Genomic DNA, 144,179 nt, shown 5'->3' with positions numbered 1-144,179 from the left:
CAGGAAGACCTTATCAACTAATAAAAAATATCCAATAGATACTGTAGCTTTATTGACTAACAGATGTATTGGAGCTTTCATGGGTGAATACCCACTTAGTCGGTCATGCATCCGACGAAGTGGGTATTCACCCACGAAAGCTCATGCTCCAATACGTCTGTTAGTCTATAAGTTGCCACAGGACTCTTTGCTGCTTTTACAGATCCAGACTAACACAGCTACCCCTCTGATACTTGTAGCTTTATTGCCACTATAGCTGAAGTAATGGGAAAATTTAAGGGTGCACAGATTAACAGATATTTAGTTAGTGAAAATGTCATTTCAGTCAGATTGTAGACCTAAGCACTCTGTCTCACCTGCATCATTAAAATGCACTAATGATATCTATCCGGCAGTGGATTCAAGTCGTTTACCTACAGAAGATTTTAATGACCTTAGGAAAGTATTAGATTTAATATTTGATTTAGTTTTTATACTCAGAAAAGATGATTGGTTTCACATTTCTGCAGCAAGTTGGGTACATAGTGACAAACGGATTGATAGAGAGGAAACAGAGGGCAAGAGAATACAGTCAAGTCTATCAAATTTCTGTGGAACCCTACAAAATCAATCCCCCCATGACAAGTTAATACAAAACCTTCTTTAAGTGTTCAGGAGAGTAGTAGAAATTTAAATGTATTGAGTTATCCAATTTGCTTGGGTCTGCACATGTGACAAAACTCATCTACCTGGTATTAGAAAAAGGATACCATTTTCAACAAAATTACCATTGAGATTCTCATGATTGGAGAGAGTATTCTTATTGCATTTTTTTTAATCTTCATATCTTTTCAGTGATTTCAATGGGAATTGGATTGGGCCCTTAGGAAAGAGGGATTATTTTATGACTAGAAGACAGAACCATAAAGTCAGCAGACATGGTTCCTGTCACTTGACTTCTGTGTTTCAGTTTCCATCTATAAAATGGGGACGATTACACGTCACAGTAAGATGTACGGTCTGAATGTTCTGAAACTGAATTAATTAATTTGTAAAATGCTTTGGCTCCTTGGATAATGTAATGTAAGTGCCAAATATAAGTCCAAATTAATAATTATTCTCTTAAATTCTTTAGACAATAGAGCCCAGATCCTCAAAGGTATTTAGGTGCCTAACTGCCATTGATTTTGGGGGTTAGGCACCTAAATACCTTTGATAATCTGGGTTTAGAGCACTTTTTAGAGGCAAATGTGAAGCAGACACAACATGTGATTAACACGTAGTAGAATACTACTACATCCCCCAACATCATAACACTAGATAAATTTACTTACTAACTACCTGAAAAACTTTTTTAAAGATCTTTTGCAAGTGTGAGACATGATATATCTCTGGCCTATACTTTTGTGTTTGTTGAGATCTATAATCTTGAGTCCCCTAAACAATCCAATCACTGGGAAAGGTAGACCGTTTTCCCTTCCTGTCATATGGAATAGGAGGTATGATTTTTTTTTAAATAACTCATTCAGCTCCTTTTGAACTGCCCAGAAGTTACTACAGCCCTAGTACTATAATGTTAGTCTTCAATAGCCTTTTTGACAAGAGTTGCACATTTAGCAGATATCATACCAGAGATGCCCAAGATGGAACCCAGGTCTTTTCCTGAGCACTTTCAATTGGTGCACAACCCAATACTATAGATGAGTACTTCAAATTGTTTCTTCTGTTGTGCATTACCCTACATTTGTGAACAGTGAAATTATTCATCATCCTGCCCAATTGCTGAGACTTGGTAGGGCCCTATGGAATCTTTGATAACTTGCATGTTGTTTTACAAGTCACACATTTCAATATATAGTACAAGTATATTGCTGTATATTACAATATATGTAGTGAGACTCACTTAATCTGTCTATTGTTTACTGATCTGTCTGGGTGCTCGAAAGATTTAGATGTTAACAAGAAATGTGCAGTAAGTAATACATTAGTTAATATTCCAGTTGCCCAATCTCTACCTCTATTGTGGGGCTAGTAGAACCTGTCACACTTTTGGAGAGTGAGGTGGAGGGGTGTTATATCTCAGTGGCTAAGTCCGGATGACTGCCTTTGGCCTCTGGGCAGTACGGTCTAATGGTTGGAATCAATAGGGTTCCCTCTCTGTCAGGGCTGTGTGGCCCAATGGCCAGAGTCAATATGGATGATCTCCCTTGCAGGGTTGTGATGCCTAGTGGCCAGAGTCCATATGGCTATCTTCCTCATCAGGGCTGTGTGGCCCAATGGCCAGAGTCAATAGGGCTACCCTGGAGCGGCAGAGCAGCATGTCTTGATTGCCAGGGTGGCTGGGGAAATGGGCCGCCAACTCAGGGTGGGCGACAGCCAAGTAGGAGGGCCCGGGCCCTTCCTACTCCACCAGGTCCCAAACTCTGGTGGTTGCGGAGTTGCCTGCCACACAGTGGTGATCCTGCTGAAACACACTGAGCCAAGTCCTGGTCCTGTGACCAGTTCCCCATTAAGTTCCCCTGACTTACTTCTGTCGTTCCTCAGTGGCTAGTCATCTTGGGCATCTCATGGTCTTTCCTCCCTCTGTGGTGTCAGGAGCCTGTGGGTCATTAGTCGTCACAGTCTGGCTGGCCTCCACATCCAGGAGTATGAGCAGTCCCTACACACACAAATGAAAGGTTCACATGACACCTCCCCACCCCCGCCGATTTCTTGGAACACCTCTGGCAGGGATGCTCAGCAGCATGGAGGACAGTGGACTATCTGTATTCCTACAGCCTGGCGGGGTGTGGGGGAGGAAGCAGAAGAGGGGCTGGCTGAGCTCCTCCTCCCCCTTCCCGTGAGCTGCTGCTTCTCTTTATAATTTAATATACAGCTGCATACGATGGAAAGACTTAAGGAGCCCAGTCTGAATCTTGCTGTATGAAATAAAGAAAATTCTTTTAACTGTTTAAAAGATTAAATTGTTTGTAGGAAAATGTCCCTTAATGTGACTACTCAAAAAGAAGATTTCCGGAGGGACATGTTCAAGATACAGAAAATCTTGTGGTTTACAAATACTTAATCAAATATCATTAAATATTAAATTAAATCTAGGGTTAAGTGATTAATAAATGGTATAACAACTAGAAGTTGATGTTAAGGAGCATGTACCAAGTTAAGGATAAAGGATAAAAGGAGACTCTCCAGAGAACAAATTTTACATCACATCTATGTTAAAATGGATGAGGAGAGGATGTAAGGCCTGTAATGTTAGTGAAATAGGTATGATGCAAGAAAAGAGGATAGTCATGGAGAAAATGACTTATTGGCCAAGACACTCAGAATGATGATCACCTATATGATGGAATAAACAGGGCTGTTAGGCCCAGATCCTTAAAACTACTTGAAAACAATGGGAGTTAGGTGCTGAAATGCCTTTGAGGCTCTGAACCGTAATCTATTAGCATGTCTTTAGGTTATTAACTTCCAGCAGAGCACTCTTAATGGTATAAAAGGGCTTTAAAAAAAAGGTGGGAAGTAGTCATGGTAGGAGTGTACTGTACAAATCAGAATAGTTATTTAAGAGTTGTACACATTTTTTGAGGAAAAGGGAGTTTGGCAGAAGGATAGAAATTGAGAACAAGGTACATGACAAACATTTAACAGATAGTTTCAAACACTAAACTGTTGGCTCCTCAGAGTGATGACATCACAAGAACATGTAGGGTGGGGTTTTCTAGTGCACTCTGTGTTGGTTTATCTCTGCTCCCACTGAAGCCAGAGGTAAAGGTCCCACTGAATTCTGTGGGAGCAGTGTTAGGCCAATACTGTGCACTCTTCAATCCTGCCCTGCTATTTGCTTTAATACTTTGCAAGACAGTATAGAGACAGCATGAATCCCATCTAATGAGACAATTTGACCCTAAATTGTAACAACTATGCTAATTTAAGCATAAATGGTCACTTAAATAATTTTATTATAGCATAGGGGATTTACTAAAGAAAACTACAAAAAGAATGCTAACTACATAGAACCAATTCTTCTCTCTTACTCTGGATTTACCCTGGTGTAACACTATGAAATCAAATGGAATTAATTGTTAGCAATTATCTCTGAGGACTGATAGAGCACACGTGAGGTTTCAGAGGACACAAGAAACGCAAATATAGTACCTATCTTTAAAAAGGATAACAAGGAGTATCCAGGGAATTATAGACCAGTCAGCCTAACTTTGATACCTGTAGAGATACTGTAACAAGGTGCTTACAAATTGATTCTTTAATAATTAGAGGATAATAGGATTATAAGGAATAGCCAGTATGGATTTGTCAAGAATAAATCATGTCTAACCAACTTAATTGCCTTCTTTAACAGAGTTACTAGCCCAGTGGATGGGGAAAGCGGGTTGTCATAAACATACAGCTATGGGTAACATAAAATCCCTCTTTACCCTGTAAAGGATTAATTCCTCTTTTACTTGTAAAGGGTTAAGAGGCTCAGGTAACCCTGCTGACACCTGACCAAAAGGATCAATAAGGGGACAAGATACTTTCAAATCTGGAGGAAAGGCTTTGTTCTGTCTGTTCTGTGTGCTTGCCGGAGACAGATCAAGAAGGCAAGCAATCCAACTAAATTAGAATTAGTAAGTACTAGTAAGGAAATGCATTAGCTTACTTTTATTTTGGCTCGTGATTTCCTTGTCTAGAGGGAGGTTTATCCTTGTCTAGAGGGAGGTTTTGTAACTTTAAGGTTTTGCCTAGAGGGGGGATCCTCTATGTTCTTGAGTCCTTTGTTATTCTGTAAAGTACTTACCATCCCAATTTTACAGAGGTGATTCTTTTACTTTTCTTTAATTAAAATTCTTCTTTTAAGAACCTGCTTGATTTTTTCATTGTTTTAAGATCCAAGGGTTTGGGTCTGTGTTCACCGGTGCCAATTGGTGAGGATATTATTCTCAAGCCTCCCCAGGAAAGGGGGAGTAGGGGCCTGGGGGGATATTCGGAGGAAGTAGGGATCCAAGTGGCCCTCACTAAATGTTTGTTTAAATCACCTGGTGGTGGCAGCTTTCCTTAATCCAAGGTACAAGGAAGAATTTCTGCCTTGGGTAGTTTTAAACCTAAGATGATAGAAAGAAGCTTAGGGGGTCTTCATGCAGGTCCCCATGTCTGTACTCTAAAGTTCAGAGTGGGGAGGGAACCTTGACATGGGTAGATGTGATGTAGTAAGGCTTTTGACAGAGTTCCACATGACGTTGTAAGCAAACTAGAGAACTATGGTCTAGATTGAATTAGTATTAGGTTTTAACCAGGCGCAACTGGTTAAAAGACTGCATTCAAAGAATAGAGCATATGGTGCAATGTGGCCCAATTTATCACTCTTTACTCATGTTAGGCAGTATTTCACTCTGTGGCTACTTGAAGAGTAAGGTACTGCTCAGTGTGAAAGGGTGGGATAATGTCACTCTTAGCAGTTTGGAGGATACCCTTTGGGTGGGATTAAAACAGTCACTGCATCAGGTCTGGTTAAGAAAAGTACCTCACATTTTGTACCAGATGTCTTCACCAACTGAAACTCTAGCTTGTGAACCTGGTCTGCAATACCACAGCCCTCCGGGTAGGGAGTTATCCTTACTATAACTGGGTGATTACAAAATGTCAAGAACATTTCGGTAACTTCTAAAGAGAGAGTATATCTTTGAATTCACATCCCATTGATTTTTTTAACGACCACTCATAGAAGAGAGGTTTCTTCATTTTATCTGCACAAAAATAAGCTGTGGACTCTTATCCACAATTAATTTAATCACAAAATGGAATTCATTTCATGATAGTTTGCTTTAGGTGAAGGGGAAGTATATATAAAAGCTGGGTTGTATAATTAGGAAACAGTAACAATACAGCTCATTTCCAGTGAATAATTTCACCGATATATGAAAATATAGCTTTAGTCAATAGTTTGTGAACAAGCCACAAGCTAATATTTATTAGTTCACTCAAGACATTTATTGACCTTATTTATCTGTTAAATACTAAACAGATAAATAAACTTGTTCAGTTAGTTTGGCAGGGGTAGAAATGGCTAGATTTGCCAGAGAAATTGCTCAACTTCTGTCTTTTGTCAGTTCTAGTTCTTACTTGGGCAAGTGGTCCCATGGAAATCAGTTGAATTATTCACTTGAATAAATGTTATAGGACTGGGCCATTGGGCTTGTCAGAAGATGGCTTATTGAAATATATTCATTACTTCATGTTGGTCCTACCTAAATGTAGAAGTACAAAATGGAAAAGAGAATGAAATAGTTGTGACCCTCAAAAAGTTTGTGCAGTAGCTTGACTGAAACCTCAGAAAGGGTTATCCAAAACAGTTCATTCATACATAGAAATTACATCACTGAATTTCAATTCATAATGCAAATATGTCCCACCAAGTTTGTTCTACATTTTAAAAGTACACAGTTTTCATAGATTTCCCAAATGAAATGCATGTACCTAATGTGTTTTGAAGTCATGCACATTCATTCTCTTATTTGAAAGACTGTATTTATACATTAGGAAGAAACTTCACACCACATTTCCTTATTACTATGGATATACAATGCTAACACATGTTCCTGAGAAATACAATTGCTCATTTTCCTGCACCTGGACCCTCAGGTTGTACTTCCATTTACTAAGCATCAATATTGTTAAGGTTGTTGTTGAATAAAACAGCATTTGTTTTAAAAACAAGTCTGTTTTCAATCATAAAATGAATTGAGTTGCACGGATGGTGTCCAGGTATCTCAGTATTATTTTAGATTGCAATTGATTACATTGTATTCATAATTCCTCTGTTATCACACCAAGTTTCCATCCTTTATTTCATATTCTCCACTGGTATCCTCGTACTCATCTGACTGCTAACTTTACAGCCTATTTAGAGTATGTTTATTTCATAAGCCATATACATATTCTCACCATGTAATGCTGGAGAGACAATTACAGAGAAATGTATTTATTCTGTTAACTGCTTTCCTTTTGAAGAGGAATCTTTCAGTTTGAGTGCTCAGGGAAGTTTTACCAAAAAGATGAAATAAAGGCACAGATCCAAATGATAAACCAGATTAGTCAGGAGTCTTCCTAAGACTAGCCTGAGATAAACATTTCTTTTAGACACAGTACAAAAATATGATGAAGAAAGAGGGGCCTGATTCTCAGTTACTCTGGCCCAGATCCACATACCAATTGAAGTGGAGCCTAGATATCTTTGTAGATCTGGGCTTCTATCCCTGCACTTGAAGAAGATATAGAGAAGGACAGAGCCATCTCTGCATTCCAAAGCAATGGAGTGACCTGTGTGGCTCCTGAAAAGCAGCTTCAGGGCTAATTTAACTTCTTGAGGCCCACAGGACCATGTGGTTAGTGTAAAGAACAGGGCTGTTGTAGAGCCCTTAGATGTGTACTATGGAAGACCCATGCTGAGGAGGTATTTTCAGGGGGCTGTTCTACCCATTTTATACTGCAGCCTAAAGTGGCCTGAATGTAACTTTGAGCTAGGGTCTTAGTTCCCTTAAACTTATTTCAGACTTGTCCTCCAGCCAACATGAAATATAAATTCAAGATATAGACAATAAGGATGCACAAAAGGGATTTACTGAAAACTACACCAGCTCAAATAAAAGGAATATGCATGTGTATCCAATACATACCATACTCCACAAGAAGCCACGTTGCTTGGATATTTTTTTGCAGGGGGGAAGTGGCAACATGTGTAAGAGTAGCATTATTGAGCTCATAGGGCCAAACAGATTAGGATAAAGAAGGCACCTTTTAAAATGATTTAAATCATGCTTCTTTTCCTTCATCTCCTCCCATTCATGCATGTGTTCCCCTATTCCTTACGCCTGAATGTGTTACTGATTCTGGAAAAGTTGACTAGAGTGGAGGCTTGAGAAGAAATAGCTTACAATACACAACATGTAAGCTTTTAGCCCAGCCTCATATCAGAAACCGAGCTTTTTACGCCTGACTCCTTATTAGTTGAAGAATCAAAGTAATATGGGGGTTTTACTCCATTCTTAGGAAAGGAATACACAGTAAAATATGAACTTATGTTTGATCTGAGAAACATAAAAGTTTGATGTCTCCTAAATGTACAGGTATGTTTTCACTTTCACAAGAATAATATCCTGTAGGCTTGCTTTTTTTCTCATGACAACAAAAGCATTTCTTCATGGAGAAATAATCATTGTGGGAATAAACAGGCTTAATACTAATGTGTAAGGGGAAAGATATTGCTATTTCTGTCATTAATGTAACATTATTAACCATTTTCATATCTCCAAAGTGTATGTAACTTTTCAGATATATAGAGGGACTGATTCTTTAGATCACAACAACTGGGAATAGTGGCGAAAACTGTAAGAATTTTTGCCCTTTGTATGATTGTGAACACTCAATAATAAACTTATCAATGGATTCTTGTGCAACAAAAGTAATTCTACCTAGTACTATATTTGCCAGCCCTCACTGTAGTGGGGATCCCCACTGAAGTTGAGTCACAGATGCAGCTTCTAGCTTGGACAACCTTGGTCAACTGGTTTCGATGATACCAGGCTTTCAGGTAGCAGAAGAGCAAGAGAGGACTTGTCAGGGAAAGAACCAGCATGTGGATCCTGTGGATCTCAGAGGACTCATGAGGCTGCAGGCTGGGTTTGTAGTCTGATCTCTTGCCAGAGATGGCATGGTATTTACTGTAGATGGTTTTTACCAGGTCAAGTCATGGCTTTTCACTGTCCTGGGAAAAACTAGTTAGTGCAAGTTTAAGACATTTGCTGTTTTAAAAATTCAGTCATTAATGGATACCACATTCACTTAGTTTTTGTTATATATTCGAATTGTAGTTACATAAGGCAGTAGATTGGGAGACTAAGTTAGGGTTGTACAAATAAAAAGTTAAAGTGCAGTGAGTTTAATACAGTAGAACCTCAGAGTTATGAACCTTTGGTTGTTCATAACTCTGAAATATTCATAACTCTGAACAAAATGTTATGGTTGTTCTTTGAAAAGTTTACAACTGACCATTGACTTAATACAATTCTGAAACTTTACTATGCACAAGAAAAATGCAGTTTTTAACCATCTTTATTTAAACGAAACAAGCACAGAAACAGTTTCCTTATCTTGTCAAATCTTTAAAAAAAAAAAACCCTCCCTTTATTTTTTGGTAGTTTACATTTAACACAGTACTGTATTGCACAGTATTTGCTTTTTTTTGTCTCTGCTGCCTGATTGCATACTTCTGGTTCCTAATGAGGTGTGTGGTTGACCGGTCAGTTCATAACTCTAGTATTTATAACTCTGAGGTTCTACTGTACTAGCATATAATTATAACACTGAACGTAGGAATGTAGGTACATTTTGGTTTGGTGTTTTCTTAAGGAAGTTTATACATGTCATTAATCATTTTTGTTTTCAATATGATATAAACAAAAGTAAAATGTTCAATTATATGAAAACAATAATCCGGAGTTGTAGGCACGAAACATTACACAATCAGAAACATGAAGAGTTGCAGACTACCAGTAAAGGTCCATTTGGCCATGCAGTATTCTGTAGCATAAGACCAACTTTGATGTAATGGATAGGCTGAGTCTGTTTCTCAGTTTTGAATGGATGTATTCAAGTTTGAAAAAATTTGTTCTGTGCTCGCTGGACACTGATATAGTTGCACCACCAGTTCTATGAAGTCAGATGGAAAGTGAGCATCCTTCAGATTTTCCCACCCTGGTAAAGGGTAATTTTTTTCCTTGATAGCAGATGAAAACCTTAATTTTGGATTCGACAATTCTTCTACTTTAAATGCAAGTAAATGTGGCAGAAAGTCGGGATTTTTGCTGAGCAATCTCTGCCTTGCAATTTTTTTTGTTCAGCTGAAAAATTTCTTTCCAGTGTATTTTGGATGAAGGAGATTGGCCATCATGTCCACAGGAGTAATTGCCTCATGAAATCTCTTTTTTTACTTTTGCTTTGTATGGGACAAGATCTTCATTTTATCAGTAGATCCAGCCATGCTTCACATACAACAGTGATTTTTGATTTGTCCTTTTGGAGTGCATCCAGTGCCAGAGCAACTCATTTCAAGTGACTGATCAGGTTATTTTCTTCTTGGTAAATCCCTTGATTATTAATTATACTGACCACTCTATCTTCACATTTTGCCTTATGATAACACTCAATCCTGAGATAATGTGGCCAATTTTTATAAATATGTTTCCAGGCATGTTATTTGACTGTTCTATCTTGTGTCGCCAGGGATTTGGGATTTTACAGAACTTGGCATATTTTTAACTAGCCTTCAGGCTGATGGTTATTATAAAAATACATTTGTAAATCCACATCATGTTTCATCAAAGCTCTTGGTGTAAGGGCTTGTCCAAGTAGATTTAGCCAAAGTGATGCACATCTATATATAACCAAAGTGTTATCATCTTATTCCAAATCACTTCTCATCTTTTTCTCATTGTCTGTCAGGTAGCTCTTAACTCAACTGTACAGTTAATTTGCTAATACCTTGGCTTCTGTTGCCAGTGTAGCACAGTAATTTCCAGTTTTCTTATTGCTTGCAATATCAACCGATGATTCAGAAACAGCAGTTAGCTATCATGGGTCACTGTGAAGATTACTCCATCCAACTTGTATTCATGTAACTGCTCTTTCATGTAAATTGTTGTGTGTTTCCACCTTTAAGCCATCGGTAACTGCTTCTAACAGTTCACCTGACTGGGTGTTTTGTAGCCCAGACTTAGGCAGCTGATCATTGTGTGAAAAATTGGACACCCTATAAGAAATAGAAAAGAGAATATTATAGCCAAAAAATTCTGAAATTTTCAAGTCTACCTTGAAATAACTTGCAGTTATTTTTGTTACAAACATATCTATTTGTGGTTGAAAAACCATGATACTTCTTGTCTTTGGCTGACCTGGATATTGCTTTCTTTTGATATACTTGGCAACAGCAATGTCGTATTATCATTACCTTCATCCTCAGAGTCTGACTCTAATACTCTAATACAGAGTCTGACATACGTTTAACCAAAGTCAGTAGTTCCAGTGTGTTTGTGCTGACCACTGCATTGTTCAAAATGTTTCCTCACATGGACTGCCTTCCCACTTACCTTTTCTCTGCATATAAGACTCTCAGCCATCTTCATGAACTTTCTTAAAATAGCCATGAAATGGGTCAAGTGGTCTTCCACCCTTTGCTCATGTTGAAATATTTTGACTGGAGTCGTATTCACTGAAGTCAGTTGCAGCAATTACACTTCAGCCAGCCAGATTACGACACAGAGTACTGGACTGACACTTTGGCAGTTTACCTCAGACATTGAAACTTCTGTATCTGGGAATCCCCGTTCTCTGTGCTTGTTAAATATGTAAATGCTATTGCTAAACAAAGGAGAAATCCCAGATGCAGAAGTTTCAGTTTCTGTCTTAAGGTAGTGAAGGCAATAGCATAGAGAGTCTTTTGTTGTTGGATTAATTGTATATCCTTTAATTAAAATTAAACAGACTGTTACTTCAAAACTATTACCAAATTGCAAAACATTTGTCAGTAATTTTCATTAATAAATTTCAGTCATTTATTTTCCTGGTTTAAACTGGTATCTGTCAGTGTGCTATACTGAACTAGTTTTTCCTGTATCTTTCTGCACCCCAAAACAAGTCTTGGATATTTTTTTCTTAGCCTGTCCAGAGGCCTTCCTGTGGGAAAAGGGCTATTAACCTCATATTCAGTCTACATTCAGCATTCTATTCAATACTAAAGTAGCAGCCAATTGCTCTTCCAACTGGGAAGAAAAATATCTTCCTGTGAAGCCATAGAGGGTTGTATTGTGTTTGGGTAATGAGTTAAAGTGTCTGATATTTATGCAGTGAAGATGGACAGCATTGGAAGAGAAGAGCTGTAGATTGTCTATAAACAGATGCTGCTATTCTGGTAAATGCAGGTCTCCTTATCTTTACTTTGTTTAGTCTTTACAGCTAGAATAAGCTGCCTTTACCACTGCAAAGCATTTATTATTCTTTCCTCAAAAATACCTTTAACACTTGATTTTGAATGTCCATCATAATGAGTTCCTTGGGTACTTATGTAGGCATCCCCAGTATTTCCTTACTCCATGCTGTATTTTAATGTTACTCAGTTGCCACTTAGGGCTCAATTAATAACCACAAATACCTCATCTTTACGGTACTTATTTGGCTCTGCTCCAGATCCCTTAGTACGGACTGTAAGAGAAACACATTGCAAGACACAGTACACTTCCTAGAAGGTAAAAACAAAACTATTTCTAATGCCCTTCCTCCCCCAGCAGCCTCAGAAGAGTGGAGATTTTGTCTAGGCCAGCAAGGGGAAGAAAACCTTTAATCCTTTGGGTGTAAAATCCTTAATTCTTCTTGAGCAGGGGAGCATCCTTGGCTGATGAGTTGGACAGAAGGGTGGAGCCTATTGACTTCTGTGCACTCAAGGGGAGAGCTTAAGTCATTCTCCCTGCCTGGGAATGCCATGCTATGGCAGAAAGAAAAGGCTGAGATGGGTGTGGGTTGTTTGGTCTGTTGCTTTCTGGGGGGGTTTCAGGCCTTCCTTTCACCAAGCCAGGTTCATGAGATGAATATTAGATTTTAAAATTCATTTTAAATCTTGGCGTCATCGTGGATAGTTCTCTGAAGATGTCCACGCAGTGTGCAGAGGTGGTCAAAAAAGCAAACAGGATGTTAGGAATCATTAAAAAGGGGATAGAGAATAAGACTGAGAATATATTATTGCCCTTATTTAAATCCATGGTACGCCCACATCTCGAATACTGTGTACAGATGTGGTCTCCTCACCTCAAAAAAGATATTCTAGCACTAGAAAAGGTTCAGAAAAGGGCAACTAAAATGATTAGGGGTTTAGAGAGGGTCCCATACGAGGAAAGATTAAAGAGGCTAGGACTCTTCATCTTAGAAAGGAGAAGACTAAGGGGGGACATGATAGAGGTATATAAAATCATGAGTGATGTTGAGAAAGTGGATAAGGAAAAGTTATTTACTTATTCCCATAATACAAGAACTAGGGGTCACCAAATGAAATTAATAGGCAGCAGGTTTAAAACAAATAAAAGGAAGTTCTTCTTCACGCAGCGCACAGTCAACTTGTGGAACTCCTTCCCTGAGGAGGTTGTGAAGGCTAGGACTATAACAATGTTTAAAAGGGGACTGGATAAATTCATGGTGGCTAAGTCCATAAATGGCTATTAGCCAGAATGGGTAAGAATGGTGTCCCTAGCCTCTGTTCGTCAGAGGATGGAGATGGATGGCAGGAGAGAGATCACTTGATCATTGCCTGTTAGATTCACTCTCTCTGGGGCACCTGGCATTGGCCACTGTCGGTAGACAGATACTGGGCTAGATGGACCTTTGGTCTGACCCGGTACGGCCTTTATTATGTTCTTATGTTCTTATTTGTTACTGCTTGTTCCCAGTGCAGGTGCTTGTTCAGTAGGAGATCCAGTTCCTAATAAACCAGATCTGGAAGAGGATTAGGGGATGGTATCTCTTAAAGAAACTGGGGAATGGTGTTGGGACTTCTCACGTTTAGTAGTGAGGCAATAACCTCCTTTCCCCAGCCCCTTAACCCTCATATGGGGTGTATGGGGTGTTCAGGGAGGGGTAGCACCTCTGGCGTAAGGGCATGTCGTGTCCTTTCAGGGCAGCTCGTCCACCTTTGGTCCCCACCTGCCACTCAGCTCTCACCTGTGGCTCCTAGTAGCTGTAGCATGCGCAGCGGCCACACCCCGGGCAACAGCTTCGACAGGCTGGCTAAACCAGGTTGAGGGTAGCCGTCGGGCATAGACCTTCGGTGAGATAGGGCCTTGTCTATCCCGAGCATGTGAAGACAGACTCCGGCGGATTGAGCGGATGAGACCTTTTGGAATAAGACCAACGGTCATGAAGGCGGTTTCTGCAAGCGACGTGGTACGCTAAGAGCACGGCAAGACGCGAAAGACGCCCTGGTCAACCACTGCGCCCAGCCCATCTCCAACCGTCTCGACTTTTGTCCTGCCATTGGAGCAAGATGGAATCTGGGAAGAGAGAGTGAGGCTGACTATGCGCACCTCTCCCTCACTTTAATCCAATTCACGTGCAAGTCTTGACATCCCTCCGATTCCCGTAAACTTTAAAGTCCTGTGGCGATGGGCGAGCGACGAAGCAGCAGGTGTGGATACACTGGGAGCTGTAGCCGCGGACCTGCACACAGGCGGCTCAGGTCTAATGGTCGTCTTCTTGCTGACCGAAGCAACAGCTGGATTCGGCGTCTACCTGAGTGACTGAGCAGCCCTCTTTAGGACTGCACTGCTCACCTCTGTAGTAAGAGGAAGGGGCTAGAAAAAGTGCCCTAAACATTGTTTGCTTCATAGAACCCTGGCCAGCTTACCGTGGCTGGAGGGGATCCCATCTTATGCGGTTGAATAACAAAATTTCAAACAACAAAACGCAAGGTGACACCACTCATTGTTGGTACATGGAATGTACGCACACTTCAAGACAACCCCTCAGCAGATCGACCAGAAAGAAAAACAGCTCTGGTCGCCAGAGAGCTCGCAAGATTTAACATCGATATTGCGGCCCTGTGTGAAACTCGTCTAGCCAACGAAGGTCAGCTCACAGAAACAGGAGGTGGTTACACATTCTTCTGGTGTGGATGTAGCAGTGACGAACGTCGTGAATCTGGAGTTGGCTTTGCCGTTAAAAATCATCTTGTCCGCAAACTTGCCAGTCTTCCCAAGGGCGTGAACGATCGACTCATGACACTGCATCTTCCACTACCGAGAGGAAAGCGAGTTATACTAATCAGCGCTTACGCACCCACAATGACGAATCCGGATGAAGTAAAGGACAAGTTTTATGAAGATCTCGGTGCCCTACTTTCATCCGTGAAGCGCACCGACAGGCGATTTTAACGCGAGAGTAGGATCCAATCACTCTGCCTGGGATGGCTTCATTGGAAAAAATGGAATCGGCAAATGCAACAGCAATGGCCTACTACTATTGAAGACATGTGCGGCTCATGATCTGATCATCACCAATACCATCTTCCGCCTGCCCACTCACAAAAAGACATCCTGGATGCACCCATGTTCCAAGCACTGGCATCTCATTGATTATGTCATCGTGTGGAGGAAAGACAGACAGGATGTAAGGGTGACTAAGGCCATGCCGAGTGCTGACTGTTGGACTGATCATAGACTTATCATCTCTAAATTAAGCCTTCACATCAAGCCAAAGAGACGTCCGCAGGGAAATAAAGCTGTGATGAAAAAGATCAACGTCAGTAAACTGAGGAACCCCAACACAGCAGCTTTACTAGTAGAAGATCTCGACAACCAACTCTCAGAGCTGCAATTAGAGGAAAATGTTGAGAGGAACTGGGAACGCTTCCGAAATATTGTGCACTTTTCTGCACTAAAGGTTCTTGGACCCTCACACAGGAAACAGCGGGACTGGTTTGATGAAAACGACGAAGAGATCAAGGCTTTACTTGCTGAAAAGCACCGCCTTCACCGTGCTCATCAGAACGACCTGTCGTCAACAGCTAAGAAAAATGCCTTCAACAACATTCGCAGGACCGTACAGAGCAAGCTTCGTAAGATGCAGGACTCCTGATTGAGTGCCAAAGCAGATGAAATCCAGAAGTTTGCTGATAGAAACGATGCCAAACGGTTCTACGAAGCCCTTAGATCCTTGTACGGACCTTGGCCTTCAGGGAGTTCCCCTCTACTGGACTTAGATGGTGTAACTCTCATTACTGAGAAGACTCTGATTCTACAGCGTTGGGCTGAGCATTTCCAATCCGTACTGAACCGCCCATCTTCCATCAATAATGAGACGATTGACAGAATGCCCCAGGCGGATATTAATTACAGCCTGGACGTTCCACCATCAGAGACTGAAACTCTACAGGCCATCAGTCAGCTGTCTAGTGGCAAGGCCTCAGGATCTGATGCGATTCCAGCAGAAATCTATAAGGATGGTGGTGCAATGCTTGTTGACAAACTCACTCAGCTGTTCCAGTCCTTCTGGAATCAAGGGTCCATTCCTCAGGAATTGAAAGACGCGTCCATCGTACACCTCTACAAGAGGAAAGGAAATCGAAAAGTCTGTGATAATCATAGAGGAATATCACTGCTTTCTAGCGCAGGTAAGATCCTTGCACGAGTGTTGCTAAATTGCCTGATTGACCACCTGGAACAGGGTTTACTACCCGAGACACAGTGCGGCTTCCGCAAAGAGCGTGGCACTGTGGACATGATCTTCGCAGTTCGACAGCTCCAAGAGAAGTGTCAAGAGCAGAATCGTGAACTGTATACCATCTTCGTGGATCTTACCAAGGCTTTTGACACTGTCAGTCGCGAAGGTCTGTGGCGCATCATGTCGAAGTTTGGGTGTCCTGACAGATTCATCCTGATGGTACGTCAGTTCCACGACGGCATGAAGGCTCGTGTTCTGGACGACGGAGAAGCTTCAGAGGCCTTTCCCGTCACAAACGGCATCAAGCAAGGGTGTGTGTTGGCACCGACCCTGTTCAGCATAATGTTTTCAGCTATGCTGTCAGACGCCTTTCAGAACAGTTCCTTGGGAATCAGCCTGAGATACAGGGTTGATGGGAAACTGTTCAACCTGCGAAGACTCCAGGCTGTCACCAAAGTAAAGGAGACTGTGCTAAGAGACCTTCTTTTTGCTGACGACTGTGCCCTGAATGCTGGATCAGAGCAGGAAATGCAAGCTAGCATGGATAAATTCGCAGCAGCATGCGATAACTTCGGCCTCCTCATCAACATAAAGAAAACCGAAGTGATGCACCAGCCAGCTCCGAAAGCCCAACACCAAGAGCCCACCATCATAGTGAAGGGACAAAAGCTGCAAGCAGTGGACCAATTTACATACCTTGGCAGCACCCTTTCTCGCGCAGTGACAATTGACATCGAGGTCAACTGCAGAATCGCTAAGGCAAGTTCTGCATTTGGCAGATTGTTGACCAACGTGTGGGACCGCCATGGAATAAGCCTTGCTACAAAGCTTAAAGTCTACCGAGCAGTAGTGCTAACTACCCTGATGTATGCCAGTGAGACTTGGACTGTATACAGGAGGCACGCTAGGCAACTGAACCACTTCCACATGACTTGCCTCCGCAGATTTCTGAGGATCCGGTGGCAGGATAAGGTGCCAGATACAGAAGTCCTCTCCAGAGCAGGCCTGCCGTCAGTTTATACTCTGCTTATGCAAGCCCAGACACGCTGGGCAGGCCATGTTGTAAGGATGCCAGACCACCGCATCCCCAAACAGCTCTTTTATGGTGAGCTGTCTCAAGGAAAGCGATCGCACAGGGGACAAAAGAAGCGATACAAAGACACGCTGAAAGCCTCTCTTAAGTCCCTGGATATTGACATCACCTCCTGGGAAACCCTGGCACAAGACCGATCGACATGGCGTATGCTGATCCATCAAGGCTACCAGACATCTGAAGCCAGAAGGATAACTATAGCACAAGAGAAGCGAGCACTCCATAAAGCCAGTGCTGTAAATGTTGTAACAGTGGTGCCCACACATGTCTGCCCGACATGTGGCAGAACATTTCGTGCCCGTATTGGCCTTATCAGCCACCTGCGGACGCACTGTGGACAGCTCACAACCTGCTAGATGTCAAGGTCTTCTTCGAAAACGATGGACGAACATCAACCCTCATATGAAGAGAGGGTGACAAGGTCCCAGCAATGGTGCAGGGACCAGGTGGAAGGGAGGAGTTGGCAGGATACCGCCAACAGCCCTGCAACAGATAGAAGAGATTACCAAGGGGGTAGAGGGGTGACCTGGAGTGGATGAGTTATTACTGGATAATTCCCAGCTGTTTCACATAAAGTTGCAGTCTAGTTAAACCACTTTTCTGGTTTCTTGTCTTTCTCCCTTCAGTGTCTCAGACAAACACAAATCTTGTGTTAGTCATTCTTTGTATCCTTGACTTAGCGACTAATTGTGGTGATGTGCTAGAACACTGCAAATTATTTTGAGTATAAGAACTGTATAAAGCAGGCCTTGGCAGTCTAACGAAAGGTTGAGATGTATGGCCAAATGAGCAAGCTGGGAAAGGAGACAGAGATTACTTTTGTTTTGGACTGGTGGATGAAGATGTAGCAGGACCATTCTCATACCTTATTTATTACTACAGAGCACTTACAGTGAAACAGTACCTGCCCCAGCTATCTTCCAGTATAAAACAAGGATCATCCAAACCTAGTAAGAAATATTTGTCCTACCTAGAAGTTAACAAGCATATACATGTTCACATTAAGAATACAGTTTGGAGAAGAGAATTGTAGGCCTTGATCTACCAATGAGATCTGTATCTTTAATGATCTGCAAAGGCATTCATGCTAGCAGATGCAATTGCAGGATTGAGGTCTATGTTGTAACCATTTGAATTATTCCAAGAAGTTGGAAACTTTCTACAATTTTAGAAAGGTATTCATATTTTTCAGTGAAAATACCTAGATATGCAATAGGTAGCATTTCTAACAGTTATAATGACATCTTCATGCCTAAGACACTCTCCCTGTTCCAGACAGGAGGCTTAATTGTGCCCTCAAACAAACTCATGTCTTCACTTCAAGTAAAAAAAAAAAATCACAAACACATCTCTGAACACAATTCTCTTCATACTGCCATTTCCCCTACTGTGTTTCTGATTGTCTTAGCATGTAGTCTACTACTTGATCTGCTCTAGAAATTTAGAAGCCTCTGTTCATTGCCTGAGCATTAGTCGGGGATGGGGCTATCAAGGCCAGGACTTTATAAAGCCGTGAGAAGTGACCAGGGTCCGCAAACAGGGAGTTTTGAGAGCGAGTTGGGAAGGGGGCGAGGGACACTTGCCATTCTTTAAAACTTTTAAACTAAACTATAATCAAAACTTCTTGATTTAAACAAAAACCCTGTCATTATCCTAGGTAGCTGTAGGAGAGAATACAGGCAGAAGCCCAGCAGCAGAGTGGGGGCTATCTTGTAGCATGTATGATTACCTGCCCTGTGGGCGGGTGGCGTATGTGTGCATTTGGTGCAAGGAGGTCCTGGCCCTCAGAAACCGCATTCAGGCTTTGGAGGCCAGGGTGGCGGAGCTGGAGGAGCTAAGGGAGGCAGAGAGGTATGTTGATGAGGCTTTCCAGGACACTGTAGATTTGTCCCACCGCCAGGCAGACAGCCCCTGCGCTGTTGAGAAGGATGAAAAGACCCAGGAAAGCAGAGCAGTCCATGGGAGCAGAGGGAAACCGTCCCATAGTTGGGACCCTCCTTCCAGATGATGCTGGGGTTGCCTCTCGCACTGAGGTTACCTCTCTGGGGGAGGGAACTCCAGTCACAAGGAAAAGGCAGGTGTTAGTAATGGGAGATTCAATCATTAAAAACATAGATAGCTGGGTTTGTGATGACCGGGAGATCAGTACGGTGACTTGCCTGCATGGTGCGAAGGTTGCGGATCTCTCGAGACACCTAGACTTATGTGTAGTGCTGTGAGGAGCTGATGGTAGTGGTACATGTAGGTACCAATGACATAGGGAAGGGTAGGGGAGACATCCCGGAGCCCAAATTTAGGCTGCTAGGAAAGAGACTGAAATTCAGGATCTCTATGGTAGCATTATCAGAAATGCTTCCAGTTCTACATGCAGGGTCAGGTAGGTAGGCAAATCTTCAGAGTCTCAATGTGTGGATGAGACGATGGTGTAGAGAGGAGGGGTTTAGATTTATTAGGACCTGGGGAAACTTTTGGGATAGGGGGAGCCTATACAGGAAGGATGGGCTCCACCTAAACCAAAGTGGATCCAGACTGCTGGCACTTAACAGTAAAAAGGTTGCAGAACAGTTTTCAAACTAAGCGATGGGGAAAAGCCGATTGCTGCAGAGGAGCAAGTGGATCAGACAGAGACTTCTCTTAGAGGAAAGCCTATTGATAGAGATTCTCTAGGTTTTAGTCAGGAGGAGAGGATGGAAGAGGATAAACTATAGGCCAGATCAGACAAGAAACATTCACATAAAAAAGAATCCAACACCTCAGAAAAGGGCAGACAAATAAACAGTGACAAGTTTTTAAAATGCTTGTACACAAATGCTAGAAGTCTAAATAGTAACATGGGTGAACTAGAGTGCCTCATGTTAAAGGAGGATATTGATATAATAGGCATCATAGAAACCTGGTGCAGTGGGGACAATAAATGGGGCATGATCATTCCTGGGTACAAAATATATCGGAAGGACAGAACAGGTCGTGTGATGGGAGGGAGTGGCACTATATGTGAAAGAAAATGTAGAATCAAATGAAGAAAAAATCTTAAATGAATCCACATGTTCTATAGAATCTCTATGGATAGTGATTCCATGCTGTAATAAGAATATAATATTAAGGATCTATTATCGACCACCTGACCAGGACAGTGATAGTGACGATGAAATTCTAAGGTAGATTAGAGAGGTTATCAAAATAAATAACTCAGTAATAATGGGGGATTTCAATTATCCCCATATTGATTGGGTACATGTCACCTCAGGGGAGAGGCAATTCTCAATGTAATCCTAGTGGAGCGCAGGATCTGGTCCAAGAGGTAACTATAACAGGAACCCTTGGAAATAGTGACCATAATATATAACATTTAAAATTCCTGTGTTGGGAAGAACACATCAACAGCCCAACACTGTGGCATTTAATTTCAGAAAGGGGAACTATGCAAAAATGAGGAGGTTAGTTAAACCGAAATTAAAAGGTACAGTGACTAGAGTGAAATGACTGCAAGCTGCATGGACACTTTTTTCAAAGACACCATAATAGAGGCCCAACTTAAATGTATACCCCCAAATTAAAAAACACAGTAAAATAACTAAAAAAAGAGCCACCGTGGATTAACAACCATGTAAAAGAAGCAGTTAGAGATAAAAGGGCATCTTTTAAAAAGTGGAAATCAAATCCTAGTGAGGTAAATAGAAAGGAGCATAAACACTGCCAAATTAAGTGTAAAAATGTAATAAGAAATGCCAAAAAGGAATTTGAAGAACAGCTAGCCAAAAACTCAAAAGGTAATAACAAAATGTTTTTTCAAGTACATCAGAAGCAGGAAGTCTGCTAAACAACCAGAGGGGCCCTGGACGATCGAGATACAAAAGGAGCACTTAAAGACGATAAAGTCATTGAAGAGAAACTAAATGAATTCTTTGCTTCAGTCTTCACGTCTGAGGATGTTAGGGAGATTACCAAACCTGAGCCGTGCTTTGTAGGTGACAAATCTGAGGAATTGTCAGATTGAAGTGTCACTGGAGGAGGTTTTGGAATTAATTGATAAAGTTAACATTAACAAGTCACCGGAACCAGATGGCATTCACCCAAGAGTTCTGAAAGAACTCAAATGTAAAATTGTGGAACTATTAACTATGGTTTGTAACCTGTTCTTTAAATCAGCTTCTGTACCCAATGACTGGAAGACAGCTAATGTAAGGCCAATTTTAAAAAAGGCTCTAGAGGTGATTCTGGCAATTACAGACCAGTAAATCTAACGTCAGTACCAGGCAAATGAGTTGAAACAATCATAAAAAACAAAATTGTCAGACATGTAGAACATAAATTGTTGGGAAAAAGTCAACATGGTTTCTGAAAAGGGAAGTCATGTCTTACTAATCTATTACAGTTCTTTGAAGGGGTAAACAAACATGTGGACAAAGGGGATCCAGTGGACATAGTGTACTTAGATTTCCAGAAAGCCTTTGACAAGGTCCCTCACCAAAGGCTCTTACGTAAATTAAGTTGTCATGGGGTAAGAGGGAAGATCCTCTAATGGATTGAGAACTGGTTAAAAGACAGGGAACAAAGGGTAGGAATAAATGGCAAATTTTCAGAATAGAGAGGGGTAACTAGTGGTGTTCCCCAAGGGTCAGTCCTAGGACCAAACCTATTCAACTTATTCATAAATGATTTGGAGAAAAGAGTAAACAGTGAGGTGGCAAAGGTTACAGATTATACTAAACTGCTTAAGATAGTTAAGACCAAAGCAGACTGTGAAGAACTTCAAAAAGATCTCACAAAACTAAGTGATTGGGAAACAAAATGGCAAATGAAATTGAATGTGGATAAATGTAAAGTAATGCACAGTTGGAAAAAATAACCCCAACTATACATAAAATATGATGGGGGTTAATTTAGCTACAACTAATCAGGAAAGAGATCTTTGAGTCATCATGGATAGTTCTCCAAAGACGTCCACACAGTGTGCAGCAGCAGTCAAAAAAGCAAACAGGATGTTAGGAATCATTAAAAAACGGGTAGAGAATAAAATGGAGAATATCTTATTGCCCTTATATAAATCCATGTTACGCCCACATCTTGAATACTGCATACAGATGTGGTCTCCTCATTTCAAAAAAGATATATTGGCATTAGAAATAGTTCAGGGAAGGACAAGTAAAATGATTAGGGGTTTGGAACGGGTCTCATATGAGGAGAGATTAAAGAGGCTGGGACTTTTCAGCTTGGAAAAGAGGAGACTAAGGGGGGATATGATAGAGGTCTATACAATCATGAGTGATGTGGAGAAAGTGAATAAGGAAAAGTTATTTACTTGTTCCCATAATATAAGAACTAGGGACCACCAAATGAAATTAATAGGCAGCAGGTTTAAAACAAGTAAAAGGAAATTCTTCTTTACACAGCACATAGTCAACTTGTGGAACTCCTTGCTTGAGGAGGTTGTGAAGGCTAGGACTATAATAGGATTTAAAAGAGAACCAGATAACCTCCATGAATTTAAGTCCATTAATGGCTATTAGCCAGGATGGGTAAGGAATGGTGTCCCTAGCCTCTGTTTGTCAGAGGGTGGAGATGGATGGCAGGAGAGAGATCACTTGATCGTTACCTGTTAGGTTCACTCCCTCTGGGACACCTGGCATTGGTCACTATCGGCAGACAGGATACTGGGCTGGATGGACCTTTGGTCTGACCCAGTATGGACATTCTTATGTTCTTATGTTGTTCTTATGTTCTCCTTCAGGTGAGAGCGCTATAAAAACAGCTCCTGCTTGTGAGATTTGAGACATTTACAGGAAGTTTCTATATTCTGCCCCATACTTTGGATGTGATTTCAGATACCTGTGGCACCGGGGGCCCCCATTTTAAAAGAGTTCACTAATTTTTAGTTAACCAGTCAATACATCTCTCTTGGCGAGTATATACTCCTGCTTCAATGCCCTGACTTAGGGGAGGTTAATAATAAATGTGCACTGTGTGTAAAAACTCATTGCAAGATTAATTTGAAGTGCTGCAGTTCTCTTCTCCTGAATTTGGTTTTAGTATTCTGCATACTGCAGTGAATATTGATCTGAAATTTAGAGCCTAGCCAGAAGTCTTTTCCATGTCTGATAATATTTCTCTAGGACAATGAGGTGAGATGATTAAAAGGAATCATGGTGGCTAAGGAGAGCATGAAATGCAAGGCAATAAAGTCTGTACTGCCAATTTGTTTGCAGGCCATGCCCTTAAGTCAATTGGAGTATGTGTGAAATAAAGCCATTAAACGTCATTTCTATTCAGCAGAGAAAAGCAGTGGAGATGTAATGAGTGGCTTCAAGCTTTGCCTTTATCACTAAATAGGCTGTATTAAGTAACATTGTAACTTAAAGTCATAGTTCTCCAGTCCAAATTAATTTGGATAAAGACCATTCCCTCTCTCTCATTCTGCATGCCTACATACTAATTGACTCCTCCTTGAAACTCTCCAATAGGCACCTGATTTCAAATGGCTCTTTTCTTTAATAGGTCCACATCATTCCTTTGTTTTTGACCCTTCAGCAAGACACTGTGGGTATGTCTGCACAGCAGTTAAACCCCTGCCACTAGCCCAGGTCCGTTGATTTAGGCTCACAGGGCTCAGGCTGCTGGGCTTTAAAATTGCAGCATAGGTGTTCAGGCTCGAGCTGTGTGTGAAGGATCCCGGAGCCCGAACGTTTTACAGCCCTGCCAGCCCAACTCTAGGAGCCCGAGTTAGGTGACCTGGGCCAGTTGTGGGTTTTAATTGCAGTGTAGACATATCCTGTGCTTCTCTTCCTGCAATGTTCTACCAGGCAATCAGCTCCTTTGCATTACTTTGAGCTTGCTATGGAGCTTAGCAGCTTTCACAGCTTTTCTGTTTAGGCTTTGCTCAATACTGAATTTAAACACTGGGGCTGATCCTGCAGTCCTAACTCAGGAAATAAAAGCATCGTGAAAGTCAGCATAAGGTTTTCTTGTATTTGTTTTCCCCTGAATGATGCAGGGAGAGACCTATAAACTGCTGCTGGGTGCAGTGCAGAATATGGTGAATTCTTGTTCACGAGATGTCTGATAACTGACGTCTTCAGTATGCAGCACACACAGGGACCAGATCTGTATGCAATACAACATTTTTGTTTTACAAGGGGTTGTGTGAATATTTGCTTCAGTTTCAGTTCACCTGGATTTGAAATTACTAATTTTGAGTTTGAAGAAACCCAAAAACAAAACATGAAATTCAGTGGATAGTGCCAGGTTTCACATCAATACAAGATGATGAACTGCATGTTGTTTTGACAGGAACTCATACATCAGCCCAGGATTGCTCAAATGGTTTTTCAAACCTCAGTTGAACCTGGGCTGATATTTGAATTTGTAATAAAATGTGAAACAGGGTCAATTTTTGCTTTGGGATTTTGTAGGAAGCATTTTGCAGAGCTGCAGACAAGACTAATTACTCAGTCTTAAATTCTAAAAAATCAAACAAAGTTTCTTCAATTTTTAGTTTTGCACGAATTCTGAAAAGAGAGCACAGACCTATTATCTCATTTTCCCCTTGGAAATTTGATTTGACTTTAGAATGAGGAACCTTCAACCTGTTTAGAATTAGTGTAGAGAAAAGATGCTATGCAAGCTTTCACACTGCATAATGCTGCATAATCAAGGCCATTTCAGTGCTGGCTAGAGCTGAGTGAATAACTGCTTTCCAGTTCAGTGGCTGAACCAAATAAATACAAAAATCAACCTGAAACAATTTTTTTCCCCTGACAAAGACTACTGGGGAAAAAAATATTTGTAGGTCAAATGAAACCATTTGTTTGATCTGAAACAGTGATTTTTTTGTTTGTTTGTTATACCTTTTTGGGTTTCTTTTTTAAATAGAGCTAAATTTCAAAACATCCTTTTGAAATGAGGAGTCAAACTGTTTTGTTTTAAAAATATCAAAATTTCAACTTTTTTTTTTAATTCTTTTTCTTCAGCTGAGACTATTAGCTGAATTTGACTTCATTTTGCAAATGGCTTCAGGTGACCCAAAACTAGTTTATTTTTTCAGCAAATAAACCATCTGTTCAAAAAATGTCACCCAGCCCTAGTTCTGGACCCCTCTAAAATGCTGCCATGTCAATTATGCATTCTAGTTTTATTCTGGTAGACAACTATCAGAGCTCTGTATGCACTTGAATTAAGATGAGACCATGCTTATTTTCATTTCTGAGGTAAGGGCGAATATGAATTAATATCCTTTTATATTTATTTTATATTTTATTCAATTAAGGGGAGAACAGAAAAAAGACAAACAAAAAAGGGTAAAGGAATCAGAAGGAAGGGAAAGAAGAAAAAAGCAATGGTCAGAGAAGGGAAATGAGAGGAATATCTCAGTTTTTATCTGCTAGGAATTAATCAAATGTTTTGAAAAAGTTAGAAAAATTTGAAAATATTTGATCTGAGTTCCCTTTTCTCTGAAATGTCATTCACTCTTTAGCTGCCAAATTGGCCAAACTGCTGTACCAAATTTCTTTCCTTGGAGGCAGATTGTTCTTCCTGCCAAGCAATAGATTTAATTTGGTTACAGGCACTGTTGTAGAGAACCAAAATTTTCTGTGATCTGGAAATTTTCCAAGATGACAAGTGATATCCCAAAACAGAGTTCTGAGAGGTATTTTTTTAAAATAGATATCCGTTATCATATGAATCATCCTACCTATTTCCAGCTAAAAGGACTGTATCCAGGGTCAAGTCTCAAAACTTGTGAGCTAGGAGACCCACATCTCCAGCAGCATTCCATTTTGGCAAGGACCATGTACTGTAATCGATGTGGAGACCAATGAGAATAAAATATATAATTTTCTGCTGATTCAGCCTTAATTATAGCATCATAGTACAGTTTATAATGTCTTTCAAGGCACTTCCCCATTGGACAAGGTTCAAACATATACATAAATCTTTGTTCCAGGCCTGGCACAGAAATCTTAATTAGGAACGGTCTTCTGGGCCAGGAAGTTGTAACAGGCTACAGCTAGTCAAGTGAACCTGTAGCTTTCTCTCCACAACAATTCTGGAGTCTCTCAACCACGCAACACTTCAGGACCAAATTGATGAAGTGAAAGGGCAGTGCTTAAAAGGTACTAAAAACTGAACCACCTGTCTGTTTGCTACAATCTTTGAACATTCAGCCACCTCATTATGTGAGTCCATCCACTGCTGAACACAAACCTTGCCTTGAAGTAGCTTTTATGCCTCAGAGCACTACTGTGCCATCAAGAAGTGGAGAAGAAAGGAAGGACATATGGAGCTTTCAAAATGAACATGACAGCAGTAGAGGGAAGAGTAAATACTGCTTTCCCTCATAGCTAAATCACATTACAAAAATAATAATACATCTTTTTAAATAAAGACATCTTAATCTGAGCAGTCACAAAACACACTTTGTTTGCCTTGACTTCAGATTCAATGCACACTACTGTACAGGCCTAAAGATGCAGTTGTGAGCACAGTGAGCACTCTGACACATCTGGTACACCAACTCCAGTTGGGCTCCTTGCATGAAGATACATTTAACATGAGTAAGGGTTGCACAATCAGGGCTGAAACGTGCTGAAGCTGCTTGAAAGTGGATAAAAAATTAACATCCCTGCTCTTCCAGCTTACCAAGTCAAAATCAAAACAAAATAAGTGACAGTAGGTTATGGTGGGGATAAGACATTAAAGCTGGTTGATATATATAATTCTTATAAATGGAACAGTCCTTTCAGAAATGAAAGGCTTTAACAAAAAAATGACAATGTTATCAAGATTAGAGCTGGTTGGAAATAATCTGATGAAAGAGTTCCATGGGAAAATGCTAGGTCACTGAACCTGTCTCGTGAAATGATTTGTGATTGAACTATTCTCCAATCATAGGCAGGGTTCCACAAGAATCCTCCCATGCAGGTTGCTCAGGGCCTGAGGACTCCAAATCTTCCAGGGTCTATGGCTCCGGGGAAGCCCCATCAGATAGACAACCCTGGGGGGCTTCCAAGGTCTACAGCTCTGAGGCAGCCCCACCAACCCATGGCTTCAATGGTTTACAGGCTCCCTGCCACAGAGCTAACTGAGGGTTTTGCTGACTGAGCTCTGAGAGTTCTATTAAGAGTTCAGCTCCTCAGCAGGGAACTGCATGCCCTGAGAACTCTGATTTGAATTGGGGCTCTCAAGGCTTCCAGCCTTCCTGCTATGAAGCTGGGAACCTAGAGGTTCTGAGACAGTCTCCCAGCATCTGGAGCAGGCTTGCCATGTGGGCTGTCCCATGTAAACTTTTGTTTTATGTATCCCCAATTAGTAGCTTACAGATAAAGAATCCAGGACAGTTACAGATAATTTAGTGAAGGACTGTGAATGACACAGTGAGTGATACAATTAAAGATTTCATTTAAAATAAGAGTTAGTTGAAGAAAATTATCATTACTATATAAACATACACTGCCTTGATACTCACATTCTAAGATGAAATGATGCATCTAGGGGTGATCAGTCCCCGAATGGGAAGAATGGGTATAATCGTTTCAATAATCATACCTGGATGATAGATGGGGGGGTGCCTAATATAAAATTAGTGTGCTACCCTTTTTTATAATCTAACAACATCCCATCCTTAATTGGCATTAAGCCTGCCTTTTACCATATCTATATTTATGCTACCATAATTAAAATACCTTCTACTCACTCATTGACTATTTAATATTAGACATCACCTTTAATTAATATCTGTGTGAATGCCATACCTATAACTATCAATATAGACCTATAACTATCAATATAGATAGCATTTTCCGAAACATTAACATTTTACCTAAAACACTAGTAAAAACTAATTAGGATGAAATCATATTTACAACAAGACCTAGGTTATGCCTTAATTTATTTTTAACTAACCTTTGAATTTTCTCACTTCACATTATTCATATTTTACTAGACCTCGCTTGACTACAGGGCTGCCCAGAGGATTCAGGAGGCCTGGGGTCTTCGGCGGTGGGGGCCCCCGGCTTCGGTGGTAATTTGGCGGCGGGAGGTCCTTCCGCTCCGGGACCCGCTGCCGAAGTGCCCCGAAGAACCACGGTGGGGGTCCCTCACTGCTGAATTGCCACTGAAGACCCAGCACTTCGGCGGCAGGTCCCGGGGCGGAAGAACCCCCCACCACGGATCTTCGGGGCACTTCAGCACCGGGTCCCGGAGTGGAAGGACCTCCTGCCGCCGAATTGCCACCGAAGACCCAGAGTGGAAGAAGCTCCGGGGGCCCGGGCCCCGCGAGAGTTTTCCGGGGCCCCCAGAGCGAGCAAAGGACCCTGCTCTGGGGGCCCGAAAAACTCTTGTGGGGGCCTGTAGCGAGTCGGTGTGGCTCCCCTCCTGCCCAGCAGAGGGAGCTCCCTCCCAGACGCCCAAGTGGGCTGAGTCACCACTTCCTGTTCCCGCCCCCCGGAAGTCAAGGGGCGGGACAGGAAGTAGAAAAGGAGAACGCCAAAGCTCAGTCAGGAGCCAGCCACCGCGGCGAGCAGACGTGCCGGCGGGAGCTCCAGACTGGGAACCCTCCAGGACCCGAGCCGACGATCAGGACTGGCCCCCACTGCCCCGCGCCCGGTACGATGAGGAACTCGCAGAACTTCCCCGGGATCGGAACCCGGAGCAGCCGCTAGGACTTCCTCCCGCCCGGTACGAGGAGGAGCCGCCGCTTCCGCCCTGCTGTTATCCGGAGGAGCCATCGGAGGCAGCCGGGCCGGACTTCCAGCAGGAGTTGCCGGACCTGCCCCTAAGCCCTGGTCCTGCAGACCCCATGCCGATGGACTGGTCCGAACTCACGGCGACCGAGGAGCAGGTACCCATAGAGGGGGAAATGGAATGTAGCCCAGGGATAGCCGACCCCTGTCAGGCTATAGGCACCGAGGTGCCCATGTCGGTGTGTTTCGGTCAGGACCCCACTGACCAGCGGCAGTGCTAGCCGCTAATAGGGCCCCGGGCTGGGACACAGTGGAGTGGGTGGGCCTGTGTCCCCCCTGCCACCCCACTCACGGGTGGCAGTCTCCCCCTCACCCCAGCGCAGACAGAGACGCCTGCACTAAGCTGAGTTGCTGTCATTGCCCAGCTCCTGACACCAGGACCTGAGTCCCGTGGACTATGGTTTGTTGCCCCGCCCTGACCAGAGGGTCTGGGCTTACTGACTTTGTAGTTGCTCAGCTCCTGAGGCAAGGACCTGAGCCTTAAACTGAACTGCTGTGATAAACTGCTGTTACCCAGCCCCCTGCTCCAGAGGGCCTGGGCTTATATTGAACTGCTGTTACCCAGCCCCCTGCTCCAGAGGGCCTGGGCTTACATTGAATTGCTGTTACCCAGCCCCCTGCTCCAGAGGGCCTGGGCTTATATTGAACTGTTGGTATCTAGCCCCCTGCTCCAGAGGGCTTGGACTTATATCGAACTGTTGTTATTCAGCCCCCTGATCCAGAGGGCCTGAAGGTGTTGAGACTGATTGCTGTTCAGCCCCCCTGATCCAGAGGGCCTGAAGGTGTTGAGACTGATTGCTGTTCAGCCCCCCCTGATCCGGAGGGCCTGAGACGTGAGACAGTGCTAACCCTGATTTCTTGCCACCCACCAGTTGGAGGGGACAAGGAGCGAGTCGGTGTGGCTCCCCTCCCGCCAGCCGGAGGGTTGAGCCCCGACCAACAGTTTACAGGGCCCCTGTGGGGCCTGGGCTCTGGGGCAATTGCCCCACTTGCCCACCCCCCTGGGTGGCCCTGCTTGACTATTGTCAAGACTATTTTTAGGAAATAGATTTTTGGGCCTACTTACATTTCAGCACATTTCTATATAACATACGCAAGCATCATCTCTATAGGCTAGACTCACAGGGGTTTTGATTCATCAAATGTTTGTTGAACCTAAGATGTTTCTGCAAACTGTTTTGAGTTTAATGAATTGCTATTTTCTGATTAAACTTGTTTTGTTGAAAAGTTTATGACTAGCTCCAATCACAATATTCCACACCTTTATGGTCTCTTATTTTATTTGTGATTTTATGGTTGACTTTCTGAGTCATTAGGGAAATTTATATACAAGGATTTTTTGTTGTTTTGTTTGATTTGCTTTTTTTTTAAAAATAGAGCCTCAGTTTTGCAAAGTATTAGGTGTTCTTAGAGATTCATACGAAAAAAAAAATTTCACAAATCAAATTCACCTAATCTTGTAGTATTCAGTGTGTATGTGTTGCTATTAGTGGAGTAAATTATTTCATGACACTGGTATTTGTTTTTCTATGCTTGTGAAATTAATGCTTCTAAAAAGATACAGACACCATTAAAGTGGTCACTTTTTAAATGTTTGTTTGTTTTTTTTTAATAAGAGCAGACTAATGGCCCAATTCTGATCTGATATTCACTAGAGTAAGTGAGGTCAGAATCAGGCTGTTACGCTGTTGGGTATTTTCAGGCTACCATTTCAACAAACAGTACATGTGGCAATTGATTATACCCATTATACTATGAAATTATATAATTTCCCATGCCATGTATTTCGTAGTGTAATGGCCATGTTTGTAGCGAACATATGTTTTTACTGTTAATGTTAATTTCAGTGGGGGATGTGGGATAGCCAGAAATCATATTGCCATGTGTATGTTAAATTGAATTTTATTTTTTTTCAGTACAATTAGAGGTCTATTCTCCCACATATATACATCCAATTAATGTCAATGGGAGTTATGTGTGTGCATCCAGGGAGACTATAGCCATATAATGTTGGCATGATTAGGATTTGTTGTTGTTGCTGAAACAGAGCTAATGTCTTCCTTGTTAAAATTACTATCTGCAAAAAAGTTACTCATCTTGGCATTGCAAACTATTTTTATTCATTATCTAAAAAGAAGACTCACATAAATAGGTAAGGAAGCTGTTTGAAGACTTTTGTCATAAGATACTGCTGCCAATTGTCATAACCAGGGTGTGGGTGGTCAGGCCCAGTTGTCAGGGCAGGAGTCAGGAACCAGAAATCAGGAACTGAGCAGGGCAAGTACCAGGATGAGAACAAGGCAGGCACAGAAACAATCACACAACAGACATAAGCGGTGAGCAGCCAGCAACCTGCTGGTGCTGAGCTTAAAAGCAGGCCTGCTAGGTCCCTTCAGCCAATCAGGCAGTTCTTCTGTAAACCTGATGAGTACATTAATCTGCCTGGAAGCTAGGCTGGCTACTCCTCCAACTCTGCTGAAGGTGCTCAATCCTGACGGTAATATTTGCTCCCTTTCTGACAATGAAGTAAGTTCTTAAGTATGTATTTCTGTAGTCAAATGTGACTACTCCATTCCTCTAATCATCCCCCAATCCCTCTGGCAGCCTTAGAGGATATTTTGACATAAGATATCCAAAACACGCAGTCTTCAATGTTACTCTCTGTGATCCATTCCACAATTGAGTAACTGCCTCTTGTTCCAGCTATGGATAGTTTAAACTTTCCTTTTGCCTCCTTTTAAATAAGATTTTAAAGAGAAAAAAGACAAAGATATTTTACAAGGAAGACATAGGTTTGATAATACCTGACCATCTATAAGTAGAATCCCCTGCTGTTTCCTGATTAGCTAAGGGGAAAAAAAAGAGAAAACAAAGAAAAAAAAAAAGATTAGCCAGTTGTGAGATTACCAGGGTACAATCTGGGCCAAAGACCAGCTATTTTCCCTCATTTCTTCAACTTGGAGTGCCTGTTACACTGCTTCACTGTGAGAGTTACCACTCCTGATCTGCTCACACACAGCCTCCAGCATGTAAATTACTCCCAATTACATTATATGAGTGCTATACCCAGCCACTCTTGAATTACACTTCAGAGCACCACCAGCAAACTCCCAGTCCCAGGGTTCCCCAGACATGTGCGTCTTGTACTGCTCAGCTCTCTCCTGGACAATACAAACACATATAAAGTCTGCCATTTTGTTATTTGAAAATGATATGCACAAATGCTGTTATCTCAAATGTAATTTCTCAAACATGTCAATCCAAATGCACTGGTTTAGATAAAACAGTAAAACAAGTGTATTAACTACAGAAAGATAGATTTTAAGTGACTACAAGAAATAGAATTGGTTACAAGAAAATAAAAGTAAAATGCAACTAATGCCTAACGTAACGAGCTAAGTGATTTCAGAGCAAAGGTCTCTCTTGCCACATGTTTCAACAGTCTTATTGGCTGGATTTCTCTCTTTCAGGATCCCTACCCCATTCTAAAGATTTTTCCTTTGTTCTTCAGGTGTTGTGGATCCCGTGGGTAGAGAGAAAGTGAGAGAGAACTTATAGTGCTTTCTCTTCTTTGAGAATCATCTCCAGCTGAGGTCCAGGAGACAAAAAGGTCTGTATGAATGGGAATCCCAAGTTTCTTTGTCAGGATGTAGATTTTTGCTCGCACCTTCTTCCTGTCAAAGAATGTCCCCTTAACCATATGATGGTCTGTTTGATTGTATTGACGGCTGGCTGAAGTGTCAGCTAGGCTTTTGTCTATGGGGCACTGGTTTGTGACTGCTCTCCAGGCTTGGAACACGTCTTAGTAATATCATACAGTAGAATCTTATAACTTTACATGCAGTGTTGCCCCACATTTTACCAGGACAATAAACAAATTGAGTTTTGAAATTATACCTCACAATGCATACTTTGTACAAAATGTATCATAGCCCTATTAAAGGGGCAAACATAGGGGTACACACTGTCGCACCAGTCTTATTTTTAACGTCATCAAGGATATGCATGTTTCATATTATTCCATTTTCTGTAACAGTAGGTGTAAGAATAAGAGTTAGACTCCTGGCGTGCAGTCACTGCACTCGCACAAAGTTCTAGTTGACTTGCACTGGGCTTATATGTACCAAAGATCAGAATCCTGGATATTTGTTATGCCAAATTGTGTTTAAATAGTCATGTACCACAGAGCAGAGGTAAACAAAACAGATAGGCAAGTGCCCTAACCACTGGACTATCCTAAGACTTGGGAGACCCAGATTCAAGCTCTGCTCACTCACCAGCTTCCTGTGTGACTTTGGACAAGTCACTTAGTCTCTGCCTCAGTTCCCTATCTGTAAAAATAGGGCTAGGAATACTTCTCTACTTCACAGGGGTGTTGGCAGGATAAACACATTAGATTGTGGGGGGCCTTGTACCTAATATAAATAGAAACATGAGAACTGCTTTTCCTACAAAGGTTGGTTCAAACTAGCTTATTGAAGTTTGTTTTCATCTCTTGTTCTGTATTGTGTAGAATGTATATAGGGATTTATACTCCTGGGGAAAATCCTAGATGCAGGAATATTTCTTAGAAAACATATCTTGCATAATTCAGAGTCTGACTTTCCACTAGATCTTGCACTAGTAGCAGCCAAGGGTAACTATTCACATCACAAATATTAATATCCCTCTGTAACGTGCATTACATAATAGCATTATTTCATCACAACAAGTCAGTTATATTGGCACAGAGCTGAAGACAGGCAAGAACTGAAATATGTAGTATCAGTTGGTACCAGCAAATCAAAAATGTGCTTCATAGTTTAATGCAATCCATAGGGCCCCAAATATGATGTACATAAATTGGTAGGTGGCAATTGCACAAACACCAGGTTTTCTCCACACTGGTCTTGACAGATGGAAAGCATATGCCCTAAACACCACAGTAATAAGCACAGTAGAAATACCCATTTTAGAATACAGAAGTGCCACTCCTCCTGTTGGTCTTTGCTCACATGGCCAGATTAAAAAATGACCCTCCTACGTCTCCAACAATTCATCATGAATGTTGACCCTATAGGGCACACCCATACTAAGCCAAATATTTAGGAAACTCATTTCATCCTTGAGCAAAGCCCATTCGAGAGGAAAGTGGGATAGAAGAAAATAAAGAGAGATGGTGCTTTGGCCCAGAGAGATCCTTGGAACTAGAACTCATTTTTCTTTGAGAATGTTTATGGAATTTCTGGAATTTTCCATCCAACACTTACTCAGATATAAAAATGTCTGTTCAGTTAACTCTGTCCATAATCTGCTCTCCATGTAAAATGACAGGGATATAATACAGATCACATGACAAAAGAGGAGACAAGTAGCTGGCCAGTGCCCAACTTCAAAGAACCTGACATGTCCTGTGATTCTGATGTCATCATTGCTAGCATCCCAGAATCCAGACATGATCAACCTCTTTAGTTTTCATTGAAAATGAAGTACAGGAGTGAAGTATTGACGCCAAATCATCAAGATCTTGGCAATGGGATTTATAGGTTTCTTCTCCCGCAAGTGGATCTGATATAGCGGCCATCTTCAAAAATTGTATTTTGTAGGCTTATTAGGAGATGAGAAATGAAGGAAAGAGAAATTATATATTACAAATTTGCAATTGAATGCACTGTGCTGATCCAACCCCTGTAACTAACGTGGCAAGAATGAGAAAGTTGTTAAATATCCCAGAGCAGAATATACTAAAGAGTCGACACTGCTGTTTTCAAACTAGGGTAGTTTGATTCCCAGCAAAGGAGGTGAAAATGCTACTCTCTGTCTAATTAAAATGCCTCAGGCATGCAAGTGGGACAACAACTATACTCGTCTGGCAAGGCAGCTTAAAAACCGACGTATGGTCTACCCAGAGGAATCAGGAGTTAAACATAACTTCAGAGACAAGGGATGGGCCAAAAGACATTCAAATAGGGATAATTATTTGCTTTCTCTCCCTGCTCCATATATGTACTTCACTGAGGGTTTACAAATGCACATCATGCATCTGGAGCCAGAGAATTTGAAAATAGTGTCCCTTGTTCTGCACATGTGCCCTGGCTCACCTCATGATTTTATCTGAGATGACTATGGGGTGGACCAACTATGTCTCCAGTACCTTCTCCACCACAAATCCAACAAATCTGCAGCGAAAAGGAGGAGGGTGGGAAATGGAATACAGATAGGGACCATACATCTCAAAGAACTTCTAGTTACAGATAAGGAACCTCCCCTTCTTCTTCAAGTGATGGTTCCTATTATATTCCACTGAGGTTTATTAACACGCAGTACTTAAGTTGAAGGAAGGTGCGAGTATGAAGATGGAAGGGTTAAATGGAGGACAGCCACACCAAAGGAAGCATCTGCCACTGAGTCCTGCACCAAGATGTAATCCATGGCAAAGGTGTGTACTGAACTCCCTGTGGCTGCTCGACATATATTCTGGAGCAGCATGTCACAGAGGGCAGCCATGGTTGAAAACTGTGCTCTCGTGGAATGGGCCCACACCTCAGAGGGTGGAGGCAGGCTAGATAATTGGGGTAGAGTGTAACGCACCCCCAAATCCACTTAGAGATTCTCTGTGTGGAGAGTGCCTGAATCTTAACTCTTTCAACTATTGCAACAAACAGTCTGGGGATTTCTTGATTGGTCTTGTCCTCTGCAGGTAGAAGGCTAAGGTCAGATAGACATCGGGGGAGTGGAATCGTCATTCCTCTTCAGAGACATGTGGCTTTGGGAAGAAAATAGGCAAGTGAATGGATTGATTAATGTGAAACTAGGAGGTGATCTTTGGCAGAAATTTGGGATGCAGGCACAGGGAGACTTTATTTTTATGTCAGAGTCTTTTCATGACTTTTCATCATGGGTCCAAGTTCACCAACCCTTCTCATCAAAGTGATAGCAAAAAGGAAGATAACTTTCATGGAAAGATGGGACAGAGAACACAATGCCAGTGGCTCAAAGGATGGTTTAATTAGTAAAGGTAGCACTAGGTTAAGGTCCCACTGGGGAGCAATGGATTGTATGGGTAGGAAGGTTCTGATGAGGCCTTTCCAAAATCTAGCAGTCAAAGGATGCATTAAGATGCAATGTCCTTCCATAGGGAGAAGGGGTGGAAGGCACTAATTGCTTCTAGGTGGATCTTGAGAGAATTGAGAGTAAGACCCAAAGCCTTCAAGGAGAGGAGGTAGTATCAGGAGGAGGAGGATCCCCATCACTTTTGGGGGAAGTTCCTTTTGTTGGGTCCAGTAGGTGAAGAGTTTTCACTTGGCCTGGTAACAATGCCTCGGGATTTTTTCCTTCTGCTGGAGAGGATATTTTGCACATCGGATGAACACACTCATTCTAGAGAAGATGCCCATCCAAATACCATGCCCTGAGGTGAAGCACCCATGGATTGGGATGTCTGATCTTGACATTGTGTTGTGTCAATAGATTGGGGAAGGTGGGAATAGGACTTGAGGGGATGGGCAGATATACGAAGGAGGTTGGGAAACCAGAACTGTGTGGGCCCACAGCGGGTGATCAGAATAACTGTTGTTCTATCTTGTCTGATCTTATGGAGTACTCATGGTAGAAGCAGGAGAGGAGGGAAGACAGAGCTGAATAGTCTGACCAGGTGAGTATGAGAGCATCACCCTGAGTGATGACCAAGATCCCCCCGGAGCAGTATGTGCTGCATTTGCCATTTATGGGAGAGGCAAAGAGGTGTCAGTATCCCCCATTGGGCGAAAATGTCTTGCACTACAGCATCATGGAGTTCCCATTCATGGTCATTGCAAACTGCCTGTTGAGCGAGTCCACAATCATGTTCTGCATCTCTGAGAAATAGGTTGCAGATAAGAGTACCTGGTGGGCAATGCATCAGTTCCAAGGTTGACTGCTTCTGAATACACAACGTGCTCACATTTGGTGGTGTCGTCCAACATGATGAGAATGTGATAGGAACAGATGAATGGGAGAAATGCTTGGCATGCCTTTCTTATGGCCCAACCTCCAGAATGTTGATGTGCATCCTGGACTGCTAAAGAGTCTGTCCTCTGCAGTTCCCTGAATCATGTTGTCGCCCATGTATGCTCCCCAGCCTATGAGTGATGCATTGGTGATGATTTTCTTGTCCAGGGAGGTGGGGAGAAAGCCAACCCCTACACATACCTGATGCAGGTCCATCCACCAGTGAAGGGATGAGAGTACCCTGGGGGGGACTGTTAGCATGAGGTCCATGCCATGATGTTTGGGCGAATAAACCATCTGGAGACAGTGAAGATTGAGTCTAGAGAAGACGGTGATGTATGTACATGAGGCCATGTGGCCAAGGAGAGAGAGGCAAGTTGTGGCCAGGACAGAGGGATTGTTGATAACGTGAGTTATGAGTTCTTGCAGAGTCTGAAACCTATCTTGTTGTAGGTAGGCTCATGCTGTGACTAAGTTGATGGTGGCCCCATAAAGTCTAGGCTTCACATCTGTATCATGCTGCCAGGAGCCAGTCATCAAGATATAGGAATCCAAAGACCCCATAACACCAGATGTCGGCTACCATAGCAGACAAAACCTTGGTGAAGACACTGGGAGCAGTAGTGAGTTCAAAGGGAAGCACCCTGTACTGGAAATGGTGCAAGTCAATCGTGAACCTCAGGAACTGTCTGTGGGCTGGATGGACGTCTGTGTGAAAGTATGTGTCTTGTATATCAAGAGCTGTAAACCACATGCCTTTTTCTAAGGATGGGATGATTGCTGCTAGTGTGACCATATGAAACATGTCCTTGCTGATGAAGCGATTGAGAAGCCAGGGGTCTAGAATTGTTCTCCGTCTTCCTTTCTTCTTGGGTATCAGGAAGTAAGTTGAATAGAACCCTGTCCCTTGATATTCTGGAGGAACATTCTCTATTGATCCCTGTTGTAGTAAGGAGTTTACCTCTTGTGTAAGGATGCTGTCACAAAAGAGTGGTCCCTGAGGAGAAATGGGGGGGGGGCTTTGGATGAGGTACCATGATCATATAGCCATGGTAGATGACATTTAGCACCCATTTTCCCATTGTTATCACACTCCAAGCTGGGAAAAGGAGTCCTCAACAGTGGGAAAATCTCAGGAAATCTAGAAAATCTCAGAAATATCTTTTAGGTAGGGGTTGCCTCTGGGAGGAGGAAGACTGCAAAGATGGTCCCGGACGGTAAGATCTGAGTCTTTTAAAGTTTCCATGGTGATGCATAAAGTGTCTAGTGGAAAAGCTGGGTGAACCTGTAACATTGTGTGGGTGGCAGGTGGTGAAATCTACACTTTGGTGCAGGCATATAAATACCCAGGGACCATAGGGTAGCACTGTAATCCTTGAGTGTATGGAGTGAATCATCTAGCCTTTCAGTTAAAAAGATGGGATTAATTGAAAGGAAGATCTTCAATGTTATTCTGTATTTCCCTAGGCAAACCAGAGGAGTGGAGCCACAATTCCCTCTGCATGACTATGCCCATAGCCATAGATCGTGAAGAAGTATCCACTGCATCCACAGGTGATTGAAGCATTGTTCTTGCCACCAGTTTCACTTCTTCCAGGATCGACTGGAAGTGTGCCGGGCTTGCTGTGGAAGCTTGTCAGTAAATTCCTCCAGTTTGTAATTCAGGAAATCGTATTTGGCTAGTAACACTTGATAATTTGAAATCCTGAATTGAAGACTGGCCGAGGGAAAAAAAAAACAACCTTGCAGCCTATAAGGTCCAACTGCTTCCTTCCTTGTCAGATGGAGTGGAACATGTATATTGCTGCATAGAGTGTTCCATCATTGCCTGAACTACAAGTGAATTCAGGGAGGTGTGGGGAGAGAAAAGAAATTCAAACCCATTAGATGGCACATAATATTGTTTTTCTGCCTCTTTGAGGGTAGGCATATAAGAGGCGGTGTATGCCACACCGTCCTAGCTGGTTTGAGGATGGCATCATTGATTAGTAAAAAAATTCTATTTAGCTCAGATGAATGGAGGCTGTCCTGGACTTTATGTTGTGCATCTTCAATTTCCTCCAGGGGGATGTGATGCTCCCCTATCACTCTACACGGGGTTCTGAAATTGTGTAAAGTCATCTGGAGGTGAAGGAGATGCTGAAGTCATTGCCTCCTCTGATGAGGAAGATAGGAATCTCTCCAGTTCCAGCAGAACTGTCAGAACTGAGATGTTGGCTTCCTCTTCCAGCACCGTGTCTGAGCATCTACTCAAAGGCACCTGTACCAGGGAGGCAGGTGAAGGTTTTCTTGTGGACCAGGTGGGTTCCAAGAGGGGATATTGAAACCAAGGCCCCCAACAGGGCTAGGTGTGTTATATCCAGAGAGTGTTTTTCCAGGCCCCATGGAATGGGGAACCATGGCCCTGTAATTGTGGCATGTCATGAAGGGAAGAAATAGTCTCCTTGTAAGTGGAAGGTCCCAGCAACTGTGGAGATTTGTTCTTCCAAGGCAAACATCCTGGGGCTTGGGCGATTTTTCCCCATCTCCCTGTGATTAAGGGTACTCTCTCCTTTTGTGGTACCAGTGTCAGAGTGGTGGACTTCCCCGGAGCAGGTAGATCCCATGCTTTATGGGGCTCTGATGTCAATGGTACCTGCACATCAGTAATCAGGAAAACCAGATCCCCTTGCTTGTGAGAATTCTTTTTATGTTTGTGCACTTTAGAGTGAGCTCCCTCTCTGTGACTCTAATTTGTGGAAGATGCGTTCCCTTCATTCTGTTTCAAGGAAGATTTAATACTGTGCAACTGGGCATGCTTCCTTACCTCCTGACTAGGCTGTGGCATGGGGTCCATAGTGGTGGTACCACCAGTGCTGGATCCAGACTCACTAGCCAGAGGTATGTTTCAGGCTGATGTACAGGGTGGGGAGTCCCCGGCCTGGGTCCAAGTAAGGCCTCCTAGTGACTTTCATGAGGTGTTTCCAGAGGACCGCTCATCTTCTCAGGTACGGCTGGGGAAGGATTGGCAGATACTGCACCTGATGCAATGTGGACTTCTCCCAAGCAATAGAGTCAGTGTTGATGTTAGTCATTGACTGAGAAGAATGCAAGGCAGGCAGCACAGATTTTAAAGCCAGGGGTGTTCAGCATAGTACAATAGCTATGCATGGGTACAGGGGTGGGGGTGTTTATGGAGAAACAAAATCCCCAAACTATCAATCCTATTTACTAAAACTACTGTAAAACAACTAAAATGCTACACATCTCTAAAATCTAAAACTATATACAACAATATTTGGTTTTAAAGGTGTGACACAGAGGAGAATACTAATAGTTCTGACCCAGACCATGCAGTGCTGAGAAGGAACTAGAGACACATCTGTCTGCCCCACCCTTTATCGCCTCGGACGAAACCATGAGATGATCCAGGGTGCATGCACAGACCAACGGACACTACTTTCAAATTCTCCTGCTCTAGATGCATGTGCAGATGTGGAAATTATCAGTGGAATACAATAGGAACCATCTCTCGAAGAAGAATATTGTGGTACACCAGTTACCTACATCTGGTGGCATCCTTGGTATACCTAATGCTTGCAGGAAAAGTTTAGGCACTCCAAGCTTTGTCCTTTGGCTGCAGCTGCTGCATACCCCTACCAGCACTAAGCTGTCTCCAGCCAGCTCAAGTCCTCCAGTGCCATCTCCCAAGCTGTTTGCTACCTGGCCTTCTCTCCTCAGCCAGCTCCTAGGTTACTGCCTGCAACTCCTACTCTCATGCACCTTCTGACTGCCTCCTGAGCCTGGTCCCCTTTGACCTTTGAATAGACTTCCAGCCAGTAGATGACTCCATAACCTCTAGAGTACAGGAAAGGAGAAGGAGGGGGAAAGAATGAAATAGTGCCAGTCCACGAGCAAGCAGGAGTATTACAATAATTACATTTTGTTGTAAAACTGCAGTTTATAAGCCTGCTCAAAGAAGTGGGTTATGAGAAGATACTTAGAGAAAAACTTTTATATAATAATATTTGCTGAAGATTTTTTCCTGTGTTACAAGAGTGAGCATGGAAAAGTTGTGAGATGACATCACCTGAGAGAGAATCCTGCAACAGGTACAAACTTCATTTCTCTTTTGCTGTGGATTGTTTCCGCTTTGGTCTTCAGTAAATATAGGGCCATCTATGGATTACTTAGTAATCATTTTGAACATTCAGAAATGTAATGGGTTGTATTTTATCCCAATTTCGAGCAAAACAGTATTGCCTCTTTGATAAGAGGAGAATTTTAGCTTTTGTAAGCTAATTCCTATGTGGAAGAGAAATGTGAGGCAGAGTCAGGGTATTTTTCAGTATGTACCTTGTAAAACAAATTTCAAGTCCTGTTTCCTTGAACAGACTTGCTGAAGCAGCTGCCTTTTGTAGAACCCTCAATTATGACACCTCCACTCTTTTTCCCAGAAGATGCTATCTTCACCCTCTGTCTCTCTCTCTGAGCCTGATTAAACTCACAGTTTAACACACAGCCCCTGGGAAACATCCCTGATTTGTTCATGAAAAACCTCATGATTTTTCTTTGATTTTCTTGCACTTCCCCAAAAGAGAACAGAGCCTCCAAGTCTGAAAATACTTGAAAGGAATCTAACCAAGAGATAGACATGAATGTTTCCACAATGAATTCTGCTTGGATGATTTTTGTCTGAATTTGTCATAACTTCACCACATCTCCTCTGATCTGGCTACTGGAGATACATTACATTTAGGTCATTTTAAGTCTTATATTTCTAGACCAAACCCAGTTTTACATTTCAAGACACTGCTAGAATCAGGTTTTCAAGTGCTCAGTGCCATATTTTCAAAAGCACTCAACATGCTGTCACTTTTGAAAATCTGCCCACTTCTTTTGCTGCCTAAATGGGAGTAGAGCTCTTTTGGAAATCTGGCTGCACTATGGGTTTTGAGTCCTTTAGCACAGTCAGCATTGTCTACATAACCAAACTTCTTGTTCTCAAATTCAGAACAGAAGGTAAAATAATTAAACACACAACATAAATTTATGTTGCTATCCTTCTATGATCCAAATTTTAGTTGACAAAACCAAAACAATTCTTTTCAGAGACTTTGCTAACAGGGCTGTTAACAGGCATTTTGCAAGGGAGTTTGGAAGGGGAGTGGGAAGGGGGCAAGGTTTACTTGCCGGCCTTTTAAACTAAACTATATTCAAAATATTTTGATTTAAACAAAACCCTTTCATTAACCTAGGTAGCTGTAGGAGAGAATGCAGGCAGAAGCCTAGCAGCAGAATGGGGTCTATCCTGTTTATTGAGCTCAGTGTAGCATGTATGATTACCTGCCCTGTGGGCAGGTGGCATATGTGTGCAGTCGGTGCAAGGAGCTCCTGGCCCTCAGAGACTACGTTCGGGCTTTGGAGGCCAGGGTGGTGGAACTGGAGGAGCTGAGAGAGGCAGAGAGGTATGTTGATGAGGCTTTCCAGGTTTGTCCCACCTCCGGTCAGACAGCCCCTGCACTGTTGAGGAGCATGAAAGGCCCAGAGAAGGAGAGCAGAGGGAAACCTTCCCATAGTTGGGACCCTCCTTCCAGATGGTGTTGGGGTATCCTCTCGTTATGTCCGGTCACTAGGAAAAGGCAGGTGTTAGTAATGGGAGATTCGATCATTAGAAACATAGATAGCTGGGTTTGTGATGATCGGGAGAACCTGCCTGGTGCAAAGGTTGCAGATCTCTCGAGACATCTAGATAGACTTATGTGTAGTGCTGGGGTGGAGCCGGCAGCCATGGTACATGTGAGTACCAATGACATAGGGAAGGGTAGGAGAGACATCCTGGAGGCCAAATTTAGGCTGCTAGGGAAGAGACAGAAATCCAGGACATCTATGGTGGCATTCTCAGAAATGCTTCCAGTTCCACGGTCAGGGCCAGGTAGGCAGGCAGAGCCTCAGAGTCTCAATGCATATGTGAGATGATGGTTTAGAGAGGAGGGATTTAGATTTATTAGGAACAAGGGAAACATTTGGGATGGGGAGCCTATAAAGGAGGAATGGGCTCCACCTAAATCAAAGTAGATCCAGACTGCTGGCACTTAACATTAAAAAGTTGCAGAGCAATTTTTAAACTAAGAGATGGGGGAAAGCCGACTCCTGAAGAGAAGCACGTGGATTGGACAGAGACGTCTCTTAGAGGAGAGTCTATTCATAGAGATTCTCTAGGATTTAGTCAGGAGGAGAGGATGGAAGAGGATAAAGTAGGGGCCAGATCAGACAAGAAACATAAAAAAGAATCCGACACATCAGAAAAGGGCAGACAAATAAACAGTGACAAGTTTTTAAAGTGCTTGTACACAAATGCTAGAAGTCTAAATGATAAGATGGGTCACTAGAGTGCCTCATGTTAAAGGAGGATATTGATATAATAGGCATCACAGAAACCTGGTGGAGTAAGGACAATCAATGGCACACAATCATTCCGGGGTACAAAATATATCAGAAGGACAGAATAGGTAATGGGGGGAGGAAGGGAGTAGCACTATATGTGAAAGAAAATGTAGAATCAAATGAAGTAAAAATCTTAAATGAATCCACGTGTGCCATAGAATCTCTATGGATAGTAATTTCATGCTTTAATAAGAATATAACATTAGGGATCTATTATCGACCACCTGATGAGAACCGTAATAGTGACGATGAAATGCTAAGGGAGATTAGAGAGGCTATCAAAATAAAGAACTCAGTAATAGTGGGGGATTTCAATTATCCCCATTTTGACTGGGTAAATGTAACCTCAGGACGAAATGCAGAGACAAAATTTCTTAATACTTTAAATGACTGCTTCTTGGAGCAGCTGGTACAGGAACCCACAAGGGGAGAGGCAATTCTCAATTTAGTCCTAGTGGAGCACAGGATCTGGTCCAAGAAGTAACTATAACAGGACCTCTTGGAAATAGTGACCATAATATAATAACATTTAACATTTGTGACAGGGTCTGGCCCGATGGCTACAGGAGAGTGATAGTAGGCAGATATATTAGCCCCAGGTTAAGTAGGTCCCCTTTCCCTGGGTAAGGTAACAGGGAAGGTTCCAGGACAATCAGGAGCTTTCTGGAAACAATTAAGGCAGACAGACTGATTAGAACACCTGCAGCCAATCAAGAAGCTGCTAGAATCAGTTAAGGCAGGCTAATCAGCAGGAGCGGCGCCAGGGCTTCTGGCACCCTAGGCAGAATTTGGGGGGCAGCATTTTGTGCACTCCCCACGGGGCGCGTGGGAGCTTCCGGTTCCGCTCCCATCGTGCCACTGAAGAAGGACCCTCCGCTGATATGCCGCAGGCGACAGCGGCAGTCATTGAGCTGCTCAATTGCCTGCCACTGTTTTCCGTGGCACGTTGGCAGAAGGTCCTTCTTCGGCGGCGTGACAGAAGCGGAACCAGAAGCTCCCGTGCGCCCCGTAAGGAGCGCACAAAATGCTACCCCCCAAATCCTGGCATCCTAGGCGACCGCCTAGGGTCGCCTAATGGAAGCGCCGGCCCTACTAATCAGGGCACCTGGGTTTAAAAGGGAGCTCACTTCAGTTTGTGGTGCATGTGTGAGGAGCTGGGAGCAAGAGGCGCAAGGATCTCAGAGTGAGAGGGTGTGCTGCTGGAGGACTAAGGAGTACAAGTGTTATCAGACACCAAGAGGAAGGTCCTGTGGTGAGGATAAAGAAGGTGTTTGGAGGAGGCCATGAGGAAGTAGCCCAGGGAGTTGTAGCTGTCGCGCAGCTGTTACAGGAGGCACTCTAGACAGCTGTGATCCACAGGGCCCTGGGCTGGAACCCAGGGTAGAGGGTGGGCCCGATTTGCCCCCAAACCTCCCAACTCCTGATCAGAAACAGGAGGAGTTGACCCGGACTGTGGATTCTACGAGAGGGGAAGATCTCTGAGGCGAGCAAATCCGCCAATAAGCGCAGGACCCACCAAGGTTGAGAAGGAATTTTGTCACACATTCCTGTGGTGGGAAGAACACCTCAACAGCCAAACACTGTGGCATTTAACTTCAGAAAGGGGACCTATGAAAAAATGAGGGGGTTAGTTAAACAGAAACTAAAAGGTACAGTGACTAGAGTGAAATGCCTGCAAGCTGCATGGACACTTCTCAAAGACACCATAACAGAGGCCCAACTTAAATGTATACCCCAAATTAAGAAACACAGTAAAAGAATTAAAGAGTCGCCATGGATTAACAATCATGTAAAAGAAGCAGTGAGAGATAAAAAGGCATCTTTTAAAAAGTGGAAGTCAGATCCTAATGAGGTAAATAGAAAGAAGCATAAATACTGCTAAATTAAGTTTTAAAATGTAATAAGAAAAGCCAAAAAGGAGTTTGAAGAAAAGCTAGCCAAAAACTCAAAAGGTAATAACAAAATGTTTTTTTAAGTACATCAAAAGCAGGAAGTCTGCTAAATAACCAGTGGGCCCCCTGGACTATCGAGATACAAAAGGAGCACTTAAAGACGATAAAGTCATTGTGGAGAAACTAAATGAATTCTTTGCTTCTGTCTTCACAGATGAGGATGTTAGGGAGATTACCAAACCTGAACCATGCTTTGTAGGTGACAAATCTGAGGAATTGTCACAGATTGAAGTGTCACTAGAGGAGGTTTTGGAATTAATTGATAAGCTTAACAGTAACAAGTCACCGGGACCAGATGGCATTCACCCAAGAGTTCTGAAAGAACTCAAATGTGAAGTTGCAGAACTATTAACTATGGTTTGTAACCTGTCCTTTAAATTGGCTTCTGTACCCAATGACTGGAAGATAGCTAATGTAACGGCAATATTTAAAAAGGGCTCTAGAGGTGATCCCGGCAATTACTAACATCAGTACCAGGCAAATTAGTTGAAACAATCGTAAAGAATAAAATTGTCAGACATATAGAAGAACATAAATTCTTGGGAAAAAGTCAACATAGTTTCTGTAAAGGGAAATCATGTCTTACTAATCTATTACAGTTCTTTGCAGTGGTCAAGAAACATGGACAAGGGGGATCCAGTGGACATAGTGTACTTAGATTTCCAGAAAACCTTTGACAAGGTCCCTCACCAAAGGCTCTTACGTAAATTAAGTTGTCATGGGATAAGAGGGAAGATCCTTTAATGGATTGAGAACTGGTTAAAAGACAGGGAACAAAGGCTAGGAATAAATTGTAATTTTTCAGAATGGAGAGTGGTAACTAGCGGTGTTCCCCAACAGTCAGTCCTAGGACCAATCCCATTCAACTTATTCATAAATGATCTGGAGAAAGGGGTAAACAGTGAGGTGGCAAAGTTGCAGATGATATTAAACTGCTCAAGAAAGATAAGACCAAGGCAGACTGAAGAACTTCAAAAAGATCTCACAAAACTAAGTGATTGGGCAACAAAATGGCAAATGAAATTGAATGTGGATAAATGTAAAGTAATGCACATTTGGAAAAAATAACCCCAACTGTACATACAATATGATGGGGGTTAATTTAGCTACAACTAATCAGGAAAGAGATCTTGGAATCATCGTGGATAGTTCTCCGAAGACGTCCATGCAGTGTGCAGCAGCAGTCAAAAAAGCAAACAGGCTTTTAGGAATCATTAAAAAGGGGATAGAGACTAAGATGGAGAATATCTTATTGCCCTTATATAAATCCATGGTACGTCCACATCTTGAATACTGCTTGGTCTCCTCATCTCAAAAAATATATACTGGCATTAGAAAAGGTTCAGAGGAGGGCAACTAAAATGATCAGAGGTTTGGAATGGGGCCCATATGAGGAAAGATTAAAGAGACTAGGACTTTTCAGCTTGGAAAAGAGGAGACTAAGGGAAGATATGATAGATGTATATAAAATCATGAGTGATGTGGAGAAGGTGAATAAGAAAAAGTTATTTACTTGTGCTCATAATATAAGAACTAGGGGCCGTGTAATCCTCCCTCCCGCTCCTGGTCGGAGGGAGGCCACTCAGGCTAGTCCTATGGGGTCAGGACCAGAGTCTGTAGGACAGGCAAATAGTTAATACCGGGCTTTAACCTGGACTGGGTCACCTCAGGTAGTCAGCCCTTACCTACAGTCTATCTATGGTGGAGCTCAGGCAGCCAGCAAACACACAGTCTTTCAGGGGCTGGCTTTAGCCTGTGTGGAAACACACAGTCTCTCAGGTGAGTGGTGAAGGAGCTCCTATTCTGGGCTAGAGCCACCTTGCATAGGGTATGGGGTCCGCCACCTGGGATGGAGTGGCAGGGGGATGCAGGCCCACCCTACTCCACTGCGTCCCAGCCCAGGGCCCTGGCAGGGGCAAGATTGGCTGCCCCTGTGTCGGTGGGGATCCAGCCGCAACGTGCCGACTGAGCCACACTGGGCTCAGCAGCCGGGTGCTCCATGGCTATCCCTGGGCTACTTCCTGCCTCCCCAGGGTTTGGTACCTGTGGCCTCCAGGCCTCTTAGGGCTCTTCAGGGTAAACAGCAGTGGGTACTCTGGGCCAGTCGTCATCCACGTCTGGGGATTGGGAACAGCCAGGCACAGTTTCTCTCGGGGTCTCTGGAGAACAGACCGAGCATCTTCCTCCGTTGTAGGCTCTCCCTCAACTGAGCTGCCAGGCCAGCCTTTTATACTTCTAGCCCCGCCCCAGTACTTCCAGTGAGGGGGGCGGGGTGATCTAGGCTCCGCCCTCCAAGGGGCGCCTAATCCTCCCTCCCCCTCCTGGTCGGAGGGAGGCCACTCAGCCTCACTACAGGCCACTAAATGAAATTAATGGGCAGCAGGTTTAAAACAAATAAAAGGAAGTTCTTCTTCACACAGTGCACAGTCAACTTGTGGAACTCCTTGCCGGAGGAGGTTGTGAAGACTACGACTATAACAGGGTTTAAAAGTGAACTAGATACATTCATGGAGGTTAAGTCCATTAATGGCTATTAGCCAGGATGGGTAAGGAATGGTGTCCCTAGCCTCTGTTTGTCAGAGGGTGGAGATGGATGGCAGGAGAGAGATCACTTGTTCATTACCTGTTAGGTTCACTCCCTCTGGAGCACCTGGCATTGGCCACTGTTGGGAGACAGGATCCTGGGCTGGATGGACCTTTGGTCTGACCCCGTACGGCCATTATTATGTTCTTATCACTAGAGCCAGGTCTTTTTACATGAAAGGGATATGTCACTATTTTTTGCCCTTTAACACACTGATCACAATGTTCATTTCAAGATAAAGAGCTGTCTAAATTGGAATTTGATTGAAGTTTTTTCATACAAACTAAAATATGAATAGGAAAAATGCAAGGCAAAACAACAAAAGTACTTAAAGCCCTAGATAGCACAAATAATTGGTCATACTATATAATTTCACTCGTAAAGCCATTGTGATAGTGCAACACCATGCACAAAACACTGTTCATACTGAATCAGAACTAAAAGTAAACTCAGGATTCCCAAATGCCCATTTTCTCTTGAGTTGATTTCTTAAACTTAGACTACAAAATATATGTTGAAACATTTTTAATAAGCAAGACGACAAAATTTCCTTTGCAAAGAAGGAAATGCCTAGAACTGTGGCTCTAGAATGAGAAAATGCCAGATTTTAATATTAACACATTTGGTCCCCAAGCTTTTTACAGCCAGAAATAAATGCTAGAAGCATTTGCATGATGGTATGAAGTGTTGTGGCCATGATGGTCCCAGAATATTAGAGACGCAAGATGAGTGAGGTAATATCTTGTACTGGAGCAACTTCTGTGGGTGAAAGAGATAAGCTTTCAAGTTTATACATCGCTCCTGAAGAAGAGATCAGTGTCAGCTTGAAAGTTTGTCTATTTAATCAACAGAAGTTGGTCCAGTTGAAGATATTACCTCACCTACCTGGTCTGTCTAGAAGAAGCATTTACACACACTCCTGAAAAACTCGACTTGCTTCCTTATAGGGAGGAAATCTTCTAATATTCTGTCCATGCAGAAAAAACAGATATATTCAGTTCAAACAAAGCAAAGTTGTCTACTAACCCTTTACAAAGACGGAAACTTTGAATGGTCAAATGGAAGCACTTGGTTGCAGTCAAAAATACCACACAGGTGGGACTAATTGAATCAGTGGAGTTAAATTCTGTTTATACACCATGGAAATCAAAGGACACAATATAAAAGAACACACATCTGAAAGCCTCTTACCTAGTACTGCAACAGAATGTAAAATAAAAGGGATTTTCCCTGAGGTAAAATTCAGTTGGCTTAATTTGTTACATGACAGAACTCTGAGGAGAGTCGGTTCCACTGTTTCCCCTGTCGAGTCAGGCACCACTGTTGGAATGGGTCCTTCCCACAGTAACAGGATGTTTAAGAACTAGGAAAATGTGTCTGTGAGACATTGAAGAATGGCAGAGAGACTGCAGGATAGATGTAGTAACTGAACCTACTTTTAACTCATTTTTTTTCAAATTGATGAGCTTTCAAGCTGCTGGTGTCCCATTAGTTTGAAAGCATCTATGACACTGCTGTTACAACAAGACAAGAGATGTTAGACCGCTCACCTATGTTCATCTGAAACTTGTCACTCCCTTTCAGGGCTACAAAAACATGGCTGTCATCGTAAGCCACTTTTGTACACACTGGGTACCATCAGGCAAACTTGATTTCAGTTCTTGTTATAGTTTTTCAGGGGATAGAAGACTGCTTCCTCTGTGTGTCAAAAATGACAGTGGGAAAAAATCATGAGTTTATTGCTACAGCTACCTAATAAGGCTGCAGCTCAAACAGTGTGCACATACCTGCCAACATCGCCCACTGAAAAGTCAGTACATTTTCAGTATGAATAAGTTTGCATAAATGTGTGCAAATATGCATGTATTTAAATAGGCCTTGACTAGTTTGGGGATTTGCCCCAGTTACAACTATTGGTATAGCAGTACCATTATACTCCTTAGTGAAGAGAGGCAAAGCCCTAATCCTCCCCCTTCCTCCCCACCCTCAATGAGGCTTAGCCCAAAGTCTCAGGCAAATGTAGGGTGACCATATTTCCCTATGTTGAATACAGGACACCTGTTAAAATTACTCATATTCAAGCGAGTTCAACATCAATCAATCAGAACTATGCAGTATAAACGTTTAAATGAAAATCAAGTTGACTGAGCCCCTGTTAAAAAAGAATTTCTGTATAGCTGGATTCTTTTTATTTACTTTCTTATCTTTCAGGCTTTAGTGTTCATATGGGGAGGGGTGACACACACACACTCCCATAAACCTCTCTCACATGGAGGGGGGGTAACCAACAGACCTGATCCTCCCTGCCTGGGGCTCTCTGCCCTCCTTGCATGGTGGGGCCCCCGGGATGGACCTGCATCTCCTGGTACCTGGTGCCACGTCTTCCCGAGGCAACACATGGTGGCGTCATGCAGGGTCACTTGTCCCCTCCACCAGATTTCTGCCAGGGTTCACACCAGAATGTGGCCAGCAGCAGCCTTTCAGCACTGTGCAGGAAGGAAGGGATGGGTGCTGCTTCCAGCCGCAGGGTAGGAGGAGGTGGGGAAGGGCCTGTGTCTTCGCAGAGCTCATCTCCCCCCGCTACCTTGCCCCGTGGCTGGAAGCAGCTCCTTCCATTCCTGCCCACTCAATGTCGAAAGATAACTAATACCTCCTGGATGCTGCTGATCACCAACAAAACCCAGACGCCTCGTGTACCCCAGCTACAGCACAGGCAGGAAGGGGTTAAGACCTAAGGTTGCATTGTGCACCAGGGCCCAGGGAACCTGACTGAAGGAACTTCGGCCAACCTGGCCAGAGAGGTGGCTCATCAGGGGAGGGTGCCTAGGGGACTGAGCAACCCCACACTCCCTGGTGGCAGGACCCTGAGGGGGGAGGGGGGAAAAGGGTGCTAATCCCCTGCCCAGGAGGCTGCTGTGGAGCCTGCAGGGTTGGGGCATGAACAGGCTGGGAATTGCTCTCCCCCCCCTCCCCTGTCCATTCCAGAGCTTATCTGAGGGGCAGAGAGGCTTCCCTGTGCCAGTGCTGTGCAGGGCTTTGGCACACGCAGGGCTCTGCTCCTCCTGGCCAGCGCCCCGGGTTGGAAGGTCTTGGGCTTTCCCAGGGCACCAGCCCAGCTAGAGGCAGTGGAGGAAGGAAGGAGCTTGCTAGCCAGGCTGTTAGTGAACTGAATGCTCTGACCAGGGGCTGGTTCTCCACATACCGCTGGGAGCGGGACACACTCCACTGGGGGGGAATATAAAGGAGAAGTGGTGGTGGGGGTGGGGTGAAAAGGCAAACCATGGCGTGGACAATGAGAGACGGAGCACATAAAAGGCAGATGGGTGGGCAGTAGTGGCAATACTTAACCAGCTGCCGCCTGGCTCCTGCCCATACTTACCAGCCGCTGCAGCTCACATCGCACAGTCAGTGCTGGCTGGAAACAGGATGGGAAGTGGAAACCTGCTGGCCAAGAGCAGGCACGCAGTGGGGTCTGTGCTGACGGACCACCAGGGGAGCAGCCCAGCCCCACGCTGCAGCTTCGCCCTGCCATCAGCCTTGCACACCCACCCCCATCGTCAGCCATTGATGGAGAAGGGGGAGACCAAAAATACTGGACAATTTGTCTGTTTTTAAGAAAAAGTCAGGAGGGTTTAAACATGGGACTGTCCCTTTAAAAATGGAATATCTGGTCACCGGAGGCAAATGTAAACTCCACCTATGCACACAGTAGCTTCACCTATCTTCACTAAGGGTTGCTTCAATCAGCAATACCAGTCTAGGCAACAACACGCAACACTCCACTAAGAATTAATCTTCTGCTGCCCCTCAAAAGACTCCAACACTAATTTTTCCCCCAAACACCCCTCTTCAGATAATGCAATGGCCATTCCTAACTTTTTGCTCCACTACTTTGCTTCTTTCTGGAATGGGTGAAGCAGCCAGGAGTCTGTCACTCTACCCTGCCTGGGTGGAGGGGATTAAAAAAAGAGTGAAGTTGCACCACACTCCTCCTCCCCACCCAGCTCTGAGGGAAAATATTAGTAACTCTAAGAGTCAGAGGAAGAGAAGGAAAATTGAGTGCTTGGGGAGCTTTCACAGCCTTTTGGGGAGGAGAAGGGGGATCTCTGTCTGCTTCCTATGCAGAGCAAAGAAGAAACTCCTCAACACAGAGAGCAACTCTTAGAGATAAGGGAGTAGAAAATAGACTGACAAGTTTTCCTCATAAACCTGTAAAACGAACCAAAAAAAGCCATAGCATTGGCAGAGCTATGCTAGTACTAGCTCACTAGTTCCTTCTTTCCTCCATTTAACCCATAATATATATTATAGGTGCAAAATCACCCTCACTTAAACTTTACGGGAACTTTAAAACTAACGCTTCTACCATGGCTTTCTGTATTGAACCTCCAGCTATTGGTTGAGATATAGACACAGCACAAGAACTGAAATGTGCCAAAGCTTACTCAGAATTTCCCATCTGGCAGTATACCCAGTATACCCCAACATCTGAAATCATGAAAATCACTATGGACTGTGTGCGACCACCTCATATCCTGGAACTGGTCAGGAAATGGCAAAGTGTCTGGACCTCATCCATCATTCCAAACAAGAACATTATCACTGATCACTGATTCAACCTGCTATGCAGATTTTAGACCATACTGATCTGCATTTGAACAAACTATGGAAGATGTGGTTACTTGATGCACAAGTGTAAAATTAAAGACTCCCCTTGAAGAAACTGCAGTGATAACATCCAAACCACTGAACACCTCATAATACAGTGCTCCAGGTATGGTTTCAAAGGTGAAATGGATGATATTCATAATGTCACAGTGCAGACCTTGAAATGGCTTATGGATCTATAGCTGCATTTATAGAATGTTGCTTTGCAGACACCGTATGTGTGCATGCAAGAAAGAGACTTAAACTTTGACTTACTTGAAACAAAAAATTATGAATATTATTACCATATTTTAATACAAATTAAAGACAAGACTTAATATTTCAGTTGGTGTATATATTAGACACAGCAGAAAAAGAAAAGAAAGCAATAATACAAAAACGATTCTGACCCAAATAGATCTTCAGATTATAAAGTTGCCTTTTCCCCTCAACATGCCTTTCTGTGGTTAGTCCTTTAAATTTGGTAGAGCAAAACTGCTGCAGCTTTAATGTGGACAATTTGTAACTGGTTGCTGCTGGGCATATCTTCCTATTTTCTAGATGGTAAGTTTCCTATGTACAGTGAACAAATGTTCATATTGTTTAGTCCATATTTAGAATAATTCCTGTTTTCTGTTCACCTGTTTCTTATACATAGTCTGATAGTTTCATATTGGACTTACCTTTCCTTTACCTAGTAATGGCTATCTAAGTTTAAGAAGCAATAGATAAGTACAATAAGGACAGCAACTCCTCCTGAGACCAAGTTTGAAACATGCAGACTATAAAATTGTATCATCCTAGCGGAAACATGGACATAAGTTTAAAATATAAACATATTCAGTTGAATTAAGGGTTGGTTTGGTGGCAGTAGAACCAATTTTTAATTTTCCTAAAACAACCCCAAAATGTCTTTGGTACAGCTGTCTTTTCATAGACTCATAGAACTGGAAGGGACCTCAAGAGGTCATCCAGCCCAGTCCCCTGTACTCATGGTCGGAATAAGGATTATCTAGACCATCCCTGATGGGTGTTTGTCTAACCTTCTCTTAAAAATCTCCAATGATGGAGATTTCACAACTTCCCTAGGCAATTTATTCTAGTGCTTAACCACACTGACAATTAGGAAGTTTTTCTAATATCCAACGTAAACCTCCCTTGCTGCAATTTAAGCCCGTTGCTTCTTGTCCTATTGCCAGAGGTTAAAGAAAATATTTTTTCTCCCTCCTCCTTGTAACAACTTTTTATGTACTTGAAAACTGTTATCATGTCCCCTCTCAGTCTTCTCTTCTCCAGGCTAAGCAAACCCATTTTTGTAATCTTCCCTTATGGGGCATGTTTTATAACCTTTAATCATTTTTCTGGTCTTCTCTGGACTTTCTCCAAATTGTCCACTTCTTTCCTGAAATGTGGTGCCCAGAGCTGAACACAATACTCCAGCTGAGGCCTGATCAGTGTAGAGTAGAGCGGAAGAATTACTTCTCGTGTCTTGCTTACAAAATTCCTACTAATACATCCCAGAATGATGTTTGCTTTTTTTTGCAACAGCGTTACACTGTTGACTCATATTTAGCTTGTGGCCCACTTTGACCCCCAGATCCCTTTCCATAGTACTCCTTCCTAGGCAGTTATTTCCCATTTTGTATGTATACAGCTGATTGTTCCTTCCTAAGTGGAGTACTTTGCATTTGTCCTTATTGAATTTCATCCTATTTACTTCAGACCATTTCTCCAGTTTGTCCAGATCATTTTGAATTTTAATCCTATCCTCCAAAGCACTTGCAACTCCTCCCAGCTTGGTATCATCTGCAAACTTTATAAATGGTTAGAGAGAAAAGGCTGTAGTTGCATGCACACAGTTCTTAATGCAGAATAAGATCCTTGCTAAGATTTTTTTTTAAATTGGGTTAATCAATTTTATTTAAAAAGTCTTAAAGTTATTTACACATGCACTGTACATAATGTTTCTACTTGCTTGTGCCTCAATTCCATTCTGGAAAGATATGTTTTATGTGCAACTAAAATGAAATTGATACAAGAACAAAATATTTCCTTACCATGTTAACTTATTTTTATTACTGAAGCACAAATTCTTAATGTAGATGGAAATGGGAGAAATGTTCTTTCCTAGGGAACAGAGCTTCCCTATAGATGCTACCTCTAGTTTAGTGGCTTCTGTATTATTTTGCAGTACTAGCACTCCTCCCCAGTACCTGATGGAAGGCCTAGGGCATCCATATGGAATAGTTACACTTGTCCTGTCCAAACTGCCTCGGCCTAATAGGTTGCACATAGGGCCCACAGCGACTATTTCCATGCTGCATATTCTCCCCAAATCCTCCCTTCCCTTTCCTCAGCAGAACTTCACCAGTTTATATGCAAAGAAGGCCCTCTGCAGCCATGGAAGAGGGGGCATGATTTGCCTTTGTTCAAGATCTTGTCTGCCATAGCATGTAAGATAAAAAGCAATGCCATATTGCTTTTGTGAAAACACAAAGCAGTTAAATATGTAAGAAAAAACTGGCAATGCCTCAGTTAATAAGCAGAGCCTAATATTAATTAGGCTCTAACTTCTATTCCTTCAGCACATCCCCTCCAAAAAGAAATGAAGAGCACAATCTAAAGAGTAAATTTAAGAGTAAACACCTGATTTCTTCTTTAGATGTTTAGATTTTCCTAATTGTTTCAACCCAGAACTTAAGAGTGTATCTTTAATGTGAAGGCATCATTTGGCATTTATTATTGTTAGCAGTCTGAGTATACCTATTTAGTTTTGGAGGGGTTTTTTGCATCCTACCCTAAAGTACTGCGTACTCCAGTGGGATAATTTGGTTGAAGTTTAAATTATGTTTCAATTTGTGTTCCACATGTCATATTTTCACCTGGTAATTCTATCTGGCATATTATTTTAACATGAACTAGAAGAAAACAGTTTGTGCCTTTTCCTGTATATTTCAGTTCTGATTCCCTCGTCATAACTTTTCCAAGAGCTACAGTGTTACCGAGTAGTGTAAAAACCTGTCTGAATACTTACGTGACAGGTGTTGAAACACTGTGAAAGCTTAGTATTTTAGTATTTGGTGATCATAGCCAAAGGTGATATCATAGTGTTGGCAGAAATTAACTATGGTACCCTATGTATCAATGTTATTCCTATATAGTGGAGGAAATTAGCAAACAGAAAAATTGCAAAGTAGTTTGTGTTCAGTGATTTATTTTGTTGTGTATTAGAAAGTTATCATCAGAGTGACTTGGATTTAGTGACACATTGTATGTCTTTTTTAAATATTTCAAACAGGTTTAAGTTACTTTGCCTGGGGGAGCTTATTTTATTTGCTGATGAAATGTATTAGTCAACATTTTATCTGACTGTATGGTTGGAATGTATTTTTCTGTACTCCTTATTTCACTAAATAGGTAAAATGTATCTTAACAAGTACTATATTTTAGTTGATGGATGAAATGCACGTTGAAATGTGATATTTGACTCAGAATGAAATGCATTATGGTTATAATCAGCTCCCCTGGATGTGATTATCAGTTGATGATTTTTATCAGGCATCAGTGTCAAAAGTGAAGCTGGCTCAATTTTCCTGTGACAGCAAAAAAAACCAGCTACACAAAAAATGGCTTGATCAATAAATGACAGTTAATTTCTGTGGAAATTTGAAACAATATTTTAGGGAGAAAGTCTTAGAAGTAGCATCAGTGTGCTTTCTGTTTAGATACACCGTGATACAGTGCATTAACATTTGACAGTTTTCACACTGAAAATAAATTTTTATCCTCATCTTTTAACTTCTTTACAGGCATGCTTAATATGCGTACTCACAAATGCTGATGCTATGTTTTATGCTAAGTATCTCTGTCCACATACACGCAGGCATGTGAGAAATATCCATAGAAAAGCTGCTCTATTGATTCCTGCCAGTGACCTTGGCTATCATTTAGAGAACTCTCTGAATGGCCATATTTTGCAAGGCCCACGAATTTAAGTCAAAGGGAGTATGGGCTCTCAGCACCTTGAAGCAAATACTACTCATGAGGTCTCTTTACAGACATTTACACACAACAGGTAGGATTACATAAATTACCAACTATTACAGCATACTGATGCTGTTGACAAGGCTAAAGAAACTTATTGCTTATTTTGTTACATGGGGTCCTTCCTCACGACAAAAAGAGGTGGGGTGTCAGGCCTGTGCTCTCTTTTTATAGTACATCCATCTCTATCACTAATTAATTTAGTTCCGCAGCACTGAATTAACATAAGAATTAACATACAGAATCTCCAGGCAGACAGCAGATTTAATATTTCTAGCTAAGAGTCATGCTCTCAGCTACAAGAGATGAAGTACATAAAATACACAACAGTTCTGTTGGCTGCTGCTTATGTTCATGTTCATTGTGAATTAGCTGGACTCTTGTGCTAGAGAATGGCTGCCAAAGAAGGATTTATTGAGTCTGACAGCCTGTGTCTTTGCCATCTCATTTGCAGGAAGCTTTTTCCTTCAGAGTTCCAGTACTGAAACACTGGCTCCCTGTAGTTCTTTATACATGATCACACAGGTTGACATTTTATGCCAAAGAAAATGGATATGTGAATAGTAGATTCTCAAGTAATTCTTATGCATGTCACAAGACAGATTGAATTGCAGTGGATACATGAGTAAATCAGTTTTGCTAACTCCAGTGATTTTTATTATGAATAACATGATCATAGAATCACGGAATCATAGGACTGGAAGGGACCTCAAGAGGTCTACTAGTCCAGTCTCCTGAACTCAAGGCATGACTAAGTATTACCGTCCTAGACCATCCCTAACAAGTGTTTGTCTAACTTGCTCTTTAAAATCTCCAATGACAGAGATTCCACAACCTCCCTAGGCAATTTATTCCAGTGCTTAACTATCCTGACAGTTGGAACGTTTTCCTAATGTCCAACCTAAACCTCCCTTGCTGCAATTTAAACCCATTGCTTCTTGTCCTATCACCAGAGGTTAAAGAGAAAAAAATGTCTCCCTCCTCTTTGTAACAACCTTTTAAGTACTTGAAAACTGTTATTATGTCCCCACTCAATCTTCTCTTTTCCAGACTAAACAACCCATTTTTTTTTCAATCTTCCATCATAGTTCACATTTTTAGGTCATTTTTGTTGCTCTTCTCTGGACTTTCTCCAGTTTGTCCACATCTTTCCTCAAATGTGGCACCCAGAACTGGACACAATAGCTCAGTTGAGGCATAATCAGCACAGAGTTCAGTACAAGAATTATTTCTTGTGTCTTACTTACAACACTCGTGCTAATACATCCCAGAATGATGTTTTGTTTTTGTTTTTTTTCCAATAGTGTTACACTGTTGACTCATATCTAGCTTGTGATCCACTATGACCCCTAGTTCCCTTTCTGCAGTACTCCTTCCTAGGCAGTCATTTCCCATTTTGTATGTGTGCAACTGATTGTTCCTTCCTAAGTGGAGTACTTTGCATTTGTCCTTATTGAATTTCATCCTATTTACTTTACACAATTTCTCTAGTTTATCCAGATCATTTTGAATTTTAATCATATCCTGCAAAGCATTGGCAACCCCTCTGAGCTTGGTATCATCCACAAACTTTGTAATTGTACTCTCTATGCCATTATCTAAATCATTGATGAAGATCTTGAACAGAATGAGACCCAGAACTGATCTCTGCAGAATCCCACTTGATATGCTCTTCCAGCTTGACTGTCAACCACTGATAACTACTCTCTGGGAATGGTTTTCCAGCCAGTTATACACTCACCTTATAGTAGCTCCATCTAGGTTGGATTTCCCTAGTATGTTTATGAGAAGGCTATGCAAGACAATATCAAAAGTCAAAATATACCACATCTACCACTTCCCCCCATCCACAAGGCTTGTTATCTTGTCAAAGAAAGCTATTAGGTTGGTTTGAGATGATTTGTCCTTGACAAATTCATGATGACTGTTACTTATCAGCTTGTTATCTTCTAGGTGCCTGCAAATCGATTGCTTATTTATTTGCTCCATTATTTTTCCAAGTATTGAAGTTAAACTGACTGGTCTGTAATTCCCCTTTTTATAGATGGGCGCTATATTTGCCTTTTTCGAGTCCTCTGGAATCTCACCCATCTTCCATGACTTCTTGAAGATAATCGCTAATGGCTCTGATATCTCCTCAGTCAGCTCCTTGAGTATTCTAAGATGTATTTATCAGGCCCTGATGACTTGAAGACATCTAATTTGTCTAAGTAATGTTTTTTTTACTAGTTCTTTCCCTGTTTTAGCTTCACATCCTGCCTCATTTTCAATGACATTCACTATGTTAGATGTCCTACTACCCACCTTTTTGATGAAAACAAAATCATTTATCACTTTTGCCATTTCCACATTTTCTGGTATTGTTTTGACCCGCTTATTGAGTAATGGGCCTACCCTGTCCTTGGTCTTCCTCTTAATGTATTTGTAGGATGTTTTGTTGGTACCTTTTATGTCTCTAGCTAGTTTAATCTTATTTTGTGCCTTCAAATTTGTAATTTTGTCCATACATACTTGTGTTATTTGTTATGATGTTTGGTCCCTCTGCAGGCATTTAGTGATGAAGCAAAAAGTTCTGGAAATCAGATTATTTCTGAAAGCAAAGTGTGAGAGAGGCAAGACTCTCTCTCCTCCAAGGTGGCCTGTAGTCTAAGGGAATTTGCTCTAAACTGCAGGTCCAGAGACTGAGTTCTAGTGCTAGCTATTCTACTGACTTCTGTTTCTATATCTGTACACTTTGCAACCCTCGGTCTGAGACAAGACTTCATGCTTTGAGTTCCTCTGCTGTCCCACACACACATATAACAGCCGGGTAAAATATGCGTGCTGCATCTCTTCAAATGTACTGGTCCAAATAGGAGGTTGTGGGTTCAAATCCTGACGATCTGTGTGGTGGTATGAATATAGACATTCACATATACATGTACAAGCTTATGGGTAATTGTTTAAAGTATTTTATATTGCAAAATGCTTTATTTGGACCATAACATTTGTGTTTCTGTTGCATTTTTGTCATGATTTGGTTAATGGGAACATTAGCATAGACACAGAATTTCACATTTACAGTCATCAGATTATGTTGTAGCGGTAGGTATTCAACAGCATGAGAAGATTCTGAGAATCTGACAGGGGCCACAACATGAACTCTGCTATAACCCAAGGTAGCACCTGGAACATATTCAAGAAGACTGAAAATTCAAAATGTGGAACCTGACCAGTAACAATAAGAGCCAGCACACTTGTGCTTTGCTGTTTGATGGCCAAATATGTATTTCCGGTATGGGAAAGATCAGCTCACACAAAGAAGCTGGACCCTGTGCTGAATGACAGATGCCGCTACATCACAGGATTTCTAAAACCAACAAATGTGAACAGCCAGAATTGCCCCAATGGATATTAGGAGAGTGGTCACAAGCAGAATGGAATGATTACAACAGGTCAGATATCCTCTACATAGCCACACTGCAGCAGTTAGACATCTTAAATCACAGAAACACTTCCTAGCTGCACTGGAACTGCTTAAAAAAATCACTGATGGCTACATGACTGGAATTGTGGCACACATGGCTTAAAATACTCAACAAGGACATAAAAATGCACAGAAGCATTGCTGAAGACGTTCCTGCAGGTGTGGTGGAAATATTGGTCATCCTGGAGGTGTTCAAATCCCCTCCGAACTAGAGTTGGTAGGTCAAAAGTCAATATGTGGAAATGGAGTGCCCCAGAGACATGTTACTGTGGTGAAACACATATCATGGAACATCTGTTGATGTGCTGGTTCCTGGAGGAACCATATACCACAGAAAATCTCAGCAGAGCTACAGACCAGGCTATATCATGTGCCCAAAACTGGAAAAAAAATTATGATTGTGGTGGTGGCACATGAGAAGTAGTAGCCAACAGGACGTATAACGGTTACTAAATAAATACACATTATCAAAAAACCAAGTAGATCCATAAACAAATATCCTTGTTAAAGTAAATGATGGTATATATTGTGATACAGCATGGCCAGAGGGCAGCAGGAGAGGGTTAGAAGGGAGCTTTATTCCCTGTAGAGGGAAGAAAGTTTGCTATAGATTAATTAGAGCACCTGAAGCCAATTAGAGCACCTGAAGCCAGTCACCTGATAAAAAAACCCTGCTTCAATCAGACAGGGGAAGGCGTTGAAGTAGAGTGGATTGGTGTTGGAGCAGAGAGCAGTTTGGAGGGAAGCAGAGGAAAGTTTGGAGAAGTGCTGAAGTGGGCTAAGAAGACCATGACCCTAAGTAAAGGGACACTTGGCTTGTGCAGAGGGAGGGCAGGAAGCCCCCACAAGCTGAAGGGTAGGAGAGGGAAGCAGGGCCGCCTCTGGCTTTTTTGCCGCCTCAAGCAAAAAAAAAAACACCTGCAGGGTGGCTGGAGCCAGGTGCAAACTTTCATCTAGTGGGACTGCCTGCACTGCAGATGTACCCCAGACAGTGGAGTGTGCGTCCCGGCTAGCAGGGGGAGGAAATGGGGCGGGAGAGAGAGAAGGAGGGCAGCCAGGGCTTCCTTCAGCCAGGGCGCTCACCACTCGGCCCCTCCCGCCACGCCGCCTGCCGGGATGGCTCTGCATCACTCCGGTCAGCGGGGAGGGAAGGACGCGGGCTGCCGGGCTTGCTGCAGACCTGGCACCGGCTGGAGCAGACGGAGCGTGCAGCCGGCTCCCAGCAGGGCGCTCCCCTCCTCTGCGCCACCGCCCCCTACAGGGCGGCCAGAGCGGCGAACAAAAAAAGAAAAAGAAAAAAGGGCATCCGTGCCACCCTAGGTTTGGGCGGAATGCCGCCCCTTAGAATCTGCCGCCCCAAGCATGAGCTTGCATGGCTGGTGCCTGGAGCCGGCCCTGGAGGGAAGTAGCCCGGGGAAAGGAACTGCTAGTTCAAGTGGTTTACCCCTATCCCTAGGGCCCTTGGGCTGGGACCCAGAGTAGAGGGTGGGCCCGGGTCCCTCCCTCTCCACTCCCCTCCTCTAGGACACTAGTGGGAGAGTTAATATCCCAGTTCAGGGGCAAGAAATGGTGCCCTGACTGCTCCCCCCCCCGAAGAGAAAGTGTGAGACCCATCATAGTAGTGCCGGCAATTTGCCACAATATATAGATGGTATATATAGTGCCTTCGAGCCCCAGTCATGGAGCAGGACCCCTTTGTGCTAGGTCCTGTAAAAACACAGAACTAAAAGACAGTCATTGCTCCAAAGATCTAAGAGTCTATGTCTACACTTTGAGCTGGAGGAGTAAATTCCAGTTCTAGTAGACTAGCTCAGATCGAGCTCTCACACTAAAATAGGGCACAGTTGCTGTGGCATGAGTAGTGGAAGGGGCTAGCCACCCCAAGTACATATCCATCTGATATGGTAAGCATATATTCAAGGGTCTAGCTCTTTACGCTGCTGTGGATATGCTCTGGTTTTAGTACTGTAGCTCTGAGTGAGCTAGAGTGGATATGTCTACTTAAATTGGTATTTATACCTTCTAGCTGTAGTGTAGATTTAGCCTAAGGGGCATGTCTTCACTAGAAACAGAGCAGCGGCACAGCTGCAGCTGTGCTTCTCTAGCACTTCAGTAAAGACACTCACTACTGCATTGGGAGTGGTTCCACCATCTCTGTAGTTAATCCCCAAGAGATGGTCAGCAATCTATACTGGGGGTTAACTCTACTATGGTGCCCAGGGTTGTGGATTTTTCATGCCCCCGAGTGACGTAGCTGGGTTGACCTAACTTTTTAGCATAGACCTTGGCTTCATGACACTTACCACATAACAGGAAACACCGCTCTCCAATCCCTGTGTTAACATAAATAAGATGACAATTAACATATACATTTTGAATCAGAAGTTGAGTTCTGATGCATAAGAGAGGAACTCCTTTAAACACACATCTTCATTTTTGTTCTCTGAATAACTGTGCTCTTAGTATCCACAACTCTTAGTAGAAATAGTGAGCAAACATCCTGCTATATTAAATTGGCCAACTGTGTCCTTAATGCAAACCCAAGGTACTTCTTCACATTACCCTTAAAGTTTATAACATAAGAAAAATCTTATATCTGACTTTGTCAGTATACTGGGATAGCAAACTGTCTGCTTTAGAGTTTTATCCCTTACGGTACTTTTTTAATTTATATGGCTGGAATGGAGAAGCAGAGAGAGCATTTGAATAACACACAAACAATATGATGGAATAAATATTATGTGTAGTATTTATAGTAGCCTCTATACATTTGTGAAGCAGAATTATGTTGATGTTTTTACAATATAAATTGATATTTTGTATTGCTCAGCTTGTGGAATGAATCACATAAGAATAAATCCATATATATATTCTAGTTATTCCATATTCATCCCTGCCTCTCACACACAGCCATAAATATTTACATTATGGACTAATTAACAAGTGACTATATTAACAGGGAAAGCTGGGTGTGCGGTATGGTCATCTGTGACAATTTATACTGCTTTTGAACATTGTCAGGGCAGACATGTTCAGCCTTTGCTTTAAGTACCAAAGAAACAGGAAATAGGATATCACTGTAATGTGCCTTCTGAAGAGTGAATTGCCATCATATACTGAAGTCCCATACCAGAACATGCCAGCTTTCTGCAATAGGAGGAATGGGTGGCACAATAAAACATTAGAGATTAGGAAATATATTTTGTCAGTGGTGGAAATGGAGTTGAATTTGATATCATTTTAGAAATTCCACACATTCTGTTGGGAGGGATTAGACTTTAAGATAGGGAATAAAATACGATTTTGATTTGAGTATAATACTCAATCTGGTGGTTCTGATTATGATGATGACGCCATAAACCTGCTTAGAGGCAGATTAAGGGTTTTATATATTCTGCAGAAGAATCAGGAACTTGAATTACAGCTTTGGCATTTTGTTGAAAGTTATAAATAAGACACAGTATTTCCTTTTTATGTAAACTTGCAGTGTTCATCTGAGAATCCGTGATGATAGCAGGCTAGAACTTGCTAAAAGAGTGACAGCAGGAAAAGGATTAAGAAATGTTTGATGCAGACAGAAGCACATACACACACAAAAAAAGTATGGGAATTGCAGGGTAATAATCACCCACAGTGTATTATTATAACATATCTAAAACATGACCTCTTAGAAAGGTATATTATTTTGTAGTAGCTCTCTTTACTGGAAAGGCATTTTTGCAATTGCATATGCCTTCAAACACCATCCTTTTGTGGCTGACTACTTTTACACAGAAATGGATTATTCAAATTATTCATTATTCAGAATTCATGGGAGTGTGGGGAGGGGGAGAGTGAAGGGTTTAGTAGGGATTGGGCTATAAATGTTTGGTTCTATTGCAAGAGATCATTCTCCTTTCATCACTCCAGGCTTGAATGTGACTAGTGTTTTAACTCTTTTTTTATTTTTACTGCAACAAGTTAGATTAATATTAAACATTTTCATGCAAAGTGATTTCTGATAAGAGAAAATGCTCAGATGTTAAAAACCCAGAAGTCTAGGTTCATCACAAATGTCTCATCTCTTGATCAAAACACAAGAAAAAGTCACCAGTTTGCTCTCCTTATTTGATTAATTCCAAGTTAAGCAGACATGACAAATACTATGCAAATCTTTCTTATTTGCTAAGAGAAGCACTCTTAATTATTAGAAAGATTGCACTGGAATTTTCTTCCTTATCACATTATGCATTTTCTGGACGTGTGATCCATCAATTTCAGGCCTTGATAGGTTCTACCCTGCTCATTAAATATCAGTTAACATAAAACAGGTTTATGCTTCCTGCATTAAAACAAAATTATTCAACACAAAACTGTACTAAATGCATTATTAACAAGCTGCAAGCTACAATGAATGCATTTAAATCACTGCCTCTTTAATAACGAACTAAAGAGTTTTACAGTGGAGCCTTTGTTCCATGCTGTCAGAACAACTATTGTTTTTCATTTCCAATCTCTTCAGAAGTTGTTTGTGTTTAATCATTTGCTTGTGTAAAATGGGGTGGCTGTCAGATCTTTGGTATACTTGAATTTGGGCTTGTTATGTTTCAGTGTAAGGACTGGCATAACTTGTACATTACTAATCTCAACATGTCAGCTTTGCCCAGACTAGAGAAAATATAGATGAACCTGTACCATAACCACAGATGTGAACAAACCCGTTCTTTGGTGTATTTAAAATCCAAATACTGATTGGAATTTTTTTGTTTAATCACATTACTAGTTTGTTGTATGATTTGTAAGAATTTCTAGGTGGAATCATTTATTGTACTCTGGAAGCAGTGTTGCTTAGTGATTAGAGCACTGGTCTGTTCCTGACTCTGCTGTATGACCTTTGGCAAATCATTTAATTGCCTTGTGCCTCAGTTTCCCCATATGCAAAATGGGGATTATGAGAACTCCTTTGTAAAGCACTTTGAGATGCACTGATGAAGAGTACTACATAATTGCTAGACATTATTATTCATTTATTTTACAACTAACAATAAGAAATAAGATTAAAGATAGCTTGGAAAAAAACTTTTCTTCTTTTGAAGGCATAAAATAACATACGGCCCTACAAACGATGACAGATTCTACTTTCCGCTTTAGCACTGTAAATCTGCAGTAACTATTGACCTTATATGAGGTACTACAGACTTACTTTGGTGTAACTGAGATTGCAGTCTAGCTCTTTGGGTAGCAACAGACAAAAATGTGCAGTAATCTATATGTTAATATTAATACTGTTAGGTGTTACTTTTGAGAATCTATAATATAGGGCCCGACTATGGCACTAGTTAGCCACTCTTGTGGTTATGTGTTGACAGATGAGGCAGACAGTGTACCATGGAGGCATTTTGCCCAGGAGGAAGGAGAGAAATAGAATCCCTTCAGGCATATGCTGTGGAAACACACACAGAAGCAGTAGTTGTAGCATGTACTGCTTCCTATTGTTGGCTCTAGATGGCTAGCCATGCAAATAGGCTCCACTTGTATCAGACCCGACCTCCTCTGTTGTGCTTAGGAACACCAATGGTGCTATAACTTCCTTCCATATGCTTGGGAAGCCTAGGAACCAATGTTCTGGCTTAGCTGTAGTACCCTTGTATGTTCTCCTCTTTCCTTGCTCTCCTGTGGGAAATTAGGCAGAACCTGGTCCATAGATTTTCCTTCTACCAAATGTGGAATTCATAACACATACATAAAAATGTAATGCATTCATATCCTTGTTCCATTCAGTATCTATCTCCTTTTGGAGATGTTTTAATATCTTTCAGTGCTTCTTCGAAATTGAGGTGATGACAGTTTTGACATAATGCTATCTGGTACAATGAGATTTTCCACAAATACTGAGGTTTGTTTTGTCTAAGTGTTCTCTTTCACGTCTGGTTTTGATGGGATTTTTGTTATGTGTAATCATTCCTGTTTATGACTTCAATTAATCTCACCTGGCTTGCATAGTTAGATTAATTAAAAATGACTTTTAAAAAGCACAGTTTGGTTATTATATATGGGAACTGGACAAAATGTCATCTCTTGGATGGAGCCAAATAAAATTCCCAAAACTGTTTGTTTGTTTTTCCAAAATTATAGTTAAAGTGGCACAGACAGCACTTTGCTTCAGTGACATCGCTCTCCTGCATCCAGAGAAAAATCTTAGACCTAGATCACTGACAGCTACATTTTCAGACATGCTCCCTAATTTTGTCAGTCTTTCAAGGCCTGGTTTGACACTTGACTCACAGCTCCCACTGATGTCATTTGGAGTTGCAGATCCTCAACACCTCCAAAAATCAGACACAAGGTGTGTCAAACTGGACATTCAGAGGCTCATAAAATTTAGTGAACATTTCTGAGGAGTTGTAGACCTCAGCCCCACAAAAAGAAAACAAATCATTATTCTCAAAAAGACTTGCATGTTATTTGTCTTTACACTTTCTATTGAAACCTTCAAAATTTGAATACACAGAATTACCCTGCAGAATTTGTGCCACAGAATTTCCAGTTGTCCGCACTTGTGTGCCTCAAAAATTATGAAACCTTGAGGTTCATCTTGGCCCAGAGTACCAAGTAACAGTAGTTTTCAACTGAACAAAATAACACAAAATGTTCCAAATATAGCCAGCTTGATTTTGAGTGCAAAAGGTTTTGTGCGTCACCATTTTCATGGTTATATACCTATTCGATATCCCCTCATTCGGTTGAGAGCATCTCTCATGAGTTCTGTATCCATTGCCCAGTAGACTGTCATACACTAACATATGAGAATAAATCGTATACCATGGTCACCATGAAACATTTACCCACATTAGTCATAGAGTGGTATCTGAGATCACCCCTTCTGAGTCACAGGCAGACAATATAGTATCCTGGGTGGTACAGTGTGATAACTATAGGTGCATGTTGACTTACTGCACGCAACAACTGAATATCGGCTAATCTGTTTCAGTACTTTAGTGCAGGTGTTCCTGTATGTGTAAAAATTTATACTTTCACTTTTGTGTGGTATGATGATTTAGTGTTAATCCACTGGGCTTATAAACACATGTAAAATTTGGAGGAAGATTGTCTGGCTCTAAGGTGTTTTTCTTATACCATGTGTTCTAATGAGTGTATTGCCAAAAAGGCACAAGTGTACATCACATCGTAACCGTGAAAGGGGGTCAATTTATGAATTTACCAGGAAGCCAGTTAGATTTTTAAGATGAAATCTAACAAAGTAGGTTTGCCAATATATGGGAGACTCCAACAAGATAACCCTTGTTATTGCTTACTAGTTTAATGCTGGGTTCTTTTCAGGTCAATTTATAACTTGAACAATATTTTCAAATCAGGATACTTACCTGTTCTTAACTGACCAACAATTTATTAATTCATCCAGAACCACATTAGTATACAATTAACCATTCACCACTCAAGTATAGACACAATCAATGTTCTAGGTGTGAACTACATACACAATACAGCCTTGCAAGCAATTATCACAGACTAGAGTCGCAGCAGTTACATCAAAAATATGGAAACGCTTCATGAATTTGTGTGTCATCATTGCACAGGGGCCATGCTAATCTTCCAATGTCCTGCCAAAGAAAGCAAGGAACAAAGGAAATTACCAAGATTTCTCATTAAATTTATTTATGATAATAAATTCTCACTTCCTAACACATTTATCACACTTCCAAGGATGCACTTGTCTTTAAGGCACTTTGAAGAATGTGGTTAGTACAGTTTGAATGGATTGGTCCAAAAGGGACAAGGTTAGAATATTAAAAGCAATTGCTTAAAACAATTCTTTTCAATCTCTCGTGGGACAATTTGCCTTGATTCACAGAAAAAGAATTAAAATCTAAAAAAAATGGTTACAAGAGAGACCTCAAGTTACCAGCAAGATAACCGACAGTTATTTATATTAAAATAACCTACAGTCATATACTATATTAATGAATAGAAGCTGAAATGCAGTCTCTGAGATTAAATCTCACCACTTCTTCTTATCCTTGTAGTGTTGGGATGAGGGAGAGTCCTTTCCAGAGTGCTGGTCCAGGCATTGGTCACACTTCTTCAGCTTCTTGTGTTGGATTCAGTCAACTCTCTTGAGCATATGGTAACCTCAGTTTTATATACCTTAGGTTCGGAGCTCGTTGGAGGGAGCCACCCTCTGATTCCTATTGGACACATGCCGAGTGCGTGTTCAGGTTTCAGCTTAGTTTCTCTGCTGCTTCCATTGGTATCCAATAGATGGCAATGGTGTATAATTTTCTTTAATCTTCTTATCAGAGGCTTTTTAATTTTAATTCATCTCAAGGATTGTATTTCATTATTAACCTCTACTATCAATTGAGATTCCCCTTTAAAACAATTTCTCTTACTAGTTCAAAATTATGCACTGGTTTATATCTTTTAACATTCCTCCTTCCTTGTTCCAGACAATTCCTATTGTTTCTAGAGTGCAACATTTATGTATAATGCAAATTAACAAAATCCCTTATACTCTTCTAAATTTGGACATATTCCACATATTCTTTGATTGTACAGAAGCATTTTACATTATTTAAGCCTTACATTAGAACAAGAGAGATTTTCCACATATAGAATGCTTTAGATCTGACTCCCCAGCAAAAAAATGTTCAGCTTCTAATTAGGGGTGAAACATATTATCCCTGGTATATTAGATTTACAAAGAAAACAATATATAGTTTATACTTTGAGGTGAAAATACATGGTTTGGATTTCTTGGGGTAACAGGCAGTTCACCCAATTTGACCGTCAATCTTAAAGTCACATTTCTAGTCTGCTTAATTTGAAGCTTCCCCACCCATCTCTTCAACCATTCAATGTGAAATGGGCCACTTTGCACAGGAAAGCAGGGTGTGACCCTTTCTTGGTAACTTGGGCTTTGGCTACACTGGCAAATGAGCAACAAAACTTTTGTCATTCAGAGGTGTTAAAAAAAACACATACAAAATTTGTCAATGAAAAGAGCCGGTGTGAACAGCGCTTTGTCAGCAGGAGTGCACTGCTGCAAACAAAGCTACTGCCACTCATTGGGGGTGGAAGTTTTTTGTCAGTGAGAGTGCTTTCTCCCGCCAACAAACAGCAGTCACACTGTGAGCCTTTTAGTGTCGGCTTCAGCGGCACAAAGCCTCAGAGTTCTTTTTTTGCTAGGTTGGGAGGGAGAATACTCTTGGTTAGCCATTTTAGTTTGTATAGTTCTTGGGGAAGAGAAACTCTTGAACTAGGCTAATATGTAAGTTCTTATACAAAGTGTCTCACATGATATGAACCATTTTCTTATCATCTTTACTTAGACGGATCCTATTTTGAGATAAACAGACATGGATACTTTTCTAATTTTATTGAGGGCTAGAAGGAATCATTAGTTATGGATCATTCAAGGCATATCTGTTCCATATATCCTTTATGAGATAGTGAAATTGTTATTGTGAGTGATGAGATATGTCTGTGCTCATAAGACATATATCCAAAATCACTTGTGCATCTGTCATACAATTTGGTATATTTTTACTATTTCAGGTTATTCAATCAAGCAAGTTTCTGTTGCTATTAATGGAGAAAAGTTTAGCATGACTTTTAAAGTAGTACAGCTATGTACGCTTGCTACAATTTAAAGTGATGATCAAGCTGCAAATACATTAGAAGATGTGGTAGCAATATTGGATTGTTTTCATATTGTATAGATAAATCTAGTTATGTCAGTGTAACAACATTTCTTAGATCTCCACAGAAGGGATATCATTAGATCAACTGTCTGGGGACATGAACACCATATATGTTTATAAATATACCATGTTAATTAGAAATGATCACATGTATGAAACATATGCATTATACAAACAAACAAGGAACTGACTACTGAGTCAATAATATCACAGCAAACAGCAGCTATTGACTCAGGGTTGTTATACTGCCAAAAAATTGATAGCTTAACAGGGCAAAAATATGAAACAGATGCTACTGAGAAAAAAGCTGTAAAATTTAATTACTCAGTGCAGACACTGAGGGGGAAAGTGTAGTGTGTTTGAGTTGTAGATTAAATTAATCTTATGACATTTAAAATTCTATTATTTTGGTTTTCACTGGTATCAACTAATACTTTCGCACATTTGAATGGGAGAGTTAATAATAATACCTTTTACAATACTGTTAAGCATACAAATAAGTTTGTACACAGTAATAAAACTGTGTTATATTTGCTGCTATGTTCAAGCCTGATGTTCCATTTCCATGATAGCTGTTTAATATTCTACAGGAAATTGAAAAGAAATGGATTTCAAACTGCTCTCCCTTATTCAGTTAACTCAATGTTAGAGAAAAGACATTGAAAAGATGACTATTAATTATCCCAGAAAAGGTGTTGATTTAAATAATGCAAGCATAAAAATATATTTCCTATAAATTAGCAGATTGGGAGTTATTTAGAAGAGCTTAGTAGTTCTGCTATAGTAAGGGGTCTGATAACATTTTTTCATATACCTCCTTCACTTTTCAAAGGTTTACAACTTAGCTCATAAAAAAGTCATTCTAGGCTTGATCCTGGTCTCAGAAGGAATAACCAAACCAAGATCTAATAAGCTTGAATGTTGTGAATTTATATGAATGCAAAGCCATTATGTTTTCAGAAGTTGATACTGCTGTTGGTCACACAAGACTCATTTTAATAAATGGAAATTTGTGTAAACCAAATTCAAGACAGTGCAGAGTGCAAATAAAGAAATATCAGTCCATATTTAAAACAAAGTAACATGACAGATATTGTTATGTGAAAAACAGCAACTTCTTGTGAAATTAATTATTTTTCTTACTGGAGGCATCACATGAGCTGCAGCTTAGTAGGTCCCATCCTACAAACAGAGTAGCCCCATTTATGGCAAAAGAGGATTATGGACTGTGATCAGGTAAAATAATTATAAAACATGGAAACTTAGACTAAAAAAACCATAATGAGCTAGAGCAGGATAAGCCTTAGGGAAAAATAGTGCCCTGGGCGAATTTGTATTTTGGTGTTCCACCATCACTCCTAGTCCCCACAGGCTCCCTGAACTATCTCCCCTTCATCACCCTGGGCCACTCTGTCTGCAATTAGTGCTTAATTTGTATTAATTGGCTCCTGGGTGGGTGCCAAGCTCTGAAGGCAATCCCACCACCAGCAGCAGTGCAGAAGTAAGGGTGGCATGGTATATGGTGTATTGCCATCCTTACTTCTGCACTGCTGCTGTGGCTTGTGGTGCCTGGAGCTTGGCTTCATGTTGTCACACATTTTGCCAGAGCCCATGGTCCTTCTGCAGCCCTCTGGCCACTCCTGGGTCACCAGGAAAACCATTTCAGATTTTGGGAGATGGAGAGCAACTTTAACTGTGATCCCAGGGTTTACTTAGGCACCTGTAAACTCTAGTTTTTTTGCAGATAATAATTTAGGAATTAGCTGACAGGAGTACTGTATCTAATTTCGAAAGGAAGAAGGAAGAAGAAAGAGAAAGAAAATGCATACAAACTCTAATTAAAGCCCCATTTTAAGTTTATATGTATGTTTAGAACAATCAGGAAACTATAGAAATGATTCTGGAAAGTACAGTCTACAGCAAGATATTCCCAACCAAGCCTTGAGATATCAGTTATGGTGCTTAAACACAGGTATCAGAAACACAAGTTTGATACTTTGTACATTATCTTTAGTAGAGATAAATAAAAATAAATAAAATCTGCTTACTTTCTCTAACAGACACACACCAAGTTACTGCCATTATCTACTCTATTTTAGTCAATTGTTTTTCACTCCACTAAATACACATTTACTTAATTTTAACATACATGATTAAGGTTTTATTCTCTTTTATTAAGAAAGGCAATTTATTTTCTAATTATTTTGGCATTTATGTTTACCAATCAAAAACATGGACTTGACTCACTAACATTTGACTCCATCATTCCTATTAGTATCAAACTTGGAAATGCATTTATTTTCATACGAATTTTAAGTTATTTTACAGATATAATGAAAAATACAATTTGAAAATAAGTGACCTTCAGCTGCAGTGTCCAAAATTATGTGTTTAGCTATTTTTTTTTTAAACAGCACTGCTAAGGTGAGTACAAGCTAAATTTACATTCTAGGAGAGTACTATTATTTGATTTTTCCACTTTAAATAATGAATGACAAAGCACCATATGATAATAAAAGAAATAATTACTCCAGCCAGGACAGTTTCGGCACTTTAGAACTCCACTCCACAAATAATTAAATTTAAGCATCAGAGAGAAATAAAATTATGAAATGCACAGGCCAATCAAAAAAAAAAACCCACAAAAACCACACCACACTGTAATCCCTAACAAACTTTGAAAGAATAGAATTACAGAGAATATATTTGCATTGCACATTTCGACAGGAAGTATCAAGAAGTAATAATAACAATAGTACAAGTGTTTGTTGGGGGTGAATTGGGGGAATAAGAGGGGGGAGTGTGTGAAAGTGTGTGTGTGTGTGTGTGTGTGTGAGAGAGAGATAGTATGTGTTGGGCGAGTGAGAGAGAGAGAGAGACAGACAGAGGGGAACTGTGTGTTAGAACGTGTTTAAGAGAAACAGTGTGTGTTGGGAGAGTGTGTGTGTGAGAGAGAGAGACAAAGTGTGTATTGGGGCAGTGTGAGAAACAGCTTGTGTATGTGTGCATGAGAGAGAGAAAGTGTGTGTGAGTTGGAGAAGTGTGGGAGACAGTGTGCTGTCACTTTAAGTGTAGCACTCAATAGTCTGAAGGCTTGTTCAGTCCAGCAGCAGTGGCCAGCAGCTCCCACTTGTGACCCAGAGGCAGCAGTACAGATCCTGTCCCCCAACCCCAGCTCAGAAGAGATGGGCTGGGGACACCCCAATGTCAGCCCTCCCCTATGCAGCAGACAGGAGGTTCCTGGGTGCATCTTGGCCAGGGATGGCTCCAAACAGGGGTAGGGGGCAGTAGCAGGGGTCCTGGAACTGAGGGCTGGCCCCATCCCTTTTAAAAGCGGAAGGGACAGAGAGGAGCGAGTGAGGTACAGGGTCTTGGGGGAAAGAGGCAGTGTGAGGGCCGGGCTTTGGAGGGAGGTGTGGTGTGGGGGCAGAGCTTTGGTGGTAGGGGCCAGAGCGGTGCTGAAGTTTAACACCATTTGAAATACATTACCATTATGATGTCCTACCTCCCTGCTCCCATTTTGTTCACCCATCTGCTACTTGATGCCTTAAACTAAGGGTGTTAACTCTTTAGGATTGATTTTTTGCTGTATGTCTGGATAAAATCCAACACCATGTGGGATGACTGGTTTGGAATATGCAATTGCTACCACAATACAAATTATTAACAATCATATTGTATAATAGAAGATTGATTGCAATTACTAACTTTCTTCGTAAAAAGAAACAAACTACAAAACTAATTAAAAAAACTAGACAGATTCTCACAGATTCCTAATCCTTGATAATCCATGTAAATCAAGCTCTTCTTGCTGTGTTACACATTTAAAAAAATTGATGATCAGTTTTGAATATTATACTATACTGGGTGTGCTTTGTTGATGTGGTTTTACAGTGCTCTAAATTAGTGATCTTTGTGCTGATTAATATGGCATATAGTATTTTTCTGGTCGGTTAGTTGAGAAAATGTTGGTTCACGTCTCAATCACTGGAAAATGTTATTTCTTCATTGTATATGGATAAGCATTTGGGGTAATTCTAGCCCCTTCTCTTACAGCTGTGAAGAATGTATTAGTGACAGAGCCAATGTGCTCCCTTCACAAGAGGATGGAAACAGAATGGTCTGAGACAGCATAAGGAGTGCAGGTGAGGGCCAGGGGCAGGACAGGGATGAAACACCTGTTGCTGCACAAGTTGTCCCATTCTTCCCAGGGAGGGGCCATATAAAGGCCTGAAGAGCCATTGAGTTTAAAACAAACAAACACACCCTCCTGCCCCATGTTTATCTGCCCTGCACATGGTCTGAATGCTTAGCCCCTTTCAACTATTGATGCTGGGCAGTAAAGGGAAATTAAATAGGTAAGCTTATTTAAGCTTCAGAGCAATGCACCATACCCAGGGACAAGCGAAGTAATCTGAAGAGAAAGAAGCACAAGGTCTCATCTCTTCTTTTTTCTTGCTTACTGAAACTTGGATGTATTATCTAATGCAGTGATTCTCAAACTTTTGTACTGGTGAAACCTTTCACATAGCAAACCTCTGAGTGTGACCCCCCCCTTAATATATTAAAAAGTGTTTTAATTAATAGCACCATTATAAATGCTGCAGGCAAAGTGGGATTTGGGTGGAGGCTGACAGCTCACGACCTCCCATGTAATAACCTCACAACCCCCTGAGAGGCCTCAACCCTCAGTTTGAGAACCCCTGATCTAATGGGTTTGGGACCCTGGTTATGAATAACTCTTTATTCACTTGAATTTGCTTAATTTTCTAAAACATTTAACTTTTAGGGGACTTTTGGGATGCTTGGTTTCAGTTGAAAGTGCAATTTTGGGGAAGAATTTTGGGTAAAACCTTTTCAGCTGAATCTGAATTATGGAAGAGTGGGGGGAAAATCCATTTATCCTATTGTAAAACAAAATTCTAGACTCCCTTTTTTCCTCACCAAGAAAACTGTGCAAAAATGGCAGAAATTGTAGCTCAGCAAATAGATAGTCCTTGATGCTTAATACTTTTGCTGGCCTTCAGAGGAAGATTAAAAAAATCATGCTCTATTGCTAAGATTTCAGTAGATACTAATTGTGACAGGATAGCTAGTCTCAGTGAGTAAAACTGGGTCCAACGCTTGCTGTTTCAGAGCAGGTGAGCACAATCTAACTAAGTAAAGGGGGCTGGGCTACCCCTGGGTCTATAAAGGGCTGCCTGAAGGCAGGAAATATGAGGTAGAAGGGAGTGAGTGGGATAGGCTGTGCCCGAGGAAAGGAAGATGTAGTGCTCCAGGTCCCTGGAATAAGGGACTAGGAAGCAGCTCTGGGAAATGAGCAGAGCTGGGAAATTGCCAGGAGCAGGCATGCCAGAGAAGCCTTTGGAGAGTGGCCCTGAAGTATGAGAGAAATGAGTGAGTTAAAAATACTGATTTCTATTTGTTTAACCTGCTAGTGTTAAAGGAATAAAGTTTGTTAAAGGCCACTGGGTTTGGCAGTGAGTGGGGTTTGGAAGCTGGGGAGAAGCCCTACCCTATGACACCAATTAAATCCTGATCTTTCTGGATAGCTTAACAAGCACTGTTGCAGAGACAATTTGCATGAAAGGCATTATACATGTCTATTTATAATACCCATATTATACACAGCAAGTGTTTTTCCTTCCTCTCCCCCCCTCCCCCAACAAAACAAAACTGTTGTAACAGTAGGGACCCACAAAAAAACATGTATCCAGTGGCCAATTAGCCGTGGAGTTAACATGGCCTGTGCCCAGGGGCCTTGGCCAATGGGGGTGGGGGGAAGGGGGCTGTGGAAAAATGGGTGCTCCCCAGCAGGAGCACGGGGTAAGGCAGAGCAAGCCCCCTTGCCCAGACCCTACGCCCCAGCAGGAGCGCGGGGCACTGTGAGGAAAATTCCTATGACCTGACCCTCGTCTGCCTCAGAAGCACCCAGGGGGAGGGGGAACAGAGCTTTTCTGGGCTTGTGGGTGCAATGGGGAGGGAAGAAAAGAGAACAGGTGGTGGGGCTGCAGGAGATGGTGCAGAATGGGGCAGTCCCTGGGTGGAATGGGGTGGGGCCATGGGTGGGGCTGCAGATGGAAAGAGAGGGGGACTGCTGGCAGAAGGGGTGGTGAGGGCCCCCCCAAATGCTCTGGTCCAGGGCCCCACAAAAATTTAATTAGCTTCTGCATGTAACCTGTGAGGTTTTATGGTGTCTTCACGATGCTGACTGATTTCTGTGGCACTGTCAATTTTATGGTCCCTCCCAAGCCTGCACTGAGATCTGCATAGACAGACTGCCATGCCCAGGTAGTACTGCATGCAGTTCAGTGGGGATATGCAGAGGTACAGAAGTATGTCATGGTTATTGACTGTGACTAATGTGAGCACTGTGAGTCACCTTTCCTCCCCGCTGCCTCCAGGATGAGGAAGTCTTTCTTGTAGTAACTGGCTGTTAACTTCCTGATACCACCAGCCTTTCAGCCATTCAAGCACTCTCCTCTCAGCTATGCCAGCCCTGTCTTCACCTTGCAGGTTAACAAAGTGCACACCAGTCTCCTAGTCCCTGTGAATTGTTCCCCTGTGTATCCAGCTCCTGACAGGGACTACTCTCAGAAATCCAGGTCCTCTGTCCCTAAAGAAGCAATGTATCTGACTTGATCAATTTGACCTTAAACCAGTGCTCCAGTAAAATTACACAGCACTTGAGGACTTGTAATAAATCAAAAGGAGGTATACTTAAGAAAGAAAGGAGAGTTAACTAGAAACAAGAGGGTGGTGGAAACAAATGGTTACAATACAAAATACAATCATGAAATGCAAAGCTGGGTCTGTACATAATAGCTACCTTTTCTATCTGATAAAGTAGGTTTTCCCTGAAAAAAGTTCATTTTGCTGAAGAAATGTGTGGCTTCACGGAAACCTGGGTCCAATTTTGTCATGAACATCCCTGCTCCCCAACTGTGTCTTCAGTCAAAAGTTGCAGAGGGTCTTTCTACCTTCCCTTGCATCCCACCCCCTATATTGAATCAGTCTTTTGTCTTTATTCAGAGAAATGGTGAACCTCTATCTGTTGTAATGTTCTTTTCTTTCTTTCTTTTCCCTCCAGATGTCTTTATTGGTTTTCAGTTGTGGTCTTGGGGTGGAACAAGGCTAAACAATGGTCCCTTGCATTGCCTCACTGGCTAACTAGGGATGGGGAACATCTCCCTGCTGATTGAATTGGCTATTACTAAGGTTAAGATTTTTGTCTCGGTTATTTATAGTAAAAGTCACAGACAGTTGTGAACAATAAACAAAAATTCACAGGAGCCATGACCTGTCTCTGACTCTTACTAAAAATAACAGGAGGAAAGAGGGTTTGGGGGAGGGGAGGAGAAATGATAGCTGGAGCCCCATGCAGGGGAGACTGAAAGCCCAGGCCCTACCATGGGTGGGGTGGGAGGCCCAGCTCCCACCACAGCCACAGGGGGACTCGTGTTCCCAGCTTCAGCCACTGTCAGCTGAATCCAAAGTCACGGAGGTCCAGTAAAGCCACAAAATCTGTGACCTTCATGAACTAAATTGTATCCTTAGCTATCACTGACATATTGTTCCCTGGTGACTATTTTTTTTTTTACTCCAAGTCCATAAAGCATACTTTCAAAGTAAATGTATTATTCCTTAAATATTACCCATACATACATCTTGCAATGAGTGTCATGAGCTTTCTATAGCTACCTTACATGGTACTCATTATGGATAATTACCCTGCAAGACATGTTTTGTGTCCTAAGTCTGTCAAGTCTCAGATAAGTTCGCAAAGAACGGAGGACACTTTGCCAAAGAGCATCTGAATCACAGTGTCACTATCTGTTTCTTTATTACTGCCAATAAGTTGAGAACTGATGATCCAGTAATTTTTTAAAAAATAGTTACAAGTGGGGTTTAAGTGCTTTCACCTACCCTAAGGCCACTTGTCAGTTATTGTATCTTTACAATCACATTTTTTCTGTTACCTTTTTCTCTTTTGTTACATGAAAGACTTTCACAGGTTTTGTATTCCACATCTGATTATATCAAGGGAAGAATGATACTGAGGATGCAGACAGTGTTGCCTAATGTAAAAGGAAACAAATGTCAAAAAGGAATATGTATTTTTTGCTAATGCTAGGTGTTACAATAGCAGAGAAGAAAAATATCGGCTGTAACTTTTATGTTCACAGTGCCACTTTACATTTTTTTGTTTAAGTTTAAAGACTTTGGAATTATTACAAATTATCCATAGTGTGTATGACTTTATATTGTGACTAACACAAATACACTACATGTGATTTTTTTTTTTCCCCCTTCCTCCCACTAGAATTTAGTGGATGTCTCACCCTGTCAGATCAAATGGGTTCAGGCTGCTTATTAGCAAGAATCATTTGTATAATAAAGTTTTACCATAATTCTTTTTACCAAGAATTGCTACTTCAAATAAATGTGGCTTAAATAACTGAATGTACAAGTATGAATGTAGAGAGACTTGGTATTTCTATCTCAGCTTTATTATGAGCAGCTAAAGGCTGGATTAGCTGCTATTTGCTTATGAATGTAACAACCTGGAATTCAATCAGTTTTTCTAATCTTGTTTCAGGGTATCTTTCAAATGCTCTGCAGGTTATCTAGGTCAGAACAAATATAATAGCAAAGACAAGTCAAGTTGCATACTTCTATGGTATTACCACCAAGCCTGAACTTGTCAGGATCTTTCACTTGATATAAAGGCTTGCTATGCACAGCTGGATTCAGATATTAAATACATCCAGGCTTAAAATAGCGAAGGGCATTATGATGTATTGTTTCCATGCTGTCACATCACCAGTTATAAAGCTTTGCCAGTGATTAGTATACAGAACTTTAGTTCATAACTTGTCAAAGGCTTTCTGGAAAGAAAGTTATGAGAAGGTGCCTCACCAAAGGCTCTTACGTAAATTAAGCTGTCATGGGATAAAAGGGAAGGCCCTTTCATGGATTGAGAACTGGTTAAAGGACAGGGAACAAAGGATAGGAATTAATGGTAAATTCTCAGAATGGAGAGGGGTAACTAGTGGTGTTCCCCAAGGGTCAGTCCTCGGACCAATCCTATTCAATTTATTCATAAATGATCTGGAGAAAGGGGTAAACAGTGAGGTGGCAAAATTTGCAGATGATACTAAACTACTCAAGATAGTTAAGACCAAAGCAGATTGTGAAGAACTTCAAAAAGATCTCACAAAACTAAGTGATTGGGCAACAAAATGGCAAATGAAATTTAATGTGGATAAATGTAAAGTAATGCACATTGGAAAAAATAACCCCAACTATACATACAATATGATGGGGGCTAATTTAGCTACAATGAGTCAGGAAAAAGATCTTGGAGTCATCCTGGATAGTTCTCTGAAGATGTCCACACAGTGTGCAGAGGCGGTCAAAAAAGTAAACAGGATGTTAGGAATCATTAAAAAGGGGATAGAGAATAAGACTGAGAATATATTATTGCCCTTATATAAATCCATGGTACGCCCACATCTCGAATACTGTGTACAGATGTGGTCTCCTCACCTCAAAAAAGATATTCTAGCACTAGAAAAGGTTCAGAAAAGGGCAACTAAAATGATTAGGGGTTTGGAGAGGGTCCCATACGAGGAAAGATTAAAGAGGCTAGGACTCTTCAGCTTGGAAAAGAGAAGACTAAGGTGGGATATGATAGAGGTATATAAAATCATGAATGATGTTGAGAAAGTGGATAAGGAAAAGTTATTTACTTATTCCCATAATACAAGAACTAGGGGTCACCAAATGAAATTAATAGGCAGCAGGTTTAAAACAAATAAAAGGAAGTTCTTCTTCACGCAGCGCACAGTCAACTTGTGGAACTCCTTACCTGAGGAGGGTGTGAAGGCTAGGACTATAACAATGTTTAAAAGGGAACTGGATAAATTCATGGTGGCTAAGCCCATAAATGTCTATTAGCTGGGATGGGTAAGAATGGTGTCCCTAGCCTCTGTTTGTCAGAGGATGGAGAGGGATGGCAGGAGAGAGATCACTTGATCATGGCCTGTTAGGTTCACTCCCTCTGGGGCACCTGGCATTGGCCACTGTCGGTAGACAGATACTGGGCTAGATGGACCTTTGGTCTGACCCGGTATGGCAGTTCTTATAATAACATATGATCATCAGTGCAATTGCATTGCTGTGAATGGTGCAAACATATGTAGTGAACAAACTTGCCTGCTGTGTCCCTTAAGGATAGATTTTTTTTTCAGGGAGGGGGAATTGTGTGTGTATTGGGGAGGAAGAGAGATGCATTCCTTTTGTCAAGGAAGGCTTTGCCTGTGTGGTGGGACCTCAAATATGTGAATACTGTGTAGAGGAATGTTAAGGGAATGTCATTATGAAATTCAAAAATTGGGCAAACATTTTCAGCTTCTGGAGTTCTGAGCAGGGATGATCCATTAGGATTAGATAGGCATATCCAACACAATCAGTTTCCCTACTCTTAGAAAATAAGAACAATTTCTGACTCCTGATCTTTTGATTGTCATAATCTTCTTTGCCTGTTTCTATAAATGGGATATTGAACAGGTATCAGTCATTGTTGTGCTGAAATATTTAACACATTCAAATAAAATAATCACTGTTTTATATCTTAAGCAACAAAACCGAACGAGCCTTATTAAAGGATTCAACTTTATTGTGTTTATACAGGTGACTTTTTTTATGATTGATGTTGCTAACATTAGTTTCCAGGGTGTAATAAAACAGGCTTAGAAAATGGCAGCTTCATTAGTTCTATCTGTTATAACGTACAGCATAAGAAATAGCAGATGTATGATTTAATTAAAAATGATGACTGATTTTTTTCTGTATTGTCAAGTATTTACTAATGTTTGCAGACAAAACATTTTAAAATGGTTCCACTTTGAAATTTGGACCTGACAGAGGCCTCACCTTTTCTTTGGCTGTTTCTTTTTCTTAACCCGGGGGGTGGGGCTACTCAGGGCCTACTCAGGGAGAACAGAGGTTTTAAAAGCCAGTTCTTAAGCAATCAGAGGAGCTCGTGAGCAGGGAATTTTTGCAAGGGCATTTAGAGGGAGTGGGAAAGAGATACACCTGATTAATATTCTACACACTTAGGTTAATAAACACCCTCCCTGCCTCCAACAAACATAGAAACAACAACCCCAAAGACAAACACAATGAAAAATTTAAAGCTGCAGGAGTAAAAAGCATTCGGGTGGAAATCCTGCATCAGAATGCAGGCTATCCAGTTTGTTGCACTGAATGCAGTGTGCATGATTACTTGCCTTGTGTGCAGATGGCATGTGTGTGCATTCAATTCCAGGAACTCATGGCCCTCAGAGACCAAGTATAGGAGACCAGGGTGGCTGAACTAGAGTAGCTAAGGGAACAGAGGTACAGAGATGAGACTTTCTGGAATACAATAGAGTAGTCTCAGCCCTGGTCTGACAGCCTCTGTGCTGTTGAGGAGGATGAAAGTATCAAGGAAGGAGAACATCAAATTGGAGCACAGGGAAACAATCCTGTAGTTGGGACCCTCCTTCCAAATGATATCCTGTTGCACTGAGGATACTTCTCTGGGGTAGGTAATCCCAGTTACTAAGCGACAGGTACTAGCAATGGGGGATTCAATAATTACAAATATAGACAGCTGGTTTTATTCTGACATGGTGAACCCCAGGGTAAATTGCCTGCCAGGTCCAAAGGTTGTAGATCGCTCAAGACATCTCAGCAGTGCTGAAGAGGAGATGGCAGTCATGATACATGTAGGTACCAATGACATAGGAAAAGGTATGAGAGGTCCTGGAGGCCAAATTTAGGCTGGTAGGTAAAAGAGTGCTACTATGGAGGTCCTGGACTTCAATCTCTGAAATGCTTGCAGTTCCACTTGTGGGGCCAGACAGGCAGATCTGCAGGTCTACAAAGGTGTACAATGGTGTACAAAGAAGGGGGTTAGGCTTATTAGAAACTGGGGAATCAAAAACCAAAAGGGAACCAGATTGCTGTCATGTACATTTAAAAAGGTTGTAGAAGAATATCTAAACTAAGAAAGCTGACAGGTCTGGAAGAGCACACAGTTTGGTCAGAGACACCCTTTAGGGTAGGATCTACTAATGGGGATTCTCTATATCCTAGTAAGGAGGATGAGATGGAAGATGATGAAATACAGGTTTCTTGACACCATAAATGACTGCTTCTTGGAGCAACTAGTCCCACAAGGGGACAGAGAACTCTTGATTTAGTTCTATGTGGAGCACTGGATCTGGTCCAAAAGGTGAATATAACTGAACTGCTTTGTAATAGTGACCATAATATAATTAAATGTAATATCCTGGGGGGCACCAAAGAAAGCATTTAACTTCAGAAAAGGGAACTATACAAAAACAAGGAAGCTAGTAAAATGGAAATTCAAAGGTACAATACTAAAAGTGAAATGTCAGCAAGCTGCATGGAAATTTTTTAAAAACACCATTATCAAGGCTCACATTAAATGTATACCCCAAATTAAAAATATAAGAGTACCCAAAACATGCCACAATGGCTAAACAACAAAGTAAAGTACGTGGTTGGAAGCAAAAATGGCATCATTTTAAAAATTGGAAGTTTAAAATTTACTGAAGAAAATAGAAAGGAGCATAAACTCTGACAAGTCAATTGTCAAAGTGTGATTAGACAGGCGAAAAAAGAATTTGATAAGAGTAACTAGCTAAAGACTGAAAAACTAACAGCAAAATTATTTAAGTACATCAGAAGCAGAAAGACTGTCAAATAATCAGTGGGGCTACTGGACGATCAAGGTGCTAAAAGAGTACTTGAGGAAGGTAAGGTCATTGTGGAGAAGCTAAATGAATTATTTGCATCGGTTTTCACTGCAGAGGGTCTGAGGGACATTCCCACACCTGAGTATTCTTTTTAGGTGACAAAATCTCAGGAACTGTTGCAGATTGACAGAAGAGGTGGTTTTGGAACAAATTGTTAAACTAAACAGTAATAAGTAAGGCTATGATTTAGTCACAGAGGTCATGGATTCCATGACTTTACCAGAACTCTGTGATTTCTTGGGGTTCAGCTGTCAACAGCTGGGGCTGAAGCTGAGGCTGCAACTGGGGCTGGGCACCCCTGCCCCAGGGCTTGTATGGTTATTTTTAGTTAAAGTCATGGACAGGTCACGGGGTCTGTGAATTTTTGTTTGCCCATGACCTGTCCATGACTTTAACTAAAAATAACTGTGACAAAATCTTAGCCTGAGGCCCGGTCTACACTATGATTTTTAGGTCGAATTTAGCAGTGTTACCTCGATTTAAGCCTGGACCCGTCCACACAACAAAGCCCTCTTTTTTTGACTTAAAGGGCTCTTTAAATTGATTTCTTTACTCCACCTCTGATGAGAGGATTAGTGCTGAAATCGGCCTTGCTGGGTCGAATTTGGGATAGTGTGGACGCAATTCGACGGTATTGGCCTCCAGGAGCTATCCCAGAGTGCTCCATTGTGACCGCTCTGGATGGTGCTCTCAACTCAGATGCACTGGCCAGGTAGACAGGAAAAGGCCCGTGAACTTTTGAATTTCATTTTCTGTTTGGCCAGCGTGTTTGCAGAGCTCATGAAGAGCTCATCAGTATGATGTGCACATTGCTGGGGCACGTTGCCCGGCCTGTACTTTGTGAGAAGTCTGTGACCATGTCCCTCTCGTCACCGCGCTGCCATTGCCTCCTCGCCTGGTTTTGCGTGAAACAATAGTCTGCCGTTGCTCTGATGGAGGGAGGGATGACTGACGACATGGCTTACAGGGAATTAAAATCTACAAAAGGGATGGCTTTGCATCAAGGAGAAACACAAACAACTGTCAATCATAATGGCCCCCTCAAGGATTGAACTCAAAGCCCTCGGTTTAGCAGGCCGTTGATTTCACAAAACAAATCGGGTCAATTTCTTGTTTGGATCCATCTATCTTTTACATCTTAGGCTGGCAGCAGACAGAGCAGTACAACTGCAAGCCATCGTCCGCTCCTGGCTGCTCGCCAGAAGACGGTGCAGTAGGACTGCTAGCCATCGTCATCTCCTGAGTGCTCGGCAGAAGATGGGTATGACCTGGCTGAGTCACTCCCAAGTCTGCCCAGGCGCCCTTGACCATTCTCACCGAGGTTGGCTAAAAGAGCAGCCAGGAATATGACGATGATAGCTACCAATTGTAATGCACTGTCTGCTGCCAGAAGGCAATGAGCTGCTGCTGTGTAGCAATGCAGTCCCACGTCTGCCAGCACCCAGGAGATATACGGTGCTTGCTGTGGTATGGCATCTGCTCAGGTAACCCAGGAAAAAAGGCGTGAAACGATTGTCTGCCGTTGCTTTCACGGAGGGAGGGAGAGAGGGAGGCCTGATGACATGTACCCAGAACCACCCACAACACTGTTTTTGCCCCATCAGATATTGGGATCTCAACCCAGAATCCCAAGGGGCAGCAGAGACAGCAGGAACTGTGGGATAGCTACTCTCAGCTACCCACAATGCAACACTCTGGAAGTCGATGCTAGCCTCGGTACTGTGGACACAGTCCACCAATTTAATGCACTTATACACGCAATCAACTGTATAAAAATGATTTCTAAAAAAACAACTTCTATAAATTTGACCTAATTTTGTAATAAGTCACCAGGACCAGATGGTATTCACCCAAGAGTTCTGATGTGAAAACTCAAATGTGAATAAGGATAAGGCGATACTGTACTTGTACTTTCAGAAATCCTTTAATAAGAACCCTTTCCAAAGGCTCTTAAGCAAAGTAAGCACTCATGGGATAAGAGGGAAGGTCCTCTCATGGAGCAGCAACTGGTTAAAAGACAGGAAATAAAAGTAGGAATAAATGGTCCATTTTCTAAATGGATGGGGTAAATAGTAATGTCTCGAAGGGACCTGTACTGGGACCACCGCTGTTCAACATATTCATAAATGATGTGGAAAGAAGGGCAAACAGTGAGGTGGCAACATTTGCAGATGATACAAAATTACTCAAGGTAGTTAAGTCCAGAGCAGACTGTGAAGTGATACAAAGGAATCTCACTAAACTGGGTGACTGGGCAACAAAATGTCACATAACATTTAATGTTGATAAATGCAGAGAAATGCACATTGGGAAACATCCCAACTATACATGTAAAATGTTAATCTAAGTTAGCTGTTAGCACTTGAGAGAGATCTTGGAGTCATTGTGGATAGTTCTCTGAAAACATCTGCTCAGTGTGCAGTGGCAGTAAAAAAAAAAACACCCCCTCCCCTCCAAAAAAGAAACCTAACAATCTTATGAATCATTATTAAAGGAATAGATAATAAGAGAAAAGATCATATGACTATATTAATCCATGGTATGCCCACACCTTGAATACTGTATGCAGTTCTGGTCACTCCATTTCAAAAAAGGTATTAGAATTGGAAAAGGTACAGAAAAGGGCAACAAAAATTATCAGGGGTCTGGAACAGTTTTTTCTCTATGAGGAGAGATTAAGAAGATTGGGACTACTCACTTTGGAAAAGAGACAACTAAAAGGTGATATAGAGGTCAATACAATTGTCAATAATGTGGAGAAAGTGAATAAGGAAGTGTTATTTACATGACACAGGAACCAAAGGTCACTCAATGAAACCAACAGACAGCAGGTTTAAAAACAAACAAAAGGAAGTACTTCAAACATACCCCTGACCAACAAAAGTGTCAGTGTGGATAGCACTATGTCAGTGGAAGACTCTCCCCTGCCAACATAGCTACTGTTGATCTTAAGAAGCGGATTAATTATGCCAGTGGGAGAGCTCTCTCCCGCTGGCATTGAGTGGCTACATGGGGGACCTTATAGCAGTTTGTAATGTCGACAAACCTTAAGTGTCACAGAATAATAATGACAGAACTGGAAATAGCACCATGGTCTCCAGCTTCGCAGACTTCTACTTTAACACCAGGTTATGATGCTTCCAGATGATGATGCTTCTGTCCCACAAAATTAGGAAACTATATTCCTTAATCTATTTTTTTTAATTGAATGCTTTGCTAGCAATTGTAACAGTCAATTCTGTTGAGGGAAAACCCACCTCCTATACAGAGGGCCAGCAGAAAGTCTACACAACACTTATAACTTATTATGGAAGCCTGAATGGTGGATAGTCTTTGAGCTGGCTCTTTATATAGGACTAATTTTTATTGAATAAATTATTCTGCATGTATTCAGAATGAAGGTGTTTCTGCCCTGCATGGTCATTACCTTGATTTTCTGTAAGAAAATGACTCCTCTGCCTTTAAGGGAGTATAGTATGGATTAGTACATTACTGGGGATGGCTGGACTCCAACCACATCCTCTCCTACAGTGGTGGTGGTGGGGCGAGGGGGGATCCTCAGTTTCCCGGTGTATCCAAGTTTTCCAGCCCCTTTGTGTTGATGAGTGAAAAGAGGTTGGAGAGGGGACAAGGATCTGGCCTTTTGTGGGGAGGGGGGCAGGGGGAAGCATGGGGGTAGGAAAGATTCGGTAGTTACAACTATCTTCATCAAATAGTAAAAAACAAAAATTGATGATGATGAAAGGCATTTTCACACTTTCAAAGGGCATTGCAAACAAGGAAGAACAGGGAAAAACAAGAAAATTATCACAGTGATGTTGCAAAGTCCTTTTAAATGTTTTAACTTCTGTTGTTTATGGTGTTTCTAGAAGGTTTCTTACTCACTGTAGGAAGAAAATAATTTTGAGTTTAAATCTAAGAAATGGAGTTGATGAGGTCCAAGGATGACATAATCACAGATCCTAACTAGCCACAGATTGTATTTCTTTGAAGGGGGACTGTGGAGTATAGGCCATTATCTTGGGAAATAGCTTTTTATAAGTACAAACCTGTGGCTCAGTCCTGCATTGAGTGTTTTTCAGACATTCCATGTGTGGCCACCTGCACATGCTGCTATATAAAGGAGGAACAATAATATTTGGGGAAACAGTTTCATAATTTATTTGCACACTTATCTCAAAGCATATTCATTTACCAGGGAAATGGCCCATCTTGTACTATTTTCTTAGATAATAGGGCATTTTTAATTATAGGTTTTTTTTGGAAAATATCATCCCTCTCCCCATTAAACCTCAGCCATACTCAGTGCCTCATAATAGGCTAATGTTAAATGTGGCTTAATGTTTAACTAATTAGGACCAAAGCCTGGCTTTTGAAGGAAGTGTGTGTAAATGAAAATTTGAGTAATCAGGATTAATCACCCATATCATAGAAGATTAGGGTTGGAAGAGACATCAAGAGGTCATCTAGTCCAACCCCCTGCTCAAAGCAGGACCAACATCAACTAAATCATCCCAGCCAGCGCTTTGTCAAGCTGGGCCTTAAAAAAACATGTAAGGATGGAGATTCACCACCTCCCAAGGTAACCCATTCCAGTGCTTCACCACCCTCCTTGAAAAATAGTTTTTCCTAATATCCAACCTAGACCTGCCCCACTGCAACTTGAGACCGTTGCTCCTGTCATCTGCCACTACTGAGAACAGCCTAGCTCCATCCTCTTTGGAACCCCCCGTCAGGTAGTTGAAGGCTGCTAGCAAATCCCCCCCTCACTCTCCTTTTCTGCAGACTAAATAAGCCCAGTTCCCTCAGCATCTCCTCATAAGTCATGTGCCCCAGCCCACTAATCATTTTGTTGCCCTCCTCTGTACTCTCTCCAATTTGTCCACATCCTTTCTGTAGTGGAGGCCCCAAACTGGATGCAATACTCCAGATGTGGCCTCACCAGTGCTGAAAAGAGGGGAATAATCACTTCCCTTGATCTGCTGGCAATGCTCCTACTAATGCAACCCAATATGCAATTAGCCTTCTTGGCAAGAAGGGCACACTGTTGACTCATATCCAGTTTCTCATCCACTGTAATCCCCAGGTCCTTTTCTGCAGAACTGCCACTTAGCCAGTCGGTCCCCAGCCTGTAGCAGTGTGTGAGATTCTTCCTTCCTAAGTGCAGGACTCTGCACTTGTCCTTGTTGAACCTCATCAGATTTCTTTTGGTCCAATCCTCCAATTTGTCTAGGTCACTCTGTACCCTATCCCTACCCTCTAGCATATCTCTCTCCCCCGCCCCGCATAGCTTAGTGTGCCGTATATGAAGCTCCAGATTCTTCTCTTTGTTACGTTGTGGTACATCTGGAGGTGCTTCATTAAAATCAATAATATTACTCTTTCTTTATGCCAATGTAAATGAAATAAGAAATTGGTCTTATCTGTTTTGGGGCTTGACCCTCTGCCAATTAAACTCAGTGGTAAAATTGCCATTGGTTGAAGCTGGAGCAGGCTTGGGCAATTGTGTATCAATTGTAATAGGCATGTGAGTTGAAGGATTTCTTCCTTGTTGCCCTTCCAAAAGTATTGTTAATTCCCACACACTTCTCCTCTATCTGGGGTCTCCTTGTCTTGTTTTCCATGTTCAATATGTCTACACCTTGTTCCTTTTACACATTAACCCCCTGAATCTTTATCACAGCTGTCCTACCTCCTTATTGACAACAGCATTTTCTGAAACATAGTTGTTTGTACAGACAGTGTAGCATAGGATCTCAGCCGATAATTTTTTATATTACTACAGTCCATGATAGTTCTTCCTCAAGAATGTATATCACAATGGTACCTATCACAAGGCTAGTGATATATCTGGGCCTGCCATAAACAAGCTGGTAGTTTCCTAAGGAAAGTGGCAAGAACTGCATCATTGCATCACACCAGTAAAGCTGTGTGACCATATTTTTCTCAAGGAAAAAAATCTTTCATTTAATAAGTGCTATACATTGACATGGCATTAGAGAACTTAGTTCTGATTGGATAATGGTTGATATTAATAGTGTTGGGCCTGTTTGTTTTTCCTTAGGCCAAGTGAGAGTTTTGTTTGAGTCAGGACCGCAGAATTTGTCTCTTCTAAGTTAAGTTCAGTAAACATCCAGGGCCAATCTGTGGTGTTTTTCCCACAGTATTGCCCACACCACAGGTATTTACTGATCAGAATGCAGAATTTCCTAATATTTTAAAAGAAATGCTGAATCAATTATATTGTAAATGAAGCTTGACTGTTTTCTTGTGCATTTTATTGACTTGTTGTAAAATAAGGTTTTGCTTTTAAGAGAGAGAATTTGAAGATGATGATCATCATTTAGCAGCTGTTCTTTATACAAATCAAGAAACAGTTTCTGATAAACAAAATAACCAAGAAGCAGGTTAGCAGGCTGCTAGTGGTACATGGTAGATATTCCTTAGGACCCTGTAATAGTCCGGTGTTGGGGCCGTGCCCTCTCAGGGGCCGTCGGGAGCCAGGCCGCCTCACTACACGGCCCAAATCAGTCTCCGGGTTCTGAAGGTCTTGGGGTTCTGCCCCTCAGGCAGGGGCTGTACAAAAGGCACACGGTTACTGCAATGAGCCCCAGCCCTCCGTCAGGGCGGGGCAGCAAACACTAGTTCTAGGCTCAGATCCTTCCTGCAGGCTGAGCACCAATAAAGTCAATGGGCCCCGGCCCTCAGTCAGGGCGGGGCAGCCAATCAGTTCTAAGTTCCGGTCCTTGTAGCCGGAGCGGAGCAATCACAAAGTTAGTAGGCCCAAGCCCTAGCTCAGGGCGGGGCAGCACACAAGAGTCCAGGGGGCTCAGATCCTTCCTGCAGGCTGAGCAACAACAAAGTTAATAAGCCACGCCCAGGCCCTCAATCAGGGCGGGGCAGTAACAGCAGTTCTGAGCTCAGATCCTCTCAGCAGGAGCTGAAGACAGGGGCACTAGCAAGCCCAGGCCCTCAGTCAGGGCGGGGCACCAAACTCTTAGTACTAGGTTTTAGGGCTCCGGTCCTCACCTCAGGAGCTGAACAGTAATAGTAGTCTCAGAACTCAGGTCCTTGCCTCAGGAGCTGAGCAGTAATAATAGTCTCAGGGGCTCAGGTCCTTGCCTCAGGAGCTGAGCAGGAATAATAGTCTCAGGGGCTCAGGTCCTTGCCTCAGGAGCTGAGCAGTAACCCAGTCCGAAGCCCAAGCCCTAGGTCAGGGCGGGGCAACCACAATAGTTCAAAGGGACTCAGGACCTCGGGCAGGGCTGAGCAACACCAGGTACAGTTCAGGGCTCAGGTCCTTGTACCAGGAGCTGAGCAGTCACAACAATACAGGGGCTCAGGTCCTTGTAGCAGGCGCTGAGCCACAGCAGGTAAGTGCAGGCTTCTCTGCCTGAACGCTGGTAGGAGGGGGAGTCTGCCACCCGTGAGTGGGGTGGCAGGGGGGACACAGGCCCACCCACTCCACTGTGTCCCAGCCCGGGGCCCTAGCAGCGGCATGGATCCGCTGCAGTCAGTGGGGATCCTGGCCGCAACACACTGACATGGGCACGTCAGTGCCCTCAGCCGGACAGGGTTCGGCTACCCCCGGGCTACACTCCATCTCCCCCTCCTCGGGTACCTGCTCATCGCTGGGCTCGGCAGCGGGGTCCCACACCATGGGCTCCTCAGCGTGCTGAAGGCGGTCTAGGTCGGGCTGCTCCTCCGGACTCGGGTCAGGGGGCCGCTTGGGCCGCTCCTCGGGGTACCGGGCTCGGGGCAGGCTCGGCCAGTCCACCTCGGGGTACCTGGCTCGAGGGAGGCTTGGTCGGTCTATGTCAGGATACCTGGCTCGAGGGAGGCTCGGTCCGTCCACGTCAGGGTACCTGGCTCGAGGGAGGCTCGGTCCAGCAGGAGCCCGATCAGGAACGTCTGTCCTCTCCGGCCGCTGGGCTCCAATTGAGTGCTGAGGCCGGGCTTTTATACTTCCTGTCCCGCCCCTTGACTTCCAGGGGGCGGGAACAGGTGGCAGTGGCTCCGCCCATTGAGGTGGCTGTTCCGGTTCCTCCCTCTCTGGGGCTGTCGGGAGCCAGGCCGCCTCACTACAGACCCAAACTAGGCTGAATTCCTTGGGACGAATTGAAACCCTCTTGTAGGAAAAGAACCTGAGAGGAGGGGTGTGAGGGGAGAAAAGATCCATGAGGTTCCCCTCAGAGCCTTCAAACTCTTCCATTAGTGGTAAAGGGTTCAGGAAAAAAGGAGCAGGCTGTGCCCTCCCATGAAAGGACATAGGTGTTGAGTCCTCAAATCCTGCAGATCCTCCAAGGGATATGTAAATCTTTGAGACTCACTAGAGGCACAGGGTGCTATCCATGTGGCACTCAGAGCCTCCACGCTGGCACTCCCAAGTGGCAGGCAGCATGGTTCCAGTGGAGCCAAACTGAAATGGAATCATACAAGCATCTGCCTCTGGAGTCCCCTTAATGTGCAAGTTTCACTGCAGAAGGGGGTTTTGCACAAAAATTAATACTGCCTGCAGCTATACGCGCTTTGTGCACATTCTTGTTGCAGTTGTTTAGGGAAGAGATCCACTGCTTGGCAATCTGGCTCTGCCTTACCTTACACAGATCTCGGATTGCACAGAAGGTCCCCTTGGATTTCAGGAAGGTGCCACAGAGGTGGCTGACATCCCTACTCCCCCTTCTGCATTGGTTAAGATCTTCTGTGGTATGGATTGGGGGAACAATCAGATCACTTTTTATTTAAACAGTAAAGCTGTATGTAGTGGTGTTCTTTGAGAACCAGTGAACAATACCCATCCATGCAATATTAGAGCAAACATTTGGATTTTAAAACACCAGCCAAGAGGCTAAGGGAGTTACTTGCGCTATTGAGTTTACATGCAGTGGGGTCACAGGTTAATATTGGCAAGGTCCTGCTACACTGGTGAAATTCAAAGCATATTAGAAATTAAAGATCATTGCATTCTATTTCCAGACTATTAAACATGGCTGTGATGAACAATTGTGGGTCTTTAAAGTTTCCATGACCACAGGGTGTGTTAATTAAGCACAATGTAGTAAAAGGAAACTTTTAGAAGATGGAGACTGGAGCTTAGAAAAGAGCGGGCTCGTATCTTCAATGGCTAACTGTCTGTTCCACTTAAGGGGATGTTTCTGCTTTTTTCAGTTTGGTGGTTGGGTGATTTTAAAAAAATGGTGGTGGGGGGGGGAAGCAGTCTATTTGGTGTGGCACAGATATGGAATTTCGTAGAGCACAGTAGTTACTGTATAGTCACAGAACAAGCACTCTTTTGTTTAGCTGTTCCCAGAAGAGGCTGTAATCGATTCAGTATCCTCAAAGCTCTTCTTGTTCAAACCATCAATAAGTGTTTTTTAAATATAGCTCAGTGGTTTGAGCATTGGGCTGTTAAACCCAGGGTTGTGAGTTCAATTCTTGAGGGGGCCACTTAAGGATCTGGGGCAAAATCAGTACTTGCTCTTGCTAGTCAAGGCAGGGGGCTGGACTAAACTCAATGACCATTCAGGGTCCTTTCCACTTCTATGAAATAGGTATATCTCTATATATTATATTAACTTTCTCAGCTTGTGTTGATTTGAATAGGCAGCCAGAGACAAATCAAAGGTGGCTGTTCTGCAAAGTTTGAAAATGAAGTTATTTCAAAGAAATCTGACTTGTATGAGATAATTAACAGATTACATCTGAGTACATCCTTTATTCTGAAGGAAAACTGGCAAATTGTTTCATTTACATCTCATTCATATTGCATCAGGAAACTAGTGGAAATTATATAATTTGCTCACTTTAAAAGTCTTTGTGGAGGTTCAGTTACATTAACTGAGCTGCTTTACAATTCACTTTTTAATTTGCTTTTACATTTCTAATACAACTTTCAGTTGAGTGTCTTGAGGATTTAATTTAGACACTATGACAAGTACTATATATTAATTAAACATCCTTATTTGAGATTTAACAGCTTTGTCTAAGGATGCATCTAGCAGCTAATGCAATTATCTCAAAAGTACTTAACCAGTAATGAATGTATTATTAGACTGGTGTTTTTAATAGATTAAAGCTATATGATGTTTAATTATAAACCTGGAATATGTTTTTCAAAAATACCATGAGTAGAGGGTGTAAGATATGTACATTATTAACTGTAATGACACCCTGGCATCCAAATATACACACACAACTCACATTTTAATTAAAATGTGGTCACCCTGCTCAAAATATCTGTTTCCCATGTCTTTGAGCCTTATCTATTGTATTTACTGTCCTCTTGTTTGAACTGCAGAGCTAATACGGCTATAGAAGACTATCAATAATCTATTTGGCCACATGCCTCTTTAACAAAGTTGTGCTATAAATTCTAACTGTGGAATCATTAGAACTGCTGGCGTTGACATAAAAGGTAGAAAGAATGCATATTTTCAGATCTCAGGTGGCTGGGTTCTTAGATCTGGCTGTTAAAGCTCAAAATAAGATTTTTCTAAACTGACTAAATATTGTTTCTCAATTACTCAAAATTAAAGGTGGTATCCCATGATTCTACTTTACAGTGCTTTTCTACATGAACTGCATTGTAAGCCACTTAGAACAAGACATCATGTTCCAATGTTAGGGACCATGCTGTCAATTACATTGATTCTATTACTGACTCTAATATTGACTTGCTTTATGTCCTTGGTCAAGTCACTTAATCACTTGTTTTTGTTTCCCATTTGTAAAAGGGAGATAGTGATGCTAGGCATGCAAAACTGTACATATCTATGCTGCTATATCTCACTCATTAATAATAAAGACATTGTTGAGTGTCACCATGCTGTATTTTCAATTCAAGCTTTTTGTGGTTTTCATGTAAACGTCAAATTATAGTGGAACCACCATAGTTGCATGTCATTGAGGTGCAGGCCCTGGGGAAGCAAGCGGGGGGCTCTGCAACCACTCCCTTCCCTTTGATTTAAATGTTTTTTCTTAAGCTATATTGCCAAACCCATGTGACAAAAAAACTGAATCAGACCTCCAAAAAAAAATTAAAAAGGGGGGGGATCTTTTTAATTTGCCTTCTTCTTTGAGTCTTTTGGGTGCATTTATTTGATAATTTCAAAGTTTTTTTTTCCTGCAATCATGAGGACTAGAAAATTTGTTTTAAATGAAATCTGAAATGCTTATAGATCCTTGTGAGTCCAGCAGTTGAGATATTGGAATCTCAACTTTGGGGAGAAACAGTTTTGGGGAGAATGAAGGTGATGTTGGGGGTGGGATAGTGCTAATGAGATTTCCCTTTTATTGACACATACAGTAAAGGTATTATCACGTAACAGCAATATTTTGAACATTGTGTGCTCTTTATTTCATTAATTAACTAAGAACATTTCCTACTGTCATTAAAAAGCAGGTCTTTAAGGATTTTTTTTTTCCCCATTGATGCTAACCTAGTATGAATGGGATGGGAGTAGATTTGATGGATGGGAATCTTTCTGAAGCTCTGAAATACTGGGGCTGATTGTGATCTTACTCTAATGTGACTGAAGATTGGATTAGAGGTGTTCTGCAAAGGATTTTATTTAAGGGTTTATTCCTTTTTTTGTTTCCTTATGATGTACGAGAAGGGCTTGAATGTATGTTTCAAATAGTTTTTCTGTTTGTTTTTTAAAAATAACAAGTATGTAAAGTCTGGTCTTCCCTGGTTCTGTTGTACAAAAGCTGTGTGACTTGACCTACATCGAAATAGAACACTCAGTCTGAAATAAGTGTCCACACAAAGATTTGCAGCAAAATAACTAAAAGGTGTGAATTAGACATTTAGTTATTTTGTTGACACTGTGTAGAAATACCATGAGTTCCAGCTAAAGTGTCTCCAACTCCACTGCACTTTAAACTAATCAGATGACTCTGAAATGCTCTTATTTCTCCTAAAGGTAGTTCCTCCTCCCCATGTGGGTCAGGTTTGAGGCATGCTGACAGGGCAGTCTGTGTGGGGAAACTTGCCCTTTAGTTAAATCAGCATTAAGCCCAACATCTTTCACCACAACTAAATCATAAAATTCACTATTAAGAAAATGTGTGGGTTACATGTAAAATTATGTATGTAATGGATGCTCCTGTTTGGGTTCCTACCAGTGGGATTGAACTTGGAACTTTTGGCTCTAAAAGTCACAAGCCATAGATCTGTTAATTTAAAGATGGTATCAAATTAATAAATCACTAAGTGCTCCAGCCACTAGAAAGAGATAGTGTATTACCAAGGTCAGAGTTACACTGTGTGAATGTGAGTTATGCTTAATTTGCATATTTGTAAACATAACATGGAGCGGCACAAAAATATGGATTCTATGACTCCCTGAACGGATGTCAAGATTTAAATACCAACAAACAGTAGCATATTCAGTGATTTGGAACCCAGGTGGGAATTTGATACTATTTAAGAATTTGCAGAAGTAATTCATTGTAGTTCAAGTACTGAAAATCTACTTTCAGTGGTGTGTGTGTTTGACAACCTTTACTGAGGTCTGATAAACATACAAAGTCCAATTTTCAAAGGTAGAAGATATAATTGATTAAAAGGTTTGTATTGGTAGTACACAGAGGCTTATTGGTCTGCTTGCACTTATGAACTTACATCATTAGGTCCTAAACTAGTTCAGCAATATTAGCAGTTGGGAGAAAGAAACTAGGGATCAGGGGACCTAGGTTCAATTTCTAAATCCTGTCATTCATGTCCTGTGTGACCAGCAGATCCAGATAGTGATAACACTGGTCATGAGCCTGTTAATAATTTTATCAGTGCCAAAGGAAAGACTGGAAAAGGTTGAGGAAAAGCAAGGAAAAGTTTTTTGTCCTTAGCGGTAGAGTTTTTGTTCTTGAAATGCTTGATCCAGTAAGCAAACATGTAAGTATAATTACTCACCTCCCTATTCTCAGCTGCAATCACATATGCAAATATTGGCCCAATCAGGCTCCTGGGACAAAAACAAGTGAAATATGTTTTTTTGTAGAATCATCTGCAAATAAAAATGTTTGAATCTGTGGGATATCAAAACAAGCAGAAAAAATGTTTTCTTTCAAAGTAAATTTCCTGAAGGATTTGCAAGCAGATTACATGCTAAATTTTTAGCAGCTCACACACAAACTAAAGGATGAATCTGTTTCTCTAAGTTCCATAGTTTTGTACAGACATTCACTAAACCTTTAGTTGACATATTTTAAAGAAAAAACTGCCCTTTTCATCCAAGCCTTGGAAATAATCTTAAAAAAAAAACCCTGCCTGTGGGAAAAGGGGGGGTGGGGGCAGAGAGAAGATCACAAACCAGACCAAGACTTAGATTGTTTGGAGGGGGTGTGTGGGGGGTAGGGGTGTTGTATGATCTTGATTTAATAAATCAATTGTAGGACCTTTTTGGTAATCTTACTTTCATCTCTAAATATAGAATCATGGAAATGTAAAACTAGAAATGTAAAACTGCAGATTAAGCTGATTCTTTCTTGTCCTACCCTCAGTGGACATGGAGAACAATTTATAACAATCTTTTTACATACATGAAGACTATTACCATGTCACCCCTGAGTCTTCCCTACCCTAGTCTAAACATGTCCAATCCTTTCAACATTTCCTGATAACTCAGGTTGTCTAAAGTGTGTGAAGGACAATTTGTTTAAGTACTTTATAGATACAAATAGATGATTCAGGAAAAAACCTCAACAAATACACCATTTCAGTTAATTAAGAAAATTAGATCAGTTTGTACACAGGACAAAAGGCCTACCTAATCCCTTAAAATTTAATTTTTTACCTTTGAGCTGTGTAACTCTATTGATGAACCCGTTAGCCTCCTAATTTGTTGTGATTTAAGGTTAGTGTCTGAAACATTTATCAAGCTTTTGAATCTTTTCCATAATGCACTATTAATGACATGAACTGCAAAATTCAGATGCAGATTTTTAACCCTAAAGTTTAGGGATGTTTGGAACCAGAGTTTTGGTTTAGTATCTCATACAGACATGGACTAGTTGTAAAGGATGGTCTAGTGGTTAATGGACTGGATTACGCTTTAGAAGATTTAAGTTCAGTTCCCAGCTCCATCACAGGCTTCCTATGCAAACCATGTACTCACACTAATCCTCTATTTGCATTATTAATAAATAAAAATAAATTGAAGACTCTTATGATACTAATGTAAAGGTTAAATCAGGGGTCAGCATCCTCTGGCAGACGGCTCGCCAGGGTAAGCGCCTGGTGGGCTGGGCCAGTTTGTTTACCTGCTGCGTCCTCAGGTTCGGCCGATCACGACTCCCATTGGCCATGGTTCACGGCTCTAGGCCAATGGGGGTGGCGGGAAGCTGTGGCCAGCACATCCCTCAGCCCGCGCCCCTTCCCGCAGCCCCCATTGGCCTGGAGCGGTGAACCACGGCCAGTGGGAGATGCGATCGGCCGAACCTGCAGACATGCCAGGTAAACCAACTGGCCTGGCCCGCCAGGGCACTTACCCTGGCGAGCTGCATGCCAGAGGATGCTGACCCCTGGGTTAGATAGTCCCAACAGGTAGAATTATTACCAATGGGGTACATACAAAATGTGACTTTACGCTATTGCCTGCATTAATGGTGAAATCTGCTGGCGTAGCCACTAGCCAAGTGTGCCCTCTCTCCCCCCCAAATAAAACAAAACAAAAACTCGCCATCCTCTTCCTATGCATTTTCTAGCACCATTGCCAATGGCACAAAGACCAGTATTATGCCCTGGCCCTGCATAGAAATGCAAAGAGAAGGTGAGATACCACCTTAGAAATTCATGTCATGTCTAGTTGGAAAACTAGAATGAATGATTAGATAATTAGTAAAAACTCAATATCTCAAATGCTAAATGAGTGGAAGTCATTTTTACTTAGACAATTTAAGTGTTTTGTCCCCTGTGGTAAAGCCTATTTGACTTTATTAGCTAATATCTTGACTAGAGAAAGCCTTTGTTAAAGATTCATAGATCTTAAAGCCAGAAGGGAGCATTATGATCATCTAGTCTACCCTCGGTATAGCACAGGCTAAACAATTCAATCCAGTGATTTCTGCATCAAGCCCATAACTTCTGTTTGTGCTACATCTCATCTTTTTTGGTGACATCAAGTTGTGACTTAAAGACTTCAGATGAAGAAGACTTCCCCACATCATTAGGTAATTATTCCAATGGTTAATTACCCTCACTAGTGAAAATTAGTTCTACTACAGTCAACATATTCAGGGATATAATTTTTTTACTGATATAGTTGTACTGGCACAACTCTTCATGTGCATACAGTTTTTCCAATATGAAAGTGCCTTACGCTGGTATAACTTATTTCCCTTCCTGTATGGGAATAAGCTAAATCAATATCAGAACTCTTACGTAGTATAAATGCATCCACATGAGGAGGAGTTGTACAACTTTTACTATACTGTACACATTTTGTGTGTAGAAAAGCTTTGAGCTCAGACCAATAAGGATTCAACTCAAGCTAAACTGAAATAAAGCACTTTTTTCAGAAATAAATGTCCACACAGAAATATGCTCCAAAAGAACAAAAAATATTAATTTAAACAGATTTAATTACTCCCATGCCAATCTTTGTGAAGACCAGCCCTGAGATCCACCAACCTTATTTCATATAGGGGCCACTGAACAGTTAGATGGGAACTGCTGTTAACCCTTGCTGGGCTGCATTCAGACTGATCTGTGGGAGCAGTATTACCAGTCTCAGATATCCAAAATATTGAGTCAGGCATCAAAAAATCACGAGATTGCTACTTTTGTATTTCATATTTTTTTATCATTTAGTTCAGGGGTAGGCAACCTATGGCATGCGTGCTGAAGGCAGCACAAAAGCTGATTTTCAGTGGAAACTCACACTGCCCAGGTCCTGGCCACAGGTCCAGGTGGCTCTGCATTTTAATTTAATTTTAAATGAAGCTTCTTAAACATCTTAAACTTTATTTACTTTACATACAACAATAGTTTAGTTATATATTATAGACTTATAGAAAGAGACCTTCTAAAAACTTTAAAATGTATTACTGGCACACAAAACCTTAAATTAGAGTGAATAAATGAAGACTTGGCACACCACTTCTGAAAGGTTGCCAACCCCTGGTTTAGTTCATTGATGAGAACTCCTATAACTAATGTTTGGGTGTGGTGTGTGTGTGTGTGGCTACTACAAGGGTAGGTATTAGAGGGGATCTACCTCTTCCTAAAAAAGTGTAATTGGATCTGAGCAGGCATGACACAGCTGCCAAATTTGTGTGTCATGAAAGATATGAGACATTGGACTGGCTGTAGGAATTTTCAGCATAAACTTCATAACCTTTCCTCATACAATGCAGTGGAATCTAGTAATTACCATTTTATTATTACTCTTGTGTGGCTGGACTCTTGCCTCTGCTTGAGCTGGATGAGAGGAACTTGAAGCAATGCTTGAAAATTGTGCATTAAGTAAATTTGAGGGTGAGGGAATGGTAAATAGGCAGGCAGGCATGAAGTCTGCCAACGATTTTTGTAGATGAGAGCAGACCAAGATTGTTCTCATTTAGAGGGAAACAGGGCAGTGGAAGGTGAATGATTTTACGAAAAAGGAAATGGAGGGATGAGACAGAGTGGAGGAAAATTAGTTGCCAGGTGGAATTATTATTATTATTAAAGGGAAAATGGGTTGAGTGAAGTGTTAGAGATAGACATGATAGAGATGGATCTTGTTTGTTTGTTTTTCTCAACGTTCTATTCTAACTTATACCCACAGTAACATCAGTGGGAAATGTAGGAAGCAAAGTCACTATCAGAAGGTCCAGAACCATCCTGCCAGCACAAGGGAAGACACCTTACAGGGTCTGTGGGCAATGTGTCCCACTGCACTTTTTATTGATTTCTTTAAAAAGTGACCGTCTGTGGCAAACATCATTATTGTCGTCTTCTGTACAGTACATATTTCATATTCACACAGGAGCCTTTGGGTCTCATTTTGTCCCAGACTAGCTGACTACATTCTTTTGGGACTGTCAAGTGCCAGTAGACCCATTAACTGGGCTCCCCTTCTAGGGCTTGAGAAAGATTATCCTTCCCTGCTCCTATGCAGGCAAGGGTAGGGGAGAAGTTCCCCAAATATTTATATATTTTCACCCTGTGCACTACAACCCAGGGCAGAATTTTTCAGTTGTAATGGTACCTTCTTAACATAAGATATAATTCCATAGTACTTTTTCATGATGCCAAAATGTTGACAGCAAGGCATAACACATAGTGCTTTCATAGTGCTTTTCCTATTATTTCATCTGAATAATACTTTATATGAAATCAGTAGAGGACTTCGTTATTCTGGCTTGTCAATCAACCACTTTTCATTAGCACTAATTTACCAGGATATCTGATAGATTGATAGTAGAACAGGTCACATGGCAGACTATTCTACAGCAGCCAAATCAACTTGCCTCCACTCCTCCTTTGCCGGCTATTTTAGTAATATATGATGCTTTTCTCTTTTAGTCTGGTAAAATCAGGCAAAAGTACCTGGGCTATTAGTGTGTTAAGGGGGGACCACCACTAACAAGGGGGAGCACTGTTGGCCCTGTTCCAGTGTGTGCCTTGATTTACTTTGTGTTAGACTGTACAGCGTCAGTTGTGACACAAAAAAGTGAACTGCTGGAAAAAGGACCAGAGTGAACAGGTTTGCAGTTTCACAATTTACTAAATGTCCTGGATACATATTACAATGCCCTTATACCATCATATAGGAGTACATGGTGTAACCAGGGCAAACATTTTCTACGAGGCTCTTGTCCCTTGGAATCGTTAGGATTCAGGTACGTTTAGATGCTGCAGAAGCAGCATTGCAAGATCCAACCTAGTTTTAAGAGGTGCCATGAAATGTACCTGTGTATCCTCTCTTCTTCTTGCTCTTTTGTATTTTTCATTCAAATGAAGCCCCTTTTAACATTGCTTTTTAAATAAGACAACCTTAAAAAAAAATAAAGATGAGAAAGATAAAAATTATTAACTCAGGAAAGATTTGTATGCTGTCATTTCACTGCATATGTGCAGGAGGAAGAAATTTCATAATCCTAGAGTTAATGGATCACAGCAGAAAGTGCGCTTTGATATTTCATCTCACAAATGAAATACTCTACATTAATAACTTAACTTTTATTGAACCAATTCTAATAACTCTTTTCTTGAAAGTGAGGTTGAGCCATCCATTTCAGAAAATGTCAGGTATTTCCAAACATAAGGGAAGGCCTTCAGGTACGCTAAGTTATTTCCAGGGAACATTGAAACTGTCAGGGATTTACTTTGGCGAGATTTCTCAAGATTACCTTCAGTAAAGAACAAGATCTAAATGGCAAGGAATAGGCATTAGTTGTGTATGCAGATGGTGTGGCTAAAACAACACCTGGGTCCATGTTTATCCAACTAAAATAGTTTTGGATCCATTTGTGGAGAAGAGTGCAGCTGATGGAATTATTAGAATTACAGATCAGGGAAGGAGCCAACTGTGACGCTGTGGTCTATATGGTTTTATAAAAATATGCTAATGAGCGAATATAATGTAACTGGAATATGCTTCATGCAAAAGGTCTCTTGTAAGGTATCATTACAAAGCTTATAATCTACTGAGTGTGATCATCCTATTTGTATAAATGTACCACTTTTGTATCTGAAACTAGAAATATAAAATATAACTCTGAGGGCCTACTGTAATTATGCAAAGTGTGGGCCATTAATGGTGGTTTGGAATCTTGATGACTCCCATTAACCAGGATAATTGTCTGCAGGAGAGTGTGTTTTACCTGTAAGTCTTCCTGTATAAGTGTGTGCTGGCAAGTGGGCAATGAAGTCTTGCAGTGACATGTGATCATGTCACCTGAACTGGAATCCATCTTACCCTGGTGTCTTTCCATTGAGAAGGAGGGTGTGGGAACCCAGAGAGAGACAAAGAATTCCCGCCTTATGCAAAAGATATATAAAGCGGTGGAAGAGAACAAAGGAGGGAGAGGAGCCATCATGAAGAATCCCCTAGCTACCTCTTGAGCTGGAACCAGGGGTGGTTCTAGGAATTTGGCTGCCCCAAGCAGGGCGGCACGCCGCAGAGGGGCGCGTTGCCGGTCGTCAGTCCCGCGGCTCCAGGGGACCTCTTGCAGTCATGCCTGCGGGAGGTCCGCTGGTACCGCGGCTCCGGTGGACCTCCCGTGCAGGCATGACTGCGGAAGGTCCGCCAGAGCCGCCTGCCGCCCTGCCGGCAAAATGCCGCCCCAAGCGCGCGCTTGGCGCGCTGGGGTCTGGAGCCAGCCCTGGCTGGAACAAGAGCTGTACCAGGGGAAAGAATTGTGCCCAGGCCTGGAAGGTATCCAGTATGAGGAAAAAACTTACTGAAGCATCTCTGAGGGTGAGATTATCTGTATTCAGTTTGATTAGACATAGATTTGCACATTTCATTTTTGCTTGGTGACTTACTTTGTTCTGTCTGTTACTTTTTACTTATTAATTAACTCAGAGTATGTATTAATACCTGGGGGAGCAAACAACTGTGCATTTCTCTCTATCAGTGTTTACAGAGGGCGAACAATTTATGAGTTTACCCTGCATAAGTTTTATACAGGGTAAAATGGATTTATTTGGGTTTAGACCCCATTGGGAGTTGGGCAGCTGGGTGCTAAAGACAGGAACACTTCTGTTAGCTGCTTTCAGGTAAACCTGTAGCTCTGGGGCAAGTAATTCAGACCCTGAGTCTGAGTTGGAGCAGATGGGAATGTATGGCTCAGCAAGACAAGGTGCTGGAGTCCTGAGCTGGCAGGGGAGGCAGGAGCAGAGGTAGTCTTGGCAGATCAGGTGGCAGCTCCCAAGGGGGGTTCTGTGATTCAACCCGTCACATCAACTTCTGGAGGAAGGGGAATAAAATTAAATATTTACTTCTAAGTTTTTCAGTATCACTATGATGGGGCAGTGGGGAGTCTGTTTGGTCTGTGGGAGGAAGTTAGAGCAGCCTGAGGGCTATCCTGACTGGGCCCCCTGCTACCATACCCATTGTGAGCCTCACAGCAGCAGGAAATCTGCAAATCACAGGAATGCCCTGACTGCAACCCTAAAAACGGTCTCTGCCCAACCCTGAATGCTCTTGCACTAGGAAGCAGAGAGTTCTAAATCAGGATGAAAACACCCTGCACTGTTGTCCCTTTGTGCCAGGGTAGCATAGCAGGTGAAAATGGCTGCAGCCTGGGTGAATTCCCCTCAGTGTGTCTAGTTGTCCCTAATGTTGCCCAGGCCTTTATTTGCCCTCAATTTTTTACCTATTTTCAGTAACATTAGACATCCATTTGGCCTCTCTTCAAGGCGCCACCCATCCTTTCTTATTCTCTCCTTTATTTTTTCTTTCTCCCCCTTATGACCTATCAAACAAACTCTTTCTGTTGCTAGCTAGCAAATTTAAAAATATTCACACACAGAAGCCTGTCTTTCCTTTCGGTAAGTATGTCAGTGGTTTAAAAAAAAAGCTGCACACAATAGCTGTCCAAAGCACACACAAAAGTTACCCCACTTTAGAAAAGTGAGTAATATGGTTTTGCATCCAAAGCAAAGGAGCTACACAAATCTTTCTTTTTTTACAACTTGTATGGTACTGAATTAGTAGAGTGAATTTCACCCTGTGTTAGAAAGAGTACTGTACCTTTGTTAAACCAGGCTGAAACACGTAACAGAATTTTTTCTTATGATAGACCATGGGTATGATTGGGGCCCTTGCAAGACAAGCATCCATAGTACTGATACAGTAGTGCTTATGAAGAATATAGATATAATTTCTGGAAACAATATGAACATGGTGAATTAACGAATTTAATCATGTATAGCAATTTTAAAGCTGCAAAAAGATATTTCATGTAACAGAAAATAGAGTAAGTTCCACTCTTATTTATTTATTTTTAGCTATTATTTCTTTCATTTGACAAGGTCATGGCCTGTTTCCCCTGTCCATTCTGGAAAAGTGTGGAAACTAAACATAAAGATATAGAAAGATGATCACAGTAAGAAAATAGGATTTTCAATGAGAAATAAAATACTTCTGAGGGCTCAAGAACAAATAATCTAAGTTGGAAACCTGCTATAATGAGCTTGTGATGATACTAAAAATATAAAGCCTGTTACACTCAGTGTCTGCTGCAACTTTTATACTTCAGACTGTTGTGAGAACATACTACTACTGATCAAGATGGCACAAAAATGAAAACTCACTGTAGAATAAGCTTGTGGGTTCTTTCACTTCCAGTCACTCCAGCCATGCCACCTGCTGGCTGTTGTATACAATATAGTCATTTTAAAGGAAAAGTTCACCCATAACCTCTGTTATGCACAATTTGTTCACGTAGTGAAAAAAATGTGAACAGTAGTTGAACTTCAATAGCTTTTTTCAGCTTTGAAAAAATGCTAATGATTTGAGAGAGATTCTCTTCACTTAAAATAAACATTAGAAGGGCAAACACTGAAAAGACTTGATGACAACAAGAATGCTTATTGTTTAATCAATTTTCAGTACAACATAACATCATAACAAACATATAAGGTGTGATTTTCCAAACTACTTAATGTTGGCCTAAGTCGAAATAAGTTTCACCACTAAGTTCAGTAGACGAATTAGGCCAACACTGAGTAGTTTTGAAAATCCTATTCTAGGGGCATGAATTCTCTCTATATTATTAATGGGAATATAAAAGGCCAAATTAACAGTTGTTTGAAATGGGTAAAACAGCAAAGTAAATTACGTTACTCTTGTTTTTACCACAGCTGCTTTTTGACATATTTCAAATGTATGTTTCTGATGGCAAAATCTTTATGTACAGACCTACAATAACAGAAATCAGCTTTTTCAAAATATATCCTATTCTATAGTGCATTGCATTTAGTTAATTTCAAAAACCTTTACAAATAACAGTATTTAAGTTACAAGAAACCTTAAACATCAAGAGACTCTCAAGTCATTAGAATTTATTTTTTTACTATGTGAACATATTGTGCATAACAGATAAAATTCTGCTCTACACAGCTACAGAAGAGTCACAAGTCAGCATAATCACTACTGTTCAGGTGGGAGATGTAGTGTTACACATGAGACATATTCAGTTCTATTTGCATCACAAAACTGTTAGTAGAAGGTAGGTTTGGGGCTATAGAATATAAAATCATTGGAATTGTCATAACAGTTAGGTCCATCTATTCCATTCTGACAGTGACCAGCCCCAAGTGCTTCAAAGGAAGGTGTAAGAAACTCCATAGTGATTGACTTTTGCTCTGAAGCATGAGGATTTATAAGACTATATTTTCATCATCACAAGTGTAACAGTGGATGATTTTCATCCATATAAATGTTAAATCCTTTTTGAATCTCGTTAAGATTTTGGTGTGCATGCTGTTTTGTCTCAATGAGTTCGACAGGTTAATCTGGTGGTATACTAAAATTATTTTCTTTTTATTAGTTTTAAATTAGCTTCCTTGAAGTTTCATTTAATGGGCCCTTTTTCTGGTATTACAAGGGGAGGATGAGTAATTAGGAATCCCTGAATGACTTTCCCTATATTATTCATTAGTTTGTATGTCTTTATTATATCCTCCCTTATGTCTCTCATCTTAAATTAAACAGTCCAAGTCTTGTCACTCAAGTCACATGGAAGGCTTTCCTTTCCTCTAATTATTTTCACTGCCTGTCTCTGGGTCCATTCTTTTATGTTATGGTGACTGTATGATCAGACCTGAATACAGTATTCCATGGATTTATATAGAGGCATTATAATATTTTCACTAATTTCTACACTGTTCTTTATGCATCGGAATGTTTATTTATGACCATCATTGTAAATGAAGCAGAAGCTTTCATTATGTTGTCAACAATGACGAGTACACATTTTTTTCCTACATGATTATAGTCCATTCAGAATTTTGCATTGTTCATGAGCAGTTCAAATTATTCTTTCCAATTTACAGCACTTTTTAGTTGTCTGCATTGAATTTTCTCTGCCATGCTGCTCATTCCCCTTCAGTTGTAGGTATCTTTGAACTGAATTTGTTAAACCACAACAACATTCGTACTGTTGTAGTACATTAAGACCTCAACCAGGTTGGGACTGCACTGTTCTGGCTGCTGTGCATACATATACAAAATGGCAGCCCTTCCTCCGAAGGCTTTACAGTCTAAAGCACCTGTAGTCTTGACTAACCTAAACAATTCTTATTGAGGGGTGGAGGTAGGCTTGTGAAAGAATTTGTACTTAAAGTCTATCCAAACTGTACATGCAAATGCAGTATTTGTGGTTTTAAACTCCATGTCAGTGATTATATGTGTAATGCTGTGAGTGTGAATTTTGATAGCATGTTTGCAAAAATCTTCCCAACATGTTACAGTCACAGATCTGGTTGAACTCTCTGCTGGACACTCACTAGGCTCCTGTGAGGTGAATGAAATATGGAATTCCATGTGCCCTCAATTTCCTGGGGCTGTGCAAAGTTTATACATTGTCCCTGGCTATACTGAAAGCTCCACTGGGAGAAAGGAAACAGAGGTACTGCTGAAAGGTCCTGTGATTCAAACCCCTGCTGGGGGAAGAGAAGCTGAAGCTGGTAAAGTCCCTGCCAAGTACAAAGGCAAAGAGCTGAAAGGGGAAAAATCCTTTCATATGTGGCTTGAGGGCACTCATTCAAGATGTAATCAAACCCAAGAGGCATAGGGGAGGAAGCACAACTCATCTCAGCAGATGTGAAAGAGAAGGGGACTTGGCTGGGGAAAAGTGGGGAGAAATCACCTCAACCCTGGACAGGCACTGCCTATATCACAAAGGCACTGTGGTGCTAAAGCCCACTGTGCAAGGGAGCAAGCCTAACCTATCAGAAGCCTTGGGGTGAAAAGACCATATGAGGAACCATGAACTCTTGTCCTTTTTGCCTCTTCCATGAGATGGCAAGTGGGGGGATTTTGTTTGAATGTGGGGGTCTCTTTGTGTACCTGTGTCAGACTACATTTTGAATGCAGCATTTGCCTTCACTGTTGTCCTTTCTCCTCTGTGTTGGACTGGAATTCCAAGTGGTAGTGGCACAGGGCTAACAGTAAAGGGTTGTTAATTTAAGTGTTCTCTCACTGAAATGGAACCACTCTTGATGACAAGGGAGAAGAGACCAGCGATTCCATGCTCTGGATGAGAAGCCATGTGCAGGTGGGTGGGAAAGAGGAAAGGTCATGGTAGTGGTCTTGGTTTAAGAGGGAGAGCAGCCAAGGTCAGAGAAAGCTCCATGATTCTGAAGAGTAGCCTTGGGCTGCAGAGGAAGGATTCTGGACAGCCCAAATAGATCTGCCCATGCCAGAAAATCATTCCAAAGTGGTAAGGAAAATGCATATACATGTGTTTATTGTGTTGTCTAGATTTGTGTATCTCTTGCATTAAGTAAAGAGTAAATAGTATTTAAAATCTTGGGCAACATCTGTGAGTCCATAGGCTTTCACTATTGTGGTCCCTGAAGTGCTGAACTGTAAATTAGAAGGCTCACACCTTCAGTGAGATTCTGGGTAATGTGGAAGAGCTGCTGGGTGCTTGAGGTGGGAGATAGTGCTAGTTTCAGTGCCTGGGAAGGTGCAAAAAGGGGTATCATACATTTCAGGTGTCGATATCATGTCTGTCTTAAGGCACAAAGCAAGGAACAGTGCCTAAACTCTATACATCCCTGGTAATCTAGCATTTGGAACCCCTCTCAGCAGCCTGGGGAGTGTCCTGCAAGGGAAACTTGACCAGGTCTGTGACAGTGATCAGATAGGGCTTAGATTAAGAACATTAAAAATATAGACTCCGATTCTGTCAGTAACTTATGCTAATTAAGAGGTAGTAACATTACTTTATAAACCCTGGTTATTTCAAGTTTTATCTCTGATGTTAACTAAACACATCTTCAGAGTATATATGAAATATTAATTACAAACTATTATAGTGGTATTAAAGGAGATATCACATCATTCACTTAAAAAAAACCCATTACATTCTCTCTCCCTATTTACCTGCTAATAATTTACCACTCCTTATGTTGTGTATTTGGTTGTCATGGGTTTTGTTACTATGGCAACTGAGTTAGACTATTAAGGGATAGCTCAGTCGGTTTCAACCGGCTGGGTGAGCTCTCTGTTCCTGTAAATAAAATGGAGGTTTTGGTTAGCTGTCTGCTCTCTGGCCTCAAGTGATTGCTTCCTACACCGGCTGCCCCTAGGACATAACACTGGCGACGAGGGTGGGATCCTGGTGCTGCTCCAGTAACAGAAGGAAGTAGAAGTCAAGGTAAAGACCAAACAAAGAAAAAAAGCTGCTTGTTTGCACTGACTGTGAAAGTGAAACTAAAAATCATGGCTACTCTGACCAGGCCCCTGGAGCCTTTTGATGAGAATACAGAGCAGTGGCATGTGTATACTGAGCGTTTTGAGCTTTTTGGTATTGCAAATGACATTACAGAAGCGAAGAAGGTGCCAATATTCTTAACTGTTGTAGGGGCTAAAACCTACTCTCTGCTACGAAGCTTACTACACCCTGTTAAGCCTGAGACTAAATCTTACAGTGACATTGTGGAAATCTTGGGGTCTCATTTCTCCCCCAAACCACTGGTAATTGTTGAAAGATATAGGTTCCACAAAAGAGACCAAAAGGAAGATGAAACAGTTGTACAATTTGTAGCCATTTTAAAAAAGTTAGCAGAACACTGTGAATTTAAAGAGATGTTAAATGATGCCCTGCGTGACAGGTTAGTGTGTGGCCTCTGCAGTGAAGCTATACGGAAGCACCTACTGACAGAGGCTCAGCTTACATTACAGAAGGCTGTTGATATTGCTGTCTCCATGGAACTGGCTACAAGGGAGGCGCAATACATCGGTGCATCCCCTATGGTGCAAAAAGTGTCACAAGAACTGACCCACAAAACGGTGAAGAGTCAAGAATGTTACCACTGTGGTAAGCTGGGTCACCAGGCATCAGAATGCTGGTGTAAGGACCTGTTGTGTCGACACTGTGGCAAAAAGGGACACATTGAGTATGCCTGTAAACAAAAGAAAAAGAGGCCTGTGGTCTGGCCGACAAAAAGAGGAACCTTGCATACCCTAGAGCAGACCAAGGATGATCAAGGTGACACCTCCTCACAAGAGGAAGTGCCACTGCATGTTTTGTCTTTGGCAGCGGGCTCACATGAATACTGGGTAACCCCCTTATTGGAGGGCAAACCTATACGCATGGAACTAGACACCGGTGCAGCTGTCTCGCTGGTTCCTGAGACTGTGTATAAGGAAAAGCTACAGCATCTTCCACTTAAGGCAACAAAAACTGTTCTGAAGACGTATACAGGTGAAGCCGTGCCCATGTTGGGCACTATTGATGTTAAGGTGGAGCTCAATGGACAGGCGGCTAAATTGCCACTGTTTGTGGTGAGAGGTGACTACCCAGCCTTAATGGGTAGGTCTTGGCTTGGGAAGATTCAGCTGAACTGGGCAGAAATGCACCGGATGACTAAAGAAGAAACCAATCTAACCCCTATACTAAGGAAACATGCTGCTGTTTTTGGAGATGATTTGGGAAGTATGAAGGGAATCACTGTGACATTGAACATTAAACCTGGCAGTCCACCAAAATATCTGAAAGCCCGAACTGTGCCATATGCCATCAGGCCAAAAGTTGAAGCAGACCTGGAGCGTCTGGTCACCAATGGAGTCCTAATACCAGTTACCCATAGCTCATGGGCCACTCCTATCGTTCCAATAGTGAAGAAAGATGGCTCTCTCCGGATTTGCGGTCATTTTAAAGTCACTGTCAACCCAGTGTTGTGTGCAGAGCAATACCCGCTTCCCCGCATCGATGACCTCTTCGCAAGCCTGGCTGGGGGACAAAAGTTCAGTAAGATTGATCTGAGTCAAGCATATTTACAGATGCACGTCGATGAGAAGTCCCAAGAGCTGTTGACTATTGTGACTCATAAGGGGCTTTATCGATACTGTCGCCTACCCTTCAGAATCACATCGGCTCCCGCCCTGTTCCAGAGGGCTATGGACCAGATCTTGTGTGGCTTGTCAGGAGTTGAGTGCTATCTGGATGATATCCTGGTCACTGGAAGAAATGAAGAGGATCACTTAAAGAATTTAGAGGCTACCCTACAAAGACTGGAAGAGTATGGCCTACGAGTTCGCAAAGACAAGTGTGAATTCTTCAAGCCCTCTGTCGAATATTTGGGACACATCATCGATTCTGCAGGTCTTCATAAGGCCCCTGCAAAAGTTAAAGCTATTGTGGAGGCTCCCCCACCTCGAAATGTAAGCCAGCTACGCTCATTTCTAGGACTACTGAACTATTATGGAAAGTTCATCTCACAGTTAGCCACACTGCTAAAACCACTTCATGAGCTCCTTGGGCAGAACAAGGCCTGGAAGTGGACTGAAGCCTGTGATGTTGCATTTAACAAAGCTAAGGATGCATTGTTAAATTCTGAAGTTCTAACGCACTTTGATCCATCCTTACCCCTGCAATTGGCCTGCGATGCTTCCCCTTATGGAGTGGGAGCAGTCGTGTCACACATTATGCCTTCGGGAGAAGAAAGACCTATTGCTTTTGCTTCACGCACTGTAAGCAAAGCAGAAACTAACTACGCCCAAATCGAACGTGAGGCATTAGGAATTGTTTTTGGAATTAGGAAGTTTCATCAGTACCTGTTTGGGCGAAAGTTTACTCTTCTTACAGACCATCGACCTCTGACATCAATTTTTGGACCCTACACAGGCATTCCCCCATTAGCTGCTAGTCGTATGCAACGTTGGGCATTGATACTTTCTGCACACACATATGAAATCAAATATCGGAAATCCACTCTGCACGGCAATGCAGATGGCCTCTCAAGGTTGCCTTTACCGGTCAAACATCAAGATAGTGCCCAAAAGGAAATCTTCTACTTTGAACAGGTAGAGAATACACCCATCACTGCTACTCAGATAAAGAAGGCAACCCGCGTTGACCCAGTATTATCCCAAGTTATGGACCTGGTGATGCATGGAAAATCTCGACAAACCTCTCCGGTCTCACCCGACCTTGTTCCCTACATGTCCAAGCGGACGGAGTTATCGGTCCAATCTGGTTGGTTGTTGTGGGGGAGGCGTGTCATTATTCCACCACCCCTGAGATCACAGATGTTAGAACAGCTACATTCCGGTCACTGTGGAATAGTGCGCATGAAGGAAATTGCACGAAGCTATTTTTGGTGGCCTAGATTGGACAGTGTTATTGAAGAGAAGGCAAAAGCTTGTATGTCATGTCAGAGTGTAAGAAATGCACCCCAGTGGGCACCCCTACACCCATGGGACTGGCCTGAAAACCCGTGGCAACGTATTCACGTTGACTTTGCTGGCCCCCTTGAAGGAAGCATGTTCTTGGTGGCAGTAGATGCCCATTCTAAATGGCTAGAAGTCTCTATAATGCAGTCCACTACTGCAGAGAGTACTATCCAAAAACTACGAGGACTCTTTAGTCGTTTTGGTCTGCCAGAACAACTTGTGAGCGACAACGGACCGCAGTTCGTCTCTCAGGAGTTTCAAAATTTTATGAAGGCAAATGGGATACACCACATCACGTCAGCACCATATCATCCGTCCACCAACGGATTAGCTGAAAGATTTGTGCAGACAATGAAAAACGCTTTGAAATCAGCAAAGGGACAACACTCCATTCAAAAGCGTCTGGATACCTTCTTACTTTCCTATAGAAACACACCTCATGCTACGACCCAGGCTTCCCCAGCCTTTCTAATGATGGGACGACAGCTGCGCACTTGCTTTGATCTGCTGAAACCTTCTGAACCCAGACAAACTGTGCAACATCAGCAGCAATATCAAGTCATCAGACGGGCACCCAGAACAAAAGACCGAACCTTTAGCCCAGGGCAGCCAGTTTTGGCTCGGAATTATACTTCCAGAGCTAAATGGGTCCCGGCCACAGTCATCACTCAAACAGGACCTGTTTCCTATACAGTCCGGACTGCAGAGAATCTTATCTGGTGGCGACATGTAGATCAGCTGTTGCCAGGTCATGCCAGTCTTCAGGACCCATCTGCAGTTGAGGGGTCTGACTTCACCCCTCCTGGTGAGACACCGAATCATGAGTCACCTGTTCCTGACTGTTTTCCTCCATTTCTGCCGGCAGCTGAGATACCCCTTTGCCCAGCATGAGCTGATATCACCTCCTCACCTATTCGTGCTGCGGACCCTGAGCCCCTAGTACTTTCGGGTGCAACAACACCAGAAGTTCGCCGTAATCCACCTAGAGACAGAAGGCCTCCTCATCGGCTGGATCTTTAGTTAGGGCGAACCCACGGTTATGGGGCAAAACAATCCCCAGGGTTTAGCCGGGAATGGAGGCAGTCTACCCTCCTTCTCTAGTTTAGTGTGTGTTTTATTTAGGGGATGTTCTTATTGGGGTTGAGGAATATGTTGTGTATTTGGTTGTCATGGGTTTTGTTACTATGGCAACTGAGTTAGACTATTAAGGGATAGCTCAGCCGGTTTCAACCGGCTGGGTGAGCTCTCTGTTCCTGTAAATAAAATGGAGGTTTTGGTTAGCTGTCTGCTCTCTGGCCTCAACTGATTGCTTCCTACACCGGCTGCCCCTAGGACATAACACCTTTATACTTTTAGTCTCTCAGATGTAATCCTAAAATATTTGAATACAGGGATTGGATATAAAATTAGCTTTATTCAAAAGTGGAACAATTTTTAAACTTCAAATGGTGTGATCTACAATGTGCTTCTTCAATAGTTCTATAAAACCAAACGTTCAATTATAACTGTTGATTTTTGTCTAGCCTTGGGGCAGCTCTAAAACAATAAATGTAAAAATAAAGATAGTAACTTCTCACTTCCTAGGCAGTTTCAAAGCATCGTGTGTGATATAGATAGATATATAGAGGGGGAGAGAGGAAACAAACACACAACATTAGAGGAGTGAAGTTCTGGAATAGCCTTCCAAGGGGAGTAGTGGGGGCAAAAGACATATATTTGGCTTCAAGACTAAGCTTGATAAGTTTATGGAGGGGATGGTATGATGGGATAGCCTAATTTTGGCAATTAATTGATCTTTGATTATTAGCAGGTAAATAGGCCCAATGGTCTGTGATGGGATGTTAGATGGGATGGGTTCTGAGTTACTACAGATACTTCTTTCCTCGGTGTCTGGCTGGTGAGTCTTGCCCACATGCTCAGGGTTTAACTGATCGCCATATTTGGGGTCCGGAAGGAATTTTCCTCCTGGGCAGATTGGCAGAGGCCCTGGAGGTTTTTTGCCTTCCTCTGCAGCATGGGGCATGGGTCACTTGCTGGAGGATTCTCTGCACCTTGAGGTCTTTAAACCATGATTTGAGGACTTCAATAACTCAGATATAGGTTAGGGGTTTGTTACAGGAGTGAGTAGGTGAGATTCTGTGGCCTGCATTGTGCAGGAGGTCAGACTAGATGACCATAATGGTCCCTTCTGACCTTAAGTCTATGAATCTAAAACACAGTATTTTATGGACATTTTAAGTCCACTGTTAAAGTATAATTTCTAAAAATCCTACATTATTTATCCATGCTCATGTGGATTCTGAAAGGAGTTTGTGTCATAACTTTGGATTCTCTTATAGAATCCATTCTATTCCATCGAAGATGTTAGCAACGTCCAGGTTTCCAATGCAAATGATGACATTTGCAGGATGCAGGTGAATGTTCATTTTTACAGTTGTATCTGCTGAAAACTTAGACCACAATGTTTTGACCAGGGCTGCCGCAGGACTAGCCATCCAGCAGAAGGATCACAAGTTAACTCCTTTCCCTATTGTTGTACTTTGAGGGCATCCGACAACCTAAGTCTGATGCTGTAATAAAAAGCCATGCTCTCTTTCGCTCAGGTGAAAATCTAGGATGAAAAATTATCAGTGTTAGCCAAATAGGAAATGAAAAAATTAGTAAGGGAAAATGCTTTGGAATGTATCTTGCTCTAGCTCAGTGTTTATCTCCCTTTGACATCAGAATTCTTTACATGGGTAGCATATAGTCTTATATTTGCATGAACATATCGAATGGATTTATTTGGGAGGTGAGGGTGCACAGCACTTCCCAGAAGAGAAAACTCTGAAGTATGAAGAAATGAAACTATGGTGCCTTTTTGTTTTCTGTTCATTGCACCTTTAAAATTCTAAGAACCCACTGGTCAGCAGGGGCAGCAGTTCCCATCTTGTTCCCAGAGTTTCTGCAGCCTGTCCCAGAGGAGACAGATGCATTATACTCTCTCACAGACACTTTTCTTTCTTGCTGATGTTTTCAACAACTTAAAATTATTTTGAATGATTGCTGCTTGTGAATGGAAGGGCATAACAGCAATTAAATTGTTCTTCACAAGAAAAGTCCACAGTGATCCATTACAGTGGCTCTTACTCAGGCTTACAGCTCCATGACGATAGATACCACACCTTATCTTTCATGGCAGATGGGAAATGGCCAGGCTTTTGAAGCCTTTACCAGTTCAGTTAGTCTCCACGAGCTGCAGGAAGCTTTTACTAGACCTGTTCAGCAACAAGAAAACAAAACAACCAAAAAGAGATCATTTTTATTCCAAATATTTGGCTAATTGGATTTCAGCTCTTACTGGCTTCTACTTAGGCTTGGGGGCTATGCAGCAAGATTGCTGGAAACTCCTTTCTGATACTCAGGTATCTGGCTGCAGCAGCTTCCAGTGCAGCATGTCTGAGCAGACATCTCTAGCAGGAACGCTCACAACAACCAGAAGAATAGAGACCCTGCCAGAAAATGATGCCAAATTACCTGGGCTCACTGGACCTGGCTAATGTTATGCTTGGTCACCCTACCATTTCCTCACTTTCCTCCAAACAGCCATGAGGGACAAAAGGAAGAGCAGCCACACATGAAGGATCAAGCAGGTGGTAAGGGGCTCTTGGCCCACCATATATCCCAGACCATTTCCCCTGCCCCCTTCAGCAAGGTGTGAGTCATCATTTATGGAACCCTGTCATCTTCACTATGGGATTCTGTGAGACAAGATGACTGCTCCATGTGAAGGCATCCCCTGCCCCTCCCTTGAGCAGGACCTGAGCAAACATCTATAAAGTTCACAGAGCCCACTTATGGATCATCTAAAAAAGAATGAACTTTTCAAATGTTACATTCTTTTCTGTAGCACAGTGGCAGATGCAGTTCTCCCTTCAGATTCCATCTTCAGAATATGGAAGCCACTCTTCTGTGGCCTACAGATAAGGGTGGAAATCCCTGTAAAGTGAGGATACAGTCAGTGATCAGGCACTCTGAGAGGTTAATGTCTCCTCTTTGAGATATTAACCTCTTTCTCTTCCACTTTCAGTTTTCCATAATACAAACCTTCCCAGGTTAAGTCTCTAAAAGTGATAAGAAACAGTATAGAAAATGGTCTCATGCACATCTTCATAAGGGGAGGAGAAAAGTTAGGTGTTGTGTTGTGCTTTGTGAACAGGGGTCGCTAACAGGGAGTTTCAAGAGGGAGTTTGGAAGGGGAATGGGAAGAGGGTGAGGTACACTTGCCATTCTTTGAAACCTTTAACCTAAACTATAATCAAATCTTCTTGATTTAAACAAAAACTCTATCATTAACCTAGGTAGCTGTAGGAGAAAATGCAGGCAGAAGCCCAGTAGCAGTTTGGGGGCTATCCAGTTTATTGCACTCAGTGTAGCATGTATGATTACCTGCCCTGTGGGCGGGTGGCATACGTGTGCATTCGGTGCAAGGAGCTCCTGGCCCTCAGAGACCACGTACGGGCTTTGGAGGCCAGGGTGGCGGAACTGGAGGAGCTAAGGGAGGCAGAGAGGTATGTTGATGAGGCTTTCCGGGACACTGTAGAATTGTCCCACCTCCGGTCAGACAGTCCCTACGTTGTTGAGGAGGATGAAAGGCCCAGGGAAGTAGAGCAGTCAACGGGAGCAGAGGGAAACCTTCCCATAGTTGGGACCCTCCTTCCAGATGATGTTGGGGTATCCTCTCGCACAGAGGTTATTTCTCCAGGGGAGGGAACTGCAGTCATTAGGAAATGGCAGGTGTTAGTAATGGGAGATTCAATCATTAGAAACATAGATAGCTGAGTTTGTGATGACCGGGAGAACCGTATGGTGACTCGCCTGCCTGGTGCGAAGGTTATGGATCTCTCAAGGCATCTAGATAGACTTACGTGTTGTGCTGGGGAGGAGCTGGTAGTCATGGTATATGTGAGTACCAATGACATAGGGAAGGGTAGGAGAGACGTCCTGGAGGTCAAATTTGGGCTGCTAGGAAAGAGACTGAAATCCAGGACCTCTATGGTAGCATTCTCAGAAATGCTTCCAGTTCCATGGCCAGGGCCAGGTAGGCAAGCAAAGCTTCAGAGGAGTCTCAACGCGTGCATGAGACAATGGTGTAGAGAGGAGAGGTTTAGTATTATTAGGAACTGGGGAAACTTTTCAGATAGGGGGAGCCTATACAGGAAGGATGCGCTCCACTTGACCCAAAGTGGATCCAGACTGCTGGCACTTAACAGTAAAAAGGTTGCAGAGCAGGGGGAAATCCGAGCACATGGATCGGACAGAGACTTCTCTTAGAGAAGAGTCTATTGATAGAGATTCTTTAGGTTCTAGTCAGGAGGAGGGGATGGAAGAGGATAAAGTATGGGCCAGATCAAACGAGAAACATTCACATAAAAAAGAATATGACACATCAGAAAAGGTCAGACAAATACACAGTGACAAGTTTTTAAAGTGCTTGTACACAATGCTAGAAGTCTAAATAATAAGATGGATGAACTAGAGTGCCTCGTGTTAAAGGAAGATATTGATATAATAGGCATCACAGAAACCTGGTGGAGTAAGGACAATCAATGGGACACAATCATTCCGGGGTACAAAATATATCGGAAAGACAGAACAGGTCATGTTGGGGAGGGGGGGGGGGATGGCACTATATGTGAAAGAAAATATAGAATCGAATGAAGTAAAAATCTTAAATGAATCCACATGTTTCATAGAATCTCTATGGATAGATTACTATCTATGGATAGTAATTCCAAATAGGAATATAACATTAGGGATCTATTATCGACCACCTGACCAGGACAGTGATAGTGACAAAGAAATGCTAAGGTAGATTAGAGAGGTTATCAAAATAAATAACTCAGTAATAATGGGGGATTTCAATTATCCCCATATTGATTGGGTACATGTCACCTCAGGATGAAATGCAGACACAACATTTCTCAATACTTTAAATGACTGCTTCTTGGAGCAGCTGGTGCAGGAACCCACAAGGGGAGAGGCAATTCTCTATTTAGTCCTAAGTGGAGTGCAGGATCTGGTCCAAGAGGTAACTATAACAGCACAGCTTGGAAATAGTGACCATAATATAATAACACTTAACATTCCTGTGGTGGGAAGAACACCTCAACAGCCCAACACTGTGGCATTTAATTTCAAAAAGGGGAACTTTGCAAAAACAAGGAGGTTATTTAAACAGAAATTAAAAGGTACAGCGACTAGAGTGAAATCCCTGCAAGCTGCATGGACGCTTTTCAAAGACACCATAATAGGGCCCAGCTTAAATTGAAAAAAAGTAAAAGAACTAAAAAAGAGCCACCGTGGCTTAACAACCATGTAAAAGAAGCAGTGAGTGATTGTCAGGAGTCTACCCTCACTTGAAACTGGGCGGTTTCAAAGTGAGGACCCGCATGTCTTCCCCCCACCCCAAAATCCTAGGGTAGGTCTCCTTCAGGCTGCCACCACTCGGTCGATTACGTGGGCCGAGACACCCCTATATTCCCCCTCCCACTCCCCTTTCCAGAGACGTTCCCTGGGGAAATACAGATCCACTCATCGGAGGGAAACCTCCCCCCCTCTCTCTCTCCTAGCCACTGGAAAGAGATACCTGATTCAACGGTTTGAATCAAACCCAGGAGGAACTATCTCCCCCCTCCCTTCTCTGCCCGGAGATAAGCCTGTCTCACCACCGAGAGAGTGTCTTCGCCCCTCCCCCTATCCACAGTAGAAGGGATTTAATCAAGTCTTTATAGAAAGAATTTATTAAAAGGAAAACAAGAAAATACAGAATCTCTATGAGCCCAAGCTGGACACTCATAGGGTATAACCTTGCTAAGTTTTGGAGAGAATCCTCTCTCTTTCTCAGTACACAAAACAGCAGAATAAGAATAATCAATAACAAACACACAGAATTGCAAGCATAGGATTATTAGGTGAGGACACAACGTATCTTTCTAATACTCACTATCTTGACTAGAAGAAATTAGTTCAGAAAGGTGGAAACTTGTAGACTTGATTAAAACATCTGGACCCTTGTAACTCCAGACGGCTAAAGACACAGACCCCCACACAGAGGGAAAAGTTCCCTCCTAGGAGTTTCAAATTCTCTTCCCTGATTGGTCCTCAGGTCAGATGCCCACCAGGTACTATGCTTTAACCCTTTACTAACTATTCATGACACGCCCCCCAAATCGTCACAGTGGGATCCACTGGCGGCGATTTCCTCCTAGAACTGTAAAACAACCAGAGTAATAAAACACATGCACTATTACATCGACTACTAAGCATGAAAACATATTAAGAACAGTTTTTAGCCACTTGATTCTGGGAAACTTTCACGAGAGAGTGCATCAGCAACTTTGTTGGAAGCTCCTGAAATGTGTTGAATGTCAAAGTCAAAGTCTTGGAGAGCTAAGCTCCAGCGGAGAAGTTTCTTGTTGTTTCCCTTGTTGGTGTGAAGCCACTTTAGCGCAGCATGGTCAGTTTGTAGCTGGAAGTGCCGGCCCCAAACGTATGGGCGTAGCTTTTCCAAGGCATACACAATGGCGTAACATTCTTTTTCACTGATGGACCAGTGGCTTTCCCTCTCAGACAGTTTCTTGCTGAGAAATACGACAGGATGGAAGTTGTGATCTGGTCCTTCCTGCATTAGTACCGCTCCTACCCCACATTCAGATGCATCGGTGGTAACTAGGAAGGGTTTGTCAAAGTCTGGGGCCCTTAATACAGGGTCCGACATGAGCATCGCCTTAAGCTGGGTAAAGGCTTTCTGACACTCATCAGTCCACTTAACTGCATTTGGCTGGGTTTTCCTGGTCAGATCAGTTAGTGGGGCAGCGATTTGGCTGTAGTGTGGTACAAATCGCCTGTAATATCCGGCCAAACCTAAGAAGGATTGGACCTGTTTCTTTGACCTTGGGACAGGCCACTGTTGGATAGCCTCCACCTTGGCCTGTAGGGGGTTGATGGTTCCTTGACCCACCTGGTGTCCTAGGTAAGTCACTCTGTTGTGGCCTATTTGACACTTTTTGGCCTTAACAGTTAGTCCTGCCTGCCTGATGCGCTCTAAAACCATTTTCAAATGTTCTAGGTGTTCGGGCCATGAATCAGAAAAAATGGCCACATCATCGAGGTATGCAACTGCACAGTCTTCCAATCCTGCTAGTAGACCATCCACCAGCCTTTGGAAGGTGGCAGGTGCATTCCGCAGTCCGAACGGAAGCACAGTAAACTCATACACTCCTGCATGGGTGATGAAGGCAGATTTTTCCCTGGCGGGTTCATCTAGTGGTACCTGCCAGTATCCCTTGGTTAAATCAATGGTAGAGATGAACTGGGCACGTCCCAACTTTTCCAATAGCTCATCAGTGCGTGGCATTGGATAGTTGTCTGGACGAGTTACAGCATTTAGCTTACGGTAGTCCACACAAAAGCGTATTTCCCCATCTGGTTTGGGAACCAGAACCACTGGAGATGCCCATGCACTGGTAGAAGGGCGGATGATACCCATCTCCAACATGTTGTCAATCTCCTGTTTAATAGCAACTTTGGCATGAGGTGACACCCGGTAGGGTGGTGTTCTAATCGGGTGAGCATTACCTGTGTCAATGGAGTGGTAGGTTTGCTCAGTCCGTCCTGGGATGGCTGAGAACAAGGGGTCGAAGTCAGTGCACAGTCCCTTGATCTGTTCCCGCTGTAGACGTTGTAGGGTTGTGGAGAGGGTCACCTCTTCCACACCACCATTTCTTTTACCTTCGTAGTAGACACCTTCAGGCCACTCGGTGTCATCTCCTTCCTGAACTGTAAAGTGACAGACCTGTAATTCTCTGGGATAAAAGGGCTTTAGAGAGTTAACATGAAACACTTTAGGCTTTAAAGAGGAATCAGGGAATGCTATGAGGTAGTTAACAGCTCCCAGGCGCTCCTGAACCACGTATGGTCCTTCCCAGGACGCTTCCATCTTATGGGCTTGTTGCGCCTTCAAGACCATGACCTGGTCTCCTACCTTGAAGGACCGCTCCTTGGCATGTCGATCATACCAGACCTTTTGCTCCGCTTGAGCATCCTTTAAGCTCTCTCGAGCAAGGGCCCAAGAGTCTCGGAGGGTGTTTTGAAGGTTGCTTACAAAGTCCAGAATGTTAGTCCCTGGAGGAGGTGTAAACCCCTCCCATTGCTGCTTTACCAGCTGTAATGGCCCCTTAACCTCATGGCCATACACCAGCTCGAATGGTGAGAATCCTAAACTGGGATGTGGAACAGCCCTGTAGGCAAACAGCAACTGTTGTAACACTAGATCCCAATTATTGGAGTGTTCATTGACGAATTTGCGGATCATGGCCCCCAAAGTTCCATTGAACCTTTCCACTAGGCCATTAGTTTGGTTATGGTACGGGGTGGCAACCAAGTGATGCACCCCATGAGTTTCCCACAGGTCTTTCATGGTCCCTGATAGGAAGTTTGTTCCCGAATCTGTAAGAATTTCAGAGGGCCAACCCACCCTGGTAAACATGTCAGTTAAGGCCTGGCACACAGTGTTAGCCCTGGTGTTGCCTAGAGCTACTGCTTCCGGCCATCTGGTAGCAAAGTCCACAAAAGTCAGTATGTACTGCTTTCCTCTGGGGGTCTTCTTTGGGAAAGGACCCATAATATCCACAGCTACTCGCTGAAATGGGACCTCCATTATGGGAAGTGGTTGGAGAGGGGCCTTGATCTGGTCTTGGGGTTTTCCTACCGTTTGGCATACCTTACAAGACCGGACGTAAGTGGTTACCGCCTTGCCCATCCCCTCCCAGTCAAAGGACCTTCCCAACCTGTCTTTGCTTCGTTTCACCCCAGAATGGCCACTAGGGTGATCATGGGCTAAGCTTAAGAGCTTTTCCCGGTACTTGGTCGGAACGAGCAACCGTTTTTGAGGATGCCAGCCCTCCTGGTGTCCACCAGAAAGAAATTCCTTGTATAACAGTCCGTTCTCCACAACGAACCGGGATCGGGTAGTAGAGCTGAGAGGCGGTGGGTTGCTGTGTGCCGCCGCCCATGCTTTCTTGAGGCTGTCATCAGCTTCCTGCTCTTTCTGGAACTGTTCCCTTGAGGCGGGAGACACCAGTTCCTCTGGAAGCGATGTAGGTGATGAGGTTGTTTCCGTTGACTGTGGACCGCTCCCCGCTGGTGCACAAAGTGTCATTTCAGGCTCCGGCTGAGCCTCTTGGGTAGGGTTGTTTGCTGCTTCTGCCAGTTCAGGCCCGTTGGCGCCCTCTGGCGGTGGAGTTGCAAGCGCTGGCGCCGGTGCTGGCGCTGGTTGCTCTTCCAGTTCCGGTTCTGGGACTGGATGTACTATGGCTGCTGTAGGTGTTGGCCTGGGATCCGGTTCCACCACCTCTGTCTGGGTCTCTGGTAACACAGACGGGGTCTCGGTGGATGGCTCAGGAACAGGGATGGGTCCGGCAGCTCGTCTGGCTTGGCTGCGTGTAACCACTCCCTCTGTTTTTTGCCGTTCAATGTGTCGGGCCAAGTCGTTCCCCAGTAGCATGGGAATCGGATGGTTGTCATAGACAGCAAAAGTCCACTTCCCTGACCAGCCCTTGTACTGGACAGGTAAACGTACAGTAGGTAATGTTACAGGTTTTGACATGAAGGGTCGAATTGTCACTTTGGTTTTCTGGTTGATGAATTTGGGGTCCACGAAGGTTCGGTGGATAGCTGACACATGTGCTGCAGTGTCTCTCCATGCGATGATCTCCTTTTCGTCCACTCTCAAAGTTTCCCTATGTTCTAAGGGTATTTGAGATACATCTATGTCCGGCTTTCCTTGGTGTGAAGGTGCAAGGAGTTGCACTCGGTTTAGGTTCTTTGGGCATTTGGCTTTGATATGCCCCAATTCATTGCATTGAAAACATCGCCCAGTTGATGGGTCACCGGTTTGTGTTGGTCTACTGGAGACTGGTGAGGTAGAAGAAGAGGTAGAGTGTGACTGTCCGTGGGTTGTAGGTGTGGGTTTGATTGGTCCGCGACGGTAGGGTTTAGTGTCGGTGTGTACCCTGTTGGATTCGCTCCCCTTGGCAGTAGCTTTCGTGTTGTCTACTGATGCCATCCATCTGGCTCCAATCTCTCCTGCCTCAGTGAGTTTTTGGTTTACCATCTTGGATGTAGCGTCTAATGTTCTCCGGAACACCATCCAAGAACTGCTCCATCATCATCAGGAGGGTTAGCTCGTCCATGGTTTGAACATTGGCTCCTGCTAACCAGGAAGAAAAATGCTTTTCAATGTAGGAGGCGTGTTTTGGAAATGACTCCTCTGGTGTCCATTTCTGGTTTCTGAAACGCTGACGGGCGTGATCAGGGGTGATGCCCATTCTGAGTTTGGCCTTGGTTAGAAATAGTTGAAAGTCGTTCATTTGGCCCTTAGGCATTTCAGCTGCCACCAGGGCTAATTGTCCGCAGAGCTGTGGCCTCAGCTCTACCATGTATTCTGCTTCAGGAAGACGGTATCCCAGACAGGCCCTTTCAAAGTTTTCTAAGAAGGCCTCAACATCTTCACCTGCCCTGTAGGCGGGAAATTTTCTCCGAGAAGGTTGATCATTAGGTTGAAGAGGGGTTGGATTGGGTGGAGTTTGCTGTTTAGTTTTTTCTAATTCCAGAGCCTGTCTCTGGATTTCCAGTTCTTTGTCTTTCAACTCCAGTTGTCTTTTGTGCTCAGCCTCTTTGGCTTGTATTTTCTCCATTTCTCTCTTGTGCTCAGCCTCTTTGGCTTGTATTATCTCCATTTCTCTCTTGTGATCAGCCTCTTTGGCTTTTTCTTTCATTTCAATCTCCTTGAGTTTTAATTGTAATTCCATGTCTTGTAATTGCAGTTCTTTGTGTCTTGTTTGCAGTTTAGATGCGGCCTTGGCACTCATTGTGTCTGTGTCCTGGCGCTGGCCACACCCCTCTGCAGTCCGTGAACTGTTTGTGGTGTTTGACAGTCCCTAACCCTGGCTATGATAACTTGAGTACAGAAAGATAAAGCAATCCTCTGTATAGCAAACTGTGGTTTGTGTAATGTGACTGTTTTGTACTGGGAAAGAGTAAAAAAAAAAAATTCCTCTGTCTCCCTCTGCTCTGAGTTGCTGTACTCAGCAGCCCAGCTGAAAGGCTGCTGCTAACAATACCCCTGAGAAAAATCTGGTCTATTCCTTAGGGATTTGTGTTCTCCTGTCTTCTGATCCTTTCAAAAGACACAGGGAGAAAAAAAAAACCTGGATGGAGGGTTTCTCTCTCCCCCACCAAACCTGTTTTTCCTGTTGGATGGGAATGTACTTTGTTGAGCACTTCCCCCCACCTCAGGAATCCTGAGTGATATCTCGTCTCACAATGGACGAAAACACCGCTCCACAGGGGGCTTTGTAACAGAAAGCCCTGGAAGAAACTGAAAATCTTCTAACCCTGAAACTGCTTCAAAACCACCTTTTTCTCAAACTGCCTGTCCAAGCAACACGTAAGAAAAAGAGAATGCTCCCTTCAGCGTAGCCCAGCTGAAAAAAATTCCTTCTAACAATGGGATCGAAACTCCGCTGCCACCATGTCAGGAGTCTACCCTCACTTGAAACTGGGCGGTTTCAAAGTGAGGACCCGCATGTCTTCCCCCCACCCCAAAATCCTAGGGTAGGTCTCCTTCAGGCTGCCACCACTCGGTCGATTACGTGGGCCGAGACACCCCTATATTCCCCCTCCCACTCCCCTTTCCAGAGACGTTCCCTGGGGAAATACAGATCCACTCATCGGAGGGAAACCTCCCCCCCTCTCTCTCTCCTAGCCACTGGAAAGAGATACCTGATTCAACGGTTTGAATCAAACCCAGGAGGAACTATCTCCCCCCTCCCTTCTCTGCCCGGAGATAAGCCTGTCTCACCACCGAGAGAGTGTCTTCGCCCCTCCCCCTATCCACAGTAGAAGGGATTTAATCAAGTCTTTATAGAAAGAATTTATTAAAAGGAAAACAAGAAAATACAGAATCTCTATGAGCCCAAGCTGGACACTCATAGGGTATAACCTTGCTAAGTTTTGGAGAGAATCCTCTCTCTTTCTCAGTACACAAAACAGCAGAATAAGAATAATCAATAACAAACACACAGAATTGCAAGCATAGGATTATTAGGTGAGGACACAACGTATCTTTCTAATACTCACTATCTTGACTAGAAGAAATTAGTTCAGAAAGGTGGAAACTTGTAGACTTGATTAAAACATCTGGACCCTTGTAACTCCAGACGGCTAAAGACACAGACCCCCCCCCAAACAGAGGGAAAAGTTCCCTCCTAGGAGTTTCAAATTCTCTTCCCTGATTGGTCCTCAGGTCAGATGCCCACCAGGTACTATGCTTTAACCCTTTACTAACTATTCATGACAGTGATAAAAAGTCATCTTTTAAAAAGTGGAAGTCAAATCCTAGTGAGGTAAATAGAAAGGAGCATAAACACTGCCAAATTAAGTGTAAAAATGTAATAAGAAAAGCCAAAAAGGAGTTTGAAGAACTCCTAGCCAAAAACTCCAAAGGTAATAACAAAATGTTTTTTCAAGTACATTGGAAGCAGGAAGCCTGCTAAACAACCAGTGGGGCCCTGGATGATCGAGATACAAAAGGAGCGCTTAAAGATGATAAAGTCATTGCAGAGAAACTAAATGGATTCTTTGCTTCAGTCTTCATGGCTGAGTATGTTAGGGAGATTCTCAAACTTGAGCCAGCTTTTGTAGGTGACAAATCTGAGGAATTGTCACAGATTGAAGTGTCACTAGAGGAGGTTTTGGAATTAATTGATAAGCTTAACAGTAACAAGTCACCGGGACCAGATGGCATTCACCCAAGAGTTCTGAAAGAACTCAAATGTGAAGTTGCAGAACTATTAACTATGGTTTGTAACCTGTCCTTTAAATTGGCTTCTGTACCCAATGACTGGAAGATAGCTAATGTAATGGCAATATTTAATAAGGGCTCTAGAGGTGATCCCAGCAATTACAGACCGGTAAGTCTAAGGTCAGTACTGGACAAATTAGTTGAAACAATCGTAAAGAATAAAATTGTCAGACACATAGAGGAACATAAATTGTTGGGAAAAAGTCAGCATGGTTTCTGAAAAGGGAAATCATGTCTTACTAATCTATTAGAGTTTCTTGAAGGGGTCAACAGACATGTGGACAAGGGGGATCCAGTGGACATAGTGTACTTAGATTTCCAGAAAATCTTTGACAAGCCTCACCAAAGGCTCTTATGTAAATTAAATTGTCATGGGATAAGAGGGAAGATCCTTTAATGGATTGAGAACTGGTTAAAAGACAGGGAACAAAGGATAAGAATAAATGGTAATTTTTCAGAATGGGGAGAGGTAACTAATGGTGTTCCCCAAGGGTCAGTCCTAGGACCAACCTATTCAACTTATTAATAAATGATCTGGAGAAAGGGATAAGCAATGAGGTGGCAAAGTTTGCAGATGATACTAAACTGCTCAAGATAGTTAACACCAAAGCAGACTGTGAAGAACTTCAAAAAGATCTCACAAAACTTAGTGATTGGGCAACAACATGGCAAATGCAATTTAATGTGGATAAATATAAAATAAAGTAATGCACAGTGGAAAAAATAGCCCCACACTATACATACAATATGATGGGGGCTAATTTAGCTACAACTAATCAGGAAAGAGAGCTTGGAGTCATCGTGGATAGTTCTCTGAAGATGTCCACGCAGTGTGCAGCAGCAGTCAAAAAAGCAAACAGGATGTTAGGAATCATTAAAAAAAGGATAGAGACTAAGATGGAGAATATATTATTGCCCTTATATAAATCCCTGGTACACCCACATCTTGAATACTGCATACAGATTTGGTCTCCTCATCTCAAAAAAGATATATTGGTATTAGAAAAGGTTTAAAGAAGGGCAAATAAAATGATTAGGGGTTTGGAATGGGTCCCATATGAGGAGAGATTAAAGAGGCTAGGACTTTTCAGCTTGGAAAAGAGGAGACTAAGGGGGGATATGATAGAGGTCTATACAATCATGAGTGATGTGGAGAAAGTAAATAAGGAAAAGTAATTTACTTGTTCCCATAATATAAGAACTAGGGACCACCAAATGAAATTAAAGGGCAGCAGGTTTAAAACAAGTAAAAGGAAGTTCATCTTTACACAGCACATAGTCAACTTGTGGAACTCCTTGCTTGAGGAGGTTGTGAAGGCTAGGACTATAATAGGGTTTAAAAGAGAACTGGATAAATTCATGGAGGTTAAGTCCATTAATGGATATTATCCAGGATGCGTAAGGAATAGATGGCAGGAGAGAGATCACTTGATGATTACCTGTTAGGTTTGCTCCCTCTGGGGCACTTGGCATTGGTCACTGTTGGTAGACAGGATACTGGGCTGGATGGACCTTTAGTCTGACCCAGTATGGCCATTCTTATGTTCTTATGTTTTTTTCTTGGACTTGGGGGAGATCCACAATAGGAGGACTCTCGGGATCTGTTTTTCTGTATGCTGTTTTTCAGCATATTTTCAAAACATGCTCAAAGGCATTAGGTGTGGACTCTTATTTCACCAGGTAGGCCACTGATAAAAGTAACCTGGATGGAAGTGGGGGAGAAGTGGAATGAGTCCACCCACAAGTAAAACTGTCCTGTTTTATACTCCCCAAAAGCTCATGTAGCCCCTTTTTTTTGTTAAAGAAATTGCACATCTTTATTTAAAATAATAACAAATATTCCAAAGTGCTAGTAAACATTCTGCATTTTTTTTGCTCAGAAAAGGGTTAGTGTATAACTCATTGTAAGATAGCCTGCTCATCAGACCATCGTTCCTGGAAAAGACTCACAAAGCATCCACTGCACAGCCTGGATACTACTCTGTAACAACATGGGTTTGTGTATATCCCCAGGAGCTAAATGACCCCAGGCAGACAATATTACTTCCGGAAGTGGTCATGGATATCCCCCTCCATGGAAGTTTATTTCAATCAGAGGACAGGATTCAGAGTTTGGTGGCCACAAGACACAATTGCACCAACATAGTTGTGACTGAAGTTCATAAGAATATAATAATGTCCATACTAGTTCAGACTAATGGCTCATCTAGCCCAGTATCCTGTCTTCTGATAGTGACCAATGCCAGATTCTTCAGAGGGAATGAACAGACCAAGGTATTTTCAAATGAGCCATTCCCTGTCATCCAGCCCCAGGTTCTGGCAGTCAGAGGTTTAGGGATGTCCAGAACATGAGGTTGCATCCCTGATCATCTTGGCTAATAGTCATTGGTAGGCCTATCCTCCATAAAATTTACCTCATTCCTTTTTTAACCTAGTTACAATTTTTGCCTTCACAATATCCTCTCACAATGAGTTCCACAGGTTGACTGTGTGTTGTGTGAAGAAATACTTTCCAATGTGTGTGTTAAACCTGCTGCCTACTTATTTCATTGGGCAATCCCTAGTTCTTTTATTCTGTGAAGGGGTAAATAATATTTCCCTATTTGCTTTCTTCCTACTGTTTATGATATTATAGGCCTCTATCATATTCCCTCTCTGTCATCATCTTTTCTAAATGTAAGAGTCCCAGTTTTTTTAATCTCTCCTTAGAGGTAAGCTGCTTCATAGCCCTAATAATTTTTGTTGTCCTTCTCTGCACCTTTTTCAATTCTAATAATTTTTTTTGAGATGGGGCAACCAGAACTGCATGCAGTATTCAAGGTGTGGGTGTACCCTTGAATTTATATAGTGACATTGATATTTTGTCTTATGTTTCCTAATTATTGCTAACATTCTTTCAGTTTTTTTGATGTCTGCTACACACTGAGCAGGTGTTTTCAGAGAATTATCCACAATGACTCTAAGTGATCTTTCTTGAGTAATAACAGCTAATTTAGTCTCTATTATTTTGTGTGTATAGTTGAGATTATTTTTTTTCCTGCTGTGCATTACTCTGTACTTATCAACATTGAATTTCATGTGCCATTTTGTTAACCAGTCACCCTGTTTAGTGAGATCCCTTTGTAACTCTTTGCAGTCAGTTTTGGACTAAACTGTCTTGAGTAATTTTATGTATCAGAGGGGTAGCCGTGTTAGTCTGGATCTGTGCAAGCAACAAAGAATCCTGTGGCACCTTATAGACTAACAGACGTTTTGCAGCATGAGCTTTCGTGGGTGAATACCCACTTCTTCAGATGCAAGTCAGAGGTTTAGGGATGTCCAGAACATGAGGTTGCATCCCTGATCATCTTGGCTAATAGTCATTGGTAGGCCTATCCTCCATAAAATTTACCTCATTCCTTTTTTTAACCTAGTTACAATTTTTGCCTTCACAATATCCTCTCACAAGTGGGTATTCACCCACGAAAGCTCATGCTGCAAAACGTCTGTTAGTCTATAAGGTGCCACAGGATTCTTTGTTGCTTGAGTAATTTTGTATCATCTGCAATTTTTACCACTTCACGGTTCATCCTTTTTCCAGATCACTTTTTAATATGTCCCAGTACAGAACCTTAGGGGACCCTGCTATTTACCTCTCTCCATTATGAAAACTGGCCACACGTGTCTGCTTCAGAAGTTTCTTAATTCCCTGGACCTGTGACCCTGGTCCTCCCTCACTTCATTGACAAGAGGTACTCTGAGGGTTATAGTATATCAGAATCAGATGGGGTTAGTGGAGAAAATCTATGCCAGCCCCAAGAGTAGGGAAGCTCATTCAGGGAACAATTTAGTCAAAGAATAATGGAAAAATAGACTTTCAACATAGAATCATTTAGCTCAAGCTCAAAGCAATCAGATATGCCCTAAGAACTATAACTCTAGGCCTGATCAGCCGAGATGCATCAGCCATGTCTCACAACACTTTTATTGCTTTATTATTTTATGGCTTTTATTTACAAGGATGGAAAGGTCATCAACTGTGCTATGAACATGTGATCTTCTCTCTTCATAGGTGAAAAAGACAATGTGTGTATGCAGACTTTATATTCACATATAGATGCTGTTCTCTCGTCTTAGGCCCATAGTAAGACTTTACTGTAAGTTATACTGTATGCTCATATACTACACTTAAGAGGAAATAATCATCATAGCATTTGGCTAAGCAGAAAAAGGATAGATTCAGGAGAATGGAATCTACAGCCCAAGTTCTTGACATGGAAAACCAGGTCCTGGGTCACCTGCCCATCAATGGACCATTTACATCCAGGATCCAGAGGTGGTACTCAATTTTTATTCCAGATAAAGAAATTCATAAGCTGTAGCTATGATCATGCACTTTCTCCCTTGGCTAAAAGCATAACTGTCTTTCTTTTCACTTCTCTCTTTAGGTTGTCATTCAGGTTGTGAATCACTTCAGCAAGAGCTTTTTTGAATGTTAAGGTGCAACTGGGGAAAAAGCAGTCCTGCACCTCTCATGAGGCCAAAAGTGTGCTAAGATTAACACAACCTTTATTTAAAACACACAACCACAACCACAGTCTGGGTATAATAATTTATTCCCACCCCTACATTTTTTCCCATATGTAAAATATTTAAAACACAATGAATCTGGCATACTGTTGATGTTGGAGCTCCAAAAATCAATACTGACTGCAATATCCAATTCAGAAATTCTCTATTGGTCTACCACGCCCACAGTAAATAAAAGTAATAAATAAAACAAAAAATCCACTGCCAATGCTGCAGTTATTAGATGGGTACATTGGTGCATTTCAGACTTTCTAAGGTAGAGGCTATCTTTCCTCTTGAATGTTTAAGCTAATTTATTCAGCCATAGAAGCCTCCTGGCCTGAAGGATCCTATGCAACACATATAGATGCAGGATGGTGTCCTGGATATGTTTTCACATCTTCACTACATTTTACAATTTAAATGTGCAGACTTCATCAGGCCCTGGCATTGAACAAAGAGTTCTGCTTACTTTGCTCACCCAATAGCTGAAAGTAATATGTAAAAAGAGAAAATATATCTCCTCATTCATATTTTTTTATCTCCTTTGTGATACACCTTTGGATATCTAATTATAACAGATCTGTGGACGTTCCTTGTGAAGAAAAATAGGAAAATTTATCTTTGCTTACCCCGAAATGTCCTCTCTCTTAACAGGAAAGTCTGCCGAGCCAACCCACCCAGCACAAAGATTCTAGTTCTGAGGGGAGGCATAAACTGTCACATTCCTCCATGTTTTATTGTAAACACAAAAGATATATGTTCTCTGTTAGCTGGGGTGAAATGTGAATTTCTTCTTGTATCAAGTAACTTGTGAATTCAAGTTTAAAACAGTTAGCTCTATGAAACAGCTTTGGAAGTATCTGAAGTGGCAAAAACTTCAAGGAGGTGGCTGTTCCCAGACTGCTGTGATTGACAAGTCTGGTATCCCTCTCAAACGAGCTGCAAGCAGGAGTACTCAACCTGTGGACGTTCTTGCTAGATTTTTTTTTTGTAAACAAAGAGAAATTTGTTGTTTTTAAAAGTATTTTATGTTTCCTTTAAAAGAGCATGATAGTGCAAGTCCTGTAATGTATTTGCTATTCTTAAACATTTTTATACTTCAGTGAGCATTTTCCAGTGAGTTCTAACATATAAAATTTATTACTGTATTGAGCAACATTAAATAAAATTTAAAAACCAAGATTTATGTTGCACAGAAGTTTTGTGTTCCATGTTAATCAGCAGAGGGAGTAAAAGTCCATTAATATCTATGATAAAACACTATTCACATGGCTTTTCTGATTTGTAACGATAACACACAAATAAGAAAATCTCTCTCTAAATCACAGGACAAAAATTGGAATATAAGAATGGTTCAGGGAGGTGAACTGATTCAATATCTTTCCTTACAGCTTCTTTAGAAGCCCTGTGTACTCTCTATAGTGCCTGTGGCCAGACACCAGAAGGATGCAGTGGGGCTTCTAGGACTATTACTCATTCAAACTCTCACAAGAAAGCATGAGGTGTGAACTGTGTCAACCTCCTTCTGCTAGGTGTTCTCTTTGCCTTTTCTCCTGTTCTTGGTGTATCCACACAGGAGCATTCAAAATGTAGTCATAAGTGAATATAAAATACAAAAGAGAAAAGCCAAAACTGACAAGAGGTAATCAGATTCTCTCCTCGGGAGCAGTAGTTGGGCCACATCTATCATTTCATACTGTTACTGCCGTGAAAAGGGCAGTGTGTGTAAAAGAAACAAGAATTAACTCTGTGAACTGACCTTGCCTTTATATTTGTGATGGAGCCATGGAATGAGCAGAAATAAAATGATTATAACCTTTAAAAATGAGAGGAAAGAATGAAGGAAATCTTTCTCTACGGGGAAATTATCTTCCCTCTTCTGCAGCAAGCCCTAAAGCCCATAGGCCATAGCCGCTTCAAAAGGAGAACAAGATGACCTTTACTCCTCCACCACCCTCCCCAAAACTAGTTTGCTTGGATCAGATTTGTAAAATGACATCAACAAAAAGTTATAATTAATTTTGCTTTTTTGCCGGTTTCAAAAACAAACAAACAAGTTTTACCTCCTTCACAGGTGGTGCATTTTTTTGTTTGTTTGTTTTTGGGCACAACTCTATTCAGGAGCTGATTGATACCCAATATTTCTGAGTAGCTTAGGGCATGTATGTTTTGATATGCTACATAAGGAAAAGTTTAAGCAACATTGATTTTTACATTTTTTTGTTACTTTTTTAAAGTCTAAAGACTCGAACTTGCAAAGCACCTAAATGTGTTTAAGTATGAGTAGTCCCTCAATTAGGCTGAAAGTAACATGCGTATTTAAATACTCTGATGCATCAGTGGCAGAAGACTCAGCACCCTATAGTATCAATGACAATTTTTTTTTAAAGGAAAGGGTACAAACTTCATTTGTTTGCAACTTCATAAGTTTTCAATTACATCACTGAGTAGATATAGGAAAATCCAAGCTGCCATTATTGTGTGTTTAGTTTATAGAGGTTTGGTAATTTTTAAATGAAACTTTTTTCTTTCTTTTGGTATTCTAATATTAAACAAAAAAAAGGAATAAAACTATAAAACCAGAATAGTACCATAGGCATTGCCAGTGGGCACCTGGAGAGGTCTGAATGTGACACAAGAGAGTTCTGAAAATAGGGAATGTATTTTGTTATCTTGAGACCAACACTCCAATCTGACTGTAATAGTTGAAACAGGCTGTACCTTTGTCCAGAGTTTGAAGATGGTGCACTTAATACATACAAAATTATCTGCTGGTAGCATAACACCAGAAACACTGGACTGTCCTCTTTCACAGGAACCATCAGGGATAATGCCCCTAAAAGCAAAATAACAAGCTGTCTTTGTTCCCCAGACAACACTGAAGACTTTGAAGGTCCTCAGTTATCTAGTTAAAAAGTTGTTTGGAGGAGGAGAAATGATGCAATTCAATGCTGCTGTGTCTTATGAATATGCTTCTGGGATGCCATAGCTATAGCTGCAGAGTCAATATGCTGTGATGAAATACATAGAACAACAGTTATAGCAAGTCTTCAGCGTGGGAGTTCATACATAATAGGGGTGTGTATATTTTAAAATATATTTTATTTACATTCTACAGCTATAATTTGAACATGAAGATGTCAATCCCATGTCAAATGTTTTACTTTGACCTGAGTTTTTTATTCAATACCTTGGTGTAAATTCTGCTTCCTGTTACCTGTGTGCAATCAATGATTTTTTATTAGTATTTTTTTAAACAGAAGATGGTATATGGGAATTGAAGTAAGGGCCCCAGTTGTCAAAAGCAGTCACCTAAGGTTGGGCTCCATAATCTATATTTAGCTACCTAACAAATGGCTTAATTTTCAGGGATGCTGAACATCCACAATTTCTATTTAAGTAAGCAAGAGCTGTGTCTGCTTAGCAGTACAGCTGGTTGAAAATTTCGGAAGCAAATTTTCTGTCAGAGAATGGTGATTTGATTAAACTGAAATGTTTCATGGGAATGTATCTATTTCATCTAAATTTTCAATGGAAAATTATCAATGTTAAGGCAGAAATATTTTGGTTGTCTTTATTGTTCTTATTCTTGTTATAATTAAAATATAATATAAATGTTACAATATTTTGACATGATATAATTTATATTATAGAAATCACACCAAAAGGTTTTGAAATATTTTGTTTAGCAAAAAATTCCAAGATTTTGACTTGGTCCTAATTTGAGATTAAACCAGATTTTGAAATCTTGGAATTGCCTGCATGACAGAAAGTGTATTTTTTGACAAACCAACTCCTCTTAGCAATTCTGAAAATCAGGCTACTTATTTAAATGCCTTATTGGATCCATGGATGTAACCAGAAGCAGAACTTGGCCTTTGTTTACTCTAAATAAGCTTTTTTTTATTATTCATTGTATCATAAACCTGGTCTACACTACGCGTTTAAACCGGTTTTAGGAGCGTAAAACCGATTTAACACCACACCCGTCCACACTAAGAGGCCCTTTATATCGGTATAAAGAGCTCTTTAAACCGGTTTCTGTACTCCTCCCTAACGAGAGGAGTAGCGCTAATATTGGTATTACCATTTCGGATTGGGGTTAGTGTGGCCGCAGATCGACGGTATTGGCCTCCGGGCGGTATCCCACAGTGCACCATTGACCGCTCTGGACAGCAATCTGAACTCAGATGCAGTGGCCAGGTAGACAGGAAAAGCCCCGCGAACTTTTGAATATTTCCTGTTTGCCCAGCGTGGAGCTCCGATCAGCACGGGTGGTGATGCAGTTAAAAATCAAAAGAAAGAAAGAGCTCCCGCATGGACGATGCGGACGTGATCGCTGTAAGGGCAGGCAAATCTGTTCTATCAGCACTCCGTTACAGAAGACGAAATTCAAAATCATTTTTTAAATATCTCCAGACAGATGCCATAGCAGGGACTCAGCGCACTGCTGCGTGACAAGTGTAACGGAAAGACAAAGAATCAAATGGACGCTCATGGACTGGAGGACTCAAGCTATCCCACAGTTCCTGCAGTCTCTGAAAAGCATTTGCATTCTTGGCTGAGCTCCAAATGCTTCTAGGGTCAAAAACAGTGTCCGCGGTGGGTCAGGGCATAGCTAGGCAATTTACGCACCCCCCCACCCACCCCCAAAAGTGAAAGGGAAAACAATCCTCTCTTGACTCTTTTACATGTCACCCTATCTTTACTGAATGCTGCAGATAGACGCGATGGTGCAGCACTCAACACCAACATCCTTGCTCCCCCTACGCTATGGATGGCTGATGGTACAAAATGACTGGTACCCGTCCTCATCATCAGCCTATTGGCACATGGGGCAGTGCAAAAGGACTGGTAACCATGCTGACTAGCATCTGTTAGGTCGATCAAGGGCGCCTGGTCCTAATTTTTCCTGGTAGATGGTACAGTATGGCTGATAACCATCGTCATCATAGCAACAGGGGGCTGAGCTCCATCAGCCCCCACCCTTCATGTGTAAAGAAAAGATTCAATTGCCCCTGGACTAGCAGAGGGATGCTGGGCTCCTCTCCTACACACTCCTTACTGTCCTGTCTGGACTATCATAGCAGCTGGAGGCTGCCTTCCACTCATATCTCACTAACAAGTCACTGTGTCTTATTCCTGCATTCTTTATTACTTCATCACACAAGTGGGGGGACAATGCTACGGTAGCCCAGGAAGGCTGAGGGAAGAACGGAATCAACAGGTGGGGTTGTTGCAGGAGCACCCCCTGAGAATAGAATACAGCTCATAATTTCTGCAGGATCTGACACAGAGCAGCTGTGCTCTCTGGTTCTCTGATACAGTGGTTCTCTAGTACACTTGCCCATATTCTAGGCAGGACTGATTCTATTTTTAGATACCAAAAAGGAGGGATTGACTCAGGGAGTCATTCCCAATTTTGGCTTTTGCGCCCCTGGCTAAGAGCAGCCAGGGGCACTTATGACAGCAGCAAATGGAACAGTGCAAAAGGACTGGTAGCCACGATCATCTTATTACCAATTTATGGTATGGTAGATGGTACAATATGGCTGATAACTATCTCTGCTGTCATGCAAAAGCAAAAGCATGCTGCTGTGTAGCGCTGCTGAATCGCCTCTGTGAGCGGCATCTAGTACACATACGGTGACAGTCACAAAAGGCGAAACAGGCTCCATGATTGCCATGCTATGGCATCTTCCAGGGCAATCCAGGGAAAAAAGGCATGAAATGCTTGTCTGCCGTTGCTTTCCCAGCGGAAGGAGTGACTGATGACATTTACCCAGAACCACCCGCGACAATGATTTTTGCCGCATCAGGCACTGGGATCTCAACCCGGAAATTCCAAGGGGCGGGGGAGGCTGCGGGAACTATGGGATAGCTACGGAATAGCAACCCACAGTGCAATGCTCCAGAAATTGACGCTAGCCTCGGACTGTGGACGCACACCACCGATTTAATGTGTTTAGTGTGGCCACGCACACTCGATTTTATACAATCTGTTTTGTTAAACCGGTTTATGTAAATTCGGAATAATCCCGTAGTGTAGACGTACCCATAGATTTTAATGTCAGAAAGGGACTCTTATAAAAATCTAGTCTGACATGCCTTACATAACACTGGCTGTAGATTTTTGCCCCCGTAAATAATACATAAAGCCCATAACTTCTAGCTGAGTTATGACATGTCTTTCTAAAAGACATCAAGACAATTTTTTTTCAAAAATGACAATCTTGAAGTGCATCAGTTTCACATTCCCAGTTTGAGACACTCTTAAGTGGTCTGAGTTTTAGAAAGTACTGAACATTGACCCTTTGTAAATCAGGCTCTCTTTAAGATGTCTCATTGAACACTAAAAATTGAGGCATTTAAAAATCACTAGTCCCTTTTGAGAAACTTGCCATCACTGGGTTAACTGTTAGATTTTAAGGTCAGAATAGAATATTTTAATCTATTCTGACCTCCTGCATAAAACATGCCATAGAACTTCACCAGGTAATCCCTGCCCAAAACTTCTGTTTGAGTTATCTTTTAGAAAGACATCAAGTCTTGATTTAAAGTTTTTAGGTGATGGCAAATATACCACCTCCCTTGGTAAATTGTTCTAATGGCTAATTACCCCAACTATTTAAAAAAAAAGGGGGGGGAGCATCTAATTGCTAGTCTGAAATTTTCCAGCTTCACCTTCCAACAATTAATCTTCTTTATGCTTTCTCTGCTAGATTAAAGAGCCCTCTACTATCAAAATCCTTATTTCCTTACAGATTGTAATCAAGTCACTATAAATGTCTCACTGTAAGGCAGATTTTCCAGACCTCAAATCTTTCTTGTAGCTCTTTTCTGAACCCTTGCCTATATTTCAACATCCTTTTTGAAGTGTATGTACCAGTACTAGACTCATTATTAGTCTCGGTCTCACTAATGCTGTATTACAGAAATAATACCAACTGTCTACACCTGCTCAACAGTCCCCTGTTTATACAACCAAGGATTGCATTCGCTTGCTTAACCACCGTATTGTATTAACCATCTTGGCCACAGCATGTCACTGGGGAGTCCAGTTCAGCTGGTTATCTACCAATTTCCCTAAGCCTTTTAAGGAGTCACTGCTTCCAGTACACATGCCACCATCCCGTAAATGTAACGTATGTTCTTTGTTTGTAGCTGTATGACCTAGTGTTAACCCTATCATAGTAATTTTATTTTAATAGATGCAGCATTCCCTGAATAACAACTGAATAAATTGTAGTCTGGATAATTTTCTCTAATTAAATAGCTTCAAAAGCATACCTATGCATTCCATTAGATTAGATTTCTGCAATGGACTTTACATTGGGCTATACCTTTAAAACCATCCACAAACTGAAGCTACTGCAGAATGTCATGGCCCACTTGATAAGAAGAGTGTTGTTGCCCTATACATACAAAATTCCATCATCTGTACTGGCCATTTACGGTGTTCAGTGTTGTTTAAGATGTTGGTTTTTACTTTTTTTTTCCCTTTTGATATCTACATCCCTAAATGGTTTAGGGTCTACTTACCTGCTTCACTTCAGCTAAATTGGGGTATTTGTGATGTATTTTTCAGTTATATCATTTGTATATACCTAAAGTGTATATACAAATGTTACAAAAGGCACCTGTCTAAATATAAAAACCTTTATTTTAAAGTATATAGAATTATCTAATACCCAGTGTATGACTGTTTTGCCTTTTAGCTAGCTGCTGTTCTGTAATCTGTACCTTAAATTTTCGCTGATTTTATTTTCCATGCACAGAAGATTTATGAATCTTTAGACTTGCATTTTTGATGAATAGAGAGACAAGGTAGGTTAGGTAATATGTTTTATTGTACCAATCTACTTTGTCTCTCTAATATCCTGGGACCAACATGTCTACAACAACACTACATACATTCTTGATCGATCTCACTTTTTTCTATCATCACCTTTTCCTTTGATAACAGATGAAAGTTTGTCAAATGTTAGCTATCTGTGTGTTGCATTTCTATAATTTAAAACAAGTTAATGTATTGACCAATCAGTATGCACCCTAAACCTTGCATTGTTAACCACTGATGTTTTTAAAAACCCTGGATGTACAAGACCAGTTCATTACTTTCAGACAGTAGTATTTTCCCTTAATGCTTAAAGAATGGCTATCGCTGTTCCATGTAGATGCTTTGGTAATTTGACTAGCAACCAGCCTGCTAGTTCAGATAGAATGCTATTATCTTGGATATCTTTTAATAAGTCTGTAAGGATTTGACATTCAGTTGCTCTTTTCTATACTTTATATTGCTACACTTGTATTGCATCCAATTACTTTATTCTCTGATGACATGATTATCTCATTGCGGATTAAGCTTCAGCAACCATTTAACAATAGCCAATAATGCAAATTACTGTAAAATGGAAAGAAATAAAATCAATGCTCTCTGAATTTAATTTATAGAAACCATTTAATCAGCAAGAAATATTTACCTATTGAAAATCTCATCATCTTGCTAGATATCCCAATATAGCTGCTGGTGCATAGATATAATCTTTAAAAATTGTTACAGCTGCATTATAAAGAATTCTTATAAAAATAGCTTTTCGTATAGTTAGTATAATATATTTTAATATTATAACCAACAACCAAGTGCTTCGGTTGTTCATGGTAGCAAATTCACAATTATCATAGAGATGAAAGAGAGAGAAGATCTATTTGATAATCCAATTAATCTCTTTGCACAAGCAGAATTGTTGCCTGTAGAACAACCCTGAATGTTCTGGAAGAATTTTAACCTTAATATTAGTAATTTAAAAAAAATTGCTAGCTTACATAGTTCCATACTCAATTTAATCTCATTAACAGGATGTCGGGCTTTACTGAATCAAAATCCTTGTGGGCATTCCCTTTGTCGTCCCATCAAGGAGGATTACTCTCTCACTGTGTCCCCCTACCGTGTGGTTGCCAACCAGCTCAATTCCAGTCATGGCATGTTGCTAGGCCCCCCTCTGATTGCAACAACCCCAGGTTTCCAAGCCGAGGAGGACATGGATCTGTGGAAGAGTTGATACATACTGTTACCCTCTCCTGACTAGTTCAGAAGGATTTGTGGGAGGAGTAATGTTCATTTCTCTGGCCTGCCTTAACTCTCATGTGAACCTTGTACTGCATGGAGAACCCTTCAACGGGTCCTGGGACAAAGGGAACTTAGTACTGTGCTGTACAGTATCCAAACCCCTGCATGTCCAGAACTCTTAGGGCAAAGTCTGACTCTCTGGAGTCAAGTGTCTAATTTTAGGCACCCAAATTTGACAGTTTGGGATCAAACTTCTAAAACTTTTTTCTGTGTGAAGTGATGATGTGTGAATCTCAAAAGACACATTTGCAGAGGTGTACAAAATATAAGATTAAAATATTTACCATTTACCTACAGGCAACAATTGTATAAAGCTAATAACTGTAAAGCCAGCAGTATGAAACCCTTGATAAGCTCTTACCATTGTATGTTTTCATTTGCAATAAAATATAAACTTATCAAGTATACTTTCTCTTTAAGAAAATTAAGTATATGAAAATAAAGTCTGCTGCATACATACAGTGCAAACTGATGAGATCATTTTAATTATTTTCTGAAGAAAAGAATGTTTATCTAGTAAATGCATTTTGGCCTTACATAAACAATGCTATCTTTCAACACTACTCTGTATGCAGCAATTTACTCCTAACATGTGCTCATCATAATAGTTAGAATATTTTAAAAAAACCAAACAAACCAAAATGAGATGTTTTAAGTATGTTCTTGAACTGAAAATAGTTTTTCATGAGTTCTGGTAGTTATCACTCAGTTTCCAACTTCTTAAAAGGGGAAATCATCTCCTGTTGAAGCTAATAGCTAAGACTAAAAGATCTGATTGACACAAAAAAGAAAAGCTATGCAGCTACCCTCAGCCCACCTTCATGACAATTCAGAACTCAGTGAGAGAAGTCTGTCACATAATGGTAGAATGTGTTTCTATTTTGTTTCTAGAACACAGTTCAGCAGAAAAAAAGTCATTGTATTCTAGTCAAAGTATACATGAAATAGAACTAAATTTAAAGATGTGCTGAGCATCTATAATTCCTTCAGAACGTCAAACTGGACTTGGCGTTGGGTTGGCTATTAAAACAACTTTTCACATACTACCGATGAAACTGATTCATGTCCACCACTATCACACTACTACTGTATGCACTGAGCTTCCGTTAGAAAGTTGGGAGTAGCCAAAATAACAATTCTGTGGGGCATATCCAAATTGCTGAATCATTTTATTTAAAATATGTGGGAGAGTTAAGGAATGAGAATAATTTTATTACAGGTTTTTGGAAGTTTGCAACTAAAGATTTTTAAATGATCAAAAAAATATTTTAAAATTATTCTGCCATGATTTATTGATCAACATGTTCTCAACATAGCAAGCATACCAGAACTCTAGATTAATTAAATAGATGTCTGGCTCATTTTATTTTATTTTATTTATTTATTTGGCAAATTGGTGCTTCCAAGGCAATTCTTCAAAAAGTAATAAAATGGGCGATGCATGTACATTTTTTGTTAAAGCAAGAGTTGTAAGGAAATGATTTTGTATCTCTTTGCTGGTGTAAAGATGACTTAAAGAATGGAAATTGATGACTTAATGGACTGTTGAGGATATATCTGAGGGTAACTGATTACCTTTATATAGTCTGACAATATATCATCGTCACCCTCCTGCATTAACATAATTTAAAGTTCAATTTGTAGAAAGCATACCACAATATCTTATTTTGATCTCTATTATAGAAAAGTGTGTATCTTGACCAATAGCTTTTACTTTGGCCACAGTTTCTGATACAGAACCTCCACAAAAATGTGTCTTCAACATGGTGTTGTGAATTATGAATGTCAAAGAAATAAAATGCAATATTTAAACCGCATTAATCAAATCACTTTTTTTAATCAAAATATTGCTCTAAAGGATTCAGTGTAGTAGCCTTGTTAGTCTGTATCAGCAAAAACAACGAGGAGTCATTGTGGCACCTTAGGAGAGTTGATTTAGCTCCAAAAACACATCATGCACCAAAGGAATCATTAACACTGAATCTGTGGATTTTAAAACAATCACTTTACAGAGAAATAATAGAAGGATGTAATTAGAATTGTATATTTCTGATTGGTTTCCATATTTAGTTCCCTTTCTTTGACCCTCATTGATTGTTGTTGAACTCTCAATCCTGCCTCTTCCCTGATAGGGGCACACGTATTTATGCCTTGCTCATATCTTGTGATAATTAGGTTAGCAGCCAGTGAATCTGAATATATAAATAATATTTCCAACCAAGGGGCACCTCTAGAAGACAGTGCTCTCACTTGCACATCTGTTGTACTATTCAGTTGAAGATAGAAACTGGGTTTATTGCTACATTTGTGCTTTTTACTGTGTCCTTTCTGGTGTACAGTGTGCATACATAATTACTTATGGATAGATTCTAAGGACAGAAAGGACTATTGTGATCTAGTCTGACCTCCTGTGTAGCATAGACCATAGAACTCTCCCCAAAATAATTCCTAGCATGCCTTTTTTAGAAAATCATCCAATCTCGATTTAGAAATTGTAAGTGATAGAGAATCCACCATGACCCTTGGCAAATTGTTCCAAAGGTTAATTAACCTCACTGTTAAAAATTTGTCTTATTTCCAGTCTTTATTTGTTCTGCTTCAACTTCTAGCCATTGGATCATATCATAACGTTGTCTGCTAGATAGAGGAGCCCTTTATTAAATATTGTTCCCCATGCAAGTACTTATAGGCTGTAATCAAGTCACTTCTTAACCATCTCTTTAAGTTTAAATCAGGCCTGCACAACTCGTAAAGCGGCGAGGGCCACATTCCTCCAAAGAAAACAGCCAAGGGCCGAAACCTCCCGGCCCCGCAGAAACACCCCGCCCCAGGGCCGTCCAGCCCTGCAGAAATAAACCCTCCTTCCTCAGTGCCACCCCACCAAAACAGCTGTGGGCCAAAAAGGAAGGTTGGGGGTGGGGAGGTGATACTTTATTTTAAATCAACCGGGGGCTCCCAGCTGAAGAGGTGGCTGGAGCCCTCAAGGTCAAATTAAAGGGCTCGGGGCTCCGGCGGCTGGGGGAACCCGGCAGGGCCGATTCTAGGTGTTTTGCTGCCCCAAGCAAAAAAAAACTTGTCTGCCCCCCATCCCAGCCCTGGGCTCCTCCCTGTACCCCCCTGCTGCCTGAGTCCTGGGCTCTCCCCCCACTGACCCACACCCCCTGCCGCCCCAGCGCTGGGCTTCCCCCTTTCCTCCCCACCAGTGCCCTACCCTCCTGCTGCCCCAGCCCTGGGCTTCCCTCCACCAGTGCCTCCCCCCCCCACACACCTCCTGCCTCCCCAGCCCTGGGTCACTGGTAACGCTCCCAGGGCGGGTCATTCAGCAGGAATTTTGGATGTGCACAAAACACAGACAGGATTGGTTACTATATGGTTACAGATCTGCAGTAAAGTGGAACAATTTTCAGCTTGTGTGATTGGAAGATATCTGGATGCATATTATAAGACTGTCCTCCATAAATGAGGAAAAGTTGAGGTGCCTTTTATTCTTTTGTTCCACTCTTTCTTTCTATGGGGAATTTGCCAATGCAATATCACTGTCTTCCTGAAACAAACAAAAAGGCAATGGCTGTTGAAAATAGCAATCCCAGTGCTAATAAGCATTTCTTGCTCAATTTTATCCTGCTTTTTCTAAAGCAAGTTAGAGTGGATCAGTATATTTGGTTTGGGAGAAATGAAGTAACAGCTGCCCAAACTGAGCTTGAGCACTCCTGAATTTTGAGGTGTTCAAATCTGGAAGGCAGGTGCTGGGGGGGCCCTGTGGGCTCCACGGGGGAGCATGGCAGCAATGTATCTGGAGCTGCATGGAGCCAGACACGCTGGCCTGAGTGGCACGGTAAGGGGGCTGGGAGTTGGAGAAGGGGTAGGGGGTTCCGGGGGGCAGTCAGGGGACAGGCAGCAGGAGGATAGGCATGGGAGTCCCAGGGGTTTATCAGGGGACAGATAGGGGGTGGGGACCTGGGGGAAAGTTGGGGGGGGTCTCAGGAGGGGGCAGTTGGGGACAAGGAGAAGGGAGGCTTAGATAGGGGGTGGGATCCCAAGAGGTAGTTGGAGCAGGGGTCTTGGGAGGGAGCAATCAAGGGACAAGGAGCAGCAGCATTTAGATGGGGGTGAGGTTCTGGGTGGCAGTTAGGGGCAGGAGTCCCAGGAGAGCGGTATCAGGGGACAAGGACCAGCGGTGTTAGATAGGGGGGTGGGGGTCCTGGAGGGCAGCTGGGGCAGGGGTTTGGGGAGGGGGCAAACAGCGGCCGCATGCCGGGATTCAAATGGCTCTGGGCTGCCTGCAGCCGCGGGGAGCCCTGAGCCCTTAAAATCCCAGCCGCTGTTGAGAATCTCTGCGGGCAGCCCAGAGCCTTTTGATTCCTGGCCGCAGCTGGGATTTAAAGGGCTCTAGGCTCGCCGCCGTTGTGGACAGCCCAGAGCCCTCTGACTCCCAGCCCGCGGCTGAGATTCAAAGGGCTCTGGGCTCCCCGCCGCTACAGGCAGCCCAGAGCCCTTTAAATCCCAGCCGCGGCTGCGAATCAAAAGGCTCTAGGCTGCCTGCAGCGGCGGGAGCCCAGAGCCCTTTGAATCTCAGCCGCAGCCGGAAGTCAGAGGGCTCTGGGCTATCCGCCGCTGCAGACAGCCCAGAGCCTTTTGATTCCCAGCCGCGGCTGGGATTTAAAGGGCTCTGGGCTCCCTGCCGCTGCAATAATTGGAGATATACCAATCTCCTAGAACTGGAAGGGACATTGAAAGATCATTGAGTCCAGCCCCCTGCCTTCACTAGCAGAACCAATTTTTGCCCCAGATCCCTAAGTGGCCCCCTCAAGGATTGAACTCACAACCCTGGGTTTAGCAAGCCAATGTTCAAACCACTGAACTATCCCCCCCCCGAGCCTTTTGATTCGCAGCCGCGGCTGGGATTTAATGGGCTCTGGGCTATCCACAGCGGCGGACAGCCTAGAGCCCTCTGACTCCCGGCCGCGGCTGAGATTCAAATGGCTCTGGACTCCCCGTTTATGCATCCCCGGATCACATTTGTTCATTTGGCCACAGTGTCACACTAGGAGCTCATGTTCAGCTGATTATACATCATGACCCCCAACTCTTTCTCAGTCATTGCTTCCCAGGATAGACTCCCTAATCCTGTAAGAATGGCCTAAATTCTTTGTTTCAAGAGTACATATTTACATTTAGTGCCTATTGTTTGCTTGTGCCCAATTTACCAAGTGATCTAGATTGCTCTGAATCAGTGACTTGTCCTCTTCATTATTTACCACTTCCCCAATTTTTGTCATTTGCAAACTTTATCAGTAATGATTTTGGTTTTTTAACCAGGTCATTGATAAAAATTAGGGCTGTCAGGTGATTAGAAAAAATTAATCATGATTAATCTGATTTTAAAAAATTAGTTGTGCAATTAATTGTGCTGTTAAACAATAAATATCATTTATTTAAATATTTTTGGATGTTTTCTACATTTTCAAATATATTGATTTCAAGTACAACACTGAATACAACCATATACAGTGCTCACTTTATATTTTTGATCACATATTTTCACTGTAAAAAACAAGAGAAATAGTATTTTT

General features: G+C 42.0%; 1 long non-coding RNA gene and 1 other non-coding gene across 2 annotated transcripts; one reads left to right on the top strand and one right to left on the bottom strand.

Moving 5' to 3' along the window:
* Positions 1 to 67,680: 67,680 nt before the first annotated feature.
* LOC123365463 lies at positions 67,681 to 67,783 on the bottom strand. The gene has a single exon (XR_006577598.1). It is a non-coding gene; the product is annotated as a U6 spliceosomal RNA (small nuclear RNA).
* A 7,303-nt stretch (positions 67,784 to 75,086) lies between these two features.
* On the top strand, positions 75,087 to 130,435 carry LOC123365302. Its single transcript, XR_006577524.1, has 3 exons — positions 75,087 to 75,246; positions 129,353 to 129,450; positions 130,131 to 130,435. It is a non-coding gene; the product is annotated as an uncharacterized LOC123365302 (long non-coding RNA).
* The last annotated feature ends 13,744 nt before the right edge of the window (positions 130,436 to 144,179 follow it).

The sequence above is a fragment of the Mauremys mutica genome, chromosome 2 (genome assembly GCF_020497125.1).
Source record: "Mauremys mutica isolate MM-2020 ecotype Southern chromosome 2, ASM2049712v1, whole genome shotgun sequence".
Lineage (NCBI taxonomy): Eukaryota > Metazoa > Chordata > Testudines > Geoemydidae > Mauremys > Mauremys mutica.
This window is presented reverse-complemented; position numbering and strand designations above follow the sequence as displayed.